This window comes from Mastacembelus armatus, chromosome 11 (genome assembly GCF_900324485.2).
Source record: "Mastacembelus armatus chromosome 11, fMasArm1.2, whole genome shotgun sequence".
Lineage (NCBI taxonomy): Eukaryota > Metazoa > Chordata > Actinopteri > Synbranchiformes > Mastacembelidae > Mastacembelus > Mastacembelus armatus.
In genome coordinates, this window is record NC_046643.1 from 2,310,208 (window position 1) to 2,439,496 (window position 129,289).

The 129,289-nt window shown below is 39.6% G+C and overlaps 4 protein-coding genes across 8 annotated transcripts; 2 read left to right on the forward strand and 2 right to left on the reverse strand.

Annotated features, from left to right (window-relative positions):
- Positions 1-18,635: 18,635 nt before the first annotated feature.
- Positions 18,636-62,797, reverse strand: glcci1a (glucocorticoid induced 1a). 4 transcript variants are annotated; one of them, XM_026299954.1, is made up of 8 exons: positions 62,091-62,797; positions 40,920-41,071; positions 35,213-35,296; positions 31,025-31,177; positions 28,947-29,099; positions 28,604-28,814; positions 22,096-22,216; positions 18,636-22,004 (listed from the first exon to the last, which is right to left on the reverse strand). In XM_026299954.1, exons 1-8 carry the CDS (start codon positions 62,458-62,460, stop codon positions 21,692-21,694), a joined length of 1,557 nt encoding a protein of 518 aa, XP_026155739.1. In that variant the 5' UTR covers positions 62,461-62,797; the 3' UTR covers positions 18,636-21,691. The 4 variants fall into 4 exon arrangements, with proteins under 4 accessions (XP_026155739.1, XP_026155740.1, XP_026155738.1 ...); XM_026299955.1 differs by having other exon boundaries at positions 28,947-29,096; positions 31,025-31,180; XM_026299953.1 differs by having other exon boundaries at positions 31,025-31,180.
- Positions 62,798-64,885: 2,088 nt separating this feature from the next.
- On the reverse strand, positions 64,886-81,413 carry umad1 (UBAP1-MVB12-associated (UMA) domain containing 1). 2 transcript variants are annotated; one of them, XM_026300444.1, is made up of 5 exons: positions 81,319-81,413; positions 81,103-81,220; positions 80,916-81,006; positions 74,293-74,378; positions 64,886-66,371 (listed from the first exon to the last, which is right to left on the reverse strand). In XM_026300444.1, the coding sequence occupies exons 3-5, from the start codon at positions 80,995-80,997 to the stop codon at positions 66,096-66,098; spliced, it is 444 nt and encodes a 147-aa protein (XP_026156229.1). In that variant the 5' UTR covers positions 80,998-81,006; positions 81,103-81,220; positions 81,319-81,413; the 3' UTR covers positions 64,886-66,095. The 2 variants fall into 2 exon arrangements, with proteins under 2 accessions (XP_026156229.1, XP_026156228.1); XM_026300443.1 differs by lacking the exon at positions 81,319-81,413 and having other exon boundaries at positions 81,103-81,312.
- Positions 81,414-81,472: 59 nt separating this feature from the next.
- On the forward strand, positions 81,473-83,971 carry rpa3 (replication protein A3). Its single transcript, XM_026300445.2, has 4 exons — positions 81,473-81,730; positions 81,829-81,903; positions 83,486-83,597; positions 83,676-83,971. Exons 1-4 carry the CDS (start codon positions 81,632-81,634, stop codon positions 83,756-83,758), a joined length of 369 nt encoding a protein of 122 aa, XP_026156230.1. The 5' UTR covers positions 81,473-81,631; the 3' UTR covers positions 83,759-83,971.
- Positions 83,972-95,903: 11,932 nt separating this feature from the next.
- col28a1a (collagen, type XXVIII, alpha 1a) lies at positions 95,904-128,808 on the forward strand. Its single transcript, XM_026300333.2, has 34 exons — positions 95,904-96,024; positions 97,047-97,612; positions 97,828-97,848; positions 98,446-98,505; positions 99,721-99,774; positions 99,869-99,913; positions 100,188-100,214; positions 100,499-100,543; positions 100,625-100,669; positions 111,986-112,039; positions 112,138-112,206; positions 112,313-112,381; positions 113,195-113,263; positions 113,506-113,574; positions 113,668-113,736; positions 113,818-113,886; positions 116,612-116,680; positions 116,810-116,881; positions 117,737-117,805; positions 118,934-119,005; positions 120,021-120,089; positions 121,202-121,270; positions 121,528-121,596; positions 121,700-121,768; positions 121,914-121,982; positions 122,110-122,178; positions 123,804-123,872; positions 123,979-124,059; positions 124,280-124,315; positions 124,404-124,440; positions 124,612-125,166; positions 125,608-125,720; positions 125,990-126,251; positions 127,964-128,808. Exons 1-34 carry the CDS (start codon positions 95,904-95,906, stop codon positions 128,134-128,136), a joined length of 3,474 nt encoding a protein of 1,157 aa, XP_026156118.1. The 3' UTR covers positions 128,137-128,808.
- The last annotated feature ends 481 nt before the right edge of the window (positions 128,809-129,289 follow it).

The window sequence follows — 129,289 nt, forward strand, 5'->3', positions numbered from 1 at the left end:
TGGTGATCAGTTATCAAATCATTTACTAACAGAGATTTAGATATAAGAGACCTGATATTTAATAATCCACATTTGATCTAGCAAATATCCACTCAACGTAGAAGAAGCTTCCACCACGAGTAAACTGCTGTGAGCTTGTAGATCCCTGGCAACAGTGTATACTATACTGTGCGACACTGCTTTTTGTTACCCATCCTTTGCTGCTACCCATCTGCTTTTTGTTTGTAACCCATGGTTACCCATCCTTTCAAACCAGATCATTCACCACTTCTTACGCACCACTTGTTTGCTTCTTTTTGTCAATCAAATTCATTCATCCAGGTATTTGGCAGACAGGTTATTCCGGCATTCTTGAATAAGCTGCTGCAGTTCTTCTTGTTCTTCTTTCTTGTTTTTGATATCAAATCTGCTGTTTTTAGGCAAAATCCTTGAAAAAGTTGTTTACCAACAACTTACTGACTTTCTCCTGGTAAACAACTGCTTTGATGATCTTCAGTCAGGTTTTAGGCCCCATCACAGTACTGAAACTGCACTCATCAACGTGACAAATGACACCGATGCTGGCAGAGTCTCTGTCTTAGTACTGCTGGTTCTAAGTTCTGCGTTTGACACAGTGGACCATGTGATCCTGTTACAACGTTTAGAGGACTGGATAGGCATCTCTGGTACTGCCTTTAAATAGTTTAAGTCCTATCTTGAAGACAGGAAGTATTTCATTGAAATTGGTAACTGTGTCTCAGACCAAATGGCGTTGACATGTGGGGTCCCCCAGGGGTCCATCTTGGGACCCCTTTTGTTCAATCTTTACATGTTTCCTTTAGGCCAGTTAATACGCAGCAACATGTCCTACCATAACTATGCAGATGACACTCAGATTTACATTTCACTCACAGCAGGTGAATATGGACCAGTCGATTCAGTGTGTGACTGCATTGAACAGGTCATTGTGTGGATGCAAAATAACTTTCTCCAAATAAACAGTGACAAGACTGTTTCATCCTTGGGCCACAGAAACAAAGAGAAAGTGTCAGCAGACACCTCAAGACTCTTTCTCTAAAATTTAAAAATCAAGTTAGAAATCTATGATTAATCATGGATTGAATCATGATGGATGAATTTTAACAGCCACATTAAATCAATAACATCGTCAGCATTTTATCATCTCAAAAACATCGCCAGAATCAAAGGGATCATGTCTAAACCAGACTTGGAGAGACTCATTCAATTCAATTCAGTTTTACTTGTATAGTGCCAAATCACAATACAAATCATCTCAAGGCACTTTACAAAAACTAAAACTAAAAACCCAACAAATCCCTTATGAGCAAGCACTTGGCATGAGTGGAGAGGAAAAACTCCCTTTAACAGAAGAAAAAACCTCCAGCAGAACCGGGCTCAGTTTGGGCGGCTTTTCCTCGACCAGTTGGGGTGAGTGGATAGAGCATCCATGCATTTATCTCTAGCCAGTTAGATTACTGTAACAGCCTGCTCACAGGGCTCTCAAAAAGAGCTGCAAGGCAGCTGCAGAACTTTCAGAACGCTGCGGCTCAGGTCCTGACTAGAACCAGGAAGTACAACCACATTACTCCTGTTCTCAGATCTCTGCACTACCTTCCTGTCGCTCAGAGAATAGACTTTAAAACAGCCCTAAGCTAAAAACTTTTCTTTTTACGTGTGGCATATAACATTTGACAACTGCATCTGCACTCAGTCTCCTTTAATTTTATTTCAAGTTCATCTCCCACTATTTGCTGTTTCTTATTTTGATTTGCGCCTATGTACTTTAACTGGTCTTTTATTTCTGTAAAGCACTTTGAATTACTCTGTGTTTGAATTGTGCTATATAAATAAACTTGCCTTGCCTTGCCTTCTATGAATTCGGTCATGTGGGCCCAGATTGGCTCCAAGACACTGAGGTCAGGGTTCTGTAGGGGCCACACCATCTGCTGCAGAACTGCTTCTTATTGTGCTGGAAGACAGTTCCTCATGATGCTGGTTCTGTGTTTGTGTTTGTTAATCAGACACTTCCCTATTGGCATAGTACATGAATAATTATCTAAACATCCGAACATGTTTGTGCAAACAGTGTATACACATTCAACTCCTGTCTTCTAATTGTCTGCATCTTTTGTGTATAGCTTCCTCGGTTGATTCACAAGAACTCCCAGTGTCAGCTAGAATTGGCTCCAGCTCCCAGGCAACTCTGAATGGTATGGATGGGTGCACTGATTTGCTTTTCAAATTTAGCTTACAAATTTCCCTTTACCTGAATACAATGCTGATCCATTTCGTGCCTCTTTGTGGTCCTGTTGTGTGTTCCTAATTGTTTTATTTTTGTAGGTGCCAGCTATGTAAAATTTCCAAAATTTATGTCTCACAAAATCTGCTCCTCCACATGTTGACATATTGAATAATACCCATAAATGTGATCTTTATGTCAACAGACAAACATCCCATAATAGATCCTATGGCAGATCCAACAAGCAGTAATCAGAGCACTAGATTATACTTATTGTATACCTATTATAGACGCTTTATGATGTATTTATTCTGTTGATTTTCCCCTTACATAGTGTGTAGCTGGTTGGTCATTTTCATCTGCAAGAGAATTACACTGCTTTAAATATGGAGTTAAAAATCCTTCAATTTGGCTATTCTTTTAGTTTCTGCCATTGAACAGCATTTACAGTTGATCATTATGAATGACCCTGGTTGGCCTAGATGGCCTGGTTGTTTTTCCAGCATGTGTATATCCATCCATGTCTATACCCACTTATTCCTGCTATATGTATCCCTGTGAACCAATACAAAAAAGAAAAGACTTCTGGAAAGACGATTGTCCTTGGCAGCTATCAAATTTACACCGATATAAAAAGGTAAATACCCTGCAAGGCTGCACAGATACAAGCAGCTGATTGTCCTTCCTATTACAGCTTTATGGAAGGTGTAATTCATACAGACATCACCCACTAGTGAGCCTTAACCAAGAATTGTCTCCCTTCTGAAAATGATCAGCCCATATACAATACTTCCAAAATTCTTCAATCTGTAAAAGGCCTTATGGAAAAGTGGATAAAATGATGAAGAATTATATGCTGCTTATGCTATCTGTAGCTGCAGGTGGAGTTTTGTGTTTGACAGACCTTTGTCCCCATGTGAAAGAATCCATCCATCCATCCATCATCTATACCTGCTTATTCCTTAACCAGGGCCACGGGGATCTGCTGGAGCCTATCCCAGCTCTCTTTGGGTGAAAGGCAGGGGTACACCCTGGACAGGTCACCAGTCCATCACAGGGCCACATAGAGACAAACAACCTCACACACTCACACTCACTCCTATGGGCAATTTAGAGTCACCAATCAACCTGACATACATGTTTTTGGACTGTGGGAGGAAACCAGAGTACCTGGAGAAAACCCACACAAGCACAGGGAGAACATGCAAACTCCACACAGAAAGGCTGGGTTGTGAACCCATGACTTTCTTGCTGTGAGGCAACGGTGCTAACCACAGAGCCACCATGCTGCCCATGTGAAAGAATCATATTTCATAATTTTACATAGTTTATTATTACTATTTTTTTTTTTTTGGTTCTCAGATTGGGGTATTTTTTCATGGCTTTGCACCAGCGATATGCTTTTGGTTTATCCATCTACACCCTTTTGTCAATGTGACATGTCAGGGACAACTCGGGGGAATTTTTAAAAATTTGGCACAAATGGGCACTTGGACTCAATGATGAACTCATATGATTTTGGTGATCAAAAGTCAAAGGTCTAGATCACCGTGACCTTTCAGGAATGCCTTCAGGGAATATCTTCAAATTTGGGTGGTCTCATAGTCAGTGGTGTTCTGTAGTCTGTGCGTAAAGCATATCTTGGCTGGCTGAGGTATAAAACTGTAATGCAGTGATTCTAGTTTATCTTGGCATACACATAAAAAGTTTTCTTAATTTAGACTTACACAGCTGTGTGACAGATTCACTAACTGCAGGTTTGTGGTACGTCTTGGGCAGCTGTGGCTCAGGCAGGGCAGGATATCCACTAACCTAACAGATGGTTGTTCAAGCCCAGATCCCTCCATTCTACATGTCCAATAGTCCTTGGGCAAGACTCTGAATCTCAAGTTAATCCTAATGTGCAGGCCTGTTAAAAGCACTTTAGATACCTTCTTACACTAGGCTTATATGATGATAATAGTGAGATCTATGTAGAAAACCATCTTTCTCAATAACACATCAATTTTAACTGTTAAGGTTTGTCTTTGTATCTCAAAACGATCATTTGGTAGAAACCTACAAACACTGCTTATCCTAAGTAGAATCCCCTTCCTGTTTCTTCAGTGATTCAAGATTTTTCTTCAGCCAACTGAACTCAACACTACAGGCATCACAATGCTTAAAGGTTTATATGTGGGACATAGCTACATTTAATGCCTTGCCTGTCTTCAGATGTTCCCTAGCCTGGTCAGCCAGACCCATTCCTTTCTTAGTGAAAGATTGTGGGTCTGCACTCTCTGCCATAGAGAGTTTTTTCCTCCGACTTCAAAAGAGCCAAACTGATCACAGCCATTTAAATTTAAACAAGATTTGCACATACAAATGTGACTTGTTCCTAACGTTTCTCAATGACAGTCCCAACTCCTCAAATTTTTCAACAACTGGCTTTTGCTGTTTACTCCCGTCAAAAATATGCACAGAACTGGTGATAACACCATGTGTTCTCATGTTTTTTCAACAAAAACCACAACAACATTCACTCACCTCTACTCTACTGCATGTATCATATTCTTCGTTTTTCTGATTGGTTTATTCTGCATCCATTTTCCCGCCCTTTGGAAATCGATCACAAACAAAGCGATTCCAGACTACTTCTTGGTATAGAATAGGAAAAGACTAGTCTGGCTGGCCAGGTTAGGTTTTCCCAGTTGCACTAATACAGTCTCCACCCACCTGAAGGGAGACACAACACACAAACAACAGCTCAGGGCAACACATGAAACAACAGGCCAGGGCAGAGCCAGAGGACCATCACAGTCAAAGGTACACAATTTACCAGAATAAACAAATTGTTGACTTCAGGGCTTGTTTCAGAATCACGCTGAGTTTACTCTATCTCACTTAAGTCTTGTCCTGCCAGAGTTTGTTTTAGCACTCTTATTAAATCACCATACTGTTGTAGCTCTCTCCATGACCTGCCAAGGATAAAAAATCTGTTTACTGTAAATTGCACCCCACCCCCTCTCAGATACCATCTGCCGCCCAAACTGTGCTGTGCTTACAATCTCTAAAAATAGACCTCCTCCTAAGGAGACTGGGGGTCCACATCAGCCTGAAACTCCTCAACTCCTCCTATGATTTTGACTTATGGCTCTTTTCATCTCCTGTAGACCATTCAAGTTCATTTACCAATCTGCTTAAAGTTTATTGGAACTAGTGTGATTGTATTCAGGTTCTACTGACAGAGGTTTACTGACACACAGTAAAATTTTATACATAGTCAACACAAAAAATCAAGTCAAATGCAAATCCTTATTATAAATTATACTATTTTCGTCATATTAATCATTCATGTTTTGATTTTTAACAGGATTAACAGTGCTTTAGTATGCTCCATGCATTGTCCACATCCCATCTTTTAGATGCAATTTGACTTTGACCTCTAATGCTGTAGTAGGCACTGAACTCATCTATAGCAGCACATTTGAAGATAGTTCCAAGCATGCCCATATTATATGATACTGACTTAAAGTCATCTGGTGACACTGAACATAATGTTGATTCTTAGTATATAACTACAGGCAGTATTGTTGTACGACTTCAACAAATCAGGAGCAGGAACAGAACAGGGGTAGTCTGGTAAAGCAGAGTAGTGCATGGGATTTAGATTTTGGGTTTAGGTGAAGTAGTCTTTTTGTACTTTTTTCCATCATAACTTCTCTCTCTCTTGACCTGATACTAAAAACAATATCAAAATCCATTTCATCTTCTGACAGGGTTAAAAAGATTTCAGAAATACATGTCATTTATATGTCACTCTTGACTATCCTCACGAATTTTAACATGGCTGCCTTTAACCTTCTCTCTGTTGAGACTGGGGTAGTGTTAAAAATGACAGATACTTGAAAATGCCCTGTGAAGCAGAGAATTTTTCCAGCTCTGTAGATAAAGCACCTTGTAGGAAAAAAAAGCTGAGGAATCTATAATAATTTCCCAGAGGCAGTGCCTGTATCTCCAGCTCTGCACATATTTAAAGGTCACTGGTGGTTTTACAAGTGCAAGTAATGGGGTTCCTATATTTCCATGAATTGGCTGATCTGTCACTGAAGGCTTGTTTATGAGTGGTTTATTCCTCGACGTGCTCCTCTCCAACCACAGTGCCCATTTCAGCCACCATAAAATACACAATTGCTCCAATACATCACTGAATTAGTGCAATGCTGACAGTTCGCACCGAACTGTGGTTGGAGCACTGATCCAGGTGCAGCCACAAGCTATTATTGGATTAACTGATTAGCAGAGACTTTGGCTGACTGGCACTGTCCTGCTGCCTGTACATACCTTGCTACAGTACAGCTCAGACAGCAGTTCTGATAAGGTTTTAATGATTGAAGTACTAAAAACCTACAGACTCATTTTAAATTGTTACTCACATTAGCACAGAACACAATTATTGTATATACCTTTGGATTTTAATCAAGCATTTAACCAAAATTATCACAGTTAAAATGAAGTGACAGAACTGAAAAATGACATTGGAACTAACCTGGATTAACCTACTATGGGGAAGCTGAGTAAATATGAGCTTGATTACCACCATCCATTCCTCTGCATTGAGCAACACTGGTTTGCTAAGTGGTCAGTTAGCAATATGCATCCTGTAAGCACAAACAGGAAGTAATGACAATATAAAATTTCGTTTTTCACTCTTTAAGACAGGGCTTCAAAATAATTAAATAAAGTAAGACCCACTTCAATGGTGATTCATGTAATATTTGTGCTTTTAAAATCAAAAAATGTATTCAAGCTTTTTAGAGCTGCAGAAGAAAAAAAAGGAAATCTACCTCTCCTAAACTTGACGGCTTTAATATGTGTCTTCACTGCAGAACCCACTGAGCTGACATTAAGGAAAAACAGCCGTTTAGGCAAGAGTGTAGTGCTGAGGACAGATACCAAAGCTCTGTTTTCTGCCTGTATATAATTCTGAGAAAGGTCATTCTTCTTTGCCTAGCATTTTTAGTACAGTTCTATCTCTCACCTCAAGCTCTGTGGAGGGGTGATAGCACCAAGGTGCGCTGTAATTTTCCTCCGTTTTTTATCTTCGCAGCTGGTTTGGCTGTGTATGAGCAGAGCGTGTCCTACAGACACCCCAGAGTGTAATCTCACATTGTGTAGCAGCTTCATTTAAATGAGGCCTTTTTCAGGGTCATCCCCCCACTCTCTTGCTCAAACACATCTCTCCAAAGAGTGACTCAGGACCACAACCTACACTGGCCATTACTCACAGCTCGTGCAGTCTATGCATTCACATAATGCTGGTGAAGAATTGGGTTCTGTTTCCAGTGCAATATAATCCTTCATGGTTATTACCCCTGTTTAACGGTTTTCACAAAATCTGGTATTGGACTATTTAAATATTTTTTGGACACAATGGAACACAGTGAAAAATAATAATAAAGCACACACAAAAAGAAAAGCACACTCTAAATTCAGAAATACACTAAAACACAAATAGGGAAAGCACATTTAAATCAGTTTCTACACTGGATGTGTTCCAAGGCGTGCTAGGCTCAATTTGGATAACGTTACAGACACTTTTGCATGCCTTTCTTTTATTTATTTAACCTAACCTAACCCTTTTTAGTTTAGATTTTGAAAATGTGGTCATTTTATCCAAATAATACTTGACATTATATTTCTGAACTGCTGCCAAGCTGTTCACTGGATTGCAGAAGGCTTTGGCTTGACCACTTTACGCTGAGTTAGGTTGTGGGACATATTATGACTAATTGAAAAAAGTTCCATACTAGGGTCTAATTAGAAGACATTTATTGCAAAGGAAAACCATAAGGCAGCATGGCCCACCTCACTGATGGTAGATGGTCTGATATCAAAACTTAAAAAGCAATAATGTTTTGATACTTAGAGTCAAACTGATGGCTATAATAATACATTGTTCTATTCCCCGTCCATACATGTATTATTAGTCAGCAGGTGCTGCAGGTTGGAGCTGTGTAGGGTTTGAAAACACAGGAAGAAGCTGGAGCTCTGTTGGCTGGCTGCAGGCCTCAGCTCACAGTGGGGAGCCTCAGCTGGCTGGCTTCACCCCACTGGAAGGCAAATCACATCACACCCAATGTCTGAACTGCATATGATAAGGCTTCATTACCATAAGTTTATTTTCTCCTGTTGAAATGGCTGCTAAAACAAAAGGGCAGTTGATTATTTTTCCTCGATCAGTGTAGCATTCAAGGCATGTGATTTGAAAAAGGGGGAGGACAATGAAATCTCTCCCAGGGAGAAGGGGCAAGCTGACACACATACAAGGCAGGGAAGACAGCTGGATTCTTGAGGTGGGATCAGCCTGTCCAGCCTCCACAATGGACTCGTGAGGCGAGACAGACACACAAAAGAGCTCAATCTGACAGTCCGTCCTGTCTGCCGGGTACTGTCTCCAGAGACGACAAGCTGGCCACTGGCTCGTCCATAGTCACAAAAGCCTCCTTCAGCATTCTACTGAATATTTTACAGATTTGACACAGAGCACAGAGGGAATAAACTCATTCAGATAGGAGTGGGATCAAACCTTACTGTATGCTCGTGTTTGGTTTAGTTTCCATATGCAGCTGGTAGACAGTTTGGTTGAACAAACATTTACAATAACATCTTAGTTATTGTAAATAAATTCTATACATCAGATACTGCTGAGCCAGAAAGTGGATCAGCTATAGCTTTGTGTAAGCTGTGAGCTTTAGCTTTGGACCTTTGGAGGGTCCTGACACACAGGTTGGCAACCACTGCTCTGAAACAGGAGTCAGAAATACACCTGAAAATTTAATCCTAGCACTTGCCTGATTTTCAGAACTTACAAATTCTAACTTTATTTAGCACATTTGACACCGTTTTTATCAGAAAAATACAATTTCAGGGATAAAGCACTTTAACAACACCCCACTGCAGATTTTATAGGAGTGTCTTTCTTCTTCAATGATATATAATCCACTTCTTTCTTGTTGAATGTTGTTAAAATGTTAAATCATTCCAATCATGCACTCAGTTGTGTTGTGCCACTGAAACAGTAGCCACAGCCCTGAGTGTTTAACCCATGAGTGGCATTTCTTCACCTAACAGATGTTCTGTGTTATCTATTTTCGTATACTGTAAATACAGTATGCTTGTGCTATAAATTACACATCACTCTACTATATTAATTTGCAGTACATAAATATAGCTTGTCAGAGCATTCATCAAACCTAACATTTATTAATTGTTTGTTGAATTCGCTGCAGGTTGTCTGTCTTCATTTTTCTGAGTACATGTGAATGCATCACTGTTGCACTGCCATCTTGGCAGTCAGATCAGCAAATGAGCACACACAGATATTCTCATTCTCATGTTCTTGCTGTATCTGACTCCTGGTTTAATACTCTAATGTGTGGGTATTTATGACTTAGATCAAACATTATCAGTTGTGTGTGACACAGTCATATCCCACTTTCTCCGCCTTAACTAACATCCAAGTTGTTGTGAACAAAGTGTGGACATCATCAGCTATGAAACTATATCTACCTTCAAGAGAAACTGCACCTCTCACCCTCCAACCTGTCTTTTCATTACTGTATAAAAGTGAGCATGAACAACAGAAATCTCCTCTTCACAACCAGTGAGAAGAGCAGTGTGGAAGTGTGTGTTTAATCTCAAAGCTGTGAATGTTGTCAGCAGGGCTGATTGCCTGGATGAGAGGCTTCTGATTGCTGACAACTTTCACTAACTACCTGCTAATTTAAAGGCTTGATTGATAAGAGTGTAACTTCAGAGTGGAGGGCAAACCAACCTATGTGAATCACGATGAACTCTGAGTGTCTTCATACAGCCACATGTGACGTGTGTCTGCTGAATGCTAGGTTTTCTATTTTCTTTTTCTCTTCGATAAATAGGGATTAGCATTTTGCATGGTGGCGTGTCTGAATGGAGAAACAGCTAAGAAGACTAGAAAACAGAGGATTACAAGAGGGTTTATGTTCCATAATTTGATTTTAAAAGAGTCTTACCTTCATTCTATCCGCCCAGTTTGGATGTGCTTGGAGCTTGAGATTAACACAGAAAATCAAGTTTGCAACAAAGCCGATTAGTAGTTGAAATAGGGCCAGAAATTCTAGTTAGAGAATCTGTATTTTAGAATTAGAAAATTTTAGAAAATTTCACTTGTTGAGCAATAAAATGTTTCTATTTGTTTCAATTTTATGGCAAAATATAAATCCTTCAGTATTGTGTCTCACTGTTCCTGAAACATATACCTACTGTAGCAGTCAGAATAAACTGGTTGAGGTTTTGACTGGTCTTAGTAAGAGGTGAACACAGTTATTTCATTGATTAATACGCTGCAATACATATTGGGGACATTTGAGTTTCATCAGAAGGAACTCAGCCTTAGCTGAAGCTGTACTGTTGTTACATACTGCCATCTGCTGGATGTCAGCTGATGCTCTGAAACATTTAGAACAGACACTTTTAAAAGATCTATTTCATTTCTAAATATGTGTGGTACATTTCTATTTAATCTTTTAATAGTTTTAATGTTATATAGACACAAACAATGACAATAACAATTAATGTTCATAGTCATTCCCTACAAGGTTCTTGCTTTTACTAATTTCATTATGGAAATATCTCAACTAAGCTTGAATTTATTTATTTCGTGTAGAGTTTCTGAACTTCTTTGTCGTCACTGAGCTCTGCCAATCAATTTCTTTCAAATGTTCCCCAGTCTAGGGACTGCACTTTTGTGGTAGCTGCCTCAAAGCTGTGGAATAATCTTCCACTTTGGGTCAAACGCTCCTCATATATTGATGCTGATCTTACTTATCTTGTAAGAAGGATTGTTGATAGATTTCTATTTAAATCTATGATGTAGTCTTTAGCATTCATTTTATTGTTGCACTTATTGTGTGTCATATATTATTGCTCTTTATGTATAACACATGTCCAACTTCTGCTGTTCAAAGTGCTATATAAATACACAAAGATTAAAAGTTGTGTAAAGAGCCCTGAGATGATTTTTATTGTGGTTTGGTGCTATACAAATAAAAAAATTGAATTTAACATTTAGTCCTCACACAGGGTAAATCAGAATTTCCTGGAGAAAATGGCAGCAATGTGGTGTCCTTGCAATATTCTTATTGAGTATATTTGTCAGCACTGGTGTCATACAAAGAGAAAATATACATATTCCCTGATTTATCCATATGGTCCACTGTCTATGGAGTTAAACTTCAGCACTGAAAACAAACTTGGAACTGAAAAAAATAAAACACCAGCATTAATGGATTTGTATTGAAAAAAAAGTATTAGTGTAATGAAAAAAATATTAACAATAGTGAAAATTAGTCTTTTTGTTGATGTAAGTTGTTTTTGATGCCATATTTTTCTCAATGACAATCTTCTGATTTTCAGTCGATGCCTGTTTTTCAATGCCAAAGTTTTGTTGGGTTTTTTTTTTCAGTTTCACTTTTCTGTCACTTGTTTGGAGCTGCATATTCAGCAGGAGAGATGTCTGGCTCCACACCGCTGTCCAGTCTGAGCTCTCTCATGACTGTTGACCTCCAGGAAATGGCTTCCATGAGCTCAGGTGGATCTCCCAGACCACAAATAAGCCTGTCTCTTTCCTGTTGTGTTTTAACATTTAATTAACCAGGCTAACATATTGACATTATACTGGTTTGGCAGAGGTCCACTGGAGTAAGTGCTGAAGTTAATGCTAGTTAACTAAGCTGTGGTTAATGGTTAGCCAAGTCTCCCATCCTGTGGTGACTTGTTGGCTTCAGCTCAGAGGCCAGTGTGACTGCTGCTGCTGCGGCTGATTAAAGTCTCATAAATGTGTTAACATAAAATATGTGGAAGCCTCAACACCAGAGTTAATGCTCAGGGTTTGTACTCGTTAACCCATTGTTAAGCTGGTTAAAAGTGAACCTTAACTTCATATCAACCCAGTCCTGTGTGGAAAAAATGGGATAGAGACAGACTTACTTGCGGCTTGGGAGCTGCAGCTGAATTCATGCTGGTCTACAGTTATGTTAGGCAGTGAGTCATCTATGGCGAACTGTTTCATCATGTAAGAGCAACCACACACTGTGTGAACTGTGCAGTTTATTCCTTAATATGCAAATTATGTGCAGAACATGTAACCCTCCCCTCCATGCCAAAACAGTGACAGAAATCTGAAACTGAAAAAAAGCTTTGGGATTGAAAAGCCCTAAACATCCTTACATCAAAACATTGTTTTTTTGTTGATCCTTACATCAACAAAAAAAAAGATTAGAATTATTTTCAGTACTTGTTTCAATGTTAGTGCTTTTCTTTTCCAAACAAATATTTCAATACCAGCGTTTTATTTTTCAGTCAGATTTTGTTTTCAGTGCCAAGGGTTATTGATCACTGCCAAAGTTTATTTTTCAGTTTATCTGTCACCATTGTGACAGATGAGCTTTACACATTGGCTGTGATTCTTGGCCGCCATTGAAGTTGTAAATGTAGCTTTCTTGTAGATGTGGTTCTGTGCTTTCCATAAGCGCCTTCAAACTGTCTGACAGTATATGTGTCATTGTGTCATGTCATGTCATGTCTTTTTCAACAGCTTGTTTCAACTCCTCACTGTAGTCAGGATATTTAGAGTGTGTCCACTAGAGGGCACACTTTTCACACTTAGTTATATAATTTATACAATTTATATATACTATAATATAATAAAACTATATATATATATAGTTATATATATATAACTATAACTATAACTATTATATATAGTTATATAAATATAACTATATATATAACTATATATAAAACTATAATATACTAATAATTTATATAATTTTATTTGTACTTTCCAATGCCCTATTGTTAATCTTCTCTCAGTCTCCATTCCATTTACAGGAATTCTATGTATAATCAACAATATACTGACTTTGGTATACACAAAACAATCCACCTGCATGTGGTATCAGGATTTCAGTTATGATTTTGTGTATGTCTTTAGGTTCTGTTAGTGTGATATTTGTTTAAGATTTGTTGCTCTTTAAATGGATCTATACTAGATTGATTTATTGTCCTATTTGGTTACATTCATAGTTTAGTTGGTAGGTACTGGCCTGTTTATATTGTCCTTTGTGTTCAGTTTGTTCAGCCTGTCTTTGTATATTCAGTTTGGGTTTTCAGCTTAGAAAGTCTAGTTTAGTTGATCTCTTCTACAGTGGTGTCCCTGAACCATCCCTTAGTTATACTGATACAGACTTAGACTGCTGGGAGACTTCCCATCATGCTCTGAGGTCTCTCCCTTCTTCTCCTCCCCCCTCACATGTATATGGTGCCGCTGAATGTCACTAACCTTGTGCTCTCTCCCGCTCTCTCTGTTCTCTGTACTCTGTACCTTCTCTGTACCTTCTGCAGGTGTCCCTGGTCCTGGAGCTGTATATCGCTGATGTGCAGTTACTGGTCCCACCAACCTGCAGTGTCTATTTGTTGTTTATTGTTGCTGTTCTTTTCTCTCTCCTCTATCCACTCACCCCAACCGGTCGAGGCAGATGGCCGCCCAAACTGAGCCTGGTTCTGCTGGAGGTTTCTTCTGTTAAAGGGAGTTTTTGCTCTCCACTGTCGCCAAATGCTGCTCTTAAGGGATTTGTTGGGTGAATATGTACGCCTAGTATATGTAAAACAGTGCCCTGACATTATTTCATTGTGATTTGGCACTATACAAATAAAGTGAGCTGAATTAAAATGAATAGAATAGTTATTTTGCTTCTGTATTTTATAATCAAACTAGACGATGCAATTTCTGAAGAAATTGCGTTGGGATTGCCGATCGCCGCGAAAAGCTCGAGGCAGACCGCGTCGCCGAAGCACGTTTTGAATCGACTGATTGCGATAATCGAGAAATACCGACTGTAGTGAGGGTGCTTTTATTTTGAGAAAATGCTATAAACAGGATTTTATTTTGAAAGGACAAAGAGCTGCAGGATACTCATGGGAACTCACAACAGAATCTGGACTTTATTTTGAATATTCCTCATACTTTACAAAAATGTGATATCTTCCAATAAATAACTATAGACTTTTATTGTGAAAGTCTGATCATGTCAAAAACCATTGCTGACAAAGAAAATGGCCTCACTTGGTACCTGAAGCTGTATGCCAATAACCAACGTCCGTTTTAATATTGAGTTGCTGTTTCAGGGCTTTCCTATTGAGAAAATGCTATTTCGGGGCTGTTATTTTGAAAGGGCAAAGTGCTGCAGGACACTCTTGGGACCTTGTTCAAGAATCTGGACTTTATTTTGAATATTCCTTACAATTTACAAAATTGTAATATCTTACTATAAATAACTATAGACTTTTATTGTGAAAGTCTGATCATGTCAAAAACCATGGCTGACAAAGAAAATGGCCTCACTTGGTACCTGAAGCTGTATGCCAGTAACCAACGTCCGTTTTAATATTGAGTTGCTGTTTCAGGGCTTTTTTATTGAAAAAATGCTATTTCGGGGCTTTTATTTTGAAAGGACAAAGTGCTGCAGGAGACTCTTGGGACCTTGTACAAGAATCTGGACTTAATTTTGAATATTCCTTACTATTTACAAAAATGTAATAACTTACTATAAATAACTGTAGACTTTTATTGTGAAAGTCTCACCATGTCAGAAACAATGGCTGACATGGAAAATGGCCTCACTTGGTACCTGAAGCTGTATGCCAATAGGTAACGTCCATTTTAATATTGAGTTGCTGTTTCAGGACTTTTCTATTGAGAAAATGCTATTTCGGGGCTTTTATTTTGAAAGGACAAAGTGCTGCAGGAGACTCTTGGCGACTTTGTTCAAGAATCTAGACTTTATTTTGAATATTCCTTACTATTTACAAAAATGTAATAACTTACTATAAATAACTGTAGGCTTTTATTGTGAAAGTCTCACCATGTCAGAAACCATGGCTGACATGGAAAATGGCCTTGCTTGGTACCTGAAGCTGTATGCCAATAGGTAACGTCCATTTTAATATTGAGTTGCTGTTTCAGGGCTATTCTGTTGAGAAAATGCTATTTCGGGGCTTTTATTTTGAAAGGACAAGGTGCTGGAGGAGACTCTTGGGACCTTGTACAAGAACCTAAACTTTATTTTGAATATTCCTTACAATTTACAAAAATGTAATATCTACGTATTAATGACTAAACTTGTATTGTAGACTTGAGCTGTTGCTATGGTGACCTAAACGCAGAGTGGGGGTGGGGGGTGGGTACTGGGTGGTCACCAAGTGTAACAGCAGTGGACATTTGGCAGCTAGTTATTCCTAATTACCAACCACAGACAGCTGATATGCTGCTATTGCCTTGTATGCTGTTGCTATGGTGACCTATGCCCAGAGTGGGGGTGAGGGTGAGGGTGGGGAGGGTGGTACAGAGTGGTCACCATGTGAAACAGCAGTGGACATTTGGCAGCCAGTCATTCTTAATTACCAACCACAGACAGATGCTATGCTGCTATTGCATTGTATGTATTTGCTATGGTCACCTATGCCCAGAGTGGGGGTGAGGGTGAGGGTGGGAGGGGGGTGGTATTGAGTTATCCCCATGTGTAAAAGCAGTGGACATTATACAGCCAGTCATTCTTAATTACCAACCACAGACAGATGCTATGCTGCTATTGCTTTGTTTTGAGCTGTTGCTATGGTGACCTATGCCCAGAGTGGGGGTGAGGGTGAGGGTGGTGGGGGTGGTACTCAGTGGTCACCAAGTGTAACAGCATGTGACATTATGCAGCCAGTCATTCTTAATTACCAAACATAGACAGCTGCTATGCTGCTATTGCGCAATGAGCTGCTTTGTGTTGAGTAGTTGCTATGGTGATCAAAGGCCAGAGTGAGAGGGGGAGTGACAGCACTTTACACACGCTGAGTGGAGAAACTGAGAAAACTTCACCTTACAAAATGGAGGATTACAGAAAAACTATAAGTGCTATCAATATAATTCTTTCACTAACAGTGCCAGGAGGCTTCAACAAAGAGACTGATCCACTTTTTGTGAAGATATTCCAAAAAATGAAGGATTGGTGGCGAATTAGAAACAGCCTTCATTTGTGTTTCTCTCCAAAAATTGTAGAGATCTTTAGAATGGGAGTGAATGAGAGATTGAGCAGTCACTCTCTGTCTGTTAGGCCACCTTGTGGAAAAACCGTAGGTCCTATAAAAATACGAACAGCATTGCCTGAAAGAAGACAAAAATCTCTACTACTTTTGAGAAAATGGTGTATGAAGAGTCAAAATTGTGGCCGTGACGGCAAGTTAGAGAGAAAAATTTTCCCTAAACTTAACAGCCTCTCCCACTCTAGCGATGACATCACGCACTCTAGCCCTCTCCCATACACACCAATGTAAAATTCAGAAATTTCCTAAAAAAACCATAAAACTTAAACTGCGATTGAAGAAAAACCGTAATAGATATCAAAAAGCTGTATACAAGACTTATAGATTAATGCCTTCTGACCCGTTTAAAGGTCGAATGGTGTTTCTAGCTGAAAGTATGCTGACACAGTTAAGGCTCAAAGAGGACAAAGTTGAAAGGAGATTTTAACGTACTCTCCATTCATTCCTATGAGAAAAAATTCCGACAAAACCTGGAATATTTCGGAAATTATGAAAGATATCGCTGAGAAAAGTAGAAGCACCCATCTCCTCATCGAGCTGCACGCGACGGTGTTTGAATGACGTTTCTACGTCGAACGGTGTAGGACTAGATAGCGACCGAAAAACGGCGGAATAATAATAAAAATAAAAAAAAGAATAATAAAGAGAAAAAACGAAGAACATATCTTGGGATTGCTGCTTTGCACAGCAATCCCAACAATAAAACTATCGATGAATAAAATGTTGGTACTGCAATCAAAATAAATTCATTTATCTGAAAAGTTTTGTTCTTGCCGTACATTTTCTTTGGTTTGTTTGTTTTTGCATAGCCTAAGTCTTTGGTTGTGAAAAACCTACGCAGGTGCAGGGTTATGGCCACATGAAACTAACTGACAGTGATGACAACCTAATGACTTTTACTCTAATGTTTAACAATTCATTCATATTCCAGGAACTAAAACTAACAGTAATTTTATTATCATATAATCTGCTGGTTATTTCTCAGTGAATTCTGTTCATATAATGGTGGGAATTGGTGAAAAATGTTATAAAAATATTTGTACAATTGTGCAAAGCATACAATATACTACAGCTACATTCATACATACAGCACATACAAACTATTCACCAAAGTGATTGTTTCTGGAAGCTAAACCTGTTTTAGGGAACTGACTTTGGTTGTTTTAACATGTTTCTAAATAAAGTTAAACAGTGATTCAAGACCAATATTATTTTCAATACTACTACTACTTAGGATAATAACAATAATACTAATGATGTGTTATGCTGACCAAACAAATGCTCTTTTTCTTTGACTTTACTAAATCTCTGTGGCCTTCACAACAGGACTGATAGGTCTCTACATTGTAAAGAGCTGTAATTCACATATGTGTCGAGGAAGGATTAATTCAAAGATTTTAATCTTATGCTGTGACACTGTGGTCTTAGTGCGGTCTTATTAACATATTAACAGGTGCTACATTCAGAGCACATTCAAAGCAGCATCCATCATCATCAAAGCTTTCGCTACATTTTTATTTTCAGCTAAAGTCCCTTCCTCTGTAGAATCACAAGATTTTTTTTCTGGCTAAAGTGATTTATTACAGGAAATGTACAGTTTGCTGCTTGAAAGAAGTAATAACAGCTTAACAGAAAGCAGGGAGCTAGTCACTGACGTAAGATTTATGGTTCTTCCTATGGTTATATCTGCTATTTAAATTCAATTCAATTCAATTCAGTTTTATTTGAATAGCGCCAAATCACAATTCAATCATCTCAAGGCACTTTCAAAAAAACAAAAAAAACCCCCCAACAAATCCCTTATGACCAAGCACTTGGTGACAGTGGAGAGGAAAAACTCCCTTTAACGGAAGAAAAAAACCTCCAGCAGAACCAGGCTCAGTTTGGGCGGCCATCTGCCTCGACCGGTTGGGGTGAGTGGATAGAGCAGAGAGAAAAGAACAGCAACAATAAACAACAAATAGACACTGCAGGTTGGTGGGGCCAGTAACTGCACATCACCAATATACAGTTCCAGGATCAGGGACACCTGCAGAAGGTACAGAGAGAGAGCACAAACTAGAGCTTTGATTAGTGACATCAGTCTATAGTGCAGGTGAATGATGTTTTGTGGTACAGCATTAATATCAACCACGTTCTGGTGATGAAATACTCCAGTGATCTTGTTGGTGCTGTTGTAATATTAAGAAGTGATTCTCACAGACTCTTTACTGATGTACACACAAAGTGGACAAAACAATCAACAGTTTTTTTTATTGCCATTGTGCATGAACGTTGACACTGCAGGCTACACAAGGAGTATTATGTATTGAGTTGATGAACACTCTGACCTGCCAGTGATGTGCTCTGGTCACTCTCAGTGCTGGTTTTGTATTGGCTGATGGCTTTAGCAACAAACTACTTGCTGATCCAGCCCCCATGCTCAAAACCAAAGGAATGCAAGATGAGACACTCAAGTCAAGGAACGGACAGCATCTGGGAGGACAACACCTTTTTTTCTATTATTGCACACAAATAGCTTATCAATGTTTGAGTATATGTGGGACACTGGGAAAGCTATAGCTCTTGGTAAGGTGCTAAAATGCCTTAAGAAATCACAACGTTGCATTGAGCCTCTTTACAAGCCACATATACATATATACAAATATGAATATGAATAAAACATCAATGCTGGGATTCCACAAGCACACAAATATCAAAATAAATGTGGATTATGTTGCACTCTTGCAAATGAAAGCAGTGAATCATTTACACTTGTGCATGTGATGCTTAGTTAATAGCCTAAGGATGGTGTTTTCCACAGAGTATATGAGATGTTCAGAAAGCGTTGTCGTCTGGTAGTAGCATTAGGGTGCCTAACACTCAGTAATAACAGACAGACAGTGAGAGGGGAGGCAGGCCAGGGTGATCTTTTTATCTGTGCATCAAACAGATGAAGGTGCTACTGTAGCTGCAACCAAACATTTCTTAGTACTGTAGCTAGTCTCTTAAAGTGATCAAATGAAAAGGATAAGAGCAAATTTAGGAATGAATAATCATGAATCTATTTAAGCCTTGAAGGCTAATAGAAAAGCAATTACCTATATCAGAACAGTTTGGATATTAACTGAATGCAGATTGGAGGTAGACGTACAAACACTCAACTTGTATGGCTAGACTTATTTTTTATCTTGTAGCAAACTGTAACTAAATATGACTACATAGGCCTTGGCATCGAACTGGTGACAGGGTTACGGCTAAGGTCATGTATACTTTGTTTATTATTTTTTTACCAGGCTCCTGTTTTTATTAGAGCTCAACTGATATATAAAAAGGACTAATGGTTTGACACTTCAATGGATGGATGTGCAGCTTTTTTATTGAGGGTGAGATGGGGCCTTGAGCTGATCCCAGTTGACACTGGGTGAGAGGTGGTTCACACCTTGGACAGAGGAGGCACACAGAGACAGACACCAGGACCTGGGCAAAATTTAAAATTCTACCAAGCAATAACCTTGATGACCAGGAAGTCATGGTTACTAAGGCTCAGCTTGTGCCACTGATTTACACATTGACTGCTAATACCATTTACATTAAGACAGCTAGAGGATGAAGTAAAACATGATTCCTCTTGCTAATAATAGTTTAAATGAAATGAAAATTTTGAGTCTGACTTTATGGCTGACTGTGACTCTTCCTTACTATTTAGGCTTCACTTTGGTCCTGTAACTTTTCAGCAAACGTTACATTCTCAGAGACCAGAGAAAAACAGGAACAGAACTCCATCAAGCCTTATTACTTCAGGGCTCAATAACTGGGTTCCTTTCTAGACAATTATGTAGTAAGGTAGTTAACACTCATTCAAAATGCATTACAAATCAATTTCAATGGATGTATTGGAGGGAACTGTTAGCCAATAGACCACTAAAAATCTAATTTTTAAAAGCAAACGTGATTAGGGCCTATCGTCAATGCAGTTCTTCAATAATTCAAGTTTAGACACCTTTGTCCGAAAAAACTAACAATGAATATATGTTTAATGTATGTTATATCTATGTTTAAATCTGCTTCTACGGCTTAGAAAACTTAAGTTTAACTTAAACAATCATTAGTATCTCAGAAAATATGCGTACAACTATACCTCCAATCTGCACATATAAAGAACTCAATGCTTCAGTTTGATTGCATGCTCATATGATGGTACAGCAGACTTGTCCACTTCTGATCCATTGTCAACAGGCCCAGGAGAGCCAATAACACATTAACAGACTAAAATAACAAACAACCACTTCATGTCCTTCAAGTCTCTTTTCAATATACTTCCACCAGTACACACACAGCCACAAACTATCAGTCACAGTGTGTGAGGTCCATACATTATCCCACCAGTCTGAAAAAAGGCAGCCATAAAGGGGATACCCACGACTTCAACCCTTTACCCTCTACAGGTCCGATTTTAGGTCTAGTCTCAGATTGGACTCTGAAACACAAGGAATGGTTTGTCTGGGAATGAAAAAAACCAGGAATAAATGACAGCGAATCTGCTCAGCTCGTCAAGCTGCAGATATTTGTATGGACATACATTCCAATTTACCTGAGTATAGACTCTAATTGTGAAATACCTGAAGCAAGGCCAGATGCAGACAATTTGCAACCAATTTATGGCCATTTTATTGTTTCTTTTGTTTTCTTTCACTTTTACCCAGATTAGTTTGTCTTTGCACTTTTTTGAGTTTTTAGGGTTTAAACCGGTGACCTCAATAGTGTAAACATAATCCTCAATCGTACAGCTGTTCGTCCTGTTCGGTACATCACACAGCAATACAGTTTTAGATTTTTTTTAACAAGCATTTTTCTTTCTTTTCATATAGATATATGTATATATATTCATATATGTTTAGAGAGCTTATTTATACTGATTGTTCAAACAGAACACAACACATAATTTAATCAGAAATATACTACCAGTTTAAAATGCATGCCCCTCACCCCATCCATAGTGCTCAATTCTTTCCTCCAATGCCTGCATAGGATAACCTTTAACCATCAGGTCCTTCCCTGCCAACAACAGCTCAGACATTAAGCTGGAATATTAAGGTGGTGAGTCTTTGTGGTGGCGGTGGTGGTTATTTGGGACACTGTTGCTATGTCATGCAGAGATAGAAAGGAGGAGTGGAGGGCGTCAGCACAGAAAGACAGAGACTCCCCTGGCAGAGCAGTGGGAGGTGTTGGTGGGACAGTTAGTGGTGATGGATGGTGGTCGCTAGTGTGGATCCTGGAGCCAGAGGCCAGCTCTGCTCAGGTCTAGCTGGTAGGGAATCTGTCTGTCTGGGAGTCTGCAGTCTCTGAGGGTGATCCAGGCTCTTCTGGAGGATCGTCTGTGCTGGTGCTCGTGGAGACCTGAGTGGGGCCACCGTAGAATGACGTGGCTCCCTGGAGCTCTGAGTTGGTGGACACTGTGTCGTCCTCATCCTCTTCGGGTTCTGAGGCTGGGGTAAGGTGCAGGGAACCGGGAAGTTTGACAGGGCAGAACGCCGAACCCGTTGGGATGAAGTTGACTTTGTTTTTGTCAGGGCATGAGAAGAGGGGGACTGATGCTGATGTGGACTGCCTGGAGCTGCAGAGAAACATATGCTGTGCCAGTGAGAATCATGCATTTCTGAGGCAGAGGAGAGGAGTTTAAATTCAACACAAATATTAGTTGTTACCTCATCTCTTCAAAAGCTTTAATCTTCTCACAACCCTCTGGTGGCTCTCGCTTGAACATGTAGCTGTTGTTGGGTTTGGGGGAGGAGGCAAACTTGGGCAGTGGTGAACTGCTTCCGCTGTCTGTGACCACAGAAATGCAGGGTATACAGATGCTTTAGAGCAATGACCACTGACAGTTTCTGGAACATTTCTGCTGTCCCCCACTGACCCATCGCCCTCATTTTAAAATGCTTTCAGTTTTCTCTTATCTGAGATACAGATGTGGACAAAATTGTACCCTTCCATTAAAAAAAGAAAAACCCACAATGGTCACTGAAATAACTTGAATCTGACAAAAGTAAATAAAAATTCACTAAAAACTAACTAATGAAAATCAGACATTGCTTTTGAATTGTGGTTCAATGGAAGCAATTAAAAGAACAAATTAATGAAACTGCCCTGGACAAAAATGATGGTACCCCTAAAAGATTGAAAATACTTTGACCATAGGGACATGTTAAACTAAAGTGTGTCCTGTAATTAGCATCACAGAAAAGTAACCACTGTGCTGTTTGGTATCATGGTGTGTACCACACTGAACACGGACCACAGAAAGCTAAGGACAGAGTTGTCTCAGGAGTTTAGAAAGAAAATTATAGACAAGCATGTTAAAGGTAAAAGCTATAAGACCATCTCCAAGCAGCTTGATGCTCCTGTGACTACAATTTCACATCTGATTCAGAAGTTTAAGGTCCATGGGACTATAGCCAACCTCCCTGGACGTGGCCACAAGAGGAAAACTGATGATAAATTGAAGAGATAGATAATACAAATGGTAATCAAAGAGCCCAGAACAACTTCCAAAGAGATTAGAGGTGAACTCCAAGGTACATCAGTGTCAGTTTGCACCATGCATCCCTGTTTGAGCCAATGTGGACTCAATGGAAGACGACCGAGGACTTTACTGATGAAAGCAAATTATAATAAAGTGAGACTAGAATTTGTCAAAATTCATATTGACAAGCCACAAAGCTTCTAGGACAGAGGTATTCAACTAAAATTTAAAGAGGTCCAGTTAGAGAAAATTTCTTTAAGCTAAGGTCCGGAAGATCATAATGTCTAACTAGTTAGTGTGATATGTATTTAAGTAGCCTAGTGGTTTTATCAACATCTGCATGTAATCAATACCTGACTGTCAAATCAAATGAATTCAGTACAATTCAAAAACTTTCCGACTATTTATTGTCATGTAACATACAACTGAACATATATGTATGGCTGTAGATATGTATAATGTTCTCTCATTAACTAAGTTCTCTCTCTTAGTCTGTCTCACTTGCCTGTTTCTCTCCCTTTTTCTACATGTATCGCCTTTTTTCTTTTTCTTTGTAGTCTCCTCATGTGTAACTTGCCTCTAGCGCTGTTTACACTGTAGAGTCGTAATGTTTACCGCATGGGATGCACAGACTTGATTGGCTGAGTGGTATCACGTGGGATGGCTCAACTCGCATGCAATTGGTCTGTGCGTTTCCACTACCGTAAAGTCTACAAAAGCTGCGCCGGTGGAAATAGAAGCGCCCCGTTAGCTTTTAAATCTTAACCTTCTGTTTTGGCTGTAGGTCCGGGTCCATATGGGGTGGTTTCTGTATCCGCACCCGGACCGCGGTCCGCCTGTTAGTGACCTACGTTCTAGGAGAATGTCCTTTGGACAGATGAGAAAATTTTTTTTGGCAAGTCACGTCAGCTCTATGTTCACAGACACAAAAATGAAGCATCCAAAGAAAAAAACGCTGAATGTACTTTGAAACATGGAGGAGGCTCGTTATGTTCTGGAGCTGCTTTGCTGCATCTGACAGGGTGTTTTGAATTGACTAGAGTCATTGGCTCGAGTTGACTAAATAGCGGTGTGTTTTTTAGTAAACATTAAAATTAGTCAGGTGAGTTACAGTTTATATCCTGAACATAGGTTTTTACTGCAACCAAGCTATTACGAGCGAATTTCAGAGGTCGCACAACATACCGGAGGAGATAGCCAGGACACCGGGCTCTCCGTGGATTGTTATCGGCTCTAAGCGACGGAGGCGAAAGAGACACAGGAAGCAAAAGCGCGGGTGCTAGCTAAGCTAAGGAAACAACCGCACAAACCTCCTCTCCCGAGCGTATTTCTTACAAACGCCAGATCGCTAGCCAACAAAAAAGACGAACTACAACTGCTGATCGCCACGAATAACACCATAAGGGACTGCTGCATCCTACTAATAACGGAAACATGGCTAAACCCACTTATACCGCACGCCGCCATTGAGCTTACCGGACGTACAGAATTCCGCTGGGACATACTCCGGTAAGACCAAAGGCGGGGGACTCTGCATCTACGTACACGACAACTGGTGCCCCAATGTCAGCATTGTAGACAGACGCTGCTCTCCTGATCTGGAGTTTCTGCCTGTCAAATGCAGCCTTTCTCCTTGCCTCGGGAAATTACTGCTGTCATGATCATCGGTGTTTACATTCCACGGGATGCTAATGCTAAGGTAGCATAGGGCCATCTGCTACATGCTATCAATTTATACACACTCCCCGATGCTGTCCACATTATAGCGGGGGATTTCAATCATGTAGATCTAAAAATAGTTCTTCCCAAATTCCATCAGCATATTAAATGTGCAACAAGAGGAAAAAACACATTGGACAAGGCCTATTCCACCTTCAAGAAAGGCTACAGCTCAATCCCACTGCCCCACTTGGTCAGTCAGACCACATTTCAGTGCTTTTAATCCCATCATACACCCCACTGAGAAGGAAACCTCCCCCAACCATCAAGTCTGTGAAAACATGGCCAGAAGTAGCTTCTTCTCAACTTCAAGACTGTTTTGAAAGAACTAACTGGGAGGTCTTTGAGAACCAGGATATAGAGGAGTACACAACAACAGTACTCAGCTACATCAAGAACTGCGTGGACAATGACAAACAGGTCAGAATCTACCCTAACCAGAAACCTTGGATGACTAAGGAAGTCAAGACCCTATTAAAAGCCCACAATGCTGCCTTCAAACCTAAAGACAAAGTCCTCTACAGTACAGACAGAGCCAACCTTAAGAGAGCCATTAAGGGTGTGAAAGCATAGTACAAAAGACAGAGAGGACCATTTCATTCACAACAACCCACGATGACACTGGAAGAGGATTCAGCACCTCACAAATTATAATAACAGTCACAAGATGTTTGACATTAATGCTCCACTAGCAGAGGAACTCAATCACTTCTTTGCCCACTTCGATGTGAGAGCAACGGAGATGGTCACCTCACCCACACCCACCCCAGACCTTTTACCTCCATTGCAGGAACATAAGGTGAGCAAAGTGTTGTGGTCTGTTACCCCAAGGAAAGCTGCAGGCCCTGATGGAGTGACAGCAAAGGGTGCGCAGAGAATGTGCAGACCAGCTCTGTGCAGTCTTCACGAAGATCTTCAATTGGTCTCTGTCAACAGCCACAATCCCTTCCTGCCTGAAGTCAGCAACGATAATTCCATTACCAAAGAAAACAGTGATCAACGACCTCAAGGACAACCGCCCGGTTGCACTCACGCCAGTCATTATGAAGTGTTTTGAGAGATTGGTTCAAGAACCCATCAAAACCAATCTACCAGTCCCTTTTGACCAACACCAGTTTGCATACAGAGCCAACAGGTGCACAGAAGATGCCATTGCCACTGCCCTACACACCGCACTACTTCATCTGGAACAACGGGGAAACTATGTCAGGATGCTCTTCGTGGATTATAGCTCTGTGTTCAACACAGTCATTCCAGACAGACTAGTAATTAGGCTGGAAGATTTTCAGCTTCTCATCAACAATCTGCTACTGGATTAAGGACTTGCTGACCAACCGTCCCCAAACAAACAACCTGGTCCTAAACACCACAAAAACCAAAGAGCACTTTATAGACTTCCGAAAACACAATAGGGTGCACACACCACTGCACATCAATGGAGTCTGCGTGGAGTGGGTCCCAGCCTTCAGATTCCTGGGGTGATCAACACGGCTAGTAAAATCATCGGCTGCTCTCTACCTTCTTTGCAAGAACGTTATACAGCATACTAAAGGACCATTCCCATCCTTGACATCACTTATTTAAAAAGCTTCCCTCTGGCCAACGTTTCAGATCCATCAGTTCACAAACCAACAGACTTCAATAATAGTTTCTACTCCAGCACCATACGGGAGCTAAACGCTGCTGGCTTGTAACACATGCATGCACGCACGCACGCACGCACGCACACACACACACACACACACACACACAACTGAAGGATTGCAATTATTACATGTTTAAGTTCTGCTGTATACTCAGGTTTACCATTGCTGCACTTTATATTTTATACTCATTTAAATTCTGCTGCATTACTGATGTTTAGATTCTATTGTATTTATTCATGTTTACATTTCACTGCACCTTATATTGTATACTTAACATGTACACACCCCATGACATTCTAACACTTTATCCATCTCAACTATTGTGCAATACTATATTTAACACTTTCTCTCTTCATATTTCAATTATTGTGCAATATTTTATTTTTATGTATATGCAAATTCACTCACCAATTACTGGGCAATAATTTACAATAGTCATATTGTTCATCTACTTACTGGCTGCATTTCTCGGCTTTCATTGCTTTGACTAGTGTTTATTTGATATTATTATTATTATTATTAATTTTTCAAATTTTATTTTTCAAATTTTATTTGTATTGTCTTGCACTGTAAGGATTGCTCTAATTTCGCTGTACTTAGTACCCAGTACTTAGTAAAGTGACAATAAGGAATCTTGAATCTTGAATCTGTGCAGGATACAATGAAATCTGAAGACTATCAAGGCATTCTGGAGTGAAGTGTGCTGCCCAGTGTCAGAAAGTTTGGTCTCAGTTGTAGGTCATGGGTCCTCCCAACAGGATAATGACTGAAAACACACAGCTACAAACACCCAAGACTTTTTGTTTTTTGTGAAGTGCCTTGAGATGATTGTGATTTTTATACATATAAAACTGAATTGAATTAAATTGACTAAGAACAAAACATTGGACTATTGTGAAGTGGCCTTCTATGAGTCCTGAGCTAAATCCTATCTGGGTGAATATCTGTGAAAAGAGCTGAAACATGCAGTCTAGAGAAGGCACCCTTCAAACATGAGACAGCTGGAGCAGTTTGCTCATGAGGAGTGGGCCAAATACCTGTTAACAGGTGTAGAGGTCTCATTGAGAATTGCAGAAATTGTTTAAATGCAGTGTTTGCCACAAAAGGTTGTGCAACAAAATACTAAGTTAAGGTTACCCTCATTTGTCCATTTTCATTAGTTTATTTTTTTAATTGCTTCTGTTGAACCACAATTCAAAAACATTGTCTGATTTTTATTAGTTAATTTTCAGTAAATTTTAATTCATTATTTCTGTCGGTTTCAAGTTATTTCAGTGAACCTTATGGGTTTTTCGCCCTTCAATGGAAGGGTACCAACAATTTTGTCCATGTGTGTACATTGTGAAGCATGTTTTCCACAAGCAGTTCTGAGGTGACACTGGTGACAGATTGCTAGTCTTATCACAGGTCTAACGTGTAGAGACAAAGAATCAACCACATCTATAGGCAAGCCACCAGTCAACCTAACCTGAAGGTGTTTGGAGTGTGGGAGGAAGCTGAGCACATGGCGAGAAGCCATGAGATGAAATATTCGGTAGAATACTCAACTCCAAAACTGATTGATGGGTGCAGCCCTAATTTTTTATATCACACAGACTTGACTAATGTAATGCTCTCCTATTTAGCGTACCCACGTGATTAAATCAATTGATTCACAAATTTGTTATCAGTTTCTGTATTGTTTTACTTGTTTTTAAAATGCTTGCAGGAGCCCTCTTGTCAGTTCTGGATCTTATGTGTAAATAAAAACAGGTGAGATAAACAGATACAGTACACTGGCCACACTATTCTAATCTTAATAATCTAATCTCAATACAGCAAAAGTCAGTTTACTTGTGACCACTCTGATAAAAGTGGGTTTACCTGTGATCACTGCAGAAGAAGTGATTGCACCTGTGACTTCCAGTTAAGGTTTAGTGCAGCAACAAGTTTAGAAAATACCTTTAGTATTAGTACTGATATAGAAACCCACTGTACCAACTCTCAGTGTCTTGTGCCATAATGTTTCACATAACAAGCCCATATTTCAGGTAGCCAAAAGTAGTGATGACCAAAGTAAGCATGCCTTCAGGCCTGTAGTAGAAGCTCACATTCTTCTTCTATGCTGAAATGCAACCAACCTTGTGCAGGATATAAAAGTAAACTAACACCGAGGTGATTACTGTGGATATAAAATAGATATCAATAAACCACATATGCTAATTCAGTCTGCCCTAGAACGTTCCTTTCTAAAACTGTAGTTTTCAAAGACCCATGACAAATGTGGAAAAACTGGTGGAACAACACAAAGTCCAGCAATTGAAGTCACTTGCCATAACAATGCTTTACCTTTATCCCGGTCATACAGTAGGTCCTCTGTGGAGTAAGGACTGCCATCATGTGAACCAGGAGGGCAGGCTGGTGATGGACATGGAGACAGGCTGGAGCAGCTGCTGGACCGGCCAGGGGCTGAAGGAGTCTGAGTGTCAACACTTCGGGTGCTGCTGCTGCGCTGCTGGGGAGGAAAGGGTGCCCGCCGTCCGTCAGGAACCTCAAGGGACTGTGGAGTCCAAGAAGACAGCGTGAAGGAAGAGAAGACTACTAATCAGAACTCACACAAAGAGAAGAGTAATGTTACACTGGGCTTATCAATATTTGTCTCACTATCAGTTGAGATAAAACAGAGCTCCACCTTTAGCTCTTCCTTCTCGCCATTGTCTTTGATGAAGACCTTTTCCAGCTCATGGTTGATGCCCTCCATGCTGCTGGGCACCCTGGAGATTGAGGGCTTTGGCACTGTGATGTTGGACAGCGGCATCTGGGCCGACTTCGACATGGAAAACTGCTGCAATACACACACGTACAATGTGTTTGATTTAGAACAAATGTGCCTAATTTCCTTTTAGTCAAGGCTTCCTGCACATGTTCTGCTTCCAAAACCTTGCATTAAACAACTTGCATTGAATTTGAATTTGGTAAATTTCACAATCCTGAACTGTATATGATTTATCTGCCAAAGTCATCATTATATTTTATCATCACAATTTTTTATTTCCTCAACTTTCTTCACATTGCACAGCAAAAAGCAAATTCTGTTTAAATCAGCTCACATAATATGTATATGTAGTAAAGCATTGACTGCAGCAGGCAGTTTAAGAGTGGATTTAAAGCTGCAGAGACACCAGAAATAAGGAAATTACATGCTTTCACACTTCATTTCAGATGACAGGCAAAATGTGTGAGACAGAAGATTTAATCTTCATTTCTTTGGTATCCAACATGTCTATGGAGTTGTTGCACCTTCATCTGATATTTTCTTCCTTTTTAACAGCAGTGAGTAGCTCCCCAATTGTCTTGTGGGACAGTGACATCCACTTTAAACAATACTGCATTCTGGTTTGCTTTATCTATATTTTACAGGTCTATAGATGTAGTGGTACAGAGAATTGAGTCTCTAGGACAGAAGTGGAAATAAGTTAAACAAATTTAAATTCAGAACCTTCATACATTATTTAATTATCACAGCATCAGCCATAGTCAGGCACTTCAGTTTGAACTTATTTAGGGCAACACTTCTCAGGGTTCCCGATCTTAAGAAATCACTTCGTAGGACACTTTTCAATGGCACAAGGCTGGTTTGTCAGATGGGCATCACACCTTAAGACTAACAAGGTTGTGTCTGTAAAAGTGTCCATTCAAACATGTTTTTCTATGGTTCTATATGGTTCTAACAAAGGAGATCATATTTCTCCTATATTAGCTTCTCTTCATTGGCTCCCTATAAAATACAGAATAGAATTTAAAATCCTTCTTCTCACATACAAACCCCTTCATGATCGAGCTCCTTCATACCTTAAAGACCTCATAGTACCATATTATCCCAATAGACCACTTCGCTCTCAGAGTGCAGGTCTACCTGTGGTTCCCAGAGTTTCCAAAAGTAGAATGGGAGGCAGAGCCTTTAGCTATCAAGCTCCTCTCCTGTGGAACCAGCTCCCAGTCTTGGTTCAGGGAGGCAGGCACTCTCTCTACTTTTTTGTAAAGTGCCTTGAGATGATTGTATTGTGATTTGGTGTTATATAAATAAATTGAATTGAACTTGAAATTGAATCGCCGGATTCTGCTGGTTTTTTTCTTCCGTTAAAGGGAGTTTTTCCTCTCCACTGTCGCCAAGTGCTTGCTCATAAGGGAATTGTTGGGTTTTTAGTTTTAGTTTTTGTAAAGTGCCTTGAGATGATTTGTATTGTGATTTGGCGCTATACAAATAAAATTGAAATGAACTGAATTGAAAAACTGAATAATTAGAAGACAACAGCTGACTATAGAGCTAATTTGCATCCCCTTTTTTGAGTCCTGTTGACAGCTAAAGTAGTTAAACATACTTTTTCCCACAGCAGCCACAGTTAACAGATTTTTCCTCAGCGGTCACAGTTAAACTGACTTTTTGCCATGCTTAGAATAGACTTCGGGGCCAGTATAGACAAGGTAGTCTAGGCAGCCTGTTATGCAATATTATATTTCAGGAGTATACTAAGCTTTGTTGTATACTGTTTTTATAACTATGTATTACACAGTCATAAATACAGTATACATCAATTCATCATTTTGTGAGCTGATGGCACAAAACCACTCTCTACAGTTTTTTCTATTTTCATGGAACAAATCTTGCCAGTGTACAATGCAGTATTTTTAAATGAGTCAGTCTGAATTAAAATCATGTTTTCAGCTTACTCCTACCACCTCGAGAGCACCTTGTGAGCAGTGTACTACCTGAACGTGGTTGTCTGTGGATGTGTGGTTGGTAGGGCTGGGGAGGGCGGTGTAGGTGATGATGTTGCCCTGGAAGTGGGACAGTCGGTCCTTGTCTTTACTGTGGTGTCCTCCTTGTTTACTGTGCTGAAGTTGCTGCCGAAGCTTCACAATCTGCTGGAATAAAATAGACAAAAACAACTTAAGAGATATAAACTTGAAACGTTACACAAGTAACTGTATTTCATTCAATACTTTTGGAGGCAAATGCCTGAATTCTGGATGTGGTGGTCTGTGTGACCTACCAGTGGTGCTAAGGTGGTGGCAGGGTGTTTGGCAGTGTTATGTGTTACTGAGTTTATGCTGCTGATGATAGGCCTGCAGGGCTTGCAAATCTGGTAGCCCGACAGGTTATCTGATAGTCCGACGAGCAGGGTGATGATACATCACAGAATCTGATAGCCTGAATGGCTATCTGATTGTCCAACGGGCAGGGTGGAGATAAATTTTGGTAGCCCGACTGGAAGACACAATATCCCCCGGATGTCAAGCTAGTGATTTTGCAAGCTGTGGCTTGAGAGGGGCTTCTTCTTTGTGTATCTTGGGGAACCCATCACATGTCCTTCTGGGAGGACACGCTTTACACCCAGTTTCTCGATCAGAGACATCACAAAAGTCAATCATTAGAGCCTAACGACACTTACCAATGCTCATTTCCATAGTTCATCTAATTAGCCTATTTAGGCTAGGGGTAGAGTGTAACCAACCTAAAAGATAAATGTGTTTCCTACCAGCTTTCCCTCAGTCTGAAGAAGCAACTTGGGTTAACCCTCAGGGGTCGACGATGTTTTGTCGAACGAACTTAAATTACTCCGTCAGTTGTGATTGTACAGATAAGAGCAATATATCATATGAATCTGTAAAGGGTCTAGTTTTATTATCCATCTCCACAGACAGAATGAAACAACCTGAATCTCAGCGAATGCTTGCCTCAAAAACATTAGAAATATATACATTGGAAGCTTGAAATGTCTTCATTTAAATGAAACAGTCAAGTCAAAGTAAAAAACAAATCATCTCTTTTTATGTAATCCGTATAAAAGTAAGGAGTGGCACGGTTTCTCCTGTCTCACCTCATTATAGCTAATGTGATCCTGCTTTGCACTGAGGGCACTGTTCATATGGAAATGATCTTAGGTGAACCAGGTAATTATTTGCACGCCCTGAGAAATGGCATAAAACGTCAAGCTTCATCATAGTAAGAGATCTAGTACCGGATAGAGATAAAACTAGTATTCTTTGATGTTACATCCCTCTGCACCAGCATTCCCACGGCCAATGTGATAACATCTATTAGAAGACTAAAAGAGGAGAGCATCACATACTGGTTCACTTTAGACCCCTCAATACACTGAGAGAGACTAGGTCACCCTAAAGATCGACATCAAAACAAAAGATGACACAAACCCCAGTGTAGGGAATGTTCAAAAGTATACTTTGGAGAAACCAAACAACCGCTTAACAGAAGGGTGGCCCAGCACAGGAGGAGCAGCTCCTCAGGACTACAACCAGCAATTTACCTCCATTTAAATGACACACAACACTCATTTGAAGACGTGCGTATTTTGGACAGAGAAGATAGATGGTTTGAGGTGTCAGAAAAGCCATACATGTTCAGGTGGAAAAACCCTCCCGGGGTGGGGGACTCCATAACTTGTCTTGAATCTACCAGGCTGCTCTTTCATCTATTCCCAGGAAGTTAAGGGACAATTCACATGTCCTTCAGGGAGGACACACTCTACACAAAGTTTGTGGATCAGAGAGGTCGCAGGAGGCGCCTATCATATCCTAACGACCTTCACTTGTGCTCAATTCCACTGTTCACCTAAGTGTGAAGTGAAACCAATTCTGTTGTGGGTCTCATGACTCTTGCCTCATTTACATAGCTCACCTAATGAGCTTATTTAGGCTAGGGGTGGAGTGAAACCAACCTGAAAAATAAATGTGAGTTTCCTACCAGCTTTCCCTCAGACTGAAAAAGCCACTTGAAAGATATAATTCAAACATAAAACAAAATTAGGAACATCCTGTCTCAAAATGATGCAGAAAAACTAGTCCATGCATTTGTTACCTCAAGGCTAGATTACTGTAACTCATTACTATCTGGATGTCCCAGTATCTCCATAAAAAGCCTCCAGTTAATCCAGAATGCCGCAGCCAGAGTCCTGACAGGAACTAGCAAGAGAGATCATATTTCTCCTATATTAGTTTCTCTTCATTGGCTCCCTGTAAAATACAGAAAAGAATTTAAAATCCTTCTTCTCACATACAAATCCCTTCATGATCAAGCTCCTTCATACCTTAAAGACCTCATAGTACCATATTATCCCAATAGACCACTTCGCTCTCAGAGTGCAGGTGGCTCCCAGAGATAGCCTTTAGCTATCAAGCTCCGCTTCTGTGGAACCAGCTCTCTTCTTTTCAGGTTAGACTTAAAACTTTTCTTTTTGACAAACCTTAATAGTTAGAGCTGGCTCAGGTGACCCTGAACCATCCCTTAGTTATGCTGCTATAGGCCTAGACTACCTGAGGACTCCCCATCAGTTCACTCACTCTTCACCCCCACCCATCCAATTAATGTGATGGATAATCTTGCTTTGACATTTCTCTTAGCTGACTTTAACCTAAATATAGGCTCAGGACTATCAACGAGCATTAGAATCGAGTGGGAAGAGGGCCCATACGCTCAATGCTCATTCAGACAAACAGATGTTTGGCTGATGTTTTTAAAGAGCAGAGATTACAGAGAGAATGTCTGGAACAATGACCAGAGAAAGTGTTGGTAAAATGTATGGATATAAGCAGAACCATGGCACAATGACCAAGGTCACTGCACAAAGAGACAATGACATAATGTAAATACTGTGAGTGGTACGACAAGTTTTTCGAGGATCATTTAATAATGCATCAGTGTTTAATGATGTGAGGTAGTCCTCTATGTAAAACACACAATGCACCTATTCTCACACCAAGCCCACATGTTGTTTACCTGCCAGTTAAGAGTTTTTTTTGACTAAAACTAGGATTACTCAGACTACCAATTACAACTGTGTCCCCTCCTCTCCTCTTCCCACTTGCAGTTCGTCTACTGACATCTGTAGCATCTGTGTCAGTGCTGCTTCTCCCCTGCAAGCCTGGACCTCAGTAACAAGCCTGTGGACACATTAGTGTGGGCTAAGTTGTCATCCCAGCCCTTATTGTTCCCTTTGCTGCAGAAGGCAGAGAAGAGCCAGCATGGGCTTGGCTCACTATAAACTATAACAGGTTATGGTCATTGCAAACAGAGGAAATGGGTAGTTAAGAGTGGGATAGCATTATCAGCCACCCCCTTGCTGCTGCTGAGAATCAGCAGGGTGGAGCTGAGAAAGACTGATAGTACCATGCTGGGTGCAGCTTTAGAGGATGTGAGTATCACTGCTATACACCATCAGTATCATAAAGTCACGTATACCACACTTTTAATGTCACACAGGAGCTACACAGCTGAAGAAAAATGTCAGTAACTGTACTTTATTCACTGCTATTTCATCCCCACATAGAAACACTGCAGGTCTGAAAGTATCAAGGAATTCACCAAGAGCATTGTCATGTTCTCATCAACAATGAACAACAGTATTTGAATGAAGTAACTTTAGAAAAATAAAGAGCATAACATTTAGCATCTAGTATCTGCTGTTATTTCACTGTCAGATACATAAACGTATCAGACTCAAATTCAGCAGAAGGTATCAAAATAACTCAGTAATTGGGTGACATCCATATCAAATTTATAATTTATAATAAATAAAATTTGCCTTGTCTTAAAATCAAGATGTTGGTGCGTGCAGATAATAACATTACTATTACAGTGTTCATTTAGCCTTGCACTCCAACAACAGTCAGACTCACAATGGACTGTTAAAAAAGATTCAAAATCGATCCAGCAGCACCAGAGTGAGCCTATTTTTTTCCACACACTCTTCTTCCTTTTCAAACCTGGTGCCTAAGCTACCCCAAAATAGAAGTGCCAAAATGTGCAGCTCTATGTTTAGAAGATTTACAACCCTTTGCATTAAATAGTATTTAATTTAAAACATTGTTTTAAAACATAATTTAAAAGTATTTAAGTATTTAATTAAATGTGTTTTTGTGTTCATGTTAGTGCCATGCCTCTCTGAGCTGGTTGGTGCTGCCCCAGGACAAAGAGTGCTGGTGAATGCTCCTCTTCTCTCTGTCACTCCAACATCCAGGAGTCTAAAAAGAACATCACAGCTTTATATTACTATCAGCACACACTCTAGTCTAAACAGGTTAAAGGTGACATGAAATACCCCATTTGATACAATAAAATCAGTTCTCTGATGTCCTAAGAAGACTTCTGTGACATGCTTGTGCCAAAAGTCAACAAGGACTATTCACCACAGGTCACCTTTCAACCTGTCTGTAGCAGGAGATTCAAAATGACTCATTTTGGGGCCATGTAGCTTCAATGCAAATAGGTCCATGCTAACAACACCCTTTCACCCGCGGTGTGTGTTGAGGGCCAAGCTAGAGCAAAGTGGTCTTTAGAAGATGTGGCTGTCAGCACATCATTGCAACCAAAAACATTTGATTCATTCTGACTTAGACTATATTGACAACAGGTTAAGGTTAGGTGTAAACATAGTCACTTACATTTGTTTTGCGTTTTGTATGTACTTATATTAGCCAGTGATCGTACTATTTTATGCTGTTAGAACAAAGGCAGTTGTGTATTAGGAGGAAAACAGGAATAAAATCAAACATATTATCACTGAAAGGATAAACAAGGTTTCTGTGTTTTCTATGTTTGAACTAACTGTAAATAAGACCAATGTCATTCTTTTCATGACATCGGTCAGAACTTGTTTGAAGTTACAGAAAACATTTACCTCGAAATATCTACTTAAATGCATTATAACCTTTTTCTATTATATGATAATTACGTTAATGCAGTTGGGAAATATGGTTAGTTTAGCCTCTTTATATGTAACTGACTGCTTAAATGTAATCTCATCCATTAAATTAGGTTTTATTATGGACAGTAGATAAAGTGTTCAAAGTATGCACTGAGTATTTTTGTATAGATTTTTATAAACAGTTGGTCTAGTTTGATTAACTGTAACAGTAAACTACAGTATTACAATAACATGACCTACCACAGGTCTGAAAAGGGGCTGTCTGATATTCTATCCATCCCACTACACCACTTTACTGATAAATAAGCTTATATCTATTTTGTTTCTATTTGTAAGCTCTAGCTTGTGTAGTTGCACCAGATGTTTGACGTTATTAGTACACTAAGGTTTATAGAAACAGCCACTTGGAATGTAGTGATTTTGGCCATCTCTTTCCTGGAACAGGTGTACATGTGAGAATTGCGCCATTATGTCTACAGAGGTTGAGAATGTCTGCAGGGAGATGCCACAGGTATCATAACTACTTACTATATAAACATCTCATTCTACTCTATAAAGTATTTACAGTCATTTTATCATTTTTACCTTCAGAAAATTTCCACTCACATGTTTGCCTATAGCAGATCACCAGAAGAGTCTAGCAGCATGAGAAGCCATTATGCATGGTGGACCATCCTCTGTGTGGGATGCATTCAATATACCTGAATATGGACTTTTGTGTCTTTGGGGAAAAGAGCAGTGGGTATTTCCTATATTATACTGTTTCAGTTTATTTTACATGCTATTGAAAAACCCACTGACAAATTAAGTGATTGAATCTAACATTACTAACTGAAAGTTTATGCCATATCAATTAATAGGCAATGTAGAATATAACCAAAGCACACAAGGAAAAAACAGCAATGACTAATACTTTATTATTACAAAATTAATTCAAGCAACTAGTGTCTGTCTCCTGTTTCTCTGGCCTCTCAAACTGAACATGAACATTATAAATTTTGTTTGATGGTAAATATTTTTCAAGATACACACTGGCAAAATTACACAAAAAGCAAAGACCCAAACTGCCTCTATTGTAGTAGTTTTGGTAACGTTTATGCCCTATATTACATGTAAACATAACATTTTGGGATTGATGTAACAGCCAGCCCAGCAGTGATGACAACATTACATTGTGTTATGTCCATCTGCTCACTGTGCCTGTTTAAATATGTTCATACAACCCCAATTCAACCCTCAATGATTTGCAGATCTCATAAACCCATAATTTATTCACAGTAGAAGATAGAAAACATATCAAATGTTTAAACTAAGAAAATGTACCATTTTGAGAATGAGATGGCAGCAACAGGTCTAAAAACAGTTGGGACAGGCCCAAGTTTACCACAGTGTATCAATTTAACAGCATTTTTTTTCTTTCAGAAGGAATGAAAGATTTTGACCTTCTTTAATTATGATATTGCAATATCTAGAGAATTTTTTAAAATAATGACAGAGCTTCCACTTAAATTCCTCAAAAAATTTTGGCTCTTGGCAAAAGAGCAGTTATGCGTAATGTTTCAGCTGATTTCTTCTTTTCTTGTTTTATGGCAGGGTACAATACCAACACGTATTAGGCTGGAGTAAAAACATGTGTTGCCTCAGAGTACTAGTTTAGGACACTAATTCAGCTAGCACTAACTACTTCACCGTGGGCACAACCTACGGGTGAGAAACACTGAGGGGGGCTGACTGTAATGAGCTTCCCTCTGACGTAGAAATTACGCTAAATCTGAAACAAATACATTTTGACTATCAGTGTGACCTAGAGGAACAACACTGGCTGGTTAGCTGACAATCTTTTTGGAAACACCCAAATATGTTATGCATATTATTCTGGATTATTTGCTAACATATCAATATTGTTTTTTTTTCCCAATATCACTATCATCAATAGTGGTGTACCATTATACCCTTAATTTGAATGCTTATTTATTACCACAGTTACTAGAAAAAAATTCTATAATTTAATTTAAAAACCTATTAAAATTTACTTAGTTAAGAAATAAATTGTGGCAGTTGAATTAAATTTGATTTGGGGATAGAGTTTTGGTGAGGCAGCCTCACTGCAAGAGAATTCATAATGGAGTCTACGAGGACAAACAATGTACATTCAGATGAACAAAGCCAATTAATTACATAATATGAACAATTTATGTGGAAGATGGGAAAAAGTCATTATCTATCATCTTGGTTGTGGCAGTTCCTAGCAGTTGTGCAGGATATCACCATCTATGATTATTTTATCATAAATTGCTATATCTTAAAGGACATGTAGAAAATTGCAAATCCAAGTGGCCAAAATGCAAACTTCAGGGGTGCTCCAATCAGGATTTTTTCACCCATCACTAAAATCAGTATCATGGTCACGATCACGCGGTGTCTATTTGAACTTGAAGTTTGCTTAACACTGTATATTAAGCATAATTAAATTAAGAGATTAGAGACTATCATAAATTCACAACTCTTTTATTTGCCAGAATATGCAACATTATACTGTCCAGAGACTCAACGTAGTTGCGCAATTAATGTAACTTCCTGTAGAAAAATAGAAATAAACAATTTGATAAAACAAAATAGCAATAGGTGCATAATTTGCAACATTGAAGACTATCTATCCTTAGTCAACTTCAACAGCCTGCTTCAAAGCCAGCTTTAGAACAAAATCTAAATGTGTTCAACAATCAAACAAACCAAAAATAATATGTATGAGGTAACAAAAATTCATTCCAATAATGGAACAGGGCCTTTAGCAATATAAAAAAGGCAACAGCCCAATAAATATCAAAGTCAGATAGCCCTCATAATTTCACCTCCGTGAAGTTGGCCCCCCACCCAACGCAAAATTTCGCAAAAATAGTCTCAATCGTTTGTGCTCCGTTTGTGCTGTAAAAATTTTCGTTTGTGCTGTTTTGGTTTTTTAGATATAAAAGATTTATTTAAAGGTCATTCTCCGGTCACTCAGGCCCCCCACATGCTCCAAATTTACCACAACTAGTCTCAATCGTTTGTGCTTCCTTTGTGCTGGTTTGTGCTGTAAAAAATTTCGTTCGTGCTGTTTTGGTTTTTAAAATATTAGACATTACATTTTTGGTGATGACGTCATCAGCCCCCCTATGTGCTCCAAATTTACCACAACTAGTCTCAATCGTTTGTGCTTCGTTTGTGCCGGTTTGTGCTGCTCGAAGCTCCGTTTGTGCGGTTTTGGGTTTTCTTAGTACAGTTGAAGTAACAAGGTAAGATCCAAACAGATCCAAATTTAGTTAAGTTACAGATCGACTGTGTGTTTCCAACTTATACCAGACACAGCGGCTCACAAGAAGTGTGGAGTGTAACACCAATTCCAAGGTAAATGTTTTTACTTGCTACTGTATATCATTATGTTAATAACAATAGCATGTCATACAATATGTTTGCTGTATCTCTGTGCTTATACATACATAAGCTTTGTATGTGTATTATATGCATGTATGTAGAAATGTACCTTATGACTCAATGAATTAAGCCAAAATTATTTTACTTGTGAAACTGAATTAAAGTGTACTATCGAACATCCATTAACACAAATAATGGACCTTTAAAAAAGCAAAATAAAAAGCCGCATGAACGGAGCTTCGAGCAGCACAAACCAGCACAAACGGAGCACAAACGATTGAGACTATTTCGGGTGAGTTTGGAGCATGTAGGGAGGCTGATGACGTCATCACCAAAAATGTAAAAAACCAAAACAGCACAAACGAACATTTTCACAGCACAAACCAGCACAAACGAAGCACAAACGATTGAGACTAGTTGTGGTAAATTTGGAGCATATGGGGGGCTGAGTGACCGGAGAATGACCTTTAAATAAATCTTTTATATCTAAAAAACCAAAACAGCACAAACGAAAATTTTTATAGCACAAACGGAGCACAAACGATTGAGACTATTTTTGCGAAATTTTGCGTTGGGTGGGGGGCCAACTTCACGGAGGTCATAATTTCCCTCCAATTAGGTCACCGACTGATCAGAGCACCCCTAGCAAACATATTTTAAGTAAGAAAACCAGCAAATATTCACATTTGAGAAGCAATAAGCAGTGCATGTTTGCAATTTCAGAACAAAAAAAAAAAACATCACACAACTAAGCTGATGTCATTTAATGTAGTGTCAAATCCATTTGGTTTGGTCATTTGTGTAGAAGATTACTTAGACATAAAATGGCCAGTCAGAAAAAGAAATTATATTGACTTAATCGTTCCATGTAAATATGGTACATAAAAACATATGATGCAGTCATCTGTTATGGTCTTAATATTTATCTAATTTGTGTTAGTGGTTGATGTTGGTTTTACAATACAGGAAGGCTGGTGGACTGATGGACTATAAAACTAAGCAAGCAGAAGTAGGAGGGGAAGACAGAAGACACACGCACACTCTCACAATTATGCCTGTGTGTCACTTCATGACTGAATAATAAACTGTAAACTAAGAGCAAAGAGGTCATCTGGCTTTTGAAGCTCCAGTGATGCGTAGGTGTTAAATGTCATGCAACCTGGAAGAAACAGGATTCATTTAGTGTACATAGATAGTCTACATAGTCAATATTAGTTGCTAAAAGTTAGTATGTTAGCATTTGGCTAAAATGATAGCTGAGTCTAAGCAGTCTCACAGAGACTTCAGATTGCTTTAAGACTCTTAGTTTTGAATCAAAATTATGTCATTTCCAAATCAGCACATGAGCATAATCTTTAAGTGAAAGACCACAAACTGTATCACCATACCATAGTGTATTCAGTCCAGCAATAAATGAAGACACTTGTTTTCTCTTTTCTGTCACTAAAACGCCACAACTTCAGCTCTGTAAGGAATTGGACACAGTGAAGGGAAAAGGGCAAAAAGGTGTGTGAAATTGTGCTTACCTGTGTTGATTTATCTTTCATACAAGATGAATAGTGCAAATGGGGGTCACAAGGCCACTTCCCAGTGAGGTAGGGGCCAGCAATAGTGCCCAGGGAGGACGTTTGCTGAATAGCCCCTGAGCTATGAAACTGCTGAGACTTTCTCCTTTCAGCTGCACAAATAAAAATACAAGGACAGAGCTAGTTAAATATAGTAGAAACACTTGTGGAGACAGAAGTTTCACCTCAATGTGCAGCCAACAGTCATTTTCAGCAAGAAAAACCTGCCCAGCACCAAACAGCAAATAAAGATGGCCACTAGTTTGCGAATATGGCTGAACATCTGATCTCCACTGGCTTTAACACTCAGCTGTGATGGCTGTAATTTGGCCTGAATCTGATAAAAAATTATCTTACCAACATACCAACCCCTTGTAGACCTCAGAAACTGGGGCAAGGTTTGTGTATTTGCTGACAGTGCATTGTTCTATTCAGTATGTACTGTGTATGCTTCTATGCCAGAAGTAGTAAATTTTATAACCTGCTTAACTTGCCTAGGTCCACCTTTATGGGTCCATACCTGTGTCAACACAACTGAAAAAACAGCAGGCCTAAGCATACAAATCCTAAGCTATGTCCTCATTCCAGTCAGCTGTCTGAACAATCAGTACTTGAAAGAACCCACAAAGTATACACTTAAGTTGGTTGTACAAAATAAACATTAAATAATGATTTAAAGTTGCAAAGGTTTTGTTTCTACCCAACAACTGGCCAGACAAAATCCAAAGTATTAAACATAGTAAAGAATAAAGAACAACCTCCAGGCTACACTGTAGAATACACAACAGAAAAGACTAAACATGTGGAAAACCAATAAAAACAAAGTCTTACCCATTTTTAATTTGTCAAAAGTAATCAGCCTTTACCAGTGAAAAACCTCTAACTTTAAGGAATAAACATGAAACTAGTTACCTCAAACTCTCCACAGCAAACTCTGGTTTTACTTGTTATACATGATAACACACATACCTTATCTACATCATGGGAGTGACCCTGCTCAGCTTGAAAACATGTCCTGAGGAAGCACAGATACTGTCATATTGACTTTTACATTCAAGGAAATCTTTCTACATGTCCTGCCAGTAAGTTTGATTTATTTGTGGCTCTTGAAAGTGGTCAGCAAACACATGTAACTCCATATCATTAAACAAAATAAGCAACCATATAGTGCTGCACCCAGGTACTGCAGCAACCTACAGTGACAGTTACAGTGTTCACCCTTTAGTTCTCTGTTGCACAGGAAACATTATTTATGTCTTTGTAAGAATACCAAAAATGTTTGTTACTGTAGAAATTCATTTTTGAGGCTGATTTTAAATGCAAGACCACTCCAGTATTTAACACATTAAATCTTATTTTCTATCAGGAATGTTTTGAAGGCAATAGAATGCCACATGCTCAGTGTTACTGTGCTATAAACCCACAGGATTACAGGTAAACTTGAGACTAAATTAGATTTGGCCATGATCTTTCAACAATGTTAAGTAAAGCCAACACTAAATTGTATCTATCAGAATTGGCACTATATACTGGAGAGCTACAGGAAACACACGCCTGATGAGATTTCTTTATAAAAATGAACGATTATTACTGAAAGGGATGATAACGTGCACGTATAACTTGACTTAATTTAATGAAAATGGTATTATGTTTTTTTTTTTTCAATTTGTTGTGAAGCCTGATGATGTAACCATAACGCTGTGACTAATAGGGGGCCCAAAAAAGAGCCTTGAGAAACACCTTTACTGACTTTAGAAGGTGATGCACTTGTGTTTACATTTGCATTTCAAGGTACTTATAGTATGCCAAGACAACACGAGCACCCAAATCTCTTCCTTCATTGTTCTCTTTTCAGATGGAAAAAAGCACTGGTAAGGAGAATCACAAACAAACCACATGACCAAATAAACATGAATCCAGATTAATTACCACAGTTCTGATGGGTATTTGGCTACACTGGCACTTAAAATGAATGGTCATAGAGAGGATTAGAGTGATGTGGATTCGCTGATGATGCTGTGTGTGAACATATACAGCCTTTTCCAACAAACACACAATAGACAAAAACACTGGTAAAAATGCTAACAAACTGCAGTGTGCAATATGTTATTGTTGGAAAAACGTACAAAAAGGTTCATGGTGATCTACATGATTTTTGGTAAGCAGGGCAGCTTTTAAAAAAAATTGAATGTGAGCAGGCGTACATACATTTACATTTTTACTGAATGCATGCTTCCAATTTACTGTTACTCTTAGAGAAGCCTGAGGGAAAAAAAAAAACTGGCTCACATGTAGCATGTTGTATTCTATAATCAAAAGCACAGTAACATTACTCTTCTATTACGCAACAATGCATTTTACAACCCTAGAATGAAAACAAGACGTGCTGATTGGAAAACAGGTGTATGAACAATGCCTCAGGCTTAACTGGATATAATTGATAAAATATTTGTCACAATCTGGCAGGTTATTTACAGGCTCTCAATTTGTATTTCATGTCTCATTGGACTTCTTTAAGTGATGTTACTATGTTGCCAGCCAAACTGAGTAATCGTGGGAGAAGAGCCTTGGTGAGAGAGGTAAAGAAGAACCCAAAGATCACTGTGGCTGAGCTCCAGAGATGCAGTAGGGAGATGGGAGAAAGTTCCACAAAGTCAACTATCACTGCAGCCCTCCACCAGTCGGGGCTTTATGGCAGAGTGGCCCGACGGAAGCCACTCCTCAGTGCAAGACACATGAAAGCCCGCATAGAGTTTGCCAAAAAACACATGAAGGACTCCCAGACTATGAGAAATAAGATTCTCTGGTCTGATGAGACCAAGATTTAACCTTTTGGCGTTAATTCTAAGCGGTATGTGTGGAGAAAACCAGGCACTGCTCATCACCTGCCCAATACAATCCCTACAGTGAAACATGGTTGTGGGAGTATCATGTTGTGGGGGTGTTTTTCCGCTGCAGGGACAGGATGACTGGTTGCAATTGAAGGAAAGATGAATGCGGCCAAGTACAGAGATATCCTGGAAGAAAACCTCTTCCAGAGTGCTCAGGACCTCAGACTGGGCCGAAGGTTCACCTTTCAACAGGACAATGACCCTAAGCACACAGCTAAAATAACAAAGGAGTGGCTTCGGAACAACTCTGTGATCGTTCTTGACTGGCCCAGCCAGAGCCCTGACCTAAACCCAATTGAGCATCTCTGGAGAGACCTGAAAATGGCTGTCCACCAACGTTCACCATCCAACCTGACAGAACTGGAGAGGATCTACAAGGAAGAATGGCAGAGGATCCCCAAATCCAGGTGTGAAAAACTTGTTGCATCATTCCCAAGAAGACTCATGGCTGTACTAGCTCAAAAGGGCGCTTCTACTCAATAGTGAGCACAGGGTCTGAATACTTATGACCATGTGATATTTCAGTTTTTTTTTTTTTTTTGCGAATTTGCGAAAATTTCTACATTTCTGTTTTTTTCTGTCAAGATGGGGTGCTGAGTGTACATGAATGAGAAATAAAATGAACTTTTTTGATTTTGGCAAATGGCTGCAATGACACAAAGAGTGAAACATTTAAAGGGGTCTGAATACTTTCCATACCCACTGTAAAGTCAGTGGAGGAAATGGTGAAACACCATCAGGGAAACTGAGATGTACAGTGGTGTGAAAAAGTGTGGTTTATCACAGGGTTATGTTTTAACAGGGGGGGCAAACGCTTTTTCACACAGGGCCATGTAGTTTTGGATTTTGTTTTCCCTTAATAATAAAAACCCTCATTTAAAAACTGCATGATGTATTTACTTGTGTTATCTTTGACTAATATTTAAATCTGGAAGGGGACCAACACTTTTTAACACCACTGTATAAACAACCTAAATGATAAAAATATTATGGTAATTCATAATAGCTGTACAGTATGTGAGAATTTTATTGGTTAAATAAGGTCTGCATAATACAAAATACTAAAATATAATGACTAATCATGCCACCAAACAAACTGTAGTGCTTGTCAAACAGTGAGGCTTGCCCGGGGGGGCGGTTCCCCTTTCCCCCTGTCAGAGCATGTAGCAGGCAGAACAATTTTTTTGGTGTCTGAGCACCTCAAACCCATTTTAGGAACATACAACAACAAATCCACTGCCATGGGTATTTCTCACAACTCTCTGTACCATATTTCAAGAATAATTCTGACCCTGGTTACTGCGATAAACAGCTCAAAATGAAACAGGCCCACTACTTCCTGTTACTTGATGTGTGCTTACATGACCCCAGTGTGCAGTGAGATCAACAGTATGCAGCTATCATCAGTTAAACAAACCCTCCAGGTTTGGGTTATTGTCTTCTATGAGATATTTCATCAGGAACTGAAATGATTCTGACATACTAAAGATTTTATGTACAGACTACGGACACTATGCTACTTGACAGTGGTGACTAAAAAGTATATGATTAGATTTCCCTATATATCATAAAGTACATTGATGTCTTTTGAACCTTTTTGTTTTGCTTAGTTTTTATTGCTTTCCTTTAAAGGTTTTGGCAGTCAGTGCATGCCATACATTCTGGTTTTCAGAATAAGCTGGGCTACTAAGAAATACCATGCATGTAAGTGCGACTGTACATACATATACATATGCTTTAGAGCAGTTTTACACAATTTAAAATTTTTATCTTTTTGCCTATTCGCATGTCCATAGTTTCAGTACATGAAGAATGTATATGAATGAATACAGAGGTCAAGATCTATGCTTTCTCTCTGATAACGGATGAAAGTGGATGAGTTGGGATCTTCTAATTCCTGTGGAAAGACAGATGGAGATTATGGAAACTGCATCAGAAAATATACGTTTCTGTGGCAACAGCATCTATACTGTTAGCTCTCAAGGGAACAAGTCTTCTTCTTGGTATAAAACCTGAAATCCCCCAAGACCTGAGGAGGCGTAGGAGGGGCTGCAGAGCAGGAGTGAAGCATCGAGAAAAACGTGGGAGATTTAGACCATTTCTCCCAAAAATTATGGGGAATGTGAGGTCACTCTGCAACAAAGCGGATGAACTTACTGCTTTAGCTAGCAGCCAGCTAGCTTGCTTCACTGAGACCTGGCTACTTGAAAATATACCGGACAACTCGCTTGAACTGCCTGGGTTTTCACTAGTGCGAGTGGACAGAGGGAAACAGAGCGGCAAGAAAAGAGGAGGTGGTCTCTCTGTTTTTGTTATCTCCAAATGGTGCAACCCTGGACATGTAACAATGAAGGACTGCATCTGCACTCCAGACATTGAGCTGTTGGTGGTTGGACTGAGGCCATACTACCTGCCCCGTGAGTTTTCACACGCCATTGTTGTGACATTCCTCCATCAGCTGCAGCACAAAGTGCATGTGACATCATCCACACAGTTGTCGCTGGTCTCCAGACAAAACACCCCAGTGCCCTTATACTAATTAATGGGGATTAATGGGAACTCTGAGCAACTTCAAACAGTATGTGGACCGTGCAACACGAGAAAATAAGATTCTTGATCTCTCTTTATGAAGAGGGCGTTCATGGCAAGAGACAGGGAGGAACTCCGGGCTGTGCAGAAAGAACTCAAGAGGAAGCTGAGGGAGGCAAAGCAGCTCTAGAGAGACAGAGTAGAGCACAAGTTAAGACAATAATATCAAAGAGGTGTGGAATGGGGTGAAAATAATGACTAGCTATAAGAAGTCATACACTCATGTGGAAGGAGACTCAAAGTTTGCTAATGAACTTAACCTGTTCTTTAATAGATTTGACACCACCTCTGCTTCTTACTCTGACCCAGTGTCCCCACACACCATCTCTCCTCCCTCAACCACCTTAGCTGATGCCTTGGGGTCTCTTCAGATCCCTCCACCCAACATCTCTGTCAATGCTGCCTCCCCATTGCCCACTGATGCCATCTCCTCTATCAGCAACCAAACACTGAAGTATACCTCACCTCCAATACCTTCTCCCCTGCCCTCACCATCTGACTCCTTATCAACACAATACACAGGCCCAGCCTTTGCCACAGAACAGGTGAGGAAGGAACTAGCTAAACTAAAGACCAACAAAGCAAAGGGACCATATGAGATCAGTCCCAGAGTACTTAAGATGTGTGCTGGACAGCTTGCAGAGGTTTTTCAGCCTCTGTCTGAAGCTCAAAAAGGTACCTAAGTTATGGAAAACTTCCTGTGTTGTCCCACAGGCCATCCCAGTACCCTTAGTAACTTCAGATCAGTAACGCTAATAACACATGTCATGAAAGTGTTTGAGAGACTGGTTCTGCAACACCTGAGGTCTCAAGTGTCAGAATTTATGGATCCCCTGCAGTTTGCATATCAGGAACACATCAGAGTGGAAGATGCCATCATCTTCTTAATGCACAGAGCATACTCCCATATGGAGAGGCAGGGCAACACTGTGAGAGTCATGTTCTTTGAATTTTCAAGTGCTTTCAACACTATTCAGCCCCACCTGCTAATTGCAAAGATGCAGGATATGGATGTTCCCACAGACATGGTAGAGTGGATTAAACTACATCACTGGGCAGCCACAGTTTGTTCGCCTAGATGGCTGCATATCTGATGTGGTGATGAGCAGCACCGGTGCACCCCAAGGAACTGTACTGGCACCATTTCTGTTTACACTTTACACCTCAGACTTCCGCTAGAACTCAGGAACCTGTCACCTCCAGAAGTTCTCTGATGACTCTTCAATCATTGAATGCATCAATAATGGTAACGATGAGGAATACAGACACTTGATAAAAAGCTTTGTTGAGTGGTGTAACAACAACTGTCTAAACCTCAACATCAAGAAAACCAGAGAACTGGTGGAGGACTTTAGGAGGAGCAGGAAGACCCCAGTCCCTGTCTCCATCCTTAGAGACGAAGTAGAGATTGTGGACTCCTGCAAATACCTTGGAGTCCACATCAACAACAAATTTGACTGGTCAAATAATACAGATGCACTCTTCAAGAAAGGACAGGGCCGACTGTTCTTCCTCAGGAGACTCTGTTCCTTTGGCGTGTGCAACAAGCTACTGAAGATGTTCTATCAGTCTGTAGTAGCGAGTGCACTGTTCTTTGCAGTTGTGTGCTGGGGAGGTGGCATCAAGGCTGGTGAGGCCAACAGACTAAACAAGTTGATCAAGAAGTCAAAATCTGTTGTTGGACTGGAACTGGACAGTCTGGAGGCTGTGGCAGAGAGGAGGATGGTGGACAAAACCAACTCCATACTGGACAATTCTGCCCACCCACTTCATGAGGAACTGTGGCAAATGGGAAGTTCATTCAGCCACAGACTAATTCATCCTAAAGCCAAGACAGATATTCAGGAAGTCTTTTGTGTCCACGGCCATAAAACTCAAAAATAAATAATAATTACTTTTCTACATACAAGTTAATTACTTTATTACTTTAATCACTTTATTAATTACTATTAATTTATATAATTTTAATAATATTAAATTTAATAACTTCAACTAACTTAAAATAACTGCTGTAACAATTGAATTTCCCTTTGGGGATTAATAAAGTACTTCTTCTATCAAGCTCCTCTCCTGCGAAACCAGCTCCCAGTCTGGGTTCAGGAGATAGTTATGCTGCTATAGGCCTAGACTGCCTGAGGACTCTCCATCAGTGCACTGAGCTCCCCTACCCTAACCCTCCGCTCCCTTCCCTTCCCTTGCCTTCCCTTCCCCTCTCCTCCTCTCCTCCCCCCTCACATATATATTCCACCTTTGAATGTCACTAACTTCTCTCTCCCCCCTAGTTTGTGCTCTGTCCCCTCTCTCCCTGTACCTTCTGCAGGTGTCCGTGTTCCTGGAGCTGTATATTGCTGATGTGCAGTCCCTGGCCCCACCAACCTGCAGTGTCTATTTGATGTTTATTGTTGCTGTTCTTTTCTCTCTCCTCTATCCATTCACCCCAACCGGTCACGGCAGGTGGCCACCCAAATTGAGCCTGGTTCTGCTGGAGGTTTCTTCTGTTAAAGGGAGTTTTTCCTCTCCACTGTTGCTTGCTCATAAGGGATTTGTTGGGGGTTTTTTTGTTTTTTGTAAAGTGCCATTGAGATGATTGTATTGTGATTTGGCACCTGGCAATCATAAGGCAGCTGTGGCTGTTTCACATGTATTCCCACACAGTGCAGCCCTCTTGCCGCCAAACGGACGCCGGCGACCATGCTAATCACAACACTCTTCTCACAGCTGTCTAGTTTGGGCCTTCTGGTGACTAATCTTCGGGTTGGCCGAGCGCTCATGGATAGCGATTCATCAGACCCACTTGCTAATTTAATTTCGCTTCCAGGTGTGGCGACGGCAGAGAGAGCTGAATGATGGCTGTCAGCAAGAGTGGCTGGATGGAGCTTATCCACAGCAGCCATGCTCTTCGTTTGCACGCACCCCTCTCCCATTCAAGCAAAGTGATGGAAACATGCCTTTTCTCAACAGTGCATGCGTGGGCACTGCTAACAAATAGAAGATCTGCTGACGAAGGGAGTTGTTTCCATTGTTCCCTGGGGAACTGATACCCGTTTCCAGGGGATCAGCTACCAGGATAACTGTGTGCCGTTTGGGTACTCACTGGCTCCCTGTACCTTCTCCAAGTATTTTGAGACAGCACTGGAGCCCCAATATGACACCAGCGATGTATGCCATCCCTCCCCCCATCAGTGGGCCCGAATTGGCGGTACTGAGAAGTCCCCTTGCAGTGACACAAGGGGGTCAACGTGTCTCCCCTCCCTCCCTCATCGCCTGTTTCTGTGGGCTCACACACATCTCTCTGTAAAATGCACACTGCAGGAGAATGCAACATGGCCATCACTTTATGTTCCGCAGCAGTCCTAGTGCAGGGGATTGGCATCTCCATCTAATCTTTTTGCGGCTCGCAAAAACCCGCAATGAGACTGCTGGTTTTCTCTGAGGGCAAAGGACAGAAGATTTTAAGTCTAGCCTCAAAAGCACACAGTGTGTCTGCCTCCTGAACCCAGACTGGGACCTGGTTTCACAGGAGAGGATAGCTCAAGCTAGGATAGCTAAAGGCTATGCCTCCTATTCTACTTTTGGAAACTCTTAGAAGCACAAGTAGACCTGCACCCTGAGAGCGAAGTGCTCTATTGAGATGCTATGGTACTATGAGGTCTTTGACCCTCAGGGGGTCAACGAATGTGCCGGTGCGTTTTGTAGCATCTTCTCCTGATAATGCCGAAACAAACTTAAATTACTCCGTCAGTGTTGATTGTACAGATAAGAGCAATATATCATTTGAATCTCTAAAGGGTCTAGTTTTATTTGTATAGACTAATAATAATAACAAAACACTGTGCTTTTGTAAAATAAAAGAAAGCAGACAGGGTGTGCTCTCTGTCTTCTCTGTCTGTCGTCTCTTTACAGACACTTAAATAAAAGAACCTGAATCTCTAAATACTTGCCTCATAAAAATGAGAAACATATGCCTAGAAATGTTTAAATGAAACAATTCAAGTCGAAAACAAATCATCTCTTTTTATGTTATCTGTATAAAAGTAAGGAGCGGTACAGTTTCTCCTGTCTGAACTCATAACTAATGTGATCCCGCCTCACACTGAGCGCACTGTTCATATGGAAATAATCTGAAGTGAATCAGGTAATATGTGCACAACTCCGAGAACGGGCACACAACGTCAAGCTTCATCATAGAACTGACTTACTTTTTCTGCGCATTCGAATTATGGCACGCCACATGAGTGATGAAGCATTTTGGATGGTTCTGGACAGCGACGAATATTTACTTTCTCGTCAGAGGAAAAACGCCACTCAAATGTCGAACGTTTGCATCTGCATTGCAGTAATTCCCTCATGCACATTCCTGAGTGAAAGCCTCATTATGCAGCTCATTATGCGGGTCTTTGCTTTCTCAGGTAAATCACATGATTATTCATGATCAGGCACACCTTCTTCACCCTTTCTACTAAAAAAGTGTAAGATTGAAATCAGTATATTCTGTGAATAAGTGAACAAGATGATTTTCACAACACGTTGAAGCAAACACTCTAGGCTACAAGATGCATTTCTAAAAAGTCTTGCGAACCAATGTTCTTTATATGTTTTATGGCCTTATTTCAGTGACTTACAAATTTTAGGTTTTCACTAACCATGCATAAACGCCGTTTTCTCAAAAACACAGTCATGTATAAACATGCTGCTCACATATTATTGTAGCCCAATTTGTGCTGATTACAGTGTCGTCAGACTTTAGCCATTAATATGTTTAAAAGACACTGAAAAAAGCACAAATGTCAGGACATGTCAAAACTTGTCCAGGGCCCCAAAACACCCTTAGACACCAGAGGGTTAAGGTATGAAGGAGCTTCATCATGAAGGGATTTGTATGTGATGAGAAGGATTTTACAGAGAGCCAGTGAAGAGATGCTATTATAGGAGAAATATGAACTGTTTTGCTGGTACCTGTCAGGACTCTGGCTGCAGCATTCTGGATTAACTGGAGGCTTTTTATGGAGTAACTTGGACATGCTGATAGTAATGAGTTACAGTAATTTAGCCTTGAAGTAACAAATGCATGAACTAGTTTTTCTACAACATTTTGGGACAGGATGTTCCTAATTTTTGCAATATTGTGCAAGTGAAAGAAGGCAGTTCAAGAGGTTTGTTTAATGTGGGATTTAAAGGACATATCCTGGTCAAAATTAACACCAAGGTTTTTCACAGTAGTGCTGGAGGCCAGGGCTATGCCTAAAGTAGCTATATTGTTACAAAAGCTGTTTCTGATTTTAGGCCCAAATAAAATAACTTCTGTTTTCTGAGTTTAAAAGTAAAAGGTCATGCAGGCCTTTATGTCCTTTAGACACGCCTGAAGTCTGGCTAACTGGTTTGTGTTATCAGGTTTCATAGATAAATAAAGCTGAGTGTCATCTGCATAGCAGTGGTAATTAATAGAGTTAATTAATAACATTGCCTAAAGGAAGCATGAACACAATCGGTCTTAGCACCGAACCTTGTGGAACCCCATACCTAACGTTTGTGCGCATGGAAGGTTCATCATGAACGTGAACAAATTGGAATCTGTCCGATAATTAGACTGGAACCATTCTAATGCTGTTCCTTCGATTCCAATCACATGCTCCACTCTCTATAATAAGGTGCTGTGGTCGATAGTGTGAAATACAGCACTAACTATAGGAACAAATCCATTATCTGAGGCTAAAAGAAGATGGTGACTTAACAGTGCTGTTTCTGTCTGGAAGCTGCTTAGCAAACAGCTTTTTCAAGGATTTTAGAAATAAATGGCAGGTTGGATATTGGTCTATAATTAGCCAAGACTCCTGGATTAGGACTAGGCTTTTTGAGTAAGGTTTTGATTACTGCAGTCTTTTAAAATACCTGTGGTATGTAGCCTGATACTAGAGGTAAATTTACCAAGTCTAATAAAGATAAACCAAATAATGGCAGGGTGTCTTTAAGCAGTCTAGTCAGGATGGGGTCTAAGAGAAATGTTGATGATTTAGATGAAGCAACTGCTGACGTGAATTCAGAGAGATCTATGGGAGTGAAGCAGTCTAAACATAACTCTTACAGATGATTCAAGAGCTACTGTAGTAGAAGATTAATTTACGGCAGCTATAGGAAGCATCTGATGAAATTTATCTCTAATTATGATTTTATTTGTAAAGAAACTCAAAGTCATCACTGCTGAGAGCTAAGGCTGGCTGTCAGCCTGGCTACAGTGCTGAAAAGAACGACTAACTTCTTTTTCAGAGGGGCCACAGTATCAAGAGCAATGTCAACTATATAATCAACTTGGTAGGGAGTAGGACTGAGGCAGCTACCCTCCACTGTGTTGGCACATAGAAGCATTGTCAGATAAACATCTGCTGTAGTGGAATTTTCTTTCAAATGCTGCATGATCCATTATCTTAAATTGAGTGCTTGCTCTAAGAAAATTGCAGATGGACATTTTAGACTCAGTCTAGACTGCGACCTAGTCCCCACTCTGGATTGTCAAACTTTAGGTTGGCTAATAAACTTAACCAGATTTCTAGAGATGAGAGCCACACCATCCAAAGTGGGATGGATTCTGTCCATCGCTACCAGACTGGGTTTCCCCAGAAAGTGGCCCAGTTGTCTATGGAGCCCACATAATTTCCTGGACACCACCTAGACAGCCAGCAACGGAACAATATGCATCTAAACATGTCATCGGTGGTCAGATTGGGGAGGGGTCCAGAGAAAATTACGGAGTCCGACATTGTTTTGGCAAAGGTACACACTTGACTCAACATTCATACTGAGTGACCTCCGATTGGCGTAATCGGGTGTCATTGCTGCAGACGTGAATAACAATTTTACCATATTTACGATTAGCCTTCAAATTTGACTCAATGTCGCCCACTCTAGCCCCAGGAATGCATTTGACTATGGTCGCTGCAGTATCTAACTTCACGTTTCTGAATATGAAATCACCAATTATCAAAGTCAGCGGGTGTATCGCTGAGCGGGGAAAAATCTGTTGGAAACGTGAGCAGGCAGCCATAGGCCTCCGCCTGTATGGAGTATGTTTCCATCGGACAGGCTAATTCTCCAGGCTGCTCTGGAGCTGCCCTTGGACAGCTAACAAACCCTGAGCTCGGTGGCTCCACAGCTGCTAATGGGGCTTGGCTAGATGGCTTTTGTTCAAAGGTGAGGAGCTGTGTTTCCAATTCAGTGATCCTTGCCTCCAACGCTACCAGAACCTTACACTTATTACAAGTATCATTATCACTAAAAAAGGCAGAGGAATAACTAAACATGTGGCACAACAAGCAGGAGATAGAGGGAAAGGGAGAAGCCATGCTACTAGCTAGCTAAGCTAACTGGTAGGCTAACAAGTCTGGAAATATTGGACAAAATAGAAAGGTACTTGACTAGTACAGGAATATGTAGCGGTAATGAACTGTTCAGATAGTTTAGTTAGTCTAACACACCTAAAAAAAAACTAAAGCTATTCTGTTGCTAATCTGTAGAAGAGCTATACAGCACACACACAGCACAACACGCTTGCAACAAGAAGTGAATTCACTTACAGATGAAAGAAAAAAATTAGCCAGAAGTGATTCTGATAGCTCCAGAGTGGCCCGGAGCATCATGGTTTCCACTGCTGCAGTGTATGCTGCCCTATCTTCCATGGAAGATTCCATGGAGAGAGGATACTCAGGCAATCCTCAGCCCCCTAGTACGCACAGCAAAGCTACACCATTCAGAGTGCCTTTTTGTTCATTACAGAAAGTGTTCACTTGGCTCCCCCTGTCCGCGGGTGTCTGTCTGATTGTCTATGCGACACTGTTGTGCAGGTTTACTGCACTGGGCAGGGAGCTGCCACCTGTCATTAGTGCACACTCCACTAGAGTAGTGTCATCCTCAGCTCTTTTTTTGCAGTTTGTCAGTAGAAGAAGTTGGGATGTGGAATGTTGAGAATTCATCCGTCTCACACTGTTCTGGGGGCTTCTCAGCTGTAATTCAATTGGCAAGTTGTGGCGGTTGCACTGTTTGTTACACGGTTCTTATTTTCTTATTCTTATTTGTATTCAGGTGGGAAACTGTATTTCCGAAAGTATTTCCAAAGATCATTGGCCTAATTTGAATAAAGTCCTATATCTATATATTCTAATTTGACAGCAGAAAACCTCAAGCTCAACCTCAACCTCAAGCTTAAATATGCCGGAATTCCAATTGAGCCACACATACACATCTCCTTGTAGGACCACAATTTTGTTTTGCAAGTAGCATTAGCCATTTGCCTCACTAAAGACAATAAAAATGGAAAAACAAACGGTCACTGTTTCTGGTTTTTAAAAAATGCCAGGTTTTTGATTCTCATGTCAGACATAGTCGGACTTTGCGCTCATTCCTGCGCTAGTGACGCCACTCCCTGGCCAATCAATGCCCCGCAGTCAGTTGACATTACATTTTAGTAGCGGCTCAGCTCGTTTGAAACCTCGGCCGAGGAGGTACTAAAAAAGTACCTGCTACCAGGTACTATCCCCCATTGGAAAACCAAAAAAAAGTCAAGTCAAGTTGAGTCGAGCAGTGGGCACTTGTCAAGGGTGTTCTTCATTTTTCTTGATGGTCCAGCAAGTGCACTTGGTATGCACATTTGTCCATCTACAATGTATTTCCTGTTCTTGTATAATTTGCAGACACTGGCGCTTGGATCATGTGTTGTCTGAGGAACTACACCATGTCCAGGTGCAGCCCATTGTGAAATTAGCTAAGGTTAGCTGAACATAAAGTCGGAATCAACTGTATCACCACATTTTGGTTTTATTGTTTTTGTAAACTGTATTTTCAGCATCAAAATAAATTCTGGAAATTCTAGCAATTTTCATCACTGTAGCCCGGCTGGCAAAAAGTCACAGATCTGTTGAGCCCACTGTTCTCTCAGCAGTGATGATTTTATGAGTTTCTTTACAAATAAAATCATAATTTTTAGACATACAATTCAGATGACACTCAGCTATATGTATCTATAAAAGATAATGAAACAAAACAATTAGCCAAGCATGTCTTACGGACATATTGGCCTGGATAACAAGTAACTTTCTACTTATAAATTTAGGGGAAAACAAAAAAGAAATTATTGTATTTGGGCCTAAAAATCTCAGCAATATCTTATCTAGTAATATAACTACTCAACATGGTATAGAAAAACTAGCACATGCATTTGTTACTTCAAAGCCTGATTACTGAAACTCATTATCAGGATATCCCAATAGTGCCATAAAAAATCTCCAGTTAATCCAGAATGCTACAACTGCTACAGAGTTATGACAGGAACTAGCAACAGAAATCATATTTCTCCTAGATTAGCTTCTCTTCAATAACTAACTGATAAAACTCACTAAAATTTGATTATTAAAATTGTTGGCAACAAGTGCATTTATCAATTACTTCGATCTAGTGATATAGTTCTTGCGGCACACTGACACGGTGAGTAAATGCAGAGAAAAGCTTCATTTTCCATAATTAAATGATGTTTACACTGTTAAGTGGATAGCGGTGGTGCTTTCCTTTTTCAATTTTTTCTTTTATGAGGTGAGAATAGTCAGTCATCCAGTAAAATGTTTCGGGCTAACTGACAGTAATTTGTGCATCTCACTGAGCAGACATAATTCTATTTTATCGGATAATCCACATTTCATCTGTGGATTAAATGTTACTGTTTTCACATGTAATCTCCTCATAATGTCATGAGAACAGAGATAGGCAGGACTTGTCGTTTTAACATGCAGCACACCATAGATCACAAAAAGAGCGGACTGACACCAGTGTTAATTTTGTTGACGAAGTACTTTCGTTGTAATTTTCATCAACCAGTTTTCACTGACGAAAACGAGACGATAACTAAATAAAAATTAAGTGATGACGACAAAAGCTAAATAAAAATATATTGACATTTTCATTGACTAATAAAAACAAGACGAAAATGTGAGTGAGGGACGTTTTTAGAAAAGATCCAATCAGAATTAATCTTCTTAGACGCACACGCACATTTGAAAAGTAACTGATCCACCTAGTGACGGGGGATGCGCGAGTGCACGACATCATCATAGCCTACACTGGGTTTCTGTCTGACTTAAACTATAATGAAATGGAAACAGCTGGAGAAAACAAAGAAGATATATGGGTCAGTTTCATCTTTGATGCAATGGCATTACTGCTAAATATAGTTTTTCTCTTAAATATTTTGGAGTTGCTCTTTTGCTTTAAAGAATGAAGAATGTCATATGCAGGTTATAAACAATGCATATCTAATTTTTGGTCTTTTATGGGAAGGCCATATTCCATATATTTAATGAAAGTTGTTTTTCATTTAATTTTAATTTAGAATATTTTGTATATTACAATAGTTTAACTAAATTACACTTAAACCCAATATATTGGGTTTAAAATCTTAAGCTATTTAGTCGACTAAAACTAGACTAAAACTAAAACAAAGCAGATGACTAAAATATGACTAAAACTAAAATTGCATTTTAGTCAAAAGACTATGACTAACTCTAAATTAAAATCTGCTGTCAAAATTAACACTGACTGACACACTGATTCAGGATGGGAATTTGATAAATGTGACACAAAAATAAAGTTGGGAGTTGGTTTTATTTATTTATTTATTTTTCATTACACGTGTAGCAAACTAGTTTAACGTTCATATTTTGACAATAAAACATTGAAAACAGACTTCCCAATATTCTTTTGTGAAAGTCTGATTAATCGAAAACATAATGCCTGATTAATTAATTAGTTGTTTGTTGCAGCCCTACATCATTGGCTCCCTGTAAAAACCAGAAAAAAATTATTTTTCTCACATACAAATCCCTTCATGATCAAGCGTCATTGTACCTTAAAGACCCCATAGTACCATATCATCCTCTACTGTGAGTTTTCAAAAGTCTGGATTCTGGAGGCAGACAAAAGACTAAGACTTTCCTTTTTGACAAAGCTTATATTTAGGGCTGGCTCAGACCCTGGACCATCCCATCGTTATGCTGCTATAGGCCTAGACTGCCTGAGGACTTCCAATCATGCACTGATCTCCTCTCCTGTTCTCTTTCCACTCTCCCTCGTCACATGTACAGTTAAAACCAGATGTTTACATACACTGTGTAAAAAGACACTAACATTTTTTCCCACTGTCTGAAATTAAATCAGACTAAACTTCTCCTGTTTTAAGTCAGTTAGGATTGCCAAAATAATTTCTATTTGCTAAATGCTACAATAATGAGAGAGAGAATATTTTAGAGAGATTGTTATTACTTTCTTCGAAGTCAGAAGTTTACATACATTTCCTTAGTATTTGGTAGCATTGCCTTTAAACTGTATGACTTGGGTCAAGCATTGTGGGTATCCTTCCACAAGCTTCTCACAACAGTTTGCTGGAATTCTGGCCCATTCCTCCTGACAGAACTGGTGTAGCTGAGTCAGGTTTGTAGGCCGCCTCACTTGCACACTTTTCAATTCCGCCCACAAATTTTCTATGGGATTGAGATCAGGGTTTTGTGATGGCCACTCCAAAACATCAACTTTGTTGTCCTTCAGCCACTTTGTGACTATTTTGGCAGTATGCTTAGGGTCATTGTCTATTTGGAAGACCCATTTGTGCCCAAGCTTCAACTTCCTGGCTGATGGCTTGAGATGTTGCTTCAATATTTCCAAAAAATGTTTCTTCATGATGCCATCTATTTTATGAAGTGTACCAGTATCTCCTGTAGCAAAACAGCCCCACAACATGATGCTGCCACCCCCATACTTCACTGTTGGGAAGGTGTTCTCAGTTTTAAAAGCTTCCCCCTTTTTCCTCCAAATGTAACGATGGTCACTATGGCCAAACAGTTCCACTTTAGTTTCATGAGACCATAGGACATGTCTCCAAAGATTAGGGTCTTTGTCCCTGTGTGTGTTCGTAATCTGGCTTTTTTATGTTGCTTTTGGAGTAAAGGCTACTTCCTGGCTGAGTGGCCTTTTAACCCATGTTGGTACAGGACTCGTTTAACTGTGGATAATCACACAATCTTAACAGCTCCAGCCATCATCGTCACAAGGTCTTTAGCTTTGGTTCTGGCGTTAATTCGCACGTTTCTTTTGATTTTCTCATACTGTCAAACAAGGAAGTAGTGTGTTTGAGTGTGGCCTTACAAATACATGCACATGTGTGCCTCCAATTAACTCAAATGTTGTCAGTTAACCTATCAGAAGCTTCCAAAGCCATGTTATCATCATTATCTGGGCTTTCCCACATTGTTTAAAGACATAGTAATCTTTGTGTATGTAAACTTCTGACTTCGAAGAAAGTAATAATCTCTCTAAAATATTCTCTCTCTCATTACTGTAGCATTTAGCAAATAGAAATTATTTTGGAAATCCTAACTAATCTAAAACAGGAGAAGTTTAGTCTGATTTAATTTCAGACAGTGGGAAAACTGTTTATGTGTCATTTTCCATGCAAATAGCGAAAATATATTACACATAGATGGATATTTGACCATGTGGGCTAAACGTACACATGAATAAATACCAGTGCCAGTTCCATTGGCTGCCATACATAGCCATGCCATAGCAATACCAGCATGATCTTGGATGAGGTGGAGCTCCGAATCATGATCTGTTCTTTTTTTTCTCCACCCTTTTCTTTTTTTATCTTACGATATTTGTTTTTGTTTCAATAGTCCATAGAACTGTATGTTATTCATTTATCGTTAAATAACTTACTCTTACTCACTGTTAATTACTTACTGCTTTTTTGTATGCCTATTTATGTCAACTGCAGCCTGGCCTTCCTGTTTTTCAGGCTTACCAAGAGTTTGTGTCTTGCACTGGATCGTAAGGTTCTGCTTGTGAAGTCTTAGTAATTGACAAGGAAACCCGCTCACTGAAGAGCATTCTGGTCTTGCCGTTCAGTCAAAAATTAGGTTTTCTTCACCATGCAAATGATTTGAAAATGAAACAAGTTGTATGTTCTCTCTTTCCCTAGCCCTGCTTTATTAACAATAAACCAAAATGTTGATTTTTGCAAACTAACTACCTTTGTTTTGTTAGTTTTTGAGCCTGATTATCATCACCAATTCCACCTCAATCCAAATTGCAATTGTTAACACTGAGTCACATCTGAGCTCTTTTTGCCTGAAGTAATTTTAAAATGGCACACAGCCACCAAAGAAACATTAACTAGCCAAGGCTCCAAAAATCCTTGCAATTCTGGCATGGTTTTAAAAGGTTTACATCTTACACACAGTTCTTTCAATAGTGACTACTACGACCAACAGAGTAACTGCTATATGACCGAAATTTTAATTTGGTATATTTTTAATTATGGTACAAAAATTATGTAGCTATCCAAATACGTACAGGTTTAACTGTATATTTTGTGACCTATTTTTAGTTCCTGTGATGGCCTAATAACAATGTTATATCTATGGGTGGATTTTACCTTTACTGAGTAGCTGTATTACCTGTTTTTTGGCTGCCTGGTGGCAGGTGAGCATTGTTATGGCTAATGTATTGCTCAACAGTTGTCTATTTACCATCCTCACACACAGCCACATAGCAATAGTGACAATGGCCTGCAACCGCTAGTCTCTAACTTTATTTTCCTGTTGTTTGGTCCTGAGAAGGTAGTGAATATTGGATTTATCAAAATGTTTTTACAGACAGCTGAGTACTGCTGCTGCTAGGAACATGGTTAATGACAGCATAAGCAGGTCATAAAACCAAAACAACAAAAAATTTGAAAACATTCTGTAGAGCTGAGGGGAACTAGCTGTGGGTTCATAACTATGGAGTTTACCATTCACATTACGCATATATATTTAAAATATGCAAAACGCATATCATTGCAGCTTGGACTAAAGGTATTGGTCAAATATACTAATGACCTCAACAACATCTACTGTACATAAACCAAAGTGTTTACAGGCAGCATAAGCATAATGAAGATAAAATGAAGACATCTGTCTGTCTATCTACAGTATCTATCTAATGTGTCAGACAGTGATGACACTAGCTGCTTTTTGTCTGGTTCACATATCCTCTGTCACTGTTCAGCAAAGGTCATCAAATGAAAGCTAGACATTTCTGTGTCTGTTTATTCATTGTTGGCAAGAGTCCAAAACGCCACACTCTGAGCAACCCTGACTTGATTCATACCCCACCTTGGTCACCCTGATCAACATTCCATGGCCACGCCACTGCTACCAGCAATGATCTCTAAGACTGGAACGATGTCATATAAGTGCATATGGTAATCTGTGATATCTTAATCCAGAAAACAACGCAGTAAGGTTCTTCATAGAAATATAGTGACTGTGTAGTAACCATGACACAATATGTATGTTGAAACACCACAGAATATTTAATCTATTTGCAAGGACAATGTTTTCTTTTTTTTTTTTTTTTGCAGACATATTTTCATTTGTCCACGTTTTCCAACCGGTATAATGTGTGTCTAGTTCCAGAGGTAACGTTAGGCTTACTTGCCCAGAGGGCTCTGTTTACAGACAGCCTTCTAGGCCCCAGTGTTGCCATAGGATCCACAGACCTACCAGCTAAGGACAGAATTTTTTCCCGTTTCAAGCGATGGTAAACAAGCTCAATGTAAGTAGCTGATAGCTTACAGTGTTCACAGTAGACAGGCAATCTGGCTAACCCTCCACATCATGTTGATTATGTACAGTCCGGTTTGTCTTCGACAGAGTAGCTGCATCATCACTAACGTTACACAGGCATCCATAACATCACATATTTACCTCATCGGAGCAAGAGTGATGCCAGTGTAATGTACCAATGACTATACTAGCTAATATTATTCCATTTAAATCGCCATTATGACACACTCGAATAATAAATCCATCATAACATTACACACGCTGAAATATCACTGCTATTATTATATAAACTGCAACATTAACTTCGCGACATACTGTGGAAATGCAGTGACTCAGTGTGTCTTCTCGATGGTTTTAGCGTCAAACATCAGATCCCCAATGTATTATGACCCAATTAGTAAGCTAGCCAACTAGCCTAGAGGCTCATATGGGTAGTTCATTTGTAGCTACACAGAGAATGGTTCGCTTGCTACACAGAAGCTAGCAAAGGAAAACTTAAATTCACGTTGTCTGGCTTACTGGGTAAATGAAAGTGTTTTGTTTTTTTTTTTTACAATTTTTGCTGAATAATGACTGTCCACTTTACAATTCGGGATACACTAAACCTACAAAACATTGTTCCTTTAAATAAAAATGTAATATTTACTGCTGCTTTGACGATTATTTTCACTAGCTTATCTTACCTACACACAACGTGGCGCCTGGCGATCAACGATGGGGGAAAGGGTTAAAGTTGATATTTTATCTGAGTTTAATGTTGGATAGTAGAGTATAGGTCAGCCGAATAGAAGAACAGCGTGTGGTTATATGGAAACAATGTAGGTTACCAATTTGACGTGCACGTATCTTGTTCAGTACTGCCGAAACCATTAAATGTATAGATTTTTAAAGCTAATTTTGCGTAACCGTTGCAGCATACGATGCAGAAACGGTACTTAGCATAGCATCAAGCTATGTGAACCATGATGGATGCATTACAGATGAAGTTAATCAACTTTAAAGGATATTACCTTGAGAAAGAGGCGAATGGGGAGAGCGTTCAGGCCTGTTCCTGATGTCCGGCGGCGATGAAAGTCTTGGTACCAGCCTGCCGTCCGAGCCGCTTCCACCCGGGTTGGCGGGACTGGAGCAACGGGACGTCGTCAGTCCTGCTTTGCTCCCGGCTGTTGAGGAGGAGGAGGAGGAGGAGGAAGCGGAGGAAGCGGAGCGGGTTGGGCAGTGCTGGTTTCCACGCAAAAGCTGGTACGGTACCGTGGCGCGGATAGGCTGCAACCGGACCGTTGTGTTGTTGCAGGAAGAGCAGGAGGCTGTAGGGGAGCTGCCGTGTTTAACCCTAGCCCTCTTCTGGGATGGGCTCGTTGCTGCTGTTGATGCGGACATGATCTGCCACGTTCAGGTTATAAAGTTGTTTATGCAACTATGTCCTACAGCGTAACTTTATGATCTTGTTTATTATCAGCAGACGACCTATACGGTATCAGTTTTAACAAGCTTTGCCTGCCACCTTTCCAAAGTTTCTGAAATGCATTAACGACTTTCAGACCCAAACAGTGCTCACGTTACATATCTGCGACGGCAACTATAAAAATAACACTTCTTTCTCATTGTCTTGTAATGTTGATTAACTTCCTGCCTAACATCACTATCATCGCGTCACTTGGTGAAACTTGTCTTTAACTCCTACCAGAATTTCTAAGCTAATAGTTAACAACTAAGAGACAACTACAGACTGAAGAGGTTGGGCTAAGGGGTGGGACCAAATCACGACTTCCTCCTGAAGAAATCATTGGGTGTACGGACCTCTGTACAAGCTCTACAAGATTTATTAGGCCCGAGCCCGCTGAAAGTGCAGGCAAGGGCCTATTATAATTGCTCAATGAGCCAGGAGTGCAAAACTGCAAGGGGTCCCCCCCAGGTAGCATGGGGGACTGACCCACACCCCACCATGATGTGGGGCTGCGCGAGACCTTTCGGAAATATGTATATATTATGATTGACAGGTGGTCGTAGGCCTGGAAATCGTTAGGAATCTTATTATTATTATTCTTCACGTTCCGTAACAACTTCAAATTTGACCCCTGAACAAATTTGAAAACTAACGAAAATTTGCATCCAAGCCAGAATCGTGAAAAAAAATCGTTTTTTAAAGCTTTGTACACGACCTCAAAACAATGGCTCTATAGCGCCCCCAAGAAAAGTCGAAATACATTGGGCCTATGGTAGGCCGACCCACATTTTTTTCACTTTTGAGCAAATTAGCTCTTTCTTTGTCAACATCACCTAGACATGTGGGGCTGCAAAGGTTATCCAATTTTTTTTCTGGTCACTTCCATGGTTTTCTTTTGACGCCAGTCGACGTACGTTTTTTGGCTCGCCAACAACCCTTCAATTTGTGATAACTCGTACACGCATTGTCGGATTTGAATCAGACCAATTGATGAACTGTAGACCCCACCGGCCTCAACCCATGTGATGTAAGAACATCACAATAGATGCAATAGCGCCCCCTATGTACTGTACCAAGTTTGGCACAAACATCCTTCAGGGCATCCTCATCAAAAAAGCCAATTGGACCACGCTCTATTTTCAACGCTGTTGCCATGGCAGCCATTCATTTCCAATGGGAGCTTTATACTCCTGTATAAGTGCCCACTGAGAGGTGGCAGGAGAGACGTTCGGGGGTGGTGGTCCGTTCGCGGGCGGGCCGCTGGGGGAGGCGGTTCGGTAGCGGCGAGGGCCGTTCATCGCCGCTTGCGGCTATATTTTTTATTACTGTTGACAACACTTTCATAAGCATTTAAGCAGCATATTACATTTTAACTAGCGTCAAATTTGTTCACATTTAAATGCAGCACCAAACTCCACTCAGTATGAGATTAACAATGGTGACATTGATAGTACACACATATTCTAGTTTATATTTTCACTTAACATTGTTACCAAGTCCCACATGCCCTAGGTCAAGTGTCACCCCAGTTTCATGTCATGCCAATAACTCGTCTCAAGTCCCAAATCAAAACCACATCTCATTACATAAATTACATGCTAATTACAATAATTCCACTAAACGCTTTCCTTGTATGAGGTGCAAACAATATGATTGTTTTACCTACATCTGCTAATCAATTTTTCTAATCAAGTAAAACATTAATTTGCAGTTATGACTGATGATAAAACATTTCTCTCATACATAAAGACAAAAGTTAAACAACACTCTTTAAATGTATTTTTAAATTAAGGTACTATCCACAGTCACAAGAACACATTACCATCATCAACAGATACTTTAACTCAGGCATAAAAAAGTAGTTAAAAAAGATTCTATTGGGAGGGAACAATTGAGAAGCACTTGCTTCTAAAGTATAATTTGAAACTGCATATTGAAGGCACAGAGGTCTGAAGAGAGTAAATTTCATAATGAGCAAAGAATCAGAAGTATAAATTCAGGATGAGAGGCAACTTAATTTCTTCTGCTCATTTTCAGAACAAGAAAATAGGAAAATTCCTTTGGTAAGGATATGAATTAATCAATGCATTCAGCATAATGCACATTTAAACAGGATTAAATCCAACAGTAACGTAATATGCCCCACACTGCTGCTCTCACCACAAAAATGCTATTTTCATTTAGTTCATTACAATCCCTTTGACAGTTTTTTTTTCCTAATCAATGTAATCGTCAATAATCTTTCTGCAGATTTCTCACATTAAATGTCTACCAAGAAAGACTTGAAACAATTGTAGAACAAATACAAAGTATTACTGACAACAGATTGACAGTAAAAAACAGAAGTGTAACAGAGAATGGACATAGCAAATGATTTATTTTTTTGGAAATGAAAAAAAGACTGAAAGCAGCACAGTGGTGAGTATGATAAAACTGTTGATGACAGAATCAGTGCAATGCATGGCATATTATACTGCTAAATGCTAAGATTTTTGTTGAGGTAAATACAGGCTCCACTATTTGATATATATGGTATGCCAGGAGGACCAAGCCCTTTGCTGACTTTGAGCTAAAAGACCTTGTATAATGCTTGATCATAAACATGCTTGTGTGACTTCACGTAATGTACAGTACTACATTCATAACTGTCAATTTTTAAATTAAAAAGTTGTAATACAGCTTAACCTCTTAGGCATACACTGTGTACAGTACACACTGTCCTATCTGTAAACATGTTCTGTAGAAATAAAGTACACAAACTGTATACATATATAATCCTAACTAATGGCATGTATAATTGACAGCAGTGTAATGCAAAATATGTTCCATAAACAGAAGAAAGCAAAGACTAATGGAAAATGCAGACAGAATGAATAATGCAATGCTAGCAGAAAAATATGCTAGATCACTAGGAAGTCCATAATCAGAAGGCAAAATACAAACATGATGGCCACTGGTAGAGAATAAATTAAAACCTAAATTGTAGCAAAAAGTGTGTCCATGTAATGTCAAATATACTGTACGTATAAATGATATATTCCAATATTCTATAAGAGCTGTTGTTAGTAAAATTATTCATACCACACATTTTCATTTGATCATTCTCCACGTGTTGCATCTCCTACATAAACAGATGATGCAATAGACCTGACATGAATTAGTACTTCCTATCCAATCATCCTATTGAAGACTGCACTAATGGAGGTAGGCTTTATTTTATATGATTCTTTGTGTAGGTACTTAACTTTGAATAAAGTTATTGCTTCATCAAGGGGCCACATCATCAGATGAGCTCAAACAAACATTTTATCCGATTTCATTTGAAATTACAGTCTATCTCAAAAAAGAACCTCACAGCACAAGGACTACAATGCAATCAACCATAAACCTCCCTTTTAATGATAATTTAGTACAATTTGGGTCTTACTTTTCATAGTTAGAATTACCATGTATATGTTAACTGTGGGCGGTCAGTTCTGCACAAACCTAACACTATGACCTTTCCCACATCTTTACAAAACAGCTTACCAAAGAGCTGTGACAGTCTCAATATTAAAATCCAAAGCAACTAGGTACTGTGAAGCACAGAATTCTCTAAAGTGAAATCATACTGAAAATTGGCCAGGTTGTAGTTGATGTCCTGGGAGAGGAGTACATCAGGAATGAGGGAGGGACCTGCCTGCATGGCCAGGATATGAGGAGCCAAAGTGAAGGGGATGTCCCCAAGTAGATCTGGGAGAGTTGAAGCGGCTTCTCCTACAGAGGGCTCTGCTACTGTCCCTCTGCTAGTTAAACCTGTAGAGAGCTCTGTGTCAGCAGGTTGAGCTGGAACAGTACATGGTGCCTGTGAGAAAAAGAGGGGACATTTAATGTCAGTGTACAGCTCTCCTTTTCACAGCAGGTCTACTTTTTCTACATCACAAACAGCAGGGGGAGGAAGATAAACAAGTTAATAATATAAAATTCATGTAGAACTAAATGAGTAATGGAAGGAGAAGGAGGCTTGGAAGCTGGACATAGTTGGGTAGCATGCAGAACTCAGCAATGGTTTGACAAATGGAATGAGAAATGCTTTGTACAAATATAGGAACATACATTTTTGAAGGAGGTGTAGAACACACCTTGCATATCTTCGGAACTATCACAAGGTTTTATTAAATATGCTATGTATACTGACTAGTGTTTCCTGGATAGTTATACTTGGATTGACCTTTTTCAGTCCTCCTTCAGTAAAGAAGCACCAATCATGCCTGTTAGTAAGATAACTAGTTCTTGCTTTGTCATATTATAGTCAACATCATGACTAGAAAGACTACATATTAAGCTTAAAATAAATATCTGTGGGCTCAATCACAACTAACCAAATCCAGTTTATTTACAGTTTTGATATTTCAGATGAATCAGCCTTTAACTTTGAGGATATTCTAATTCACAAACAACTCCACTACAGCATAGGACTTCATTTATAGTTCAGCATCAGATTTCACCTGCTGACACTATTACCCCTTTCCATTACAGTTTTAGCACTATTCGGCTCTACTCTACTCCATTCGGTTTATTCATTCTCCATTACAACTGAGTATCAGCTCAACATGGGCGGGGCCATCATAGCACGGAGGTGCAAAACTGAAACGCCTTGTATGAGTAGCGTAAACAGTTGCTGTTTCTGGTTTTTTAAAAATGCTGGATTTCTGTAGTGCAAGTGTAGTGCAAGTGAAAAAATCTCATAAGTTTTAGAATGTGCTTTGTGTTTCAGATGTAAGTTACATTCTTTCCGTCACAAGATTTTTGCTCTGACTTTTGTTTGCAATTTCAATTTTTTCAACCTGTCACATTCCAGTGATAAAAACACTACTTCCAATGGTTTATGTCGCAGTCAGAACAATACAAACATAAGCATCAGAAAAATCTTTCCACCCCAAAATCCTCTTCTGGTTATACTATTACAAGAAAAAGCAATGGCGCTGTCTGCAATTTTCTGGTTTTCTGTGTAAATTGATCCTTAAATGTGGGTTAAGTGAAAACAGCATTTCCAGAGATTTAAACTCAACCTCAGTTACCGCAGTAACTTATTCCGTGAAACTAACCTGCTCGCTGACAGGTTTTCTTCAAGAAACTCTTGAGTTTCTGTGTCTCCTTCCTCCTGTCAGACAGGTCATTTCATTTCCTCATTCATACAGTTCATATGCAAGTGCTTATCAGAGCACTTTGCATCATTAAACAAAGCATAGATCCTCCACCTTGGAAACAATGTTAGCAAGGACAGAGTAAAGTTTATGACTTCCCAATGTTTCTGAAAATAAGTACAGAAAGTAGACAGTAGAGAGATCCAATTTTGAGTGGATTACATGGGTAAACATATGTGCAGAGAATAGCCTGCTGAGGTCAAGGTGCATGAATCAAAAGTGCATGAATGCACTTTAATACAAACTGGCTTGCCCAGTTTATCTCCCAGGTAATCTATAAAGCACCTGTGCAGATGTAAAGCCAGCAATGGTTTGATTGGAGCCTGCTTTCAAGCAGTCTAAAACTTGATAGTCTCTCTACTTAGAGAACTGAGGTTACAACTTAAGCATAAAGTTCTTGCTGGGAGCAGAAGGGAACAGTATGGTCATTGACAGACAGGTTGACTGTTTCACAGATTACATCAACTTCTGTAGAGACACTGTTATACCTACAGGTCAGTGCACTGTTTGCCTAATGACAAACCCCAAATCTAATAACTAATGACATCAAAGCTATCAACAAGAAAAAGGAGACATTTAAAGATGGAGACAAAGAAAGGCTCAGACATGTCAAATGTGAGCTGAAGAGGAGATTAAAGCAGGTTAAGGAGGACTATAAAAACAAAACAGAGAAATCTACATGATGTGGACAGAGCCGATGAATTCAAGTTCTTCAACAGGTTTGGCACTGGAGCAAATGTACTTTTGTACATGTACTGAACAGCCATACCCACTCATTTTTCCTCTGTGTCATGCAACAGCTCACCCTCCATGGGACTACCCAGGTCTCCCTCAAATTGACTACCTCAAATTTTCCTCCTCGTCTTCAACGTGTGCATCTCTACTGCAGCTATGCCCCAACCCTCACCTGGGCAATCCACCATTTATCACAGTAAATGGGGCATGGCTGCAGTTAAAAGACTGTGCCATGGGAAGTCAGCTGGCCCAAATGGTGTATGTCCAAGTCTGCTTAAGGACTGGGCTGCCCAACTGTGTGAGCCTCTACAGAGAATCTTCAACTTGAGTCTACAGTTGGGAACAGTCCCAGCTCTGTGGAAAACATATTGTATTGTTCTGGTACCTAAAGTGTCCAGGTGAAATAATTGACTACAGGCTGGTGGCTCTCACAACCCATATAATGAAGGTGTTGGAGAGGATGATTCTCCGTCTACTAAGACTCAAGGTCAAACACATAATATGTCCCCTGCACACAGGTATGGATGATGCTATCCTCTACATGGATTATTGGTTCCATCAATCATGGCAAGTCCTCCAGGTCCACAACTATGTTTAAATGTTTCTATGATGTTCTTTTTATGAAATGCTGTTAGTTTTATGTCAGATGTAACAGGATGCACACCTTCAGAAAGTACAACTTTTGTCTCTTCAGTCGATAAAATATTTGCCCAAAGGTTTTGGGGATAATCAAGATGTTTTTTGGCAAATGTGAGACAAGCATTAGTGTTCTTTTTGGTCAGGAGTGGCTTTCGCCTTGGAACTCTGCCATGGATGCCATTTTTGCCCAGTGTCTTTCTTATTGTTGAATCATGAACATTGACCTTAACTGAGGCAAGTGGGACCTTCAGCTCTGTAGATGTTGTTCTGGGTTCTTCTGTGAGCTCCTGAATACGTCATCATTGTGCTCTTGGAGTAATTTCAGTAGGAGGGGCAATTACTTTTTCTCAGGTAGGCTTAGACAACTTTCTTCCCCTTTTTCATCACTTAAGAACTGCATTTTGTATTTAATAAGGTCGTCTTTGTGTAATATTAAAATGTGTCTGATGATCTGAATCATTTAAATGTGACAAATATGCAAAAAATAAATAAATCAGGAGGGGGGCAAATTTTTCACAGCACTGTACACCTAGACAACAAGTTGAACTAGTTACGGAGAGATATTTTTCTCCGGCTTAGGTCCTTATATGTCTACAGGAAGATGCTGCACATGTTTTATCTGAATATAATAGCAGATGTGGTCTTAAATGCTGCAGTATGCTGGGAAGGCAGCATAAAGTGCAAGGCAGTAGTGAGAGAGATGCAGACAGAAAAAGACAGAGGTCATCCTGGAATACACTGACCATTCCCCCAATGGAGCAGAGAAGCAGCTGCAGTGGACGACTCACCTTACTGAGCTGCAGGACTGAACAATACAGGAGATCCTTTATCCCCACTGCCATCAGGCTATACAACACCTTAGACAATGAAAGATGACTATCTGCTGTTACTGTTTGGACTGTTACTGACTACTTTTATTACTTATTTAGTACTTGCTACTCATAATTTTGGCTACAAGACTACCTGAATATCCCCTTCAGGAACTTTAATTAATAATATCTAATATGTAAAACTGCCTGTAGTTCCCTGTGGGAATTGGTAAAGTTTTGTCTTTATTAAGCTGATGAGTCCAGGCTCAGATTGGCTAATCGGGAGCACCAGGAGGATTCCCAGTGGGCCAGTCTGTTTTTTGACCGCAAGGGCCGGTGTTGTCATGCTACTGGGTTGAAAAACAGATGTTGTTCTAAACTGCCTGCACGTACAGCAGACCCACTCTTTTTATTTATTATTTTACCACAGTCCCACTTTTTATTTATTATTATTGTCTCACAGCGCCACTCGCAGACTAGCGCAGCCTGCACGTTAATGATGATGTAATTATCTTTCGACTTCCCCCGACTTCACAACAAAAAAAAAAAAGAAGACACTCAAATTGTTGCGAGCAAAAAAATAAGATCTATATGAACACTAATTCTTGCAGAATATAGATTTGGAAACTTTTTTTGTTACTTGTTTTGTCAAGTAAAAAAAAAAGACTGGAGGTTTTATATGACCTGGACCTGACCTGGTTTTCTGCATTACTTTGTCATTACATGTGATCTGATCTTCATCTACATCACAAGTACAGACTAACACAATGTGCTCAAACTAATAATGCACACACAATTACAATCTTTCATTTCTTCACTGAACACACTCATTAAACACTGATAGTGCTGGTGGAAACAGTGAGTGGATCCATGGCTTTAATAAAAGTATTTTTGTCAAAATAAGCACTTCCTTTAGCTGTGGATCAGACCTGCACAATGTTCAGTAAAGATTTTACCATTATTTCTTACAGAAGTAATTTAGCTGAGACAATAACCATTATTAATCCTAACCCTTATTCTTAGAATGTCTGGTGTGAACAGCTTTCAAGGTCATTACACAGTGTCTAAGTAATACAGCAGCAGATTGACTTCAATGTTTTGGATCATTGCTGCATTATACAGCTTCCATGGAGCTTCAGCCATCCTGACATTATCCTGTAGTACTCTGATTAAACTGGGAATTCATTTTTCCCCTCAATGATGGCAGCTGTTCAGGGTCAGAGGCTACAAAACCACAAATTATGAATACAGGTGGACTGATAAATGTTTTTCTATGGCCGATACCGATTTTTAGAAATCAGAGCAACTAATGGTCAATTTATGATACAGATTTTTTTAGCTAATATATCTATGCATTCACACTTTCTGTCTAAAAATCAGGGGCAATTCTAGTATCAGACTTTTTGGGATGGTCAGCTAAGCAGAATGTATCATTTATACAGGACCATATGCCCAGTGTTCTTTCTGCTGACTCCATCCTACTCTTGACCCTTCTCTGCCTCCATCCTCCTCTCTTCCTCTTTTGTGATGTCAACTCTAACTTAACATCCAATCACAGAATCTGTTATCTAGTAAGCAATATAAAATGCCATCCATATTAATTTATAACATTATTCTAATTGAATATAAGGTTGCTATGAGTAATGCAGTCAGGTAATGTCATTTTGACCTTACGTTCTCACCTGAACCTGGTTGTTTTCTTTAAAAAAAAAAAAAAAAAAACTGGTACAGGTTTATCCATCGATTTAGAAGCCGAGTCATAGGATGGTTAGGTTGACCTAAGTACTAGCAGCCCATTTGCCATAACTCAGCCTCTAGATAACTTCACCTGGATGACTGAAAATCTTCACAGACATACAGTGGGTACGGAAAGTATTCAGACCCCTTTAAATTTTTCACTCTTTGTGTCATTGCAGCCATTTGCCAAAATCAAAAAAGTTCATTTTATTTCTCATTAATGTACACTCAGCACCCCATCTTGACACAAAAAACCAGAAATGTAGAAATTTTTGCAAATTTATTAAAAAAGAAAAACTTAAATATCACATGGTCATAAGTATTCAGACCCTGTGCTCAGTATTGAGTAGAAGCACCCTTTTGAGCTAGTACAGCCATGAGTCTTCTTGGGAATGATGCAACAAGTTTTTCACACCTGGATTTGGGGATCCTCTGCCATTCTTCCTTGCAGATCCTCTCCAGTTCTGTCAGGTTGGATGGTGAACGTTGGTGGACAGCCATTTTCAGGTCTCTCCAGAGAAGCTCCATTGGGTTTAGGTCAGGGCTCTGGCTGGGCCAATCAAGAACGGTCACAGAGTTGTTCCGAAGCCACTCCTTTGTTATTTTAGCTGTGTGCTTAGGGTCATTGTCCTGTTGAAAGGTGAACCTTCGGCCCAGTCTGAGGTCCTGAGCACTCTGGAAGAGGTTTTCTTCCAGGATATCTCTGTACTTGGCCGCATTCATCTTTCCTTCAATTGCAACCAGTCGTCCTGTCCCTGCAGCTGAAAAACACCCCCACAACATGATGCTCCCACCACCATGTTTCACTGTAGGGATTGTATTGGACAGGTGATGAGCAGTGCCTGGTTTTCTCCACACATACCGCTTAGAATTAACGCCAAAACGTTCAATCTTGGTCTCATCAGACCAGAGAATCTTATTTCTCATAGTCTGGGAGTCCTTCATGTGTTTTTTGGCAAACTCTGTGCAGGCTTTCATGTGTCTTGCACTGAGGAGAGGCTTCCATCGGGCCCCTCTACCATAAAGCCCTGACTGGTGGAGGGCTGCAGTGATAGCTGACTTTGTGGAACTTTCTCCCATCTCCCTACTGCATCTCTGGAGCTCAGCCACAGTGATCTTTGGGTTGTTCTTTACCTCTCTCACCAAGGCTCTTCTCCCACGATTGCTCAGTTTGGCTGGACGGCCAGGTCTAGGAAGAGTTCTGGTCATCCCAAACTTTTTCCATTGAGGATTATGGAGGCCACTGTGCTCTTAGGAACCTTGAGTGCTGCAGAAATTCTTTTGTAACCTTGGCCAGATCTGTGCCTTGCCACAATTCTGTCTCTGAGCTCCTTGGGCAGTTCTTTCGACCTCATGATTCTCATTTGCTCTGACATGCACTGTGAGCTGTAAGGTCTTCTATAGACAGGTGTGTGCCTTTCCTAATCAAGTCCAATCAGTTTAATTAAACACAGCTGGACTCCAATGAAGGAGCAGAACCACCTCAAGGAGGATCAGAAGAAATGGACAGCATGTGAGTTAAATATGAGTGTCACTGCAAAGGGTCTGAATACTTATGACCATGTGATATTTCAGTTTTTCTTTTTTAATAAATTTGCAAGAATTTCTACATTTCTGTTTTTTTCTGTCAAGATGGGGTGCTGAGTGTACATTAATGAGAAATAAAATGAACTTTTTTGATTTTGGCAAATGGCTGCAATGACACAAAGAGTGAAAAATTTAAAGGGGTCTGAATACTTTCCGTACCCACTGTATATCCATCTATAGAATATCTATAACAGAATAGTGAAAGGTTGCCCACTGCTTCAATTAACTGAGCATAAATGTACTGTAAATTTACTATCTTGTGTAATCGCATAGAAAAATGTGTAAATTCATAAAAATGTTATGTGACTTAGCAGTGGTTTGCTAATTTGCCATGTCCTCATGTTAATTATGCAAATTAGCAGTGTGGAGCAGTTACAATTAAGTTTAATGTATGCATAAAACAGTTTTTATTCATTTATTATTGAAGTATAATTGCAGTGTTTTATAATACTGCATGTTACTGCTGCTTCATCTCCATTTAAACTAAAATAATGAAGTTTATCAGTAAGCTCATTAATTGTAAGTGTGCAACTAAGTCAGCTAACAATAACAATAATATCAGGTAGTTTTACCCAATGTTCACAGTCAGAAAAGTCAGCAACTGTACTATTTTCTCATAAAACAATGAGTTAAAAAATGAAAAGAACGAATAATTATTAGTAATTATCTGACAGTTTTCACATTACACACTAAAACATAAAAATGATGGAGCTTGAAAACAAACTGAAAATACTTCAGTAACATAAAAATTCCTAAAATATATACATTAACTTTTAGCTACTGCCTGTGTGTTGAATATATAAGCTTTGGAGTCCTGTTGGTGTTACAGTGGATGGATGAGGCACCCACTAATTGTGGTCCATGTGGTAGCTCCAACATGCCATATGGACAAAAATATAAAACAAGCAGGACAAGACCAGGCAAGAAGTTCACAGCAGCTGGTCCCCAAGGTGAATTACTGAGTATAGGAAAAAACAACACTTATAGGCTTCCTTTCATAAAATCAATAATTTCTATTTCAAACTTTATATCATGAATTAAGCACATCCTGAATGTGCATTGACAGGTTCACCTTTGATGGCTGTACTATGACATTTGTAGACAGCTGTGGAACATTCACTGTCTGCATCTTCTTCCTCTGTTCTTCAGCGGTCTCTCCTGCAGATAAAATCAGACAGATGTAGTTTTAATTTTTCAGAGCAGACGTTTCAACGATCAAGCAGATATAAAGTTTTTCCTGACAACGTGCTTCTCTTGACTTTAATGTTTTATTTACTGCAGATACGTTTTATAACTGGCTCTAGAAATGTACACAGGCATATATGGAGGTCAGAGAGTTGTAGGAACAGATTCATCCAGCACACTGACATTAACACATACTTCAGATAGGGCTGGACAATAAAAAAAATAAAAATAATTACTGCGATATAACTTTTCTTTGATAAGGATATGGCACAGTCATATAACAACAATAGGACTCATTCCGTAAGTGTTTTGACAGAAAGCACGAACAGCCAATGATAATGAAAATGAAAGTAGTGCCACACTAATTCAATCATGTGGCCGGAAGAGAGTTAGAGCACATCAGTTAGGTTGATGCACACAGCACAGAGCGTGGAAGAGCAGCCAGCCAGTCAGAGTTAAAGATGAAAACACCCAAACAGACACAGCCCAGGGCTCAAAAGATGAGAGCATTGTAGACAGCAAGGGTCTGAGGACTTCAATAATGTGGCGATATTTCAGATATTTAAAGTTCGACAAGAAGCAGAGTAGCATGCACTGCAAAACATAGATGCATATTTGACAAGAATATATAAATGTTCCACTAAAAACAGCTAATACCAATAACCTCTTTTACCACCTAAAGCAGTGCCATCCTCTCCATCCTCATAAAATGCAAGACTTTACAGTCCCAGATCAAGCAAATGTTGGTGGTCCCTTAAAACATGAGTGGTACTTGCTGCACAACAACAGACCTAGTTTATTTATTTGGAAGTGACCAAATAATTTAGCTTCTGTTCTCCAGTAAAACATGATGGTTTGGTTTATATCATGATATATATGAGTAGACTGATATGAAAAGAAGATTTGTTCTGTATCTCCCAGTTCTAACTTCAAATAAACTAGTTAAAGATAATCCTACCCTAATTTCAGACTAGGGCAGACAATACTAAGTTAACAGGGACAACCAGAAGATTCCATTTGTATATCTAGACTGTCCAGCAATTTTCAAGTCTCAAAGAGTCTAAAATTACCAAAAACCATCTCCAGACAGGTTTAGGTTTTCTGGGCTCTGGATTTACAGTAATTTTTGTCTTTCCTCAGCACAAACCAGGTCAATAAGGAAGATTAATTGTGCTCTACAAGTGGTTTTTAGATCACAGTCATAAATTAGAAGGCATTAAGACTGATGGGAATAAGCAAACACTGTTTCACTCAGTTCAGTTCAAGTATTTGAATTCAAGTTTATGCTTTCAAACCTGAGTGGATGCATATCTGAACCATTTCATGACTGTGCTAAACTGTACATCATTCACATTAAGACAATTCCTTTGCTACATTCAAAGCATGAAAACATGCATCACCAACACTTCCATTATTAACTAAGTATACTATTCATAAGATTGTTGTATAAAAACACTAGAGATGTGCAAGACCACAGAAATAACGTCTTGACTGCCATGTAATCTTAGACCATGTCCCCAGCCAGATAATTAGATCTCCCTCATCAAGTGGCTGAAACACTGACATGAGTGAGAAAGAGGCACTGATGGGAGAAGAAAGTGAGAAGGTAATGCTGTTATCCTTCTCTTCCTCTCCAGGGCCAAACTGACTTTGTCCGCAGAATGAAGTCATTCCCACTGATGTCATTGTCTCACCAGCTTCTCCATGGCAAAAGAGTGCTTTCCTCAGGAACATCAACAGGGACCTAAGCCCTCTTTGTGTGCCATTATATCTTTCCTTCCAGCATTGATTCACCATCAGTTTAAGGCAGGGGTGTCAAAACTTTTTGCAAAGAGGGCCAGATTTGGTGACGTGAAAATGCGTGGGGGCCGACCATTCAGCTTGACATTCTTTGAAACTTTAATATTCTCCACCAGTATAAATCCACTGCTTTTGCCTCTAATTGCCTCTTAAAGCCGATGAAACATCTTCAATTCTCCATACCACTGTGTTACAAGCCAGGCAAACATTGGCAAACTCTTGCTTCTTCTCAGGACAAATGTTCTCCACCATTTTCATCACGCAGTCTTTAATAAATTCGCCCTCCGTAAAAGGTTTGCAGTGCTTGGCAATCAGCGTTGCCACCTCATAGCTCGCCTTTGTGGCATTTTCATTTGACTCATGGGCTCTTGAAAAAAAAACCACTGCTGTGCCGTTAAAACAACTTCCAGTTGCTTTACTTTTTCATGACGTTCATTCACAGTTAGCTTGTCATGGTTAGCATGTTTCGTCTGGTAGTGTCTCTTGATATCGAAATCCTTGAAAACAACCACAGTCTCTTGGCAAATTAGGCAGACACAGTTGTTTCGTATTTCAGTGAAAAAATATGCCAATTTCCACTTGTCCTGGAAGCGACGGCCCTCTCTGTCAACTTTTCTTTTCTTCGTTACAGTCGCCATTTTAGAAATGGGCTGGAAAGGGTCATGCAACGAGAGTGCGGCCACGGGTCTGCTGCCATCTTCTGGTGAAATATATAAAACAGTGCTGACGGGCCACACGTTATTAATTTTATACCAGAGGCTGCGGGCCGATGGAAATTTGAACACAGGTTGCAATTGGCCCACGGGCCAGACTTTGGACATGCCTGGTTTAAGGGATGAGGCCAAATTTTTTTTTTTTTATTGTTTTCCACGAATCCTATACAGAGACCAAAAGCAACAATAAATGTATTGTATTCACTGTAATCCAGAGCCTGGTTAGTTGGTCTGTGCCAAAGACCTCCATTGTTGTTCAAAAACAATTAAAATCACAGCAGTGAGCCACACCCACTGATATTTATTTTCAATGAACATATTATTTAAGTCAAAAGAACAGGAAATCCAATTTTAGCTTGTTTGCATGAATTAAATGCATGTAATACAGCACCATCACCTGGTCTATCTAGGTCATTTTCCTATCTAATTTAGATATTCTGTATCTGACCCAGAGCATGGGGTCAAATAAGAGGCTCCTTAAAAACAGTAGTGTTGGTTGTGCTCCACTGTGGAGGCTTGAACACAATTCTTGACAACACAGAACAAGAAAAGCAATTAGAGCATCATGTAGCATTACTGTTGTTAATATGTCTCGAAGAAGAAAACAAAGGGTTTGATATCCTTGCAGTTACGTAACAAAAAGTTCAAAAGTTTCAATCTAAACTCAACCTGCTGTGAATAATTTGGTTCTTTCTGTGGTTCTATAGCCACAGTAAAATACCATGGAATAAAAACCATTTCATCAAAATTACCCATTTTTAACTCCTGAAATGTTAAACCATTTTTGCTCAAAATCATCAATTTAAGTTTTATTAATCAGGTCAAACTCAATTAGACATTACAAACTACTTAGAAAACGTACTTAAGGCTTAAATAAAAAGCATGTACGTAAGTTGTGAAACAATGCAAGTCTTCTTTTCTTTTCGCTGCTCCCTTCAAGGGTTGCCACAGCGAATCATCTGCCTCCATTTAACCCTATCCTCTGTATCCTCCTCACCCACACCAACTATCCTCATGTCCTCCTTCAGTACATCCTAGAACCTCCTCTTTGCTCTTCCTCTAGGCCTCCTTCCTGGCAGCTCTAACCTCAGCATCCTTTTACCAATGTATTCACTGTCCCTGCTCTCAACATGTCCAAACCATCTCAATCTGGCTTCCCTGGCTTTTTCTCCAAAACATCTAACATGAGCTGTCCCTCTGATGGACTCATTCCTGATCCTATCCATCCTCATCACTCCCAAAGAGAACCTCGACATCTTCAGCTCTGCTACCTCCAGCTGTGCCTCCTGTCTTTTTCTCAGTGCCACTGTCTCTAAACCAGACAACATTGCTGGTCTCACCACTGTCTTGTCCACCTTTCCTTTCATTCTTGCTGACACTCTTTTGTCACACATCACACCTGACACTTTCCTCCACACGTTCCAACCTGCTTGCACACGTCTCTTCACTTCTTTTCCACACTCTCTGTTGCTCTGGACTGTTGACCCTAGGTACTTAAAATCCTCCACCTTCTTCACCTCTACTCCCTGTAACCTCACCGTTCTATTTGAGTCCCTCTCATTTACACACATGTACTCTGTTTTACTGTGGCTCAGCTTCATTCATTCATACATGAAACAGTGTAAGTACATAGATGCAACTCAAATGTACATGTACATGACATCTCTCTTCATACCTTGATATTTGCAGTAAGAATCAACATGCACATTTCGTTCATGTTCTAAACATGCTAATTCTTATTGAGCATCTATTAGGAGACAAAAGACAATCTTCACTGAGCTGTCAGCAAACAACAGAGAAACAGACAAGCTGCTTGTCAAGCAGGCATCACTTAACTAAGAAAGATCATGTATGCTGTATCACCCACTTTTCTCAATCTTCAATTCATAACCGTTAGTTTGTTCAAACCTCTCCTGCCAGACATCTAACAATTACTTAGAGCTGAGCACGGAAAAGCCGCTGAATATATGTACATGAGTAAACTTTAAAATCATATACTTATGTAGTAGCCAGTACCATCTACTGACATGTTAATTACAAAAGTCCAGAGGCGACAGAACTTCTTATGCTGTTTATATTCTATATTCTAGCCTATTAGCTCCTTATTTGATTTGAAGATGTTTATACTGGCTTATTATCTAAATGAGAGATACTTCCATAAGTGACTCTCTTCATAGTGCTAAGGAATGACACTGCACAATTTCTTTTTTAAAGTGCTTCCTGCCTGAACAACAAACAGACACAAACAGAGAAGAAGTGTTCTAGCCATGACAGAAGTGACCAGCAGCAGCAGCAGCAGCAGCCTCACTTTAGCTTGGCCTGTTTAAAACAGGGAAGAGGCAAACACCTATCAGTCTTGCATGGAACTATCAGTTCAGCTCTTAACATGTTTTGTTCACTTTAAATATGCCACAGGATCCATTTAAGCACATATGCACTCTAAAATAACTCTCCAACTCTAATAAAGCCTCAAGTTAGCACAGCTGTGATAGATTCTTTGATGACTGAATGTGACTACACAGTAATCAGGGTATTTACAATGAATGTCTGTGAGCTCAGTTGGATGCCTCAGTCAGAAAGAGAAAACCTGGCAGTGACTCTTGCTCTCTTCTGCCAAAATAACATGCTGCTCATGACCATCTGTGTCAGCTCCATCAGCTTTTCCAATTAATACCATGACAAGGATTAACAGCAAATAATGCTTCACTTTGCTGGGAGTTTACCCCCAAATGATCCATGTAAATCTTTGTGGTTTAGGAAAAAGCAGATGGCTCAGATATTCAGGAGTAGGAAAAAATGTAATGCCACTAAGGTTATATCAAATAACAGAACTACTGGGCAAATATCAAATTAAAACTTTTTTATCAGCACATTCATTGTCAGTATTATTTAAAAGCAACACTATTTTGATCAACAAAATACGGCCTACGAAACTGCCAACAAAATTTTACCTGCTGCCTTAACCCATGTGTTAACACTGTTTGCTGGTTTAGAGATGACATCAGCATGACAAACAAATAAATAAAAAGACAAATCTTGAGTCAAGGTCTTCTTTCTAGTTTTCTGGGACTTTTAACCATATCTCATGGTATTCCCCATTAGAGATAGCTGCTGTAATGAAATTCTGGCCCAGGTCAGGCAACAACAAATGGTCATATATATGGGAAATTTCAAAATGTCCATACAGTCATGAGCACCATGACTAAAGGGACCTTGTGTTAAATGTTTTTAGTTGAACTCCAAGGTCAATAAAGAACACTTCAGAAAACTCCCATTATGCTGCAAAACACACACATCTCACACACACAAAGGAAATGGTGAAACGTATGATTATTTCAGGTTTCAGTTTATGCATATGTGTTATTGTTTCATCTTATACATTGCTATTCTTTTAAACAGAATAACAGCTGTCATCCAGCAGCATTCACCTTTTCAAAGTTAAGGGGGTCAAGCTTCATTAAAACACCAATGCTCCGTGTGTGTGTGTGTGTGTGTGTGTGTGTTCACTATTGTGTGTGTGCACTTTGTGATGGGTTAAATTCAATTCAATTCAATTCAATTCAATTTTATTTGTATAGCGCCAAATCACAATACAAATCATCTCAAGGCACTTTACAAAAACTAAATGCTAAACTAAATGCAGAGCACAAATTCCCGAGTATGGGTCACTATACTTGGCCATATAAGTCACTTTCACTTTCACTTTCACTAATGAGTAACTAATCAAATTGTTTTACATCAGTGTAAATACCTCTGCTACAGTAACGTTAAATGCTATATAAAGAGATCGTCACACCAAACTCAATTCAAAATGCTGACAGAGAATGGTAGCTATGACTCAATAAACCACTTGACAATATTATTATTAAACTTGACATTATTTACCACTACACAGTTGACTACTTTGTGATTTACACTAATGGCAAACTAAACATGTTAACGCCACTCCAAATCCCAAAATGTTCATTTTAACAAGAGTTTAACGTATGTTTCTCACCAATGATAACAAAGCCTCCATCTACTTCCTTCTCAGCTGTTGACTTCTTCGAGTCTTTACGCAGTCCAAAAAAACTCAACATGTTTAACCTCTGTCAACAAAACAAATGATAATTCAGTCAAACAAAACTCCTTGAGCAAAGTCAAGTCAAACACAATGCCTCCAAAGAGGGTAAGGACGGTCTTACTGTCGTTGGGTCATGAAGTTCACAAGATAATAAAGTCAGTTCGCTGTTTCATAATGTCTTATGTTGCGCTTTCCTTCTGTAATTTTCAGCACAGTACGGCTAACTGACTGTCGCCAAACTATAGGAAGACAGAACAGAACTCTTATTATTCTGTGCTTGGTACTGTCTCTAAACAATAACATCCGTATAATATGTTACAATATGGACGACACCGACCTCACCAACGTAAATGTTCGTGTAGAAACTATAAATACCACATGAAGTTCTGTACAAATTATCCTGTCAGCGACATGTGTCGGAACCATTCAGCGATGTTTCGGGGGAATCAAACGACAGTGCACAACCGTTGGATTAGTTCGATTTCTACTTCAGCTTCTACCGGAACAACAAGTCAATACGAGCTTCAACATAATTTTAGATGCTCCGCCCGCTTGAGCTACCATGTAATCCAAAGGTATACTACCAAAAATTTCCCGCGCTGCTCTGCACGTTTTAGAGTTCAGTAACGCCATAATCCCGACCTGACAAAATGGCAGGAGTACAAGACGTCCCAAAGCCAAGGATCAACTGCGCTATGCTGTCGCAGTACATCAGCAAACCCGTGTGCTTCGTTGGGCGAGTTGAGAAGGTTAGGGTTGTTTGCAGCGAGCTTGAATTAAAACGCTGTTTCGAAGTATATGGCTGTGCGAATAACAGTAACATAGTGTGTGTTTCCTGTCTTGTCAGGTACATCCAACAGGAAAAATGTTCACCGTGTCAGACGGAGAGGAAAAGATTGCGACAGTTGAACTGAACGAACCTGTGAGTACGTCTTGTGACTCTGTTGATATAACGCTTCTGTTTATTAGTGGGATTTTAGACCCCAGTGGATTTTAGTGGAGTCTTTTATGTCTGGTTTCTTGTCAGCTTAATTTTCTTAGCTTTAAATGTTTAGCTATGCAGTTAGAAATGTTAGGCACCGTCGTCCATGAGCTGAAACATGACCTGCATGAGCAATACAAGCAGCACGTCATTTACGCACAACTGGAAAGAAAATAGTGGGGAAACTGATTAAACATCTCTAGTTGTTAGGCAGCGTTGCAATATTATGTCATTGAGGCAGTAGATCTTTTAGGATCCAGGGAATAAGACAAGTTGCACAGTGTGCTGCTCAATACTCTGGTATTTATAACATTGACACAGGCTGCAGGTAGAGGGCAGTATTGATGTTTCTGTTAAAGGACTGGACACTGCTGTTTTCAGTTAGAAGAATATAAGTCGGCAACAAGACTATTTTAATAACGATTAATCGGCCAATTCTGTTTTCGATCAATCGATTAAGCAATTTTTTTCTATGAACCAATTTGAGTCCACAACACGTAATGAAATAAAAGAAAATCGAATTATTTTTGTTGGGTGACATTTAAACAGATTTTTTTTTTTTTAAAGGCACAATTTCACACTAAAAACAAAGGTGAGTGGTACATTAACCCTGATGAAATGACATGCTTTAAGACATGCACTTGAAAATTGCTAGACATTATCCTGGTGAGCTGAATATGAAAAACGCAGCAGACATTAGCGAGACTTTTCCTGTGTTCGTAGTAATCAGAACAGCTGTGTCTGGGTGTGGCGTTTTCCATGTCGGCAGGACAAAAAGACAACAGCTATTACAAAAAAAAAAAAAAAAACATTGGCTGTCCTATATAGGTTATAGCTGTCTTTTAGAAATGCAGCAAATGTGCCAGGTGTGCCACGGTTTTCAGGTCTAGGGTTCTTTTTCACGTTACACTTGAACAACTGAGTATTGAATGTTTTATTTAAAAATGTTATTTATTCAGCTGGTTATTTATTGATTTTATTTTTGTTAAAATCATAGCTTCTATAGGCTGTTTTTGTTAAAACCAAAAGTTCCCTGCTGTACTGTTCTTGTAATAAATAGAAAGAAAATTAGTTACATCCTCCACTTATTTGCTGATACGAAAAATGATCCAATCTGTGACTCAAAAACTGTAATGTCATCCAAACCGTGAGTTTTGATCCGTTGCACCACTAGCAAAGAGCTACATTATGAGAGCTAACTAATTAATAAATACATTTGTTACTATTTTAATAATTGCTTTTATCAATTATATTACTAAATTATCACAGCCCTAGAAGAATATAAAATATAAGCTAGGTATGTTCATATACCAGGTCATTATATTATGTTAAACATGGAGCAGACTTGTTTTTCTGAAAGGCTTTAACAGGAGTGAGCATGAACTTAAGACATTCACTAATTAATGCCTCCCTGTGCAATGAATGTCATATATGAGACTAAAACATAGTCACACAACAAAGTCAGTTCTGTTATTTTTAGACACAATAGTAAAATTCTATTTTGTTTGTTTTGTCTTTGCAGCTTGAAGAAGAGCTGAGCGGTGTGGTGGAAGTGATCGGTATGGTGTCCAACAAAGGCACAATAATGGCCACAACATACAACATACTACGAGAGGATAAGGGCATTCCTTTTGGTACATCCTATTTTATTAACTTTTGAAGCAGTAGCGTTCATCAGTTGTCCATTACAGTATGTTCTCTTTGATTCACAGACTTAGAGCTATATAATGAAGCCCTGAAGGTCATCCATGACTTCCCCCAGCACTACCCTTTTGAAGTGGCTGCAAGTGGATGAGTTCTTGCATCTGAAGATTGTTCTAAATTCTTTTTGTGTTAGAAATTTCTTTTGAGTAAAAATTATTTACATAAATAACCTGCAATATAAAAAAATGTTGCAATAAAACTAAACTAAGTTAGTTTTGCTTTTATTCTTTGTTCAGAATTGTTTGGCATTGAACAGCCTTTTTAATGACTTTGACAATGTAATAAAAACCTATTATTGTTAAAATGCTATTAATGTAAGGACTGGATAGGGCTGTCGTAACATTGTCATTGTTTTGTGAATCTTAAATCTTTCAATTAATATTGTCACAAGTGTGGAGTAGGCTATCTCAATTTTTGTCGAGGCAGTATATTATCACTCTGATGTGAAGAGCTGAGAGAAGCTTTCCATGCCTGTGTATAGGGCAACAACACATGGTTGACTGAAACTTTTTAAAGCCCTGTTTTAAGTTAAGTAAAAAAGTTAAAACTTTTCCATCATAATGTTACATAGTGGCTTACAGGAGCCAGTCCACTTCAACTATCCTGTTAAATTTTGTGATGATTGTGTTTTGTATATTGGCGTTTAAATAGTGCATAGCGAATACACAGCATACCTAATAAATGCCTCTCTGGAAGGATTTAGTGTAGAAAGCTATGCTCTAATACTATACTAGCTGCAGAAGAAATGTTTTTACTGTGGGAATGAACCTTGTTAGGCAGCAAGGGGCGGTATGAAAATCAGAAAGGCTGACTCAGGTCAGAAGGCCTACAAACCCAGGTCTTTCAATATCGTCATGACATACATAACATTGTTTAGAAAATGACTGGCAACATCACAGCTATTCTCAATCCCAAATTTATCTGAACACACCAATAACCTTGATGCTTGTCTCATCAAACACCTGTCTTTTGATAGGCATGTGTACCATTAGATCAGGGGTCTCTACTCCAGTCCTCAAGGGCTACTGTCCTGCTTCTTTTCCAACTATCCCTGCCCTTGCAGCTTCTGATTGGCTGAACACACCTGATCCAGGTAATCAGCAGTGGGTAGGACAGGGATAGTTGGAAAACAAGCAGGACAGTGGACCTCAAGAACTGGAGTTAGAGACGCCTGCTTTAGATGGTACAGTATGCCTTAATGTTCAGTTCAGTGTTTACTAAGATATTATACTACCTATATTATGTTGTAGCTACTTGGATCTCAGAGGCCAAAAGTCAGTATAATGGCTGTGGTAAAATCAGACAATACATACACAAATTGATATATGAATACATGAAGAGATTAGCCAACCTCAAAACACCCTATCCTGTGACAACTGTTTCTCCTTAGACCTTGCCCATGGTGGTCAAAATCAGACAGGTGTCAAAAAAAATTCTGTCTTCAATTAACCCTGTGATGCATATAATGCATACTCTGTTGCAAGTAAAGATCAACCATTCAGAATGAACATTACAGGAATAAAGTTTGTTTTTTTTTAGTTAGATGCATAGATCAGTACCACTCTCATACCATTGCAAGACGGACAATTACCTTTGCTTAGCATAAAGACTGGACACAGCCTAGCTCTGTGTAAATGTAACAAAAGCCGTATAAAGCACACTAACTAACAAATCAAATTTAAAAATATTAAATTAGTGAGCTTTATGCAGCCACACCGGAGTGCTAAACAGCCGTGCCTGGTTAGTACTTGGATGGGAGACCAACTTGGAAGACCAGGGGCCACTAACCTCTGCCACTGAGGTTGTGTCAGGAAAGGCATCCGGCGTAAAACTTGTGTCAAATCAGTTATGTGGATCAATTGATCCGCTGTGGCGACCCCCGAACGGGAGCAGCCGAGAAAAAAAAGATTAAGTTAGTGAGCTTTATAGGTGCTTAGCAGAGCTATAACTGTTTCCTTGTCTCTAGTCTTTATGCTAAGCTTATCAGCTGCTGGCTTCTGTCAGTGCAGATAGAGGACCATAGTGCAAATTAGACTCAAAAGCTCAGGTGTCCGCAAACACTGTAATTGTAAGATTCACCAAAGGTTTGTAGGCTGTACATGTGAACTCATTGTTGACAAATAAGCAAATAAGTATTATCCAGTTTTTAAGTTTTACAGACATTAACAGAAAAATGTAGCATGAGTAGTTATATAGTAGTTATACATACAGCATATTTGGGTATTTACCTAACTTACTGTATACCAATGCATTTCTATGATGAAACTTTTTCAGCCTATAGATTTTATATAAATAAAACAAAAGATATGAGACAAATCTCTTTGGTATATATTAACAAATGTATGAATTTACATAACATTTGAAATGCAGTTTCCACCACTGACAAGTAGAGTGAATTATCTTCAAACCATAAAGTATTTTGTCAGTCATGAGACATTGTGTTTGTTTGCTTTAACCCATAGTTTCACAATATCTGAGTGAAACAGTACATTTTAAAAAATCACGTTTTACTGCCTTCACAGGTTATTGAATGAAATATCTTATGGAATCATTAAATTCATTTTCACTGGATCTTGTCATAAATCATGTTACATGATCCAGTGTTTTCACAGCCTTGGGGCTGAGTGTATGTTGACAGGCTTTTAATTTGTTAGTCTCATCCATCACCAGAATGATAAATGGCAACCACTTCAGAATAGTGGCATAAAATGTGATCAAGGGGGACATTATCACTGTAAAAGAAAATTTTTATAGCAAACCACTGCGTGAATGTGTATATCATTACCAAAGATATGTGGTGTCAACTGCTTTAAAGTACTGCGTATATCTTTTCTACATCCAGAATGGGTGGGGAGAGAAGTAGCCTGGAGGAAGGCAGCTGCCCTGTTCCAGCAAGTTGAGACACTGTTGTTAATGTTGCAGCATCTGCTCCATCTGCCTCCATCCACAGACACTATCACTCCCATCTCCCACACTTTGTCATGGAAACATCTTTATTTTCTGCCACTGCCTATCCCTGTCAAATCTAGCATACACACACATGCATGCACACATGGTGGTTTACTTTGGCTTAAAAAGTCAAAGGTCACAATCATGACCTTTAAGCCTGCTTTTTATCTGCTTAAACTTTAAAGAAACATTAGTCCTGATGTATTTACTGTAGTTTATTGATGAATTAATCAATAGCAATGAACTGACAGTTTTGATTATTGCATGATTATTTTCATCACTTATCAAGTAAAATGTTATTTGATAGTTCTGTTTTCGTAAATTTGACAGTTTGCTGTTTTATGTGTTTTATACTATTGTAATACTGATGGTCACATAAAATAAGCTTTTCAATGTACCAACCAATAAATTGTCAATAAGTAACATGATATTTAAATACTTGAATGGAAAAGTCTTATTTGAGGTGATGTAGAAACTGTGTCTGTGTGCTGACAAGTTTACTGTGTAACCTAGAGTCATGGCAACTGGACTTCTAGTTTTTAGGTCAAAATGTTTCACTACTTAGTTCTGCTTCATCAGTCTAAGAGAAAGCTGGTATAAAAACTGCAATTTATGTTTCAGATTGGGTTCACTCCACCTCTAGCCCAAATAGGCTCCCTAGGTGAGCTATGTAACACTCATAAAGTGAGCTATGTAAATCTGGTGAGAGTCGTTAGACTCACACTCCTGAGTTGGTTTGACTTCACACCTGGCCTGAATAGACTTGTTAGGTGAACAAAAGACGTAAGCTCAGGTGAGGGTTGACTCATGTGACCCCACAGATTGACCAAGAGTGTGTCCTCCCTGGAAGACATTTGATATATTCCTTAATTTCCTGGGAACAGATGAAAGGGCAGCCTGGTAGATTGAAGATAAGTTATGTCTGAGCCCTCCACTCCTGTTAAGGGAGGGTTTTTCCACTTGGACATATATAGCTTCACTGACCCCTCTCTCAAACCACTTATCTCCTCTGTCCAAAATATGTACATCACTATCTTCAAATGAGTGTCCTGTTTCCTTTAAATGGAGGTGCACAGCTGACTGTGGTCCTGAGGAGCTGCTCCTCCTGTACTAGGCCATCCTCCTGTTAAGTGTTTGTTTGGTTTCTCCAATGTAGAGTTCTGAGCATTTTTCCTTATACTGAACAACATACACTACATCGCTCCTTTTTTGTTTTGGTGTCTGTCTTTAGGGTGAACCAGTCTCTGTCTCAGTGTGTTGGTGGGTTTGAAGTGGACTGGTATCTGATGTTTCCCAAAAATCCATTTATGTCTCTCTGAAACACCTGCTACATGTGACCTCTCGTTTTTCTGCCTGATGTGGATGTTGCCTAGTTGAAAGCCCACTTAGGGTAGCCACAGGTTTTGAGGGCTGTCTTCAATGTGTCCTCCTTTCTCTTTGCCTCCATTGAGGTAGGGATGTTGTTTTCTCTGTGGTGTAAAGTCCTGATGATTCCTAGTTTGTGTTGCAATGGGTGATGGGAGTCAAAAAGAAGGTATTGGTCTGTGCGTGTGGGTTTCCTGTAGACTTCTATCTCTAGGTTACCATCAGACTCAATGATGACCTCACAGTCCAAAAAGGCTAGCCTGTTCTCTTTGGTGTCCTCTCTGGTGAATTTGTTTATGTCTACTGCATTGATGTGATCTGTGAAGGCTTGAATTTCCTGGGTCTTGATTTTCACCCAGGTGTCATCCACATATCTGAACCAATGGGTTGGTGCCATCCCTGTGAAGGAGCTGAGAGCTTTCTTTTCCACTTCTTCCATGTACAGATTGGCAACAATGGGTGACACAGGAGAGCCAATGGCACATCCATGTTTGTGTCTGTAAAATTCAGCTCTGTATAAGAAGTATGTGGTGTTCAGACAAAGGTCCAATAGCAGGCAAATTTAGTCTGGATTGAGGCTGCTCCTGGTAGAGAGGGGTGCTGTCTTCTTTTAGTCTCCTCCTAACAGATTAGAGCCTATTCAGTCTAAGGGTGGAGTGAAACCAACCTGAATGATAAGTTGGAGTTTCCATACCAGCTTTCTCTCAGATTGATGAAGATACTTAGATAAGTGGTGAAACGTTTCAACCTAAAAACTAGAAGTCCAGCTGCCATGACTCAACCTCTAGATAACTTCACCTGGACGACTGAGAATCTTCACTCACATATTTATCGTGTAACTAAAAAATGCCCTGCTTAATATAAATGTAAATCATCCTATAGCCTGTATCATTATCAGATTCTTTGAAATCTTATCCAGGCTCTAATTTGAAGACATCACCTTGAGCTCTGGAAAATTGTGATGGAATTTGTCTGTTGTTTTATATACTATTCATTTATTAAAAGTAAAATAAGGTAACAAGACTGATTTGTTAGTGGAAGTACTGGACATTGAGCTTTGATACAGATTATTTGGAAACTAATACTAATTTTGATCAGGGGTACTGACATTTTATTGTCCTTTAAAAATGCCATACTGTTTTTTATTTGCAAAATCTACAGACAAATGAGTGTTATGACTTTAGATGAAGGATAGATTCAAGAAGTCCCACAGGAAACGGAAAACACTAGACCATAACATAACAGGGATCTGGGGCCACTCTGGAGGATGGCCCTCGGGCAATCAGGAGCCCGGGGCGGTTCCGGAGGATGGCCCCTCGGGCAGATGTGAATCCAGGGTCAATCTGCTGGATGACCCTTCACGCAGACGTGAATCCCGGGGTCACACTGAAGGATGGCCCCTCTGGCGAACTGAGGTCTGCCTTAGAGGACGGCCCCTCAGGCAGACGTGAATCCAGGGTCGCTCTGGAGGACGGCCCTTCTGGAGAATGAGGACCTGGGGCTGCTCTGGTGGACGACTCCTCGGGTGAGCTGAAGTCTGGGGCGAAGCTCAGGTTTGAGAGAGGCAGTGGCGTCGGCAGGGCTGCGGGACTGGAAGTTCTGGCTCCTATAATTTATGCTGACAGGCATGAATTTCGGGGACTCTGGCTTGCTAGCCAGGGACTCTGGCAGGCTGGCCACGCTGGCAGGCTAGCCGGGGACTCTGACAGGCTAGGACTAACCAGGACAAGGACCGCCCCCGCCTACGCCCCTGTCAGAACCGGCGTCGAAAGCTGGGGGGCTGGTGTCAGGGACTCAGGAGCCGGTGACAGGGACTGGGGAGCTGGTGACAGGGACTGTAGGGCTGGCTTCAGAGACCGGTGAGCCGGCATCTGAGATAGGTAAGCCGGCTACAGGGACTGGAGAGCCGGCGACGGAGACTGGGGAGCTGGCAGCAGGGGCTGGAGCTGTGCTAGGCACCACTGCTTAGCCTTGTGGAGGGGAAGCCGCCGTCAGGTACGTCTTCAGCAAGGTGTGGAGGGAGGCAAAGAGTGAGACTAATGTGGCTGCCTTCCATTTCATAACGTAGTGTGGGGGGCTCCGGAATTCTTGCTCCAACCTGGAGCACAAAGCCAGTACCTCCTTGTACTCGTTGGAGGTACGAAAGGAGGTCAACGAAAAGCTGGAGAAGCCCCAAGGTGAACCTCTCCTCCAGCATCTTCCCCTTGCTGTCCGCTGGGTCCATTTCTGGCTGGATTATTCTGTTATGACTTTAGATGAAGGATAGATTCAGGACCCAAGTGCAGACCACTAACTTTATACGGCGATAATGTCAGGAACAAAAGTCAGCTCATGCATGGACGTGAACATACACAGACAACTCAGAAATCCCAGGCAAACTCAGGAATACAGGTACTTGACTCAACTCAAACACACTAATCCAGCAAAGTATGAAAGAAACACGGAGTATATATACACAAGCAACAGAAGGGTAAGCGAACACAGGTGGAATTAATCAAGATAATAAAACATAAAGCTACCTAGAGCTCAACTAGACGAGACAGGAAAACCAAAACCAAAATAAAAGTCCCACAGGAAATTTGTTTCTGGCCACATGATTAATGTGGCCAGTGATGCCCAGTTCTTTGTGCATCACTATGAGCAGAAATGTTCCTAATACATATTGTGCTTTGACATATTACTAATCTAAGCTGTAAATTCATATGTAGGATTTTAAGCACAGCACTGATATACAGTTATGACAGTTGCTTATTTAGTATATTCACAGTAAGTTGACACTGTTAAGTAACTCAGAACCATTATTTAAACTGGGCTAAAAAGGTCTGCAAAGCTGAAGGAAAGTCACAAGTTGATGATAATTGTCTATGGATTTAGAGTGACTCCTTTTACATATCCCATGGTCATTTCCTCCACTGCTAATATAAAAATATTAGCATAATAGTCACTTTAAGTTTAACATCTTTAAAATTGACAATTTTTATTCTTAAACTTTTTAAAAATGACAGAATGTATTCATTCAACATTTCTGGAGCAGTTTTTCATTTTGCTCTGTAAAGGAACTTAAACTATTAAGTGAAATTCTTTGAGTGAGTTAATAAAGCCATAGGCAGAACAAGGCATGTTTCACTGCAGGTTTTACGGACCAACACTCCTGAAAATGTCAAATAAAAACAGCCTTGTGATTTTGTTGGTGGGACCACACCAACTAGACAAATCATGTTTAGCTTCAAAAGCAATTATCTGCCCAATTCATCATCACACGCATAAAGTATATCAGCCAAAGTCTTTCTGTTTTCTGTTTGCTTTTGACATATGGTTTAAGTCTCCATCAGTCATAGTAATTTAAATTCACCTCCTAAGTTAGTCCTTCAGAAGCCTTTTTATGCCACTATGTTCTGCTTGTTAACCCTGAAATGACCACAATAACTACTAGACTGGGCTGAGGTTCTTGAAACACTGCCTGTGTTTAAAGCCCAATATCCTACCTTCAAAAGTTATTAGTTTATATTCCACACACCAAAGTGGGCATTGATTTTATTTATGCTAAATGTAGAAATGAATACAGCAGCTCTTCCTGATGCAATGTGAGCCAACATGTCTAAAACAACCTTTGCATATCTATCACATGCCTATCAGGGCCCCAGAGCAGGGCTTTTGGACTGACCGTATGAACCTGTCTTGCCTGCCAAAGTCTGAAGTGCCACAGGGAGCTTAAACAAATGATCCGAGCATGGCAAGTTCAAGAAGACTTCATACCTGCAAGCACCTCATGTAAGTATTCACAGTCATTCACCTGTCTGCAGCCTGGGACTGCAGCAGGGATAGCAGCATGTTTTACTTTGAAGTTACATTTAGACAGTGCTTCATTTTTAAAAGTGTAACCTTGAGATCAGCACAGCCAAAATCAGTATAAATTTGTGCTTTAGATGTTTTATATCTCACAGGCTTTTTGCATCAGCCTGTGAGATTACTATTTTCCAGGTCCGTAATGAACTTTGAGAATCCGCCCTCTCTTTCTTGAATCTCTCCAACTAGGTTGACATTTTATTATGCTTTGTCAGTTTCCTTTGGTTTTTATATTTATTTTTTGGAGGTGGGGGCCAGTGGCAAAAGCCCACTAGCCTTATGAAAATATGTTTAGCTATAGCAGGAAGCATCCGTCTGTTATTTGTGTTGTTGCTGCCTGGCTGTGTTGTCTTAACACAGAGCTGTCTGCAGACAGTGTGCTATACAACGAACATTACCACCAGTCTCACCAGCAGCTTAAGGCACTCAGGCTGGTTTCTCCACACACATCCTGCCCTCTGTCTCTCTCCATTTGCATACTACAGTATATGTAGAATGATTTTTAGATTAACAATAGATCAAATGAATTATATAAAAAGTGTTGGAAAACCCAAAATGATCACCCAACTCAGCAGTCCTCTTCAGCGCTACGAAGCTTTCTAGGATTATTCAGGATATTGTTTTGGATTTACAGTCCACAGCTTCACTGTTCTGTTTTAGCTGTTGGAGAAAAATCTGCAGTAAACTCAGTGTGCACACATCTCCTCAGCATAAAGCAGTAGACAGACCAGTCTGCAACTTTGATGAACATAGCAGATCATTTAGCAGCTGGAGAGTAAGGTATTTTTTAGGAGTTGGTGGAAGCCAAAACAGAGCTAAATATATACATTTGTTACATTTGTTTCCAGGCCACAAACGTTATTCGAAATGGCTGTTTATGTTAGGTCTTTGTTTGCTGGATATGTAAATAAGCAACTCTTTGTTAACATTCTTGAATCAACAGTATCCAGTGTCAGTGCACTGTCATCTTGTTCTGTTGCTCCCAAGTGTATAAAGTCCCAGGATACTTACTGTGGATGTTTTGACTGGATTAGTTATTACGGTTTAATGAACAAGACATAAATGTAAACCCACTTTTGCCTAATTTACATCAGATATCATGCAGATAGTTTAGCCTATATGTGTATGAGGTCAGTTTGTTCAATTATAAGGAGGAGAAACTGAAACTGGTATATTGTATAAGGAAAGGTACTTAGGATGCTTTCTTCAAGGATCCAGATAATACTTATTGAATGACTAGTAACTTTTTGCAGAGAACAGTGGCAGGCCTCAGACATGTCAATGATTTATGTTAGGAACTGGGCATGAGGCCTTATCTGAGCCTGTCTGCATGAATTATGGGAGCAGCTAATAGAAGTTTCTCATGCTGACATCCTCCAGGTACAGTTTCTCACAGCCATTCAGCATTCTTGACTTGCCATTCTGCATACCATATATCTCAGTCTAATCCCAGACACTGGCCTGCTTCTTCCTCCATGTTCTGTCTTCTCCGCACTATAAGTCATTTTTATTATATACTTTTGTCTGGCACATAGGCAGACTATCATTGTGCATTTACGCTAGTATTCATAGTTTTACAGTATGTAGCATTTTGTGTAGGTTATATCTTAACCAGCAAGCACAATTATGTTAAAAAAATAAATACAATTTGAAAGGATTACAAAGTAATAACCAAGTAAGCACCAAGTAGTAAACATTGCTCTAGTCAATGTTTTATATTAACAATGCATAAAATGTGTATAAAGTGAAAACCTCTCCAGCAGTTTCCAGCAAGAGCAGCATTAGGCAGCTGTTTGCACTAAAATAGCGCTGCTAAACTCACTGTACACCACCTGTCCATAATTTTCTCAGGAGGTGTAAAGCCTAACCCAGAGTTAAAGGAAAATAAATAGTTAACTAAATGAGGTGGACACACACATGACTTAAAACTTGGTAACAACCAATTTTATGACAGTTTTTTTTTTTATTGTATTGCTATCTCCCTTACATTAAACCTATTTCAGAAAGAAATATTGCATTTTTTGCTCCACTGTAATTACAGTATTACTCAAATATAGTTGCTTTACAGTTAATTTTCATTAAAACAATACAAAACACAATGTCAGACAAAACTAAGTAGATAACATGAACAAAATCTTAATGTGTTACAACAATAGCATGATGCTAAATTAAGATACGCTATATATAGTATAGTCTAAGAGATTCAGGATTTGTACTTGTAAAGGAGTAATTCATATTCATAAGTGAAGTGTATTTTGACTGGCTTCTGTATATTTCTGTGCATAATCATGGGTTAGGGATGAGTAAGCCCAATTCACTGTACCCAACTTTATGACGTTAAAATAATTCTAAATTTTGTGAACTGGATACAAACACAGTAAGCAGTATAAAAAACTTAAATAAAGATCAAATTAAAGAAGAAAGTAGGATTAAACTAGTGCTAGTGTTGTTACTGTTCATAGTTATTCTTTAAAATTTATAATATTTACTTTACTTTAGTTCACAGGTAGAAAGTCTCCGTCTGATAGGCTATTAGTAGTCCCATCCTAGTATCTTTATAGGCAAATCAGTTGTAGCAATTGTAGCAATTTCACAAAACGGTTGATCTTCAAAATAAAAGCAGAGACTCTGTCCTTCACGGCAAATAGCTGTGCAGTACAACAATTTTAAACTACACTCCTTATTACATAATAAATTTATTGCATGACATATGAAATACAACTGTAACTATAAAATGCATATAAATATAATCATAAACGGCTTTCTTTTTCAGGTTTTATTGTGAAGGGAGGAACAGGATGCTGGTTGATTCGTCCCCAGATTGCTGTGGCCGTCAGAGCTACTGCTGCAGGTTTGACTCCAGAGCTGCTGCTCAGTGCCGCTACAGTGGAAGCAGCCCGGAAACACTGATGGATTAACCTGGAACTCTTACTTATTAACGCAGGTATGTGACCATTCTATACCATGGATGACTTAAACTGTCAGTGACCTGCTAATGTGCAGACCGACTGTATTTTCAAAAACCCTTAATGCAATTGATTCTTAAATAGGCCACATGTTGTAGTTCAAGTACTCTTTCAGTAGAGCAGTAACATCTACCCAAAAGGTTATTAGTTGATGTGGTTGATTCACAGTATTTTATTTATAAGGGACAATTAAATATACTATCCATAGACTAGCCATAGCAGAATAATGTTATTATTTTTATTAATAATATTATATTGTCACACAGTTGTTATAAACCACATTTTCTAGAAAATTTACTGAGAAACTGATAATACACAAAATTACACTGATGTAAAAATAATGGAATAATTATTACATTAATTATTTCCATAGATCAGACCTCCTTTTTAAATTAATAGTTATCGCAACAATTAACAGAATGACAAAAAAAATCTTAGACAGTAGTCAAATTTAGATTTAGTAGTAGTATAGGCTTTATCATAATATTGTCACAGTAGTATACAAGCTGTTACTAGTATATCCCAGCCAGCTATATTAGTGATATTCAGGTGCCACTTCAGAGGGTGGTTATAGTATTGTATTAGCAGAAGAAGTAGTAGTATTAATAGCAGTGATGAAATTGTTAGTTTACTAGTAATAATGTGAGCAGATGTATCAGAAGCAGTTATAAATCCAGCACTTGTATTAGCAGTAGCAGACAGTAACAATTAGCAGATGTAGTTATAGTAGAGGTTGTAATAGTGATAATGTTAAACAGCAGCCATTATTCTAAAAACATGAATTCATCTTCAACAAAGCAGATGGCTCTTGCCTGTTTAAGCCCATGGACCGCACCATGTATGACTGTTACCACAGAACGCTGAAAGAATTGAACTTTTGCATCTGTGAGCAGTTGTTGCAGTCTCATCTCCATCTTGTGCTGTTGTGGAATCATTGCAGCCTTTGCTACTCTTTACTGAGCATGGATTGAAGTGATGCTGTATGACAGATATCAAAGTAGTGACTATTCACTATGCATTATGCAAGAGCCCTGAAGCATAATTCAACACTAATTTTGTTGTAATCCTATCCACGTTTGACAGACTGAGCATCTAGACTGACAAACTATCATGTGGTGGTTGCTGAAGGTTGTGATTATTATTTTGACCGTGTTGAGCCCAACCAAATGCCAAAGCAAAAGGAGGAAAGGACAGAGAGATGATAACCAGGTCATCACTAATGACGTCAAAGGTAAGTGTTCTAATAATAAGGAATGTGTCAGTGTTGTGTATTCAAAGGTGGAGTGCTCATACTATAAATAATCAATCCATTAATAAAGCCTGAAAAAATGTGATTATCTCAGCTTGGTACAGTATTACCTTATTGTTTGTGAAATGTTAAATGACCCTATAGGCACTTGATACATGTAATTTCTTACAGCATGTTATAGAATTATGTTAATTAAGAAAATGGAAAGGAGTTTAAACTTATAAACTAAATCTAAGCTGTAAATTGATATGTAGCCGGGCACTCTGGCTAAGTATAAACTGCAGAACTACAGTAGGTAATGAATTGCTCAACATTAGGATATTCACGATCAGGCTGAATGCAGAGTTGATGATGTGTTGACACTGCCTGGACAAATATGACAATGAGAAACTACATACTACCAGCAGCTAGGTGTGTTTTTTTTTTTTCTCTTTAACCTGGTGTTTGTGCAAAAGAAGATGAACAATGCAAACAGAGTAACTCTACATTCAAATTCACTAAGTTAAAGTGGATAGCAGTGGTGCCTCATAGCAAGAAGGTTCTGAGTTTGAATCTGTGTCAACATGGGACCTTTCCTTTTGCATGTTCTACCTGTGTCTCTGTGGGTTTTCCACAGGTGCTTGTTTCTCCCACAGTCTACACGCACTCAAGTTAGGTTTGTTGGTGACTCTAAATTCACTATATAGTGGTAACCTGTGCAAGGTTTATTGGCTCCTGCCCTCCTTTCATCAGTTTTCAAGATCTTTGTTGATCAAAAGGGTTTGTCCAGGAACAAGTCTAATCCAATGGTAACCACTGATGCAACAGATTTACCAAAACCACCAGGTATCATCTTCTATTGACTGTTCACACTATATTTAATAGATATCATATTACTAATTTTCATGGCATCTTGCTGACCAAAATGTCGAATGGGTTGAAGGACCTGTACAGTCATCCTCATGATCCATTGCTGGAGTCACAATGTATCCCAATTCTTCTCCTGTGTTTTGTTTCCTGTCTAGTCCTGATCTGTCCAGTGGAGATCTTGTTCATCGTGGACAGTTCAGAGAAAGCCAAAACTCTGCTGTTTGAGCGACAGAAAGAATTCATCCTGCGTTTCAGCACCAAACTGATGCAGCTTCGCTCTGCTGGTTGGCGGCTGCGATTGCGCCTGGCTGCTCTGCAGTACAGCAGCACAGTTTCTGTGGAGCACAACTTCAAAGACTGGCAAGACCTGGATGTCTTCCAGGGTCGTGTTGCTGCAATGACCTTCATTGGCCATGGTACCTACTCAGCCTATGCCATCACCAATGCAACTCAACTTTTCACACATGAGACATCTTCTAGCAGCTTGAAGGTGGCACTGTTGATGATGGATGGAACGGACCACCCTCGCAGCCCTAGTGCTGTGACAGCTGCTGCAGAAGCTAGACAGCTCAATATCAGGATATTCGCCATCAGGCTGTCGGGCCTGCACAGGGATGGAACCCTGGATGCAAAGCTGCGCTCCATCGCCAGTGCACCTCCACAGCAGCATGTCCTCAGCCTCATGGACAGCCAGCTCGATGACAGACTCTTCAGTGAAGTGGTCAGTTATGTCTGTGTTAGGTCTGGTCATCTGTAAGGCTGACAAGACAATGTAAAAATTGTAGCATATTTATAGGGCCTTAAAGAAATTTTTGACAAAAATTAAGTTACCTAGTAAAATTGTGGTTGTTTACATTAACAACTCAACAGGGTATCTTAAAATATAAATGAATCAGAATGTTCAACACTTAAGACTTGTCTCATTGTTTCTTTTAGAACACAATTGTCAAAACTGGGGTAAGTAAATTGTGGTTCATTATTTATTTTAACTACCTATAATCATTATGTAAATGAAATGTAATTTTTTTTTTTGTTGATGTTTGCTTTTTTTTCTACAAATGGGTAGTGTAACTTAACTAAATGAGGTGGACACACACGACTTAAAACTTGGTAACAACCAATTTTATGACAGTTTTTTTTATTGTATTGCTATCTCCCTTACATTAAACCTATTTCAGAAGGAAATATTGCATTTTTTGCTCCACTGTAATTACAGTATTACTCAAATATAGTTGCTTTACAGTTCATTTTCATTAAAACAATACAAAACACAATGTCAGACAAAACTAAGTAGATAACATGAACAAAATCTTAATGTGTTACACAGTAAGCAGTATAAAAAACTTAAATAAAGATCAAATTAAAGAAGAAAGTAGGATTAAACTAGTGCTAGTGTTGTTACTGTTCATAGTTTATTCTTTAAAATTTATAATATTTACTTTACTTTAGTTCACTGGTAGAAAGTCTCCGTCTGATAGGCTATTAGTAGTGCCATCACACTACAAATGGGTAGTACTGCCTCATATTTTGCTCTTTACTATATCTTTATTTTAGTGCCCTCAGCCAAAGACCTGCCTGTGTGAGAGGGGGGACAAGGGTCACCCTGGGCCTCAAGTGAGTATTATGTTTATTTGAATAATCCACTACTGCAGGGGTATCAAACTCTAGTCCTTCGGGGCCACTGTCCTGCTTGTTATCCAACTACACTCCCCTCCAAAAGACTCTCAGCTTCACAATTGCTTGTTGTTCACCCATAGACAAGCTCTATGATTTTCATGTTGGTTACACTTCTAAGTATAAATGCAGTCTGCACTGGAAAACCCAAATCTGAAATTGAGCATAGACATTCAGCACTATTTATTGTTTGGATAGTCAATATAACAGGACACACCTGGGCAACAAAACACACCTGTCAGTCACATGTTCCAATACTTTTGCTGATATGAAAAATGGGTGAGTTCAAACATAAGGTGCAATCTTCTAAGATGTGAATCACATCCAGACGTAAATACCTGGAAATAAAAACTGAAATGTTGATCTCTTGTCTCATATTCATCTTTTGATGTCAAACTCAAATGTTTTCAGTCTACAGCAAAAATAAAGAAATTGGCGTCACTGTTCCAATACTTTCGGAGTGGAATGTATCCCAGTCCTACCTACTGTTGATTACCTGGATCGGGTGTGTTCAGCCAATCAGAAGCTGCAAAGGCAGGCCTAGTTCGGAAACCAGTAGGACAGTGGCCCTTGAGGACTGGAGTTTGATACCTGTGATCTACTGTGTATTATAGCTGATGTTTCTATGCCTCCTACTCACTGCTGAGATTTCAGTTGATATCACACACTCCTGTTTTCCTCCAGAAATATTAATATCTAGTGAGTAATTTGTGTGAGCATCACACAATGGCTCTTTATCCCTGGATAGTCAGGAAATCTCACAGCCTCAGGACCTGGGCCAGAAGCCTCCAGCTGCAGGTGTGTCTGGCCTACATCCGAAGCACCACAAGAAAAAGATGTGAAAGAGTAGGAAATGTTCCCTACAAGACAAGTATAGCATGTACTGAGAGGGACATCTGAAAGCACTGTTTTCACTGGCATTGCTGCTAAAGAGAGGCCCTTGAAAAGAAGCAAGGGTCAAGGATTGAAAAATAGACATGAGCAAAGGGGCAGCAGTGATCTGAGAGCCTGCTTCACTGAGATGGAGGTTTATTTTGCACAGGCGTTATAGACAGGTCACAGAGGGATACCTTTCCTATACATACACAGAGTTCAAAGTAAAAATAAGCCCAAATATTATCATTCTGCACAACCTCTACCTTTATTTTCATCCAGGGGAAGCCAGGGGAGCCAGGGTCTGTTGGAGGGCCAGGCCAAAAGGGATCTCGTGTAAGTATCTATTATCTCCATAATCCAGTACTGTTAGCAGAAAGAATCCAAGTGTTGTTTTATGTGGTGTTTTATCTGTGCTCGGTCCCTGTAGGGGGAACCTGGCATTAATGGACGTCCAGGAATGGAAGGCGATGCGGTAATCATCAGTTATTTAAATGGTTTTCAAGCTGTCAGATGTGAAGAGATGAGGTAAACCTAATTCATCTTCAAAAGAAAATAAAGGATATATTTGAGTATGGTGTATTATAGGACACCCTAATCCCTGTATCCACGCACCATGAGTTGGGTATGTACTGTAGGAGCTACTGTACTCTGATACTGATTGGTCGAGGCTGTCTTTTAGCATGTCGCGTCATGGACAGTCAACTGTCTAAATGGAAAAGGTTTATTTTCACTTTCCCTTTTTATAGGGTCAACCAGGCAGCAAAGGAGAGAAGGTATGTATTTTTATATGCCAGCCTTCTGATTCTAAAATGATAGTTTTTCCATGTGATGTATCAGTAACATTAAAATAAATACCACTGTCTGCGCACCTCATATGGCTATTTGACCTGGACACAAGGAATCCCATGAACATACACATCAGCAGTGGTCATATTGCAAGTGCAACAAAGCCTGCAGGGCTTCAGTGTCAGACAGTTTGATATGGCCCAGTACCCACAGTAGAAACTTGTTGCTTTAAGCTATACTTACTTTTACACTCACTGGCTGCTTTTTCTAGGGAGAGCAGGGTGAATGTGGTGCCCCTGGTACAAAGGGAGAACAAGTAGGTATTCTAATTTATTTTATAATTTATGTGTTTATTTGCAAGGACAACAGTATTAATTGTATTAATGTTTTTCTTTAGAGTGTGGCTGGACCTCCTGGCCCCAGAGGCCCCAGGGGAGAGCAGGTGAAGTTTTTAACACTTTGCACTAGTGCACTTTTGAATGGCTGGGCCATGTGTTAATATTTCATTATCAGTAATAGTAGTTCCCCACTATGTTTAATGTCTTAAAAGTCTGATATCATACCTGAATGGGTGTGTGGCCAAATTGAAAGATTCCTGTGTTTCCCACATTAACACTGAAACAATCAGCGCTGCAGTGAGACCTACAAATTCTGAATCCATCTCCTGCTTATGCACTTGTGGAATGTGAGCTATGGATTTAGGTCTTATCCCCCCTCCTAATGTAGCCTTTGTAAAGTGGAGAATCTAAGCTTGTAATGTTTGGCTCTAGTCTCTGAGCAAACGTTGTCCCAGACAATTACATCCCTCTGATCTCCCTCTGGTTCCCATGAAATGTACCTACACTGTCAAGTGTGTTCTTATGGTTTTTTTATATTGTAGCATTCTCAAGTGTCAGTGCTTATCACTCCTTCAACAGTTTGAACAACTGTGAGTGTAATTTATGTTTAAGAGCTTCAAAACAGGAAATTATCTTAGTTTAAAGGATCAGCTAGTGTTTTTGCATGTTTATCTGACTTCTGCCAAATCATAATTTTGCCTGGACAGACATTACAAAAGTGGTGGCACAGCAGTGTGGTGGTTAGCGTTGTCACCTCACAGCAAGGAGTTTCTGGGTTTGAATCCCGTTTAAACGTGGCTTTTCTGTGTGGAGTTTACATGTTCTCCCCATGTCTGTGGGGTTTTCTACAAGTACTCTGGCTTCCTCCGACAGTCCAAACAGATGCAGTTTGGGGTTAGGGTAACTGGTGACTAAATTGTCTGTAAGTTTGTGTGTGAGTGTTTGTCTATGTGCCAACTGGAATAAATTGGTGATCTGTGTAGGGTGTACCCCACACTATTGCCCAATGTCAGCTGGGATTGGCTCCAGCCCGCCATGACCCTGGCTTGGACCATGTGGTATAGTGTGTGGATGGATATAGTACCCAAACCCTGTTTAGCTCTCAATGCCAATAGTGGAAAGCAACTATGGTATATTTATTCAATAACTGCAGTTAAGTACAAATTTGAGGTATCTCTACTTAAGTAGATCAATTTTTTGCTACTCACACATATCAGACATGACTTTGAATTCACTACATTTCAGAAATAAATCTTATGCTTTTTACTGCACTACATATATCTATATATACATATATCTATATATTAGTTCCTCTTTTTGGACTGAAAATGAAACATTGACCCATTGACGTTTTTTTAGTAACAATTTTTAATGCCAAAAGTTTTTTTTTTTTCACTTTCACTCTTTTGCTGAGAAGGGACACAGCTACTACATGACTAGACTACAATGTTGTAGTCATCTTCAAATACAGTTTATACCAGTAAAAATGTTATTGTGGATATCTTTAATTACCATTCTGACTAGTGAAAATGCTAATATAACCAGGAGAAACGAATTTAAGAATATATAAAATATAGTTACAGACAGTAGTGTGGTTCCTTTACCTGATAAAACGGCCTGATGTAGAATGAATTTACTGCCTAGCATGACTGCAGACCAGCAGGAATTCAGCTTCATCTCCCAAGCAGCAAATAAGTCTCTCTATCCTGGTTTTTCCCCCACAGAGAAGTAGGTTGATATGAAGTTAGTGTTAAAATCAGCTTAATAATGTTATTTTGGTATATCAGAAAAACGTCATTAAATTAGTCAGTTAACCAGCTCAGTTCTGTGTGGGAAAAAAAACAACAGGAGAGAGACAGGCTTATTTGTGGTTTGGGAGATCCACCTGGGCTCATGGAAGCCATTTCCCGGAGGTCTACAGTCATGAGAGAGCTCAGACTGAACAGTGGTGTGGAGCCAGACGTCTCTCCTTGTTGTGTAGTTTACTGCTGAATATGCAGCTCCAAAAGTGGGACAGAAAAGTAGCATTTCTTGCTATTTCCAGACTTAGCGCTCGTTACTCTACCAGTTAGCTTAGCTAGCTAGTAGCATGGCTTCTCCCTCTCCCTCTCTCTCTTGCTCGGTGTGCCACATGTTCAGTTATTCCTCTACCTCCTTTATTGATAATGATACTTGTAATAAATGTAAGGTTCCAGTAGCTTTGGAGGCGAGGATCTCTGAATTGGAAGTGTGCCTCTGTATCTTTGAACAAAACCCGGCTAGCCTAGCCCCATTAGCAGGTGTGAAAAGGACCTGTTAGCGATCCAACGGCAGCCCGGAGAATTAGCCTGGGTGACGGTCAGAAGGAAACATACTGCTAAGCATAAGCCCACGGCTCATCACCTGCCTGTTCATGTTTTTAACTGATTCTCCCCACTCAGCAACACACCCGATGGGAAACAGACTGATAATTGGCAATTCCATAGTCAGAACCGTGAAGTTAGAGACACCCGATTACGCCAATCGGAGGTCACTAAAATTAATGTTGAATCGGTGTGTAACTTTGCTAAATTAATGTCGGACTCCGTAGTTTTCTCTGGACCCCTCCCCAATCTGACCAGCGATGTCATGTTTAGCCGCATGTCATCTTTCCGTCGCTGGCTGTCTAGGTGGTGTCCAGCAAACGATGTGGGCTTCATAGACAATTGGGCCACTTTCTGGGGAAAACCCGGTCTGGTAGCGAGAGACGGCATCCATCCCACTTTGAATGGTGCAGCTCTCATCTCTAGGAATTTGGCCGAGTTTATTAGCCGACCTAAAGCCTGACAATCCAGGGAGGGGACCGGGATGCATAGACTCCAAACGTCTCTCTGCAGTTTCCTTAGAGCCGTAAGGGGTGGGCGGATCGATCCTAATATCGATAATATCGATACCCCGACAAAAATATGGATACTTTGGTTGAATTTTTACTCCCGCATGCACTGCTGCCGTTTTTTCAAAGAGGCGACCTAACTATCTTGTCTGTCTGCATCTCTAAGTAAGTGCCTGTGTGTAAGTGGCGTGCCTGTGCCTGTATGCCGGTCTTGTAGAGCGAAGCAGGCAGTCACCCCCCTCAAACCACATAGAGAGTGTGTCTGCCCCTCGAACATCTAAATCATATAAATCAGAATTAGGAATTATTGATAAAAACCTAATAAAAATTAAGATCACTCCTCTTACTGAACAGAAAAACAGAACAGTCAGATGTGAATTATTAAATATAAGGTTTCTTTCGTCTAAATCTCTGTTAGTAAATGATTTGATAACTGATCACCAAATTGACTTACTCTGTCTCACTGAAACCTGGTTACAGCAGGATGAATATGTCAGTCTGAATGAATCAATCCCCTCCGTAATAAAAATTGTCATGTTCCTCGAAGCACAGGTCGAGGTGGAGGAGTAGTTGCAATCTTCCACTCAAACTTATTAAACTCTCACCCTCAGAACAGTTACAACTCATTTGAGAGCCTCACTCTGAACCTCTTACAACCAAATTGGAAAACACAAAAGGCAAGGCAAGGGATGTTTATATAGCATAATTCATACACAGAGTGTATGCTTTACAGAAGTGCTTTACAGAAATAAAAGACAAGTTAAAAGTACATACACAAAAATCAAAATATGAAACAGCAAATAGTAGAAAATGAACTTGAACTAATGAACTAAAATGAACTAAAAAATGAACTAATGAGTAACGAATGATAAAAAGAAAGTTTTTTAGCTTGGACTTAAACATTGCAGGAGATGAGGCTTGTCTAACATCATCAGGAAGACTATTCCAGATTTTAGCTGCATAAAACTGAAATGCTGCTTCTCCATGTTTATTTCTGACTCTGGGCACGAGCAGAAGGCCTGTCCCTGATGTTCTCAGAGTTCGAGATGGTTCATATGGCATCAACATGTCAGAGATGTGCTGTGGTGCTGAGCCATGCAGAGTCTTATACACAAGCAGTGCTGTTTTAAAGTCTATTCTCTGAGCGACAGCGATTTGAGAACAGGGATTTGAGAACAGCACTAAAGTGGTTGTACTTCCTGGTTCTAGTCAGGACCCGAGCAGCAGTGTTCTCAATGTACTGCAGCTTACAGCTTGTTTTGAGAGCCCCACAAGCAGGGCGTTACAGTAATCTAAGCTGCTGGAGATAAATGCATGGATGAGTCTCTCCATGTCTAGTTTAGACCTGATCCCTTTGATTCTGGCAATGTTTAAGAGTTGGTAAAATGCTCACAATGTTATTAATTCAATGTGGCTGTTAAAATCTGAGTCCTTGATTACCCCTAGATTTCTAACCTGATTTTTAGATTTTAGGAAAAGAGACTCAAGGTGACTGCTGACACTTTCTCTTTGTTTCTGTGGCCCAAAGATGACTGTTTCAATCTTGTCACTGTTTATTTGGAGAGATGCCTATTCAGTCCTCTAACCTTTGTAATAGGATCACATGGTCCACTGTGTCAAAAGCAGAACTCAGATCTAACAGTACTAAGACTGAGAAAATCGTCAGACCAGTTGTTTAGCAGGAGAAAGTCAGTAAGTTGTGGGTATAAAACTTTTTCAAGGACTTTACCTAAAAACGACAAGTTTGATATGGGCCAGTAGTTATTCAGCACTGTGGCATCAAAACTGCTCAGGAGAAGGCTCGATGTCAGAAATTTTCAAGGCCCTTGGAAATGTTCCAGACTGTAATGAGTTATTAACTAATTGAGTGAGTTGTGGTAACAAACTGGTTAATACTGTTTTCTGAAATCTAGTGGGTAGGCTGCAGAGTTGTTATCTGTGTTGTGCAGTTTATTCCTTGTTTAATACCCTGAACCTTGTCATTAAAAAATAATGCAAACTCATTGCATTTAGATGTTGAAATTAGTTCTGATGGCAATGGAGATGGAGGTTTTGTTAATCTACTCACTGTAGCAAACGTGATGTGAGCTGTTACTGCTGTTGATGATTTCAGAAAAATACATTTCTATTTTTTTACGTAGAGTTTTATTGAACACACACAGCATCTGCTTATAAATGTCATAATGAACCTGAAGCTTTTTGTTTGGCCTTCCGGCACTCCCTTTTCTGTGCCCTGACCAAGTCGTAATTTTTCCATTGCGACTTTTGTCTGTTCCTGACCACTTTATCTTTAACAGGAGCAATCACATCCATGACATTTAGAACACTCGAAGTATATGAATTTAACAAATCTTCAACACTAGAAAAGTGGTGTTTTCAAACCTAATCGTCTCCATAAAGTGTCCTGGTGTTATCATTTATGTGTCTTTTCTGAACAGATGTAGGTCCAGTTGCATCTTTGGGAATTATGGACAAATCAAAAAAGACACAAAAATGATCAGACAAAGCAACATCAATCACAGTGACATTTGAAATGTTAACACCCTTACTGATGACAAGGTCCAGAGTGTGACCTCTAGTATGGGTCGGCTCACTAACATGCTGACTAAAGCTGTAGGTTTCAAGGACAGCAAAAGTTCTTTGTCACAGGTCTTATCCACATGAACATTAAAATCACCTGTAATAACGAAACAGTCAAACTCTGTACAGACAACTGAAAGCATCTCAGTAAAATCAATAAAATTTTGGCAACACTGGGGAGGTTTGTAAATGATTATCTAGAAAACAGAGGGATAATTGTAGCTCCATTTTAAAAGAGAGATACTGAAATGATAAAAACTCTCCAAAAACCAGTTCTACTTGTCATTGTGTACCGTCCACCTGTCCCTTAGTCAGAGGTTTTAACTGAATTTCCAGACTTCCTATCTGATTTAGTGCTTAGTTCAGATACAGTCATTATAGTGGGAGATTTTAATTCATGTAAATGTTGAAAATAATCTCAGCACTGCATTTAATTCAATATTAGATTCAATTGGTTTCACTCAAAATGTTAATAAACCCACCCACTGTTTCAATCACACCCTTGATCTTGTTCTGACCTAAATAGTTTTTTCCCAAAATCCTATTTTGTCATACCATTCATTAATAACTTTCGAATTTAAGATAATAGATCATGCAGCATTTGGAAGAAAATTCCACTACAGCAGATGATTGTCTGACAACACTGTTAATAAATTTAAGAAAATGATTACGTATATATTTACAGATGCCTCAATCCTACTCCGTACCAAACTGATTATGTTGTTGACAGTGCTGTAGCCAGGCTGACAAAAAGTCACAGCTCTGTTGAGCCCAGTGTTCCCTTAGCTCTCAGCAGTGATGACTTTGAGTGTCTTTACAAATAAAATCACAACTATTAGAGATAAAATTCAGCAGATGCTTCCTATACCTGCAATAAATGAATCTTCTACTACAGTAGCTCTTGAATCATCTGTAAGACCTCAGTCATGTTTAGACTGCTTCTCTCCCTCTGAATTCACGTTAACAGTTGCTTCATCTAAATCATCAGCATGTCTCCTAGTCCTGACTAGACTGCTCAAAGACACCCTGCCATTAATCGGCTCATCTCTATTAGACTTTGTAACTTTATCTCTAATAACAGGCTATGTACAGCAGGCTTTTAAGACTGCAGTAATGAAACCCTTACTCAAAAAGTCTTAATCCAGGAGTCTTGGCTAATTATAGACCAATATCCAACCTACCATTTATTTCTAAAATCCTCGAAAAGCAGCTATGTGACCACTTACACAGAAATGAACTATTTGAAGATTTTCAATCAGGATTTAGAGCACATCACAGTACAGAAACAGCACTGTTAAAAGTCACCAACGATCTTCTCTTATCCTCAGATAATGGACTCATCCCTGTACTTGTCCAGCTAGACCTTCTTGTTGCATTTGACACTACCAACCACAGCATCTTATTACAGAGACTGGAGCATGTGATTAGAATCAAAGGAACAGCATTAAACTGGTTCCAGTCTTATTAATCAGACAGATTCCAATTTGTTCATGTTCATGATGAATCTTCCACATGCACAAAAGTTAGTTATGGAGTTCCACAAGGTTCTGTACTAGGACCGATTCGAGTCACTTTATACATGCTTCCTTTAGGTAATGTTATTAGGAAGCACTGTATTAACTACCACTGCTATGCAGATGACACTCAGCTGTATCTATCTATGAAACCTGATAATACAAACCAGTTAGCCAGACTTCAAGCATGTCTAAAGGAAATAAAGGCCTGGATGATCAGTAACTTTCTACTTTTAAATTCAGGGAAAACAGAAGTTATTGTATTTGGGCCTTAAAACTGCAGAAATAGCTTTTCTAAAATTATAGCTACTTTAGATGGCATAGCCCAGGCCTCCAGCACTACTGTGAAAAACCTTGGAGTTATTTTTGGCCAGAATATGTCCTTTAACTCATACATAACACAAATCTCTAGAACTGCCTTCGTTCACTTGCACAATATTGCCAAAGTTAGGAAAATCCTGTCTCAAAATGATGCAGAAAAACTAGTCCATGCATTTGTTTCCTCAAGGTTAGATTACTGTAACTCATTACTATCTGGATGTCCCAGTATCACACACAAAAAGCCTCCAGTTAATCCAGAATGCTGCAACCAGACAGGTTCCTGACAGGAACTAGCAAGAGAGATCATATTTCTCCTATATTAGCTTCTCTTTATTGGCTCCCTGTAAAATCCAGAATACAATTTAAAATCCTTCTTCTCACATATAAATCCCTTCATGATCAAGCTCCTTCCTACCTTACCCATTATACCCTATCATCCCAATAGAGCACTTTGCTCTCAGAGTGCAGGTCTACTTGTAGTTCCCAGAGTTTCCAAAAGTAGAATTCTCTGTACTTTTAAGGTTAGATTTAAAACCTTTCTTCTTGACAAACCTTATAGTTAGAGTTGGTTCAGGTAACCCTGAACTATCCCTTAGTTATGTTGCTATAGGCCTAGACTATCAGAAAAGACAAATGCTTCACAGAGAGTTAGCATTGATTAAAAATAAGGAATTCCATTAAATGTATTACAAAATTCCTTAAATAACAGAACATCAAGTAGTTTTAATGTTAAAAAATGTGTCTTTTTAAAATAAAATAAAATTTATTGCTGGTTATGTCATTAATAGAATCAGATGTATTTTGTCAGCATGTTCATTTATTGGAATTGGCAGAGGAGAGTTTGGTTGGTCTCAAAAGTATTTAATTGATATTCCAAAGCTTGTACAAGGACCCACTTCCTGATCAGAAAATCACAGTCTGCAAGCAGTTAGCTGTAACCAACTTCACAGGAAGAAAGATGATGAACAAAGGACATACATGACATTTTAAGGTTGCCAAAAATCACATCTTATTGGTTGACCACAGGTGGGGAGGGCTTTGGTTTAGAGTTAACCTTCCCTCGTTGGTGCCTTGGGTTGGTCCCAACCCCTCAGCACTTTACCATCCTCCTCTTCTTCTCTTAATATGTGTTCCCCATCCTACAAAACATTCAGTGACACAGTACCTAGTACCTCTGCATCCTCAACTCCTTATATGGTAACTCATCCTTGAAGTCTGTAATTCTCTCATCCCTAGCTTCACCTTGCCTCTCCCTCAGCAACAATGTATTATATGGGGCCTGCTCTTTCTGCAGGCTGATCTTATCTGTAGTATCATGCCTACACATTGTAGAAACTACTCTTGTGACCTTTCTCTCCCTGTGACCTTTCCTGCACAACACATACAGTGAGTACGGAAAGTATTCAGACCCCTGCAAATTTTTCACTCTTTGTGTCATTGCAGCTATTTGCCAAAATCAAAAAAGTTCATTTTATTTCTCATTAATGTACACTCAGCACCCCATCTTGACAGAAAAAAACAGAAATGTAGAAATTTTTGCAAATTTATTAAAACAGAAAAACTGAAATATCACATGGTCATAAGTATTCAGACCCTTTGCAGTGACACTCATATTTAACTCACATGCTGTCGATTTCTTCTGATCCTCCTTGAGATAGTTCTGCTCCTTCATTGGAGTCCATCCATCCATCCATTTTCTATACCCGCTTTTCCTGGCTCAGGGTCACGGGGATCTGCTGGAGCCTATCCCAGCTCTTTCTCAGGTGGAAGGCAGGGGTACACCCTGGACAGGTCACCAGTCCATCACAGGGCCACATATAGACACACAAAGACAGACAACCTCACACACACTCCTACGGGCAATTTAGAGTCACCAATCAATCTAACATGCATGTTTTTGGACTGTGGGAGGAAACCGGAGTACCTGGAGTAAACCCACGCAAGCACAGGGAGAACATGCAAACTCCACACAGAAAGGCCGGGATGCGAACCCACGACCTTCTTGCTGTGAGGCAACAGTGCTAACCACTCATCCACCATGCTGCCCCCATTGGAGTCCAGCTGTGTTTAATTAAACTGATTGGACTTGATTAGGAAAGGCACACACCTGTCTATAGAAGACCTTACAGCTCACAGTGCATGTCAGAGCAAATGAGAATCATGAGGTCGAAGGAACTGCCCAAGGAGCTCAGAGACAGAATTGTGGCAAGGCACAGATCTGGCCAAGGTTACAAAAGAATTTCTGCAGCACTCAAGGTTCCTAAGAGCACAGTGGCCTCCATAATGGCCTCCATAGTGGCCTCCTCAAATGGAAAAAGTTTGGGACGACCAGAACTCTTCCTAAACCTGGCCGTCCAGCCAAACTGAGCAATCGTGGGAGAAGAGCCTTGGTGAGAGAGGTAAAGCAGAACCCAAAGATCACTGTGGCTGAGCTCCAGAGATGCAGTAGGGAGATGGGAGAAAGTTCCACAAAGTCAACTATCACTGCAGGCGCTTTATGGCAGAGTGGCCTGACGGAAGCTTCTCCTCAGTGCAAGACACTTGAAAGCCCGCATAGAGTTTGCCAAAAAAACACATGAAGGACTCCCAGACTATGAGAAATAAGATTCTCTGGTCTGATGAGACCAAGATTGAACTTTTTGGAGTTAATTCTAAGCGGTATGTGTGGAGAAAACCAGGCACTGCTCATCACCTGCCCAATACAATCCCTACAGTGAAACATGGTGGTGGGAGCATCATGTTGTGGGGGTGTTTTTCAGCTGCAGGGACAGGACGACTGGTTGCAATTGAAGGAAAGATGAATGTGGCCAAGTACAGAGATATCCTGGAAGAAAACCTCTTCCAGAGTGCTCAGGACCTCAGACTGGGCCGAAGGTTCACCTTTCAACAGGACAATGACCCTAAGCACACAGCTAAAATAACAAAGGAGTGGCTTCGGAACAACTCTGTGACCGTTCTTGACTGGCCCAGCCAGAGCCCTGACCTAAACCCAATTGAGCATCTCTGGAGAGACCCGAAAATGGCTGTCCACCAACGTTCACCATCCAACCTGACAGAACTGGAGAGGATCTGCAAGGAAGAATGGCAGAGGATCCCCAAATCCAGGCGTGAAAAACTTGTTGCATCATTCCCAAGAAGACTCATGGCTGTACTAGCTCAAAAGGGTGCTTCTACTCAATACTGAGCACAGGGTCTGAATACTTATGACCATGTGATATTTCAGTTTTTCTTTTTTAATAAATTTGCAAAAATTTCTACATTTCTGTTTTTTTCTGTCAAGATGGGGTGCTGAGTGTACATTAATGAGAAATAAAATGAACTTTTTTGATTTTGGCAAATGGCTGCAATGACACAAAGAGTGAAAAATTTAAAGGGGTCTGAATACTTTCTGTACCCACTGTATGTTAGTAGTTACAAAGTTATATGGTTAACTCAACATCAAGTCATTTACATTAATTTTCATGCATTCTGTAGCATTGCACAACACACGTGTAAGTATAGTATTTTCTCATTTAGTCATTCTCCTAAACTACTTGTGTGTATAAGTGTATGTGTAAGTATATGTGTGGGTGTAAGTGTCGGTGTGTGTGTGTGTAAGTGTATGTGTTAGACTCTCCCTCACATCTGATTGCTTCTTCACACAGTGGGGACAATGTTTGTAACCCTCGATCCCCATAACTAGGTCTTACAACTCTTTGCAACAATGTATAAACAAATGATAATAAGAGTAATGAAATTATAAATGTGTAAACTTCAAACTTAATTCCCTTATTAGTCCCACAATGGGGAAGTTCCATTTCCACCCACGTGCACACAAACACACACACCTGGAGCAGCGGGCAGCCAATGCTGCGGCACCCAGGGAGCTGTTGGGGGTCCGGTGCTTTGCTCAAGGGTCTCACCTCAGTCGTCGCACTGGCTGTTTACTTTGCCCACTGACAATTCCTGCTAGACTTGAGACTCAAACCCATGACTTTCAGGTTACAAGTCTGACTCCCTATCCATTAGGCCACGACTGTAAATTTATTTCCCAAGCAATTATAAATGAAATTAGTAAGATTTATTTCCAAACAATTATAAATGAAATTAGTAAAGGTGTAAGATTTATTTCCCCAACAATTTACTTACTTTTTCCTGTTTTGTACCTGGCTCAGGGTGCCAAGGGAATGCCTGGAGACCCAGGTCCAGAGGGGCCATCTGGATTTAAAGTAAGAATGGTGGATTACATAATACATGAAGTGATTCATTAGGTTCGTAGGATAAAGCTACAAGTATGTTTCTAAGTTTATCGTCCCTTACTTTAAAGGGTGAGCAAGGACCACGGGGTGCATCTGGACCTCCAGGAGATAGTGGCATTGGCTTCCCAGGTCCTAAGGTAAATTAGAATTTAGGTTAGATTGAATTAAATAAGAAACATTTTTCCTACTTACATGCCCTGTGTATTTCTAGTTTAGCTTCAATCTTGAAATATTATTTTTCAGGGTGACAAGGGGAACCAAGGAGGACCAGGTCAACCTGGACCAGCAGGTGTGGGTGAACCAGGGGTGCTGGTGAGCTCACAAAACTAGCAGAAGCTACAAGGACTGCTAGCTGTTATCTATATAACTCATAACAACATCCCATTCCTGCAGAACAAAAGAATGGATGGATGGATGTCTTGTCATTATTTATCAGTCTTGCTTATCTTTAATACACTGTATAAACAAATTGCTGTCCAAAATAATACTTTCAATTTTGGATGAAATGGTGGTTGATGTTTAAGATTTATTGACTACTAAATACATACATTCTACAAAGTAGAATATATAGTACTCAAATATTTACTTTTGAAAATCATTAATCAAGTTTTTCAAATGAATTGCATTACATTTATTTATTTTGAAATTCAACTCTAAGTTTTAGTTTCAAGTGGTGCAACCTCAAAAACTGTAAAAAGGTTTCTGGTTACTCATCTGAACTGTTCTTTCATATGAACAACAGGATATGACCAGAGGTCTGAATTGAAGTCTAAATGAAATCCGTTCAGGTTTATGAACAGTAGCAATGGTGTTTTAACCAGTCCAATTCAAAGCAACCTGATTTTTGGGTGCATATAATATAAACTTCAGAAAATATTTAACCCCTTACACACTGTTTTTTTTTTTTTTTTTAAAAAAAGCTACCTCATTTGTAGACCATGTCCTTCAAAGGAATTGATTTCTGATTGTCCGAGTAACCCTGCTAATGACAGTGAAACTAGTCGGAATACATTCGTAAATAAAAGATATTAATTGATTTTTGTTAGTTTTGCAAAATATTATGAATTTATCTTTTTACTTTGTTAAATAATACAGTAGTGCGTGCTGCAATATCTTAATTTTTAGGGTCCAGTTGGGCCACCAGGAATGCAAGGAGCTTCAGGATTTCCAGGTGTGGGTCTCCCAGGACCCAAGGTAACCTCCAGGTCATGCACGGTCACTGGAGCTATTTTTTTTTTTTTTTTTTTTGGACTTTACAAAATATCCTAATGTAACTGCTTCTCTTGTGATCTGTTTCTCATAATGTAAATATTGTTTTTTTTATTTTTTATTTATTTTTACTGAAGAGGGAAGCCATCATTACATTTACTATATTGTTGGGCTCTTAAGCTCTTTCTAGGTTCACATGTTCTCTTACCACAGTGTGTTTCTTATAGGGTGACAGGGGCTATGAGGGTCCTAAGGGCAGTCGTGGAACTCCAGGATTAGGGTACAAAGGTGATAAGGTATGGTTTACAGTTAAGCTAAAACTAAAATACTGCATATCTGTGATGTTACAAAGGATGACTTGTCTAACCTCTTGACTTTCTGATCCCCAGGGAAACATTGGTGTTCCTGGGCTTCCAGGTTTGATGGGATTTACAGGTGCAGATATCCAGGGAGAAAAGGCAAGCCCAATCACAATGTTAGGAATTGTTTTCTCCTTTGTCTATTTGTGTAACCACATATAATTTTTTTTCTGGTTTTAGGGGGACCAAGGGCCTATTGGACCTTCTGGTCCCAGGGGACCTGCTGGACTGGGTATTGCTGGACCAAAGGTTAGTCTCAGAGGATCAGTGGGGCATTGAAGCAATGGCTTTTATATTCTTCATAGAAATGAGTAATATGTTCATTCCTGAGTTATAAAGACAGATAAAAACATTAGATGGTGTGGGGGACTGGTGGATCGGGGGTTCTTCTAGTTTTATTGCTGGACATTTTATAACTTCTGTCATTCTCATTGGTACACAGTGACAACGTAAATTTCAATTCAATTCAATTTAGTTTTATTTGTATTACACAATACAATCATCTCAACACACTTTACAAAAAACTAATAACCCAAAAAATCCCTTATAAGCAAGCACTTGGTGACAGTGGAGAAGAAAAACTCCTACTGGTTGAGGTGAGTGGATAGAGGAAAGAGAGAAAAGAATAAAACTAGATTTTAACTCTAAAAAGAGGCTAAGAGAGTAGGCATCACATCATGGCCAGTATCATTCCAGCTTATAGTCTGTGTTAGTGGGACATACAAATTGAATGACCCCTAAGTGGGACTTCATTTCCTCAAAACAGATCCTCCAGAGTTGTTGTGTAATAGAAACAATAGACCTTACTCCTGGAAACCATATATGCCTGTCACCTTATCAACAAACCTATATAAATGTTATGCATATTTGTTGCAGTTTGCTTTTTGAAAATTACCTAATATCAACATTCTAGAGGAGAGAGAAAAGAACAGCAATAATAAACAACAAATAGACACTGCAGGTTGGTGGGGCCAGTAACTTCACATCAGCAATATACAGCTCCAGGACCAGGGACACCAGCAGAAGGTACAGACAGAGAGAGGACAGAGCACAAACTAGGGGAGAGAGAGAGCACAAGGTTAATGACATTGAATGGTGGGAGGGGAGGGTTAGGGTAGTGGAGCTCATTGCAGTGATGGAGAGTCCCCAGGTAATCTAGTCCTATAGCAGCATAACTGTCTCCTGAACCCAGACTGGGAGCTGGTTCCACAGGAGAGGACCTTGATAACTAATGGCTCTGCCTCCTGTTCTACTTTTGGAAACTCTGGGAACCACAAGTAGACCTGCACTCTGAGAGCGAAGTGGTCTATTGGGATAATATGGTACTATGAGGTCTGTAAGGTATGAAGGAAGAAGAAGAAGTACTTTATTAATCCCCAAGTGGAAATTAAATTGTTACAGCAGTTATTCTCATTTAAAGTTATTAAATTTAATATTATTTAAATTATATAAATTAATAATAATTAATAAAGTAATTAATAAAGTAATAAAGCAATTAACTTGTATGTAGAAAAGTAATAAAGTAATTATTCATTTTGGAGGGTTTGTGTGTGTGTGTGTGTGTTATTGTTTATATTATGGAATTATTATTATGGAGCTTGATCATGAAGGGTTTTTTATGTGAGAAGAAGGATTTTAAATCCTATTCTGTATTTTACAGGGAGCCAATGAAGAGAAGCTAATATAAGAGAAATATGATCTCTCTTGCTAGTTCCTGGAGGCTTTTTATGGAGATACTGGGACATCCAGATAGTAATGAGTTACAGTAATCTAGCCTTGAGGTAACAAATGGATTAGTTTTTCTGCATCATTTTGAGACAGGATGTTCCTAATTTTGGAAATGTTGCGCAGGTGAAAGAATGCAGTTCTAGAGATTTGTTTTATGTGTGAGTTAAAGGACATGTCCTGGTCAAAAATAACTCCAAGGTTTTTCACAGTAGTGCTGGAGGCCAGGGCTATGCCATCTAGAGTAGCTATAATTTTAGTATTTCTGAGGTTTTAAGGCCCAAATACAATAACTGTTTTCTCTGAATTTAAAAGTAGAAAGTTACTAAAGTTACTAATCATCCAGGCCTTTATTTCCTTTAGACACACCTGAAGTCTGGCTAACTGGTTTGTGTTATCAGGTTTCAGATAGTACATAATATATAGCTTTGCAAAATTCCTTCCTGAGCCAATCTAATCAGCCACATAACTCAAAGTGCTATGTGATTAGTAGGCATTTAATTTACAATAATGCATCATACAATATACACATCAAACATGTCGAACAGTCAACTGAGAAATTTTAGCAGTGCAGCTGCTGCCCTTCAAATCCCTGTTCCAAACGCTGCCTTATCCTCCCCCTCTAGGAGCCTGCCTTGCTAGTTAAAACTGGCCAATCCCTGCAGACCTCTTAAATGCAGACCAATATACAACATATTTACTTATATAGGTAACAACAATCCATCAATTTAGGATTTGGCACTGAAACATATGAACACTGTACATTAAAAAAAAACCAACAAAAAAAATTGTCACATTCTTCAAGATTCCCCTTAATGTCATTTGGTATATATTCAAAACACAAATTCAACTTGAGTGCTTTGTATAGTTCTGTATCTCTAAAAGATTACACTTTACCTATACTGTACTAAATTTCTAAAATAAAATAAAAAGTTACTGTATTATTCTCAGTACATACACCTTTTGCTTTCGAGTCTTGTGCCTCTGGCTATAATTGGTATTGGAATGATGACATTGTTCTCGCCATTATTAGTTAGCTCAGGTCCAGAAATATGGAGATGACACAAAAAATAGGTCCAGTGTAAAAAACAAGCAGTTGAACAATCAGAGACATGTGTTAACTAAATTCTGAGCAGAAACTGAAAGTATAAATGCACCCAACTGTGTAATAATACATGTGACACAATCAAACTATCAGTTTGTACAGTTTCAGTAGGTTAAAGTTGAACCAGAAGGTGTTGTTTCCTAGGGTGACCAGGGATTCCCTGGAGAACCTGGACCTCAGGGAGAGAGGGGTGTCGGTGAGCCAGGACCAAAGGTAACACAACTAAACTCTTCTTGGATAAACAGCATTCAAACTGGGACCAACTCTTCTTGGATAAAAAGCATTCAAACTGGGACCAAATGAGACACAGCAGATATTTTGAGTTTATGTGTGTGGTTCCAGGGGGAGCCAGGGCCTGAAGGGGCTGCTGGGATACCTGGCATCCCTGGTGAGGATGGAGCCGTTGGGCCTAAGGTGAGTTGTAACTGGAGGTGAAATATTACATGCCTGCAGTTCAGGTATTAAACATATCCATATAAGTATGTGGATAATGTGGTGGTGTCACATCATGCCCTCCTCTAAAATATGTTCCCAATGTCACACCTCAGCATTGTGTTTGAACAGGAATTACATCCATCCATTTTTTATACCCGCTTATTCCTTAACCAGGGTCATGGGGATCTGCTGGAGCCTATCCCAGCTCTCTTTCAGGTGGAAGGCAGGGGTACACCCTGGACAGGTCACCAGTCCATCACAGGGCCACATAGAGACAAGCAACCTCACACACTCACACTCACTCCTATGGGCAATTTAGAGTCACCAATCAACCTGACATACATGTTTTTGGACTGTGGGAGGAAACCAGAGTACCTGGAGAAAACCCACACAAGCACAGGGAGAACATGCAAACTCCACACAGAAAGGCCAGGTTGCGAACCCAGGACCTCCTTGCTGTGAGGCAACAGTACTAACCACTCATCCACCATGCTGCCCAGGAATTACGTCATGTTTAAAAAGTTGAGAGGCAAATTCGTTATGTCTTAATTGGCTGATAATCCTTCCTGATTTGCCATTAACTGTCGATATTCTTCCTGCTTTGTTGGTAGTCCAACCTTAGGAAAATGTGAATCCTCTGTTTCTTTGTGGAGCTTTGGTCAGCTTTCGTCATAGATATGTGTCTATATATAAACATTCCATACCTTATTACGCCACAGTTTATCCATTTATTCATTCATCATTTTATCCTAGGTGAAATGTCAAAACTAATGTGTGATTCATTAGAACATGTTATGTTTAATGCTGTGATGCAGTTTTTGTTGTTTAATCTAGGGGGAGATGGGATTGCCAGGTCTGCGTGGACTAGAGGGAGAACCAGGGAAAGGCATCCCTGGAGAAAAGGTAATCACATGCCGTGCTATTGCTGTGCAGGTATTTTAGAGGATTTCTGTAATTCTGTATGATTGGCATGAGCAATTGTTACTTTGTATGCATTTTTTCTGAAAATGATTTAAAACCCAGGTACGAATGTAAATTGTTTCTTAAATTCAAAGTGGTTTAGGTATGTATTTCAACGCTTGTACTGACAATGGCTTCAGTCAACTACGCCTGTATATACAGGCAAAGTTGACTGAATGAATCATTGTACTGAGCTGTATTTACTTTGCAGATCAGCAAATTAAATGTCCTAGTTCAATGTTAGTTGAATTCTTCCTATAATACCTTCATATTACAGAGGCTCTGTGATGTATGACATCATGTGTATGCAGGGGCGGCGGGTGGCATAGGCTTGGGGAGGCTAAACCTTCCCAAAAATTCCTTCCTAAAAATGTGGAATGACAGACTGCTGTTCTTGTTTATATGGAGCACATCATTTGGCTAATGTTAAAAACTTACAAACGTTATATTAATTTATTACCCTACTCTTTGTATCGCTTTAATGGCCACCTCCTGCTATTGCGTTCGTTTACGTTTGGTGAATGTGCCTCTGGCTGTAGCCGCTGGGCCGCTCTCTGGCCGTTCGTTGGTTTGTTGGTATGCCAATCAAAGGCAGTGTAGGGGGAGGGGTGGGAAGTGCGGACTACACAAAAAAATTGTATATAAATAAAATATATTGACAGTAACATAAATTACATTTATTTAAAGAGAGAGTGATATATGGTTTAATTTTAATTTCAGTTATGAAAAAACTTGTCAATCAGAGCATGCGTGAACTTCAAACCGCGGTGATGTATTGATATGCCAGCAGGAAAGGAGTTTCTCTTCTCTGAAACTCGACAGAATTGCTACAAGTCAGTGTAACTCTCTCAGCTGGTTCGGGTCTGTAATGTAACTCATAACGCATGTGAAAGCGGGCATTTGTCTCCCAGTACCTTCTGCAGCCTAGTTAAAAATACAAAATGATTTCCATCTACCTTAATCGCCTAGGCTATCATATACTGTATAGACAATGAAGCGAACCCACCTCCCACATTAGCCTTCCCAAACCTCAACCTCACCCGCCCCCTATGTGTGTTTGTGTTTCCACAGGGAGACAGAGGTGACCGAGGACCAAGGGGATTTTCAGGGTCTTTAGGTCCAGTTGGCCCTGCTGGAGCTAAGGTCATTCAAATACAGAGAACTCAAAAGTACTGTTAGGTTGCTGTAGGTGGGAAATTTAACACATTACATATTCAGGTTTAGGTATATAGCCAGTTCCAACAGATAGAACAGGTGGTGGTTAGTTTACCTTGGGAAAACATGAACACATCTTGTACTGCACCAAAACTCTGAGTCAGCAAACATTCACCTGGGAAAAGTATTAGCTGCAGCATTTTTAATGTGCCATAAATGCCTGATGATTTTATTGTGGAGGCCAGTTAGGAGTGCATCTGACTATTCCACACAACAGTAAAAAACATGGCTTAGTCTTTACTGTCTTTGATTCAAGGTGAGCAGCCTCCCTTTATGGCCAAAAAGAATCATTTCAGGCTGTACTTCATTGAAGGAAGATATGTTGCATCCATTTGAATTACACAATAATAGAATGCTGTATGCTGTACATACAACACAAGTTTTTTTACTTTGTCTATTGTGCCACCACTCTGGCATCCTCCCAGCTGAAGGAAGGTGTATTTGTTGTGCATTTCCTCAAATATCTTTTTTCTTCATTATAATAATGCCAAAGTATTACCAGTTCATTATGTAGCTTGACTTCGACATCACTAAAAGTCACATCAGTGTGGAGTGTAGCAAGGGCATTGCTTGAAGATAATACACTCCAAAGTCAACCACAGAGGGGATTAGTGGACACAAATCAAGGAGGGCACACTGAAGGTTACTATAATGGAGATGCTGCTAATTTCATAGCTTTTCTACCCATAGGGCTCACACAACCCATGAAAATCATAAAATATTTAATTAATCTTCAATCTTAAATTATGTTTTACCAATGAACACAGAAAAAAGATCAAATGTTAGTAGCTTTAATGCAAACTGTTGTCCAAGACCTTATTTTGGTGGAAGACTTCTAACTGAAGCTAGTGAGACAAAAGCTTTTGTACAATGTGTGACAAAAGAGAAAAGAAATGTTTGCCCCCAGTTTAATCTCTGACATTTTACTGACTGTTTTGTTCAGGGAGAGCCAGGCAGCCCAGGAATGGTGGGGCTGCCAGGACCTACCGGGCGAAGCCTACCAGGAACAAAGGTAATTATGATGATGTCCCTAACAACTAAAAATAAGACCTAGTCCTAGATGATAACAAAAATATAGAATTAATACATGGTGCACTGGTACAATGGCTGGGGCAGCCACCATTCATTTGTTTGTGTGATATACTACCAAGAGGTCTGGTACTAATTAGAGAGACAATATGGTGATTCCTGTCTTCTTGTGGTTAAGTGGACCCATCACTTGACATTGTGTACAACCAAAATCCAGCTTAAGGTCATTTCAGGGGAAGCACAATCTTATGTCAGTTCCATGAAATAAGTTCTCTAGGGTGAGACATATGCACCACCTTAAAGGGACATTGTGGAGTTTTTTGTATGCCTCTATTTGCTATTCTATGATCTTGCCTTTATTGATGCACTGTTGTGTTTCTTAGTGCATTACCATCAATGGAAGAATGATATTATCAGAAAAATTAAAGTTCTCGTTATGCAGCAGAATAGTCTAAGTCACACTGTATATAATATTTTCAGAGCAATGCATTAATATGTGCATTCATGTTAATGTTCTAGATGATAAAGATGGGGAACTTTATCTAACCTATATACTACTGGATAGTATATTCTATAACACTGCATCATATTTTATTAGAAGATCCTTGTATGTTTTATATGCACTGCTAATCTACAGTCTGTTAAAACTACTGTAGCTGGCAAGTAAGTAAGCTGACAGTAAATGTAGTTTTGTAAAGTGTACAATATTTCTCTTGGAAAAGAATTAAAATTGAAATATTAAGTAGTATAAATTGTAAATACTCAAGTGAAAGTATTTTGAAAATGGTCTAAAATACTATTTAAAGTTTGATGTAATATACTGCTGTTGAACACTGCGTCATAAGCATGATGATTAATTATGCTTGGCTATTCTTTGGATTAGGAGTGAGTTATTGAAGCTATTTGACTACATTTAATCTTTATGACCATATATTACAGGCTAATTTTTACCTAAAAGGTAAATACTTTTGAGTATTCTGGTATATGGTGTAGCACAAAAGCCATGGATGTTTTGTGTAAAGAAATATATTAAACTGATTTTATTACAAACCTTATTTTTGATCAGTATGCATTTGTCATTTGTCAATTAAACAGGGAGATCCTGGGCCTGTGGGACTACCTGGACCTGTTGGAGAAGCTGGTGTTGGAATCAGTGGGCCAAAGGTAAAAATATAATTACATCAACTTATAACATCTCTGTACACTGTGGAATCTGATGTTGCATATGTTCATGCACCTTAATATTAAAACCTCTGTTATGAAAAAGAAAAACTTTCAGTACATTTGTGAAATGACTTGTACAGATGCTTTAATAAATCTGTGTATGGATTCTTGAGACACACTGCCTTATGTTATGTATTTCTTTTCTTATCATGTATGTCCCTGACAGTATTTTCATTGTCCTGAGTTTGCCTTTTCAGGGCAACAAAGGAAATCATGGACCTGTGGGGCCTCCAGGGATGAAGGGAAATGGCTTTCCAGGACCACAGGTAAAAGAGAATAGTCATCAAAAATAAGAAGAAATATTAAATTATCCTTGTATTCAATGCATAAGAAAGGTTTGCTAATAAACATCTTTTCCTTCATGTTTAGGGGCTACCTGGCTTACCAGGAGTACAAGGAGAGATGGGACTTGAAGGAAAAGGATTACCTGGACCTAAGGTGAAGCACAAGGCTTACTGTACCTTATGAATTTATGAAGTTCCTGAGGCTTTTAGAAATATAACATGTTTCCCTAAGGCGCTTTTACCTGGCTGGGCTGCATGAGATGGATATCTAGTAGAAAGAAGTCTATTTTGTGTGCTAGGGTGACAGAGGCTTACCAGGAGTCCCAGGCCCATCAGGTCCTCCTGGAATTGGACTTTATGGATTGAAGGTCGGTATATGTACATACAGTAAGAGTGAGTTGAACAATTTCACTTTCATGTTTAATATCATAATGATATTAACTAATGATATTAGTTTCATACCTTCACAACTGCTGTAATGTATTTGTTTCCCAGGGTTCTACAGGGCAACCTGGTCCACCAGGCTTGCCAGGGCCTCCAGGGGAGGGCATCCAGGGGCCAAAGGTAGGCAAGAGAACACAGAAGTGATTGCATAATATAGTGTAAACTCAATTTCAGTTCAATTCAAATCATCTCACGGCACTTTACATAGAACAAATCCTTTATGAACAAACATAGTGACTATGGGGATTCAAGACAATGAGATTTGTTATGTGTTGGTGGGGTTGAAGCAGGGGCGGTTCTAGGATTTCATCCTTAGGAGGTCTTAGCCCTCGCTATTGTTGCTGATAACACTACCTACCTTCTATAACCACCTACATGGGTGGGTGTTTCATCATCTCCCACCTCTGACTGACATGCAGCACAAGCCATTGCACTATCATGCAAGGACTATCATGCATGCGCAGAATAGCAAAGTGAATAAAAATAAATAAATAAATAATTTTAAAAAAAACTTGGAACTTTTTTCTTTAATCGACATGTCCCGCATTTCTTAGTTATTTTCATATTTATTTTAAAATGTAAAAATTATACTTCAATAAATTTTGATAGTTTGATAGTTGATCGTTTTAGGGCCACTGAAATGACCCTAAAAAGGGTCCAGAACCACCTCTGGGTTGAAGGTTTGGAGCAGGGCCCAAGTGTAGACAACTCACTTTAATTTTGGGATGAAACATGACAGGAACAAACCAGGCACAGGTACATCTGAGATCACACTCAAGCTCAGGAAAAACTCTGTCTTCCAGAGAATTCAACCATTTGGCAACAAAACATAAGCACAGGAAGTCTTTCATAACACATAGGTAATCCTCCAACAAAGAACAAAGGACAATGGGAGGTAAATGTACGTGCGTTGGCAGAACCGGCCGACCCACGAGGAAAATTCTCAGGGTCCGGAGGTGCAATGGCCCAGCGGGATGTACCTCAAGTACAGGAAAGGCGGTGGTGTCGGCAGACTCGGCTGACCCATTGGGACAAAGTCCAGGATCTGGAGAGCTGGTGGCGTCGGCAGGACCAGCGGACCCACCGGGACGAGGCTCTGGAACATGGGCGGAATCAGCCTTATTACCAAGTCTCTCAGGGGAGACTAACTCAGGAATAGGGATCCCTGTGGAAACGCCACCATCGGCACACTGAGGCGGAACCTCTGCAGGGATGTCTTCGTCAGCACACTGAAGCCCGGGAAACTGGAGAGGAACCTCAGCAGGGACACTCAGAAACTCAGCAGCATGAAATTTCTGTCTTCCAGACAATTCAGCCACTTGGCAACAAAACATAAGCACAGGCAGTCCTTCATAACACATAGGTAATCCTCCAACAAAGAACAAATGGGACATATATATATACACAGGTAACAAAAGGCTATTTGAACATTGGTGAAACTAATCAAGATAATGAAATATTAAGCTACCTGAAACTACATCAGGCAAAACTAAAATAAAAGTCCATAACCAGAAATCAAATTACCAGACCATAACAGAGATTACAAATTTCTTCCATGTTGCACCAAAAATTTAAGGATTCAGATGGTGAAACTAAGTGCTTTGATCTGTTGCCAATCTAGAGTAATTAACCTGTTGCATTAAATGAATCTGTAGCATTTCACTTCATGGACAGGACTTTATAATATGTTTATATGCTGATGATACCCTTTTCATGTTTACCAATTCATCAACCTTTATTCTTAGGGAGAACCTGGATATCAGGGGCAAGTGGGCCCTCGGGGGGCACCAGGGGATGGCCTTCTAGGGGAAAAGGTACAATTATTAGAGCTACTCTTTGTTTCAGTGGTAGTATGGACTGTAAGATATTTCTTTATCAGTGTCAAATACATGCTGTAATAAAGTGCTGTCTCTGACAAAGGGTGATAGAGGTATTCCTGGAGACCAGGGAAAGAAAGGAGATAAAGGTGACTATGGAGAACCTGGATCTACTGGACCAGTGGTAACAACATCTTCTAAATAGTGAAAATGCTTTGTGGTTCCTACAGCAATTAAACAGTTCCTTAAAAGATTAAGTACTTTGTAATGCATGTAGGCTGATGGTGATTGGTGCTACATGGATCTGAATATCTCTTACATAATGTTGTCATGTATTTGTACAATGGAGATTATCCTAAAACTATGGTATTGTTTTGCTTCCTAATTGAAGTTTAATCTTACAGGGGAGACCTGGAGAAAAGGGGGAGCCAGGACTAACAGTGAGTAAAGCTGACACAAAAGACACTTAGTTGTAAAATTTCAATATTACAATGACCTCATTCGTTTGTCCCTTTACTCTGTTGACAGAGAGAAGAGGTCATCAGCATAATAAGGGAAATCTGTGGTAAATTACATGTATTTTTGTTGTGTTTTGAAGTATTTTTAGTGGGCTATTGCAGTGTATGTACTTCCATTGGGTAAGATTTTAAGCTGCACATAGATACAGTTGAAAAACTTTATGTGTTTGTATCCACCTGTGCACTTTTTTCTGTTATCTGTTATACTTGTTGCCCAGGCTGTGCTCTGAAGTGCAAAGAGAGCCCTGTGGAGCTGGTGTTTGTGATAGACAGCTCAGAGAGTGTGGGGCCAGAAAACTTTGAGCTGGTGAAGGATTTTGTGAATGGTCTAATTGACCAAATGTCTGTGAGCCAAGAAGCCGTCAGGATCGGTGTGGTGCTCTACAGCCACCTGGACATAGTGGTGGTTAGCCTGCAGCAGCAGTCCAGCCAGGATGACATCAAGGCTGCCATCAGGAAGATGCCCTACCTGGGCGAGGGCACCTTCACAGGCAGTGCCATTCATCAAGCCAGCCAGCTGTTCCAGGCCTCACGTCCTCATGTAAGGAAAGTAGCTATGGTTTTAACAGATGGGCAGGCCGACCCCCGTGATGTTATGCAGCTTGAAGAAACAGCCACGGAGGCACACACAGAGGAAATTGAGATGTTTGTCATAGGAGTCATGAACAAGACTGATCCTCTGTATGAAAAATTCCAGGCTGAAACAAACGTTATTGCCTCTGATCCTGATGAAGACCATGTTTACCTTATAGAGGACTTCAAGACACTTCCCAGTAAGCAAGCACACATCACATCATGCCTAGGATAAACCACAACCACACTGATGAGCACTGGTGAATTTACTGACACACTTATGAAGGAGGTGACGAATACTGCACTGATTTTCCACAACAAGCTGTAATTATTGAACTTAAATGTTGATACAGCATTTGTTGCACCCCAGCATCCATCTGCAGTACACATTGAGTAGGGGCATAGATATACATGTATTAAGGAAACTGTCAAACCAAGATCCAGTTTCATGGTGTACAATTGGTAACACTCGATCTGAAGCAGTCTGAATACTTTGCTGAAACTGAAAATAAGTAGATAGTTTACTGCCTCACAGTACTTTGACATTAGTGGGACATAACTGTTTTATTTTCCATGAATCATGTCACACAATGGTGTCATGTACTTATTCTCTGGCATATTCTTTCTGTATTTTGGTACAGCTCTGGAAAGTATAATTCTCAGTCGGATTTGTGAGCAGGATGACACAGTCGCTTTTATACCAAGCTCTGTCTTTCCATCTATGGAGGCTCCAGAAGAGGAGAAAAACATACAAGTAATGGGCTTTTATGTATATTGATGTGGCTATTCTCAGTTCACAAACCATTTGTACAAAAGGACATTTTGACAGTAAGGTGGTGCTATGGGAGCAAATTGTACTTAAATCCAGTTGTTTTGAAATTGGTTTTGAAATGGTCACCAGCAAACAATTACCTGGAAGAAAGCTTTTAATGATGATGTCCTTGCAAGTTGATATAGAACAGTCTGCATTACAGAAAATAATGCTGTAACATGCCCATGCTGAGTTCATCATCCACTTTCTAGCTTGAACTCCCAGCAGTGACAGTAACACCCCCGATTCCACGAACCTCTGAGTCAGGGCAGCCTAATGAGACCCTGGTTGATACTAGGCTGTTGGTAGAGCCCTGGTACAGGCTGCCAAATGTCACAGCAGGGCAGAAGCAGGGCAGTGGTGGGACATCTATGGTGGGCCCTCTGACTCCAACTGACTTACTGTATGAGGCAGAGACTACACAGGTGCTGGACAGCCACCCTCCTACACCACTGACAGATGCATCATTGTCAGGTAAACAAGCACAACTCCAGAACAGCAACTCACACATCTCACCTCACATCTTGGTCCTATTGTTGCTATTAATATCTCTGTTATTATACTATAAACATATAATGCATATAACATCATATAAAACATTTGTAGGGAGGTGGAGGACTAACTTTATTTGATTACATGAGATCAGGAATTTATTTTTATATTATGAGTTGAGTGACCTATGGGACACTTAGCACAGCTCAGTAACATGACAGGATTAACCTGTTCGGGGCCCTCAGGGCGAGTGTTTGCTGTTTAGTCCAGTGGTCAAGGCTGCTGACATTGGAACACCGGGTCAGTTGTCCCAGGCCCTGGGTTAAGTTTTAAATTATTTTTTAGAATAATTTGTCAAAAATACATAGGCTACTGGTGAAGACTTTACATGGTATCTACCAGTGTGTGGCAAAAGCCTGTTATTTTTCTCTTACTAATTGATAGAGTGGTAGAGATCAAATTTACTTTCACTCCCTATAATGCAAAAAAAAAGTTTGGTCTGTCACACTACTGTAAGGTCAAAATTTAACTTTAAATTTAATTTGCCTCTGCACCTTCAGTAAACCTTAAAAATTGAGCATCATCAAAAGTCAGGTACAAAGGAAAGAAATGAAAAGTGAAAGACAAGATAAACTTTATTAATCCCAGAGGGGGAATTCGGGTAATCTTGTAGCAGAAGTCATAGGTAGCAAGTAAGTAAGTAATAAAGTAATGAGCAATGGTCCAGTTCATTGTAATGAGTCATCTGCCATTGGGTAAGAAGTTGTATAGTCTGTGTCATGTTATCAGGGGGTTTTACTTCATTTCTGCCCAAAATTGAAAAAGGCCTTGGCCATCTACAAGGTTAAATGGATCAACTCAGACTCTTCTTTAATCTTCCTTTATTGTGTTTTATTGCAGTTGAATCAGTAGATGACATGCAAGTCGATTTAGGCAATTTGTCAATCAATCAATCAATTAGCCAGTCAGTCAATCAAGTTGAAAACCTTTACAATGAAAAAGAGATGTGCCTTAATGTGCAACACAAAGCAGTTTTAAACCTTAAACACATTTTATTGATGCAATAACACACATTTCTTCAAGCAACAAACAGCACAGCCATTGTTACATTCAGGTTGCATGTACCAGTCTAAACATTAATGAATAATGGATGGACATAAACCACATAAGCTTAACATTTCACCATTAAATTACAAATATCATCAAACATCAAAGTTAATACAAAAACATTTGCCCATGAGTAGCATCCCTGAGAATGGCCAGCAAGTTAAGCTCTCTCCCAGTTTGTGCTCCACAACTTCTCACCATGTTCTCACAGATGACTCTGCAGGTAGATTCCTGCTTCTTTGTGTGAGGACTGGGGAGTATCCTTTTCCTTTACAAAATAAAACCTTCTTCTGCCTCATGAGAATGTAAAAGTCTGGGTTTCCTATAAAAGTGTGTCTTCGAAATAAAAGCGCTTTTCTACTCTACAGCAAAGTCCCCATTCATGTGGAATTCAATTTGGTGCTACACGTTTGGAGTTCAACACTGAACATGCTGCACAAACAGTACCTTAAGTCACTGGTATTAATGACATTACTTGTACTAGGTTTCTCAAATGTCTCTTCTGTTTGACCTTTATCTCAATCATCATGTGTTTGCACTTACCATTCCAAAGCAGTTCACTCACTGCTCCCTTCTTGTCTTTTCAGATGAGGGGTGCAGTCAGCCTCTGGACCCAGGTCCTTGTCGGCAGTATGTAATCAAATGGTACTATGACCCTGAGGCCAACGCCTGTGCCCAGTTCTGGTATGGTGGTTGTCACAGCAATGCAAACAACTTTGAGACTGAAGCCAACTGCAGAAATGCCTGTGTCCACACGTAAAAAGAACATGCTCCACCAGCGTCACTGAAGAACAGAATGGATCGATGACACAGGCTTGATCAGAGCAGTTGACCAGGCTTGACCAGAAGTTGCTGCTGCTGTGGTCACACTCCATGGACCACTGCAGGTAAAGGAGATGACAGAGTGCAGACCTGGACCTCTTTGCTGTCTCTCAGGCTACATTCACCTGCTACATGCAGGTGCCCATATTCAATTCTGAACTGCTGTGCATTATTATATGCAGTCTAATTATTTTGGAGAGCTAGTCATATACTTCCCCAGTATGTAAACCAACCAAAAACCAGTACAAGCTAACGGGGGCATCCGAGAACTGGGGTTACCAAGTAAGCCTACTCTTCTTTTGGTCTCGCAAATAATAGCTTCTTGAATTTTCAGTGTAATCACACAGATGTAGCAGTTGTTCATTTGTACCGCAGCACAACATGTGTTACACCATAATGTTTGTAGGCCAAACCTGTTTTGTAAAACATTTCTGTGCTGCTAAACTGCAAATGTAGATATGTTTTGTATGGGTTATATTTGATTGTTTGATTATATTCTGATATGATGTACTTTTTGAATGAATGACCTTCTACCATTTCCCACAGAAGGAGTAACCCACAAATGTTATAGTGAAGGTTTAGCAAAGGTGAACAGGGGACTGATGTCATGCATGGGACCTCAGATTGCTTCCACTTCGAGCTGAACTCTGAGGTTAAGATAGGAATTACTTTCAATTTTTTTCTGCAAGATTCTGCACATAAAAAAACTTTAACTATACACTAATAATCCATAACATTATGACCATCTGCCTAACTCTGTGTACACAGGAGTCAATGCAGCAGTAGGTTGACTCTTGTGTCAGTCAGCAGCTCATTGTGTATCTTCTGTGAATCTGTTTGCTTTCATAGGTCTACTGTCAGGAAGAGAAACACACATTTGTCCAGCATTCAGTGTAAAACATGTCAAAAGGATATCATGAGGACAAGTTAGAGATGATTTTTTTTAAAGAAATTCAACATTCTCTGTGCTCAATTTGTGATATCACCACTACAGCCACTGAAAGTTTCTCTTCATAGAGACCAGTGCACATTATTTCACCACAGTATTTCAGTGTATATAACTTAAACTATACTCAGTGCTGCTTTCTACA

Coding starts and splice junctions, on each gene's coding strand:
- glcci1a (XM_026299953.1), bottom strand. CDS start 62,460: ATGTCCGCATCAACAGCAGCAACGAGCCCATCCCAGAAGAGGGCTAGG. Junction 41,072..62,090: donor CCATTCGCCTCTTTCTCAAG/GTAATATCCTTT, acceptor TTATTTGTGCAG/CTGAAAGGAGAAAGTCTCAG. Junction 31,181..35,212: donor GCACCAACCAGCTCAGAGAG/GCATGGCACTAA, acceptor ATTTTATTCCAG/CAGATTGTGAAGCTTCGGCA.
- umad1 (XM_026300444.1), bottom strand. CDS start 80,997: ATGTTGAGTTTTTTTGGACTGCGTAAAGACTCGAAGAAGTCAACAGCT. Junction 74,379..80,915: donor TGGAGGCTTTGTTATCATTG/GTGAGAAACATA, acceptor TTTTATCTGCAG/GAGAGACCGCTGAAGAACAG. Junction 66,372..74,292: donor TCATAGTACAGCCATCAAAG/GTGAACCTGTCA, acceptor TTTTTCTCACAG/GCACCATGTACTGTTCCAGC.
- rpa3 (XM_026300445.2), top strand. CDS start 81,632: ATGGCAGGAGTACAAGACGTCCCAAAGCCAAGGATCAACTGCGCTATG. Junction 81,904..83,485: donor CAGTTGAACTGAACGAACCT/GTGAGTACGTCT, acceptor TTGTCTTTGCAG/CTTGAAGAAGAGCTGAGCGG. Junction 83,598..83,675: donor GGATAAGGGCATTCCTTTTG/GTACATCCTATT, acceptor TTTGATTCACAG/ACTTAGAGCTATATAATGAA.
- col28a1a (XM_026300333.2), top strand. CDS start 95,904: ATGTGGTGGTTGCTGAAGGTTGTGATTATTATTTTGACCGTGTTGAGC. Junction 99,775..99,868: donor CAGGCCAAAAGGGATCTCGT/GTAAGTATCTAT, acceptor CGGTCCCTGTAG/GGGGAACCTGGCATTAATGG. Junction 116,681..116,809: donor TCGGTGAGCCAGGACCAAAG/GTAACACAACTA, acceptor GTGTGGTTCCAG/GGGGAGCCAGGGCCTGAAGG.